This window comes from Rhinolophus sinicus, linkage group LG02 (assembly GCF_036562045.2).
Source record: "Rhinolophus sinicus isolate RSC01 linkage group LG02, ASM3656204v1, whole genome shotgun sequence".
Lineage (NCBI taxonomy): Eukaryota > Metazoa > Chordata > Mammalia > Chiroptera > Rhinolophidae > Rhinolophus > Rhinolophus sinicus.
In genome coordinates this window covers 113511658-113633553 of record NC_133752.1, presented here as the reverse complement: position 1 = coordinate 113633553, position 121896 = coordinate 113511658, and the positions used below count along the sequence as shown (strand labels likewise).

Here is a 121896-nt window from a genome sequence, read left to right as displayed (position 1 = left end):
GGCTGCCGTGGAATTGCTGCTTCACGCCTCCCAGGCTCTACTTTTGCAGCCCAGGAGCAGAGAGAGGGGATGGTGTGGCGGGGGCAGAAGATGGGGGCCAGGGCAGGCCGAGGGGTGACCCTCCTTTCCTCTGCTGAGCCTTTGCTCAACCAGCCCCCACCCCCAGGGGTGTCAGGGATGCCTGCAGACCCCAAACCCGAGCTTCATCCTGGCAACATAGGATTTTGCCCCAGTGCCCATGGATGGAATTCAACGCAAAGCGGGATGGGTTCAGTGCCTGACGACAGACAGAATCCAGAGCTGAATTTCAAAACGGGCCTCTTCAAGGAGCAGGCAGCCCTTCCACCGCAGTGAAAACCCACAAATGTGTTCCCCTAGAATGCCTTCTGGGGACCCCACCCCCACGTCCTCTTTAACCCTCCCCCTCTAATACAGTCGCTGTGCTCTTCTCTTAAGTTTCTCAATTTTTCTAGTCTAATATATGTGGACAAAAAGCATTAATGATTTTCACTGTATTTGTCTCTAGATACAAAGAGAGAGGCCTCCTGGGCGGGAGGCGCAGAGGGAGCAGCACGAACAGCAGAGGGCGCGCTGAGCAGCTCTTGTGCTCGCTCGTCACCCGGCCGCCATGGCTGCCCCTGGCCCCCCAGGGTCTCAGAGCCTCAGCTACAAGATGGGTGAGGAGCACCTAGCACCTAACTCCCAGGGCTTTGGGGAAGCCAGTGAGTAAGGAGATGCCAGAGCGTTATGAAAAGGCGGGGCCACTGTCGCTGAAGTGAGTTATTATCTTCAAGGGCACTGCTGTCCCCAGGATACCCACCGCCAGGCAAGCCAATGTCTCCTTCTCATGCTCCCATCCTGGGCCCTGTCAGCCCCACCGCTTCCTCTAAATGGCCCCTGTGCCTTTCCAGCCCCTGGAATGTCTCTCCCAGAAGAGATGATGACTCGGATGAGACTGCCTGTGTCCGAAGCTAAAGAATAACCCCAAACCAAACTAAATCAAAACACTTCATTGGGCCTGGCAAAGGACATTGTATTTCCATCCTTTGGAGATTCTGTTACCACTCTTGGACTGAGGCTAGAAGCTTCCCCGAGAGGTCTCTAATGGAAAGCAAGGGCTCCACTTCTCTTAGGGCCTCTGAGTACTGTTGTGCAGTTTGTACACTGCACAAAAGCACCAGGCCAAAGGGCAAGTGAAATCCACTTTGCCTGCCCAGCAGAGCGCCCACACATCTATGTGCTCCTTGAGGAGACCACTTTTAAAATTAAGACAAAGGCCCCTATCTGCCCACAGAGCCCGTCCCCCTTTCTGAGTTATGATGGTTGCAGAGAATATTTTAGAGCTGATGGGGGCAGGAGATAACATCAAGATGCAGGTGAGTGAAAATGTGGTTCTGGGCCAGGTGGTAGGTGCCCAGCTGAGACTCAAAGGCTGCTTTTGTGCTGCAGAAAGTGTTTTAGGTGAAACTGCACAGGTCTAGTGCGCAGGAGGGGAGGGACGAGGGAGGGTCCAAGATAGCACTGACCTCAGAGTATTAGGCCCCGGAGGACTTCCGTGTCACCTACATAAGTCATTTTCAAAGGTGTTTGGTTTTGGTCTTGGTTCCTTCTCATTTCTCTATTTTATTTTTACTAGTAGAATTCTTTTTCCAAAGAAAATAAAACCAGAGGAAGGAAAGACTCTTTTTGAGTCTGGGGAGGGGAGACCCAGAGCTCTGCCCACTCTGCCCATGGCACCTCCCACAAGCCCTCGGGCCCCCAGGACAGTGTGGGAAACACTCACTTGGTCCAGATCCCTGTTTCAGTGGTGATGAGGGTGAGCCCAGGAATGCAGGAGGACTTGCCCAGCATCCACAATGCACGGAAGGCACAGTGAGCCTAGACTGCCGCCACGGCCCAGGCGCCGGGCCTCTTTCTTCCCACACCGAAGAGGCAGGCCCTCATGCTCCCTGGCAACTGAATCTTCAAGGCAGCGAGACCTGGGTCCCTCTTCACAGGTGAGGCCCCCTGCCAGCCACAGAAGTGTCTCATCTGGTTCTGCCCTCTCCATGACGGGAGTGGAGTCCAAAATCTTAGAGGTGGTAAGGCTGATGAAGTGGGGGGACTGGAAATTTACCATCCACACTGGGGAAGGGAGCTATGATGGGAAGCTGGGACCCAGTGTCCAAGGGCCAAGTGTCTTTCACCTGGGCTCAATGGGAAGGTCCAGAAGACCTAGACAGAGAGTGTCCCTCCCGGCCTTTTCCTCAGACCTGCCCTGTCTCTCAGCTCCATCTCCTGCTTTCTCCTCGTCCTCCCAGCAGCATGTACATCCCAGACTCCTGCTCCTGACCTTGGCTTCCCTCCAGGCTTCACATGGCCTCCCATTCTAGAGCACTCTTGGTTGGCTCATATCCCCCACCTCAGCTCCAGGACCCTCTCCCCACCCCCTGACAGTCTGCAGAGGAGGTGCCCTGGAGCCAGTCCTGACTTCCCAGATGCTTCTACCAAGGAGCTTATCTTCCCAGAGCAGGGAGCAACAAAAGTGTTGCTCCTTTGATTTTCTTTTTCCTTGACTTGTCCCCAGCCCTCCCACTCCAGAGCACCAGGAACGCAGCTGTCCCATTGCTTCACTCTCATGTGCATTTATTGAGCGCCCACAGATGGTGTGGTACTATGCTCAGGGTTCAGAGCCACGGTCTAGTCAAAAGGAGACCAGAGCTAGTACAGAGAACGTTTCATAGCTGGTAAGGGATGGGGAAGGGGAGAACTAATCACAAAACAAATTCCTATTCGAAAGCAACAGAATGTCCTCTGAGAGTAATATATATTCTACGCACACGTACGCGTGCACACACGCCCTGAATGAACACACGGGTGTACCCAGTGGTTGTATATGCATGCATATACAGTGTTGTGGGTAAATAAACGACTGTATATGCTGTACGTGCACACGCACGCACACATCACCGCACAGACAGATAATCTGGCTTAGGCTATCAAAGACACTAGTCTCCAGGTTCTAGTGAAGCGATCTGCCCTAGATGCCTGCAGCATGCAAAACTTGGAAGATCTGGAGATTCACAGTAAAGGAGGACAATGGGTATACATGGGTACTCTCTGTCCTCAGGCCCAGCTGCAGCACTCGCGGAGCTCGCTCTTGGTCAGCAAGAGCAAAGCCTTTGTGAAGGGCTCGCAGAGCAGAACTGAGGAGCTGGAGGACCTCTGTCCAGTGGCAGGGCCCTCGGGAGCCTTGGTGAGTCCCCCAATCTTCTTGGCAGAATTTAAAAACTCTGGTTTTTGAGCGTGTAGTCCTGCAAACAGTATTCCTTGTTACAGTGCTGCAGATCGAGGTGAGAGGTTTTTTTTCTCACTGCTCTCTGCAGCTTCCCACATGTGCTAACGCATTTTGTAGTCATTAGATACAGATGTTTCACACAGCTGTCCCTTAAAATCCAAGTCTACTGTGAAATCGAGGTCTCGCTGCAAAGAAGGAGGAAAGGGTCACAGCATTAGTGTGGTAGGAAGTCACGGCACCACTCCCCTCCCCGCAGGCAGAGGGTTGGGCATCTACTGTGTTCCTAAGGTTTGCTAGTTAAGGAGTTCCCACGAACAGCCCTCAGGAATCTATTCTGGTGCCTCATTATCCTCACAGGAAGTTCTTTGATTCCTAACCCAAATCCTTCCTGTTATAATATAAAAATGTTCCCTCTGCTTTCATCCTGGGAGAAAACAGAGTGGGGTGGTTGAGTCTTCTGTGGTATAACCCTCAAAGCGTTCTGCAGACTCTTAGTGCAGTTTTCCGCACCTGGGATAGCTCAAAAAGAATCACGGTCTCCAACCCACCAGGCCAGCTGAAGAAATAGAAACCAAACTTCCCCAGGTCACCAGAAACACTCTCTCTCTCTCTCTCTCTCTCTCTCTCTCTCTCTCTCTCTCTCTCTCTGAAATTTATTAGTGTTGCTCCAACACCTTCTATTCAAATGCAGTCAGATTCTCTCCCACGAGCATATGATTTCCACTAGGTCCAGGAGGAATTACGTCAATCCCTCCTTCTTGTGATGATGTAAGAGGATACAATGCCTACATGATGAGATGAAGTGAGGTGGACACACTGGACAAAAGGTTGATTCATATCCTGGGCAGGATGGAGGAAGACAGCTGGAGATTTCATCACGATGTAAGATGTGACAAAAGAAAGGCCATGTGGTCTCTGTTTCCATCATGGTGAGAATGGTGGGGGAACAGACTGGAGAGATGGGGCCTCATGACCCTGTGCCAGACGTGCTCAAAGTTGAATGCTAATCGGATTGTATTGCTCCTCTGCTTAAACCCTCAGAAACTCTTATTTCCTGGCTCAGCTCATCCGGAATGAAGTGAAACCCATGGTAATAGCCTCCAGTCTCAGAGCCCCTCCATAAAAAGCTAGAAGCTGTGCTCAAGGCTGAGAGTCCGGAGAGAGAACTAGAGAACATTTCTAATTCCTGAGCTTTAACGAGCCAAGGTTGGAGTCCTGCAGTTCTGGCAAGTCACATTCAAGCCCACCTTTTACTGTCTCCCCCAGTAACTTTCCTGATTGTACACAAGGCACTTAGGCACCTAGGCGAGTGGGTCCTGCGACCAGCTCTGCAGTCCCCTCTCTTCTCTGACCCCGGCCCACACAGAGGCTGTCTCAGCACTCACCACATTTTTGGCATTTGGCTTCATGGAGATGGTCCCGTAGAGTTCTTCCCCCCTCCGGACCGTGAGGTAATCTTCCAAGTAGAAGACGGTCTGTTTCCAGTGTGTGTAGGGGGCGTCAGGGGCTGAGGGGTGATGGACAGGGAGCAGGGGGACAGAAAAGTCAGAGGAGACGTCTCCAGAAGGGCTGAGGCTGGGACTCTGCCTACAAGTTGCTGGGTTTCCGCTGAAACTTTCTGACCCCCACACAACACTCCTGTTGGGTCACATGTCCAGCCCTTGCAGCCTGCCTCCAAGCCCCCACCAGAACTGCCCCCTCGGTCCTACTGACCCCTCCTTCCATCAGATTCCCACCTGTCAGGACTGTGAGTCTTAGCTGGAGATCAGAAGAGAACAAGCTGATGGTACAAATTCATACCAAGGAGTGAAGGATGAATAACCCCCTCAACCAGCTAAACTCTGTGACACAAATGGATCCCAGAATGTTACTGATTTTCATTAATTTGACAGAGTGAAGACTTTCAGACAGTGTAAGGGAGAGATTTATAGAGTAGGCCATCCTGTCTCCTCTTAAATGACATCATTTATGCAAACTCGACAGCTAACCCAGTTTCCCCAGTAACACTGACAGCCCAGTCCTACAAATAGCTTTCGCTGCCTGCTTCTCTGCCCTAGAACCAAAATTAGTACCCTTGGCCCAGACCTGCCGGAGGTAGGGGGTTCAGCTGTGCCTTCCTAACTGGATCAAATACAAGTGAGGGATGATTCTCATTCCCCAGCCCCAGTGCTGGGCCACAGCTCACACCGCCTGCATGATCGCACCTCCCCTGTATTTCCATTAAATCCCATCCATTCCCTCTCAGCACATTACAGATTCTACAGCTAAATGAGGGGTCTGCCTAATGGGCCATCTTCCTCAACTGTAGCCGTCTTCGGTACACTCTCCCCTCCCTACTCATCAGATTCTTTCTTCCTCATCCTTCATGGTCACTTCCTCTGGGAAGCTTTGCCTGACCACCCACCTGCGTTAAGGGCACCCTGGGCTTCCGTTACCATGGTGCCTATCATGCCGGAGCACAAATACCTTTTTTTCCTCACGTGTTTGTGTCCTTCACAAGACTGCAATCTCTATGAGGGCAGGCCTGTTCATTGTTATATCCTCAGTGCTTACCACCACACTTAGTAGATCTATAAGTACTGAATCAATGAACATTTGATTTGGTAACAACCCAAAGAGTAGACCTCTCATGATGCTTCAATGTACCCACAGGTGTTCAGTTACATTGGGGGCTTTAGAACCCAGGGGCTACAGAACTCATCATAAGTTCCTCTTGGCCCTTCAGGCGCTTACCTTCCTCCACCAGGATATAGGACTCATTCATATTGATTCCCTCTTTGCTTAGGACCAGAGCTAAAGATGAGAAGACTTGGGGAGAACATAATAAGTACCTTTCAAGCACTTCAAAAACGGTCACATGGAAAGACTTATATGTGGCTTTGGAGGCAGAACAAAGGCTAGTCGGTGGGAATTACTAGTAGGCAGATTTTTAATTCACCAGAAAGAACTAGAGCTGTCCCACAATCTTATGAGCTACTTGAGGTCCACAAACTGGGGATTTATCATACACTGAGTCAGATAGGTGACGTCTAAGATTGTTCAAGCCCCAAGATCTATTTTAATGGTGGTGAAGAGTCCATCTTTCCTTGCCTTTTGCAGTGGACTGGCTTGATCAAATGTTAGTTGTTTGGTACAGGCTCAAGTAGACTTCACTGTGTGCATGTGGGACATCAATGCAAAGTCAAGGTCATGGAGAGGAAGGGCAGCCTGAGCATTTGGAAGGGCTGGAAGGAGGATACTGAACATGCAATCTGTGCCTCTCAGATCCTGGATCTCCAAACACACCCGGCCTTCCTGGCCTCTAAGGCATACTGCTGTCTAAGGACAAAGTCCACCTGCTCCCAGAACCTTCTCTGCCAACTACACCTAAATAAGTGGACAAAAGACAGTCTCTAGTGTGTGTGCAGAATAGCAGTTTATGACTGACAGGCTCTCGCCCCCACTTCCACCTACACCAGCTCAAACAGGTGTTTCTCCTGTTCTTAAAGACCTTCGGGCAAAGGGATTCAAGCAGTTTCTTCCTGTCACCTACTCAGATGCCTTGTGAGACTTCCAGAGTCTTCACTAGCTCAGATCCACAAAGCCTAGGAGCCTGCCTCTGATGGTAGCCCCCCAAAAACATGCCAGCCTCAGGTTGGAGAAAAGTGATTTCTTCCCCTCTCTCCCAACATCAACATCAAAAAATTAAGAATTTCCTGCAAGCGTCTCATTTCTAGGATGGATCCATTAATCATGGACTAATTATCTAAATCAGTCTTCTCAATACTAATCCTCTAACAGAAGAAATTTATGAAAATTCACTGTACTAGAGGGCATGTTTGCCAAGACTTAGAAACCTACCCCCAGGTGATGTAGATATACAGCCATGGCTGAAATCACTGTACAAACCTAATCATTCACATCTAATAACAATAACATCTCTGGGGTGGGTATCCGTGGAAAGGATATTTAATTAGGTAACAACGGGCCCAGTTTTCAGCCTCCACTTTGCCACGTATTTACACTGTGACCCTGGGGCTCATTTCCTACATCTTCAGAACGCGGAGTATTATGAGGGTGAGACAGGATGAGAAGGGGCAAAGGTACTAAGTGTGACCAAACCTCTTGTGCCCAGGACAGTTCCAGTTGACTTCTGTGTTCCTGGCATAATTATTTATCACATTTTCTTTTCCTCTCAAAAGTGTCCTTAACTGAAAGATAAAATATATGGCCACCCTACCTCTAGCATATTAGGCCCATGTTAGAATGTTACTGAGCCATTGCATTAGGCGGTTATTTCATTATTATAGAAAGTCGTATATCACTTACTTATCCATAAACTACAACTCTGACCTACAAAGGGACGCTGCCTCATGCTACTGGTCTAGAATGTCCTGGGGAAGCATCCCGAAGTAAACACCCAATACCGGGCGGTGGATGACATCTAGAGTTCTCGTCAGTGAACAGGCCTTTGCCTCTCCTCCCCGCCCCAACTACAATCCTCAAGACAGTGTCACTGCATTCGCTTTCCCTGTTATGAAGGTACCTGCATCCGCTTTGTATCGTGATCCTTTTCCTCCCTCGCCTCACAGTCTCTCTGGGGTCTGGATTATGGACAGCTTGTGTTTTGTATTTTGAGGTGAGTGTGAACAATGCTGCCCGCAGCACTGGTGCATATGCATTCCAAGCGTATGTGCATCCATTCATGCAATAGATATGGCCCTAAATGTGGGGAAGAACAGCCAGTACAGCCTTGCCCCCCTCAGATCCTACCACCTAAGTGAGAAGACAGATGGTAATGTCTGGTGTGGCTGTGACCAAGGAGGGGGGTGCCGATCACAGAAGACTGTGGGAACAAACAGCAGAGGCCTCTCACAAGAAGAGTTTTCCTGGTGCTTTTGGAAAGGGAATGGAATCCTGTTTCCTGTTTCACTTCCCAATGGCTAAGTGAAATCTAATGCTTCTTCTAAAATCTAAAGCTGTAAATTTATAATTATATTACCTAGGGGATTCACAAGTTTTTTGGAGCATTTAAAACTATGCACCAAGAAGCTTCTGTGAACTGAGAAAATGACTCAGTGGCACAGGATGGCAGGGCTGGAAAGGGCTGCCAGGCAATCTAGGTCCAATGGTGTCGTTTCACATAGAACAAGCCCAAGGCCCAGAGAGTAACTCGCTCAGTTGTCTTCAGCGTCAATCACCTTACCTTGCTGATTCCTGGAAAAACCAGGACTCAAACCAGGCCTGGTTATACTCAGCCTACTGCCCTTCTGCCTACCACATAGCAGCCCTAGGGCCCCAGTTCCTGTTTCCTCCCCCACCCACCAGGATGTACCCAAGAGGCGGGGGCCGCTGGGCCCGCTGGCTGACGTGGACTGGAACCCTAGGCCCTGGTGCGCATTACAGCTTCTGCCTGGAGCTGCAGAGAGAAGATGCCAGATTGTTTTCAAGCTGCACAATAGTCAATGTACTTTGGAGTGGACCCCCCAGAGCCAGCTTCCGCTGGGCTGAAATGGAAACCGGTTGGGGGGTGGATGGGGAGGGGCCACATAAGCGGGCTACACTTTGCATGAAGTTCCAAACTAGCTGAGACCGAACAATACATTGGTTAGGTCCAAAACCAGCCGCGGGATAATGTATTAATATATTTCTGGTTAATATTTATATTTTAATAATTTATTCTTAACTACTGTATTTACATTCCAATAATAATAGTAATCTTATTATATTAATAAATAAGCAAAAAGTGAACCTCGAATAACCCAAATGATCGTATGTCATGAACCAACAACTAAGATTTCATCTAATTCTGTGTATCTGGGGTCCTTAAAAACAGAAGAGAAATTCTCTTTCCTTGGTGGTCAGAGTATAGAGGGTCTGCGTAAAGCCCACCACCAAACCCATACTAACTGGTAAGGACATCTGCTATGTGCTGGAAGCAAGAGCCCACGCTGACATATCAGGGCGGCTGAGAAAGCAACTAAACAATTTCCTTTCTCCTGGTTGCCACGTCTATGGAAATACTGCAGCAAGAGGGATCTCTGTCGGCCACAAGGCATACCGTAGAGAAGACATGGGCTTGTCTTCCCAGAGGATGCCGCCCTTGGTCACATTCTCAGCCATCTTGTCCCTGTGCCCAAGGGCAGTGGTTCTCAACCTAGTCCTTGCATCACGGTCACCTGGAGGACTTACGGTCACCTGGAGGACTTACTAAGACACAGACGTCTGGGCCCCGCCTCAGAATTTCTGACTCAGCAGGTCTGTGGTGGGGCCAAGAGTTTGCATTTCTAACAAGTTTGGGGGGGGGAAGGGGGGAGCAGTGTTGATGCTGCTGGTCCGTGGACCACACTTTGAGAACTTCTGCACCAAGGCCCAGGGAAAAGAGGGCTATAGGAACCCCAAATGTCCTTTCAGAACCTAAGTTTCTGGGATTCTGTGCAAAGGGGAGGGGACATGATGCCACAACTGCAAAAAGGCAGAGAAGCCGGCTCAGACCTTGATCCAAAACGATCATCATTCCTCCCACAGGCTTGTGTGGGACAATCGTGGGGTGTGACCCGAGAATGGGAAGGAAAGGGGCCAGTGGTTGGAGACTTAATCCTTCAAATCCTCACCATCGCCCAGGCAGCCGAGGGCTGACTTCTTTGATTCTGAACTGAATTAAACAAGCCTCCTCCACGTGGGGGCATCAGGAATGTCACAGCCACCACTGAGCCAGACAGCCATCTCTGGACAGGGTCCACCAGGCTGTTTGCTTCACCTCAAGGACCGGAAATAGATCATCTCAGGGGAAAGGAAAGCCCAGCTGAGAGCGAAGGGGCTGGAGCACAGGCTTCTGAAAGCCAGAACTTTTTCCAGAGCACCTGTGCCCACTAACTGCCTCATCACCGGAGCCTGGCAGGCCCTGTGGAGGCATCACCCTGGAGGTGGCAGGGACAGAGCCAGCCACTGTGGCTCCACCCCCGGCCTGCGGTCAGAGCCCTGATCCTCAAGCCGACCCCCCACTTCTCATCATCACAAGGCCAAGTTTTCCCCATCCTTCAGGGCCCAGGTAAAATCTCCCTGCCCTCTCCTGGATGTTCCTGCCCACCCAGATGAGCTCACAGGCTGCCCCTCTGAGGAGGGTGGCAGCTATAATGACCCAGATTAGGCTCCCTGGCTTTCCCCAGGGCACGGAGGTACCAGCAGAGGCCTGGCTGGTACAGACCAGAAAACCCTGGTATTTGTGGTCAGGAGACATTGGTTCCAGAAAAATACCTTCTGTGAGGGATTAGGTAAGTCTCTTGCCTCCTCTGTCAATAGGTAAGAGAGAATCATTGTCACTATGGCTTCAGGAAGTGAATAATCACATCCTTGAATTTTGGTGGAACCCATCTATTCCTGCCACAGGCACACTCGCTTTCAAGGACATGCTTCCTGTTCCCAGGGAGGCGCCACATGAATGGTCCATCTGAATACATTCCCAAGGGCAGAAGTTGTATCTTCACACACTTACATAACCGAGATTTGTTTAGGACCTGCTGTGAGCCAAGCACGGCCATAGAAGCCAAGAGTGCAGAGATTAATGAGATGTGGTCCCGCCTTACAGGGAGACCAAGGGCTGCAAAAATGGGGGAAATGTTGAATAAATGATGGCACATTTTATATTGAAATCTTGTGTAATTGTTTAAAACCAGAAAGTAGCTATCACTGTGAGGCTATGGAAGTACGTCCTAGGCATCTTGTCAAATAAAAAAAGGGTAGCAGAGGGCAGTGTTTAGAGTATGAACCAACCTGTTGACAGTTTTGATGTTGTACTCCGGTTATATAAGATGCCACCAATGGGGGGAGCTGGGCATAGGGGTCACAGAACTTCATGTAATATTTTTGCAACTTCCTGTGAGTCTAAAATTATTTCAAATAAAAAGAAAAAAAAGGCATATATAGATATGTATGTGCTTGTGCACCATTAAAAATTTTGGAAAGATAAAGAAATTGTTAACAACATATGCCTCTGAGGCCTGACAGTGGGATGGATGGGGAGAGGACTTTTTCCTTGACTTTTCATACCCTTTGTTTTACATTTGCCACTGTGCACACACATCGCTTTAAACATCGCCATGACAGACGTAAGCACAGGATGTCAGGGAGCCCGGGAAGGGTACCTAAGTTTGACCCAAGATTGAAGGAGGGGAATCAAGTAATACTTGAGCTGAGAGATGAAGCCTCTGCTGGAGTTGGCCCAGTGAGGAGGTGGGGAAAAGGGAGGTCTTATGGGTTACATTGTGTCTCCCCAAAATTCGTGTGCCGAAGCCCTAACATCCAGCATCTCAGAACATGACTGTATTTGGAGCTGGGCCTTTAAAGAGGTGCTTAAGTTAAAACGAGGCCCTTAGAGTAAACCCCAATCCAATGTGGCCGGTGTCCTTCACAAAGAGAATAGGACACACACAGAGATACCAAGGATACGCACACAAAGAGAAAAGCCCACGTGAGGACACAGGAGAAGGCGGCCATTGGCAAGCCACGTAGACAGGCCTCAGGAGAAACCAACCCTGCTGACATCTTGAACTTGGACTTCTAACCTTCAGAGCTGTGAGAAATAAATGTCTGCTGTTTAAGCTCCCCAGCCTGTGGTGCTTTGTTGTGGCCACCCTAGCAAACTAATACAGGAGGAAGGGAGATGACGGGAGTTTCTGATAAGAGACCCTCTTGCCGCATGGCACATCGGGATGGGTAACGGGTGATGCCCAGAGACTTAAGAAGCCTCACTGATTTCAGGGAATTGCAAGACATTCGGAGTGAATGCGCTGTGTGTGCAGTGGCAGCAATGGGACAGGGATGGAAGGCAAAGCACAGGACGGGGCATGGGTGATGAGAAATGAGGTTGGGGAAGAGGGCTAGGGCCAGGTCACAGAACCCCCCACTTACCAGGCTAAGACATTTGGGCTTATCTGCTACAGGCAATGAGGCACCTCTGAAGGAGGGCTAGGGGGCGAGCATGGGTGGTCTTTGGGGAAGACTGTCAGTGACTTAATGAGGGTGGATTGGGGTGGAAGTAGCCAAGAAAGGCGGAGACAGGGAAGCTACTGAGCGGTACACTGAGTCCTGTAGTAAGGCATGACAGTGGAGACGGAGAAATCTAATTCCACCGTCCCTTTACCCCTAACGCAAAATATGCTCAGGAAATGCTAAATGAGCAAATGGACACTTGAAAAGGGGCCTGAACACCCTGCATCTGCCCATGGAATATACTCTCTCAGCTCTGGTCACGCCACAGTTTTATTTACCTTGTCCTTGGGCAGCCGAAAATGTGGAGACATGCAATTACCCTGCAGTGGAGAAGGCTTAAGAGATGCCAAGGAAGGGCCCCTGGCTACTGCCCAGTCCGTCCCCACATCCAGGCCAGCCCTGTGCCACTTCCCACAAAGCCTCAGCATCGGGGGAGAGGAGGGTCTGGCATGCCAACCAAAGGCTCACCTGTGGAAAACCCCATTTTCTTGTGGCACTTGGTAAATTCAATATTAAAATAGGTGACAAGGGCATGGATGTAGTCATTGCGCTGTATCTGCAGGCAGAAGGCAGACGTGAAGGACAACTCTTCTGTTTTCACCGTGTAAATGTCCACCTCCTGCAGCCCAGAGGAGAGAGAATGTGAGACGCTCAGTGCCCCCACCAGGTCAGGGTGCTGGTGAGGGGCTTCGTGCCCGTCCATGGGGACTCAGTACCCATGCGAGACCCTCCCCTTCCCAGCCCACCCACCGCCCTCCCAGTGACCTCCTCCGTCCTGTCTAGGGAAGAGCATGCTCAGGCAATATCAGAGCCGAGGGCAACAAACAGCATTTAAAAGGGAAGTCTGCTGGGGGTGGGGCAGATGGGGAGGTGAGGCCACAGAAGAGAAGATTTAATTAGACAGAGCATCCCTACACCCAGCCCGTGTGTCCTCAGAGCAGACCCTCAGCATCGCTGTGTCCATCGGGCTCTTCTCACAGTGTGGTCCCCGGTGGTGAGTATCAGCCTCACAGGAGAGCAAATTTGGAGCAGGTAGGGAGGGGAGGGCACAGCAGCCCTCCTGAATCAAAGCAGCAATGTGCTTTATCAAGTCCTCCCAGTGATTCCAGTGAACCAGACCACTCATTTCCCAGTGTTTTGATGTTTAAGTGCCTGGCGATAGCTAGCATCAAGTATCTCTGGAGTGAGGGCAGACTAAGCTGAGGGAACTTCTGCTGGCCATTTATAACAAGCCTGGACGAGAGAGAGAGAGAGAGAGAGAGAGAGAGAGAGGGAGGGAGGGAGGGAGGGAGGGAGGGAGGGAGGGAGGGAGGGAGGGAAGGAAGGAAGGAAGGAAGGAAGGAAGGAAGGAAGGAAGGAAGGGAAATAAGAGGTGAGAGTTTCCCAATTCTGGCTGGAGAATGGAGAACATAAAGAACTAATAATTCTCACAATTTCAGTCAGGAAGTGAGTGGCTGTAAATCCATCTTGCATGGGGAGCCAGTATAATGAAAGGTAGTTTGCAATGTGCTTTTCTTTTCTATGTAAAGGATGCTGACCTGCTGTTTGCTGGCTCCAGTGAGAGAGGGCAGAATGCCCAAGAGCCCACAGGCATCCAGGCAGCGTTCAGTGAGGGCTAAGGAAAGACTTCCCATTGCCAAGGGTGTGTAGCAAGGACCCTGGCCTGAAGACGATGTAAGAGTCAGACACCTGTGTGCCTGGAGTGGTTCCCAGGGGCCCTCCTGAGACCTGGATGACGGAACATGTTGGGAATAATGAGGAAAAGGGTCTGAGGGTGGGGGGGGGGAAGCAGGGAAGAGACAAAGTGGCATAGCAGAAATGCGCTTATCACTACATATTTCTAGGACAAATAAGGGAAAAGCAGAGGCAAAGCAGCCCAGTGCCTGAGAGAAGTCCATGTCCACAGGAAGAGGAGGAGGTGTGGTCAAGGGAGCCAGCAGGTCAGAGCCCTGTGGTGGCCTGGGGTGAGGAGCCTTGACATCCTGGGGGAGAGCTGAAGTTCTGACCTGTTAGCTGGGAAGAGGTGGGGTTGCAGGTTGAGGGGAATGTGGGAGCCCCTGGGTAAGGTCACTTTAAATGCAAGTTAGGCTGTGCTTTTAGAGTCCAAGGGTGAGGCCCAGGAACTAATGGAATGGTGAGCCCTGGGTCAGGTGTGCAGAATTTGATGGGGTTAGAAAGCCAGTGCCCCTTTATAAGAGCCCCCTGGGTAGCATTCCCCGAAAGTGGCCATCAGGTGCTTGCTTGACTCCCTTAGGGATGACGCATTCACTACCCACCGGGAAGCGGGTTCCATTTCACGACCCTTCCCATTGGTAGATCCCTCTACATAACGAATGAGAGCCCACACAGTCTCTGTAGCTTCCACCCACAGAACAAGCCAAATGCCAGTTCCAGCTCACATGTGTCCCCTAAACCTTTTCTTCTCCAACAAAAACTGCCTCTGGCTTTTCATTTGTTTCTCATTAAGTCATGATTTCTGACTCCTTCACCCTGTCTGCTTGAGACACACTTCTTATAACCTCTGACCTCAAAGAGCACACTGCTGGCTCCTGCCTTTGGCCCGCCAGCCTCCTACTCCACTGCATCTCTCTCATAATCCTGTTTGCTTTCTTCCCAGGACCCAAGTTTAGGGCTCCTCCATTACATGTCACCCGCTTAATTTCGGCCATTACCCCAGCTCGGGAAATCTTTTTGGACCAGGACCTGTCTGCCTTCATGCTGTTCATTATCTCTCCTGGCCACTTGTTGCCCACACGTTCCCTCTAGCTCAACAACTCTTAGAACAAGCTGTGGTTGACTGTAATTTTATGAATGGCATCAGCACAGTCCACCAGGCTCACAGGGTCTATAATCGCTGGCTCTTCCACCTCCTTCCTAGTCCAGGCGAGCTAGCCAAGCTCCAAGCTCTTTCCAAGGTCTGGGGTATCTTTGTCTCTTGGTCCCCTCTGCCACCAGCCTAGCCTGTTCTTTCCACCCGACCTCGGGCTTATCTCAGCAGGTCCCCAACCCTGCCCTTGCTCCCGCCATTAGACTGGTGCCCTGGCAGGGGAGGGGGGGACGGGGGAGGGGAGGCCACACCGTATTGGTCTGTGTACCCTCTCTGTGTGACATGGCACCTGACACTCAGCAGGTCTCCTGCTGGACAACTTTCCTCCTTCCTTCATACCAACTGATCTCTTAGATCCATTTAGACTCTGCTGTTCTCTGGATCCCAAACCTCCCATGATTCCGTATGGCTCACCTAAAAATATTCAAACCTTGGCCTGAACACAGACAGGAAGAACTGGAAAGTAGGCTCTGTAACACATCTCGACCTGGCTCCTTTCTCCTTCTATGACTGCCCTCTCTTCACCTTTCAGAGTATACACACACACACACACACTCACACACACTGCCTACCCTTCTATCAGGATTTCTATTTCTATAGGGTCTTGCTCTCAGATGTCCATCAACCAAATGTCAGCTATTAACTGTGTTTGCTGACAGTGTTTACTAGGTCCTACAGACATTTGTATTTTAACAGGGCCGCCGAAGGAACAAAAGCCTTCAAGACAGAAGTAATGACGCTGTACATTAAAATGGTGACAATGAAGGCTGTTGGTGTTTGGAGTGGGGACCAGGCCATCTGTGAGGGTGGGGTCAGCTGCGATACAGGCGCAATACAGGCTCTCTACGCACAGTTCCACCCTCTTCGCAACCCGAAGTTACAGAGTCAAACTCAGTTATCCTGACCCCCCCCAGAGCCCAGGCCCCTTTGTTGGAAGCTTTCTTACTTTTGGCAGCAGCAACAGCATCTCTGAGATCCCTGGAAGACCCCCTGACTCTGCCTCGGGCGACCCCCATGAAGTGGAGGGCTCCGCAGGCATTAATTACTCAGAAAAGCCCTGGGCTGCTGCTATCCCCGCCACTAAATAATGCTACAAATGCATGTCTCAGAGCAGAAGTCTGGTCAAAACGGAGTCTTAATTATAATAAAGTGTCACACTATACAACGTTAATAGCATGAAAACAGCAATTAAGTGTGTGAAGAAGGGCAAGTGTTTTCCCAACAGGCTCGGCAAGAGTTGTTTAGTGCATTAGTGAGAGAGGTGATGGAGGGCCTCCTGGTTGCAGAAGCAAACAGGCCGTCCTCAGCCTTCTCAGGGGGTCCAGGGAGGGACAGGGGGAGGGGCAGAACTGCAGCACAGAGCTGCTGCCCTCCACCCCAACCCTTCCAGGAAAGAAGTGGTATGTGTAGGACCCGAACAGGCACGTATGTGTAAGCAACATGAGGGCTGGGTGGGCTGCCGACTTACCTCACAAACACAGATTTTTTAATTAAAAAAATCAGCTTGAACCATATGATACTGATAATCTTTCTATATTTTTAAAAACTATCTCAGATCAGTAGTTTATATGGTTTGACATAATGTATTAACATATAAATGCAAAGACTTAGAAAAAGGACTGCAAAGATCGATCCAGTATGTGAACAGTGGTTCCCCTGGGAGGAGTGTGCAGCTGAAAGGGAAGGAAGGTCAAGGGGAGCTTTGAGTTTTACTCTATCACATTTGGCTTGTTTGACTATTTCAGAACGAGAATGCACTAAGGATTGGTGGGCAGAGGATGCTGACAGGTGTTCTGCATCTGCACTGGAGAAAGCCTTGGAAGAAAAGGCGTTAGAGCCTATACAAGCAAGAATACTCGGGAAGGGGGTGTATCTCTGTCTGACCGGTCCCTGTGGCTAGGACTGGGGCGGGGAGGGGGGGCGTACAATGAGGATTACGCAGCATATTGAGGTATCGGATTTCTTTCATAAGAGAGTCATTCACCTCGGAATGGAGTAGCTTCTCCAAATATTAACAGACCTTCCTGCTTCCAGGGTGTTCTCTCCTCTGATACCCCACTCCCCCACACTGCCCCAGCACCACTAAGGGACGTGCACTGACTCCCTCCCCTCAGCTGTGCCACCGTGGAGTCCAGTAGTTGTCTCCATGGCTCTGCTCAGTGACAGCGCCTGCTTCTGACTGGTCACCTTGGGACGCCAGAGGCTCTGGGCAAGGTGGCTTTGCCTCACTAGGCTGAGGCTGTGCAGGAGCTGGCGATGCATTACTCCAAGCCCATAACTTCCCAGGGTGGCACAGCTGGGTTCCCAGCATGCCCAGGCCCAAGCAGGATGAGTCTGCAGACCTTTATTAAACAGGCATTGGTCACCACTTGCTTTGGGTCCACGATGTCCACCAGGGGCTCCTTCATGGCAACGTCCCGGATGCAGCTCATGTCAAAGCCGTAGACATTCTCCCACCCTGAGGGAAGAGAGTGAGACATGAGGGCCAGAAGCAGGACCGGCAGAAATCTCCGACCCTCTTTAGTATTAGAACACAGCATCCCCAAAAGGGTGAGGGGCAGCCCGTGTTCCTCAGAATAGGAGAAGAATTGCTCATCTGGGTACAGAGCTTTGCAATGTGCCAAATGCTCATTCACTCTATCTCATTTGTATAGGTCCCTCTTTCTGGTTAGGAAAACGAAAGATCAGAGAGGCTGAGAAAGTTCTCTAAGGTCACACAGCTAGAATGCGACAGGGCCAAGACTAGAACCCAAGTTACCTGCTTTTCTGTCTCTCTCTCTCTGAGCTAGCAGGGTCTCCTATGAACTTTCATCTGCCATCCACCTTTCTATGTCAATGTCTTTCCTCAAGCCATTCTGCACACACAGAAGGCCCATCTCTCTCCCTTCTCCCAGACCCATCCACCGAACCTTTAATGCAGCAGAGAAACATGGGCTTTTAAAACGTAATAGGTTACAGTCTGAATTCCAGCACCACCTCTTATGGGCCAGGCTCTTGTGCAAATTCCCTAATCTCTGTGGACCTCAATTTTCTCAACTGCAAAATGAGGGGGGTGTCCATGAGAATCCTTACCTTTCACACATGCCATGATGCACTCACTAAGGAGCCATCCCATAAGAAATATCACCCAGGTGGGGCACAAACCATCCCGGCGGTGCTCATTGGCCCCTTGGGGCTGCTCATGAGATGCTCTGAGTGGGAGAAAGATTTAGGGTGCAGGACTGGTAAGTAAATGAATGCAAGTCTGATGGCCCAAGACTACCCTTAAATGACGCTAATCATTGACATAACTGAGCACCTAGCCCAGGCCAGACTCTTTGTTTCAGCTACCCAGTAACCCCATGAGGAGATTTCTATACGACAAATGAGAAAACTGGGGCTGGGAGGAGCTCACATGCCATGTCTGGCCCAGTGTCACACGTCAGAGAAATAGTGGAGCTAGTGCTCAAACCCAGTTTGTCCCCTAACCCTTCAGCTGCACTGGCTCAGTGTGGCAGCACGAACACAATTTCCTCTCTGCACAGTGCAGGGGGTGGTCTAAGCAGAGGCTTTAGTTACTAGGCAGCTGAATCTAATTTGTCTGTTTGCTCAGACAGGCTGAGAAATGCATTGAAGTAGAGATGCTTTTCTCTGAAACCTTACAGGATTAAATTTCTTTTAAAATGTTCATCAAACAAATGGTACCTTAGGGAACCATGTCCCCGTATGTTTGGGTGAGGGGGATTGTGAGGAGGCAAGAAAGCTATGTTCCCTTGACTCACACTCTTTTCTAAGGCACACAAAGACCTTCCTCAGGTTGAAGAGCCAAAGAAAATAATCATCTCCCAGAGGGTGAGCACTTGTAAAATTCTGGCTTGAGGATAAGATGCCAGTCATATCCCATTAAATCACCCAAGGCTGGTGCCAAATTCCCAGTTCAAACTTCCATTTGGAGAAAGAAGCTGCTCGGTTGGCAACAGAATATGCTTCAGAGAAGACCCCCTTCTAGAGTCTGGAAATAGTGACCCATCTTTTCCCCAGATAAAACACACACACACTAAGGCACACAGGCTTTCCTTTAAATCCTTCCTCACGAGACCTGCAGCCATTCTCTCTCTCTCTCTCTCTCTCTCTCTCTCTCTCTCTCTCTCTCTCTCTCTGCCATGCCATAAGTTAAGGTTCAGTGCAAGTGTTGGGCAAATGCCTTAGAGAGCCTGTGTGTGTAAAAGTTAAAGGCCTGGACTTCGGAGTTCAAACCTGGGCTCTGCCATTTGTTTGTTGTGTAACCTTTGCAAGAACTTAACCTCTCAAAAAGTTGCTTTCTTCTTCTTTAAAATAGAGATGATGATAATTACAGATATTGTATATGGTTGTTATGAGGATTAAATGTGATAATATCTGTAAAGTGCATAAGACAGTGCCTGGCACATACTCATAGAAAGCATTGATACATAATGCTTGTTACCGTGTGGTGTAAGGTTTGGCTTTAGCACCATTTGAGCTGTGCGACCATGGGCAGGCAGATCAGTCCCCTTCTTTGGGCTTGTTTGTAAAGTGAGAAGTTTGGTTTAGTAGTTCTGTGTTCCAGAATCATCTGGGACACTTTTTAAAGTACATATGGCTGGGCCCAAACCAGATCTACCAAATCAGAATCTCCAGACTTGGGACCCAAGAAGCTGGAATTTTACAAATCCCTATAGGCAATTCCAACCAGAGTGTGGAAACGTTTGTGTTAGATTACCTTTAAAGTTCCTTTCAGTTCTTAGATGGGGAGCTTAAAATCTCACGGCCTTTGTGAAACCCTTTCCAACTACTCCCACCCATGGGACCGCTCCTGTATCCTCAGCACCCGTACGTAGCACAGCATCTGGCACTATACAGGCCCACAAATAATGCTTTTTTCATTCCCAAATATTTAATATCTGTACTGCTTCACAGTGCCGGATATTTTAGTTACCCTTCCAGGGGTTAGTTCATGTTCTGTCTCTCCAGCTAGACTACCCTACCTTCAGTTATTCAGGAGACAGCTCATCCAGGACATTAGATTTTTTCCTCTCCTTTCTGCTGACTGTTCATTTCCCATTAGCTCCGTTAACATAAGTGGAGCAGGGATGGGAGACAACACAAATCAAGCAGATTAATTTTTTGTCGCAATTCTGTCTTATCTATTGAATGAGGGAGTGTGGAGTCAGGGCCACTGGCTTCCAGGAAACATTGTTATTAATTTTCCGGTAATTAAAAAAAATAACATCAGAAAGATCCGTGAGGATTGGTTTATGGATTAAAACAAACTCTTTAAAAGAACTGCACTATGGTACAATGAATGTAACTAAAGCAAAAACCCAAGCCCAGACTAGATTGACTCAAATCCCAAATTTAACAGTCTGGCAGAGGAAAAGACATGTTCTTTTCCGGACACAAATATTGTTCATCTATCTCTACTATTCTTTTACTAACAATTTTCAGTATTAAGAAAAAATTACAAGACACATAAAAAGAAAAATTATGACCCATCACCAAAAGAAAAAATAGTCAATAGAATCAGACTCAGAGATAGCTCAGATGTTGGAATTATCCAACAGAGACTTTAAAGTACTTATATTAAATATGTTAAAGTGTCTAATGAAAAAAAATCATGAAAGACACAAATTTTCATTGGTGAGATGAAAACTACCAAAGAGAGCCAATGGAATGCTAGAAATGAAAATCACAACATCAGAGACAAAGAATTTTTTCAGTGAGCGTATTAGCAGAATGGATACACCCATCAGAGAAAATAATGAAACTTGAAAATGGGTCAATAAAAATTATCCAAACTTAAATATAAAGAGAAAAATGGGTAAAACCATACAGCACCCAAGAACAATAAGACAAAATCAAACGACAACTGACATATGTATAATTGGAGCCCCTGGAGAAGAGAAAGAGAATCAGGCAGAAAAAATACATATTTCTAGAAATAATGGCTGAAAAATTTCCTACACCAATGAAATCATCAGCCCATAAATCCAAGAATCCCATAGATCCTCGAGTAGAATAGAAACAAAGAAAAATACACACAGACACACTAGAGTCAAACTAATAAATATCAAAATAAAGAAAAAAATCTCAAAGCAGCTGGAGAAAAAGAAATATGAAGTAATGGAAGACAAATTTTACATTTCAGTGGCAAGAGCTGTAGCTACATCCTCCCTTCCCACCCTGGTTGTAGCAATTGCTAGAGCCAATAGGACTGCCTCAGAGAAGAACAGAGCAGGTGCCACCAGGTGCCACTTATAGATTCTCCTCTAGAGAAAAGGAAAGGTGTTTACAATAGAGTTATATAGTACAGGCTCTGAGGAACAAAGTCAAGTCCTTGTGTAAAATAGGTCAGAGCCAGAGACTAGAACTCTGGATGTTGGGGGTGGAGGTGGAGGAGAAACCTATGGACAGCAAATGAGCCCTCCAGGAAGTCCTGTCTTTCAACCCTCCAGCGACCGGCACCACTGGCCTGACAGAAACCTGCCTTTTCATCTTCCCACAAGCCAGGAAGCTGATGTCCATCCCTCGGACTCAGCAGTTTGTGGATTCATGCATTGGGTAAGAAATCAAACAGCATACTCACGAAGTTCCCTTCCAATTTTGAGATAAATCTCTTCCATAGTAGAAATTTTAAAAACTGACCTCTTTTCTCTCGGTGTTAAACATTACACCTTGCACATTTTTCTGCTGGTTTACTTTTATTCATTCATTTGTTTACTCATTCATTCACTCAACAAAATATGTATTGTGAGCTTAGTACATGCCTGTCATTTATCTCGCTTTCTATGTTCTCTAGTAGTTGGGGAGCAAATGGAGGGCAGGGTCTGTATTTCACTTATTCTTGTGTTCCCATGTTGTATGTGGTTGAGAAAGGAGAGGAGAGGAGGGGAGGGGAGAGGAGAGAAGGAGAAGGATGGGGAAGGGAGGAGAGGAAAGGAGAAGAGAGGAAAGATGGGGAGAGGAGAAGAGAGGATAGAAAGCTGCTTCCCGGATCATTTATTTTCCGAAAGGGACTGGGCATGTCTCACTCTCCTGCCCCACTTCAAGATTATTCTCTTTTAGCTGGTTCTTGAGCCAACTGAAATTTGCTTACAATTGTTCCCTTAGCAACCAGCAACCTTTATGCTTCACTTTGATTTAAAACTCAGAGTAACCAAAATCTTCATTTATTTGAAACATATTGTAAATGGGCTTGCATCCTTTACTAAAACCAAAACCAGATCATTTAAAAAACATTTGAATAGAAAATTTAACAGCATTTGAAATACATTTTAAATGTGCACTTAATTTTTGTTCAAGAGGCAGGACCTCTTGGAGGGCTCAGTTTTTTTGTGTGTTTGTTTGGTGGTTTGTTTGTTTGTTTTTGTTGTTCTTGTTTTTAACAGATACCCCAGAGCAAACATTCCACAAGAAAAATGGAGCTGACTTTCAGTTTTTATTTTCTTTCCCAGAAGCTATGAAAATTGCAGTGAACAGTGCAGGACTAAATCACATGATCTCCAGTCCTGGGCTAGCACCTGAGCAGCAGGGCCCCCGCAGTCCCCTTCTGGCCCCAGCTGGCTCATTACAAGGTGCCCATGCCAGAGGTTCTTGAATGTAACCCAGGTAAGGGAGGAAGGTAAGGTGTGTTTCCTTTTAAACCATGAGGAAGTTCCTTAACGAGCTGTGCCCAGGGTGGGAGCTCAATCAATAATTAAGTGCCCATAAGAATGAAGAATGAGCCTGAAAATTCTCCTCAAAACACTATTTGATTAAAAAAAGTCAAACAAAACAAAACACTATTCAGTACAGTTGCACGCCAAAAACTTCAAAAGCAGCGTTACAATGCAGTTTTAGGGCAAAATGTATTCTATTTGTGCATACATTTGATCACTGTTCACTGTTGAGTTGTTTCTGCAATCGACCTTGGGAGCACATCTGTCCTAGATTCAGATCCACTGGACTTGCCAGAGCCATGAACAGAAAGGGGTTTAGTGACACGTTCTGAGACGAGACCATGCTGGTACGATGTAGCACCAGGAATTGTTGCAGCCCTCGATATAGGCAATCTCACTTAATCCTCACAACAGGTCTATGGGGTGGGGTTGGCGACATTCCCTCTACCTGAGTCTCAAAGATGTTAGGTAATTTGCTTATAGTGACCCAGGTAGGATTTGAACCCCGGGCTGGCAGACTTCAACATGTGATCATCTAACCTAGGCCCCCCTCCACCTCAACCCTCATCAAATGTTAGAAATGACGCCAGATTGGCCCGAGGAAGAGGGCACAGAGCCTCAAATAACTATCCCATTTCTGTCTTCTCTGAACCTGGCTCTGACCTTTATCCTTTGATGTTATATTTCCGGAAGGGTGTGAACACACACAAACACACACATTCCGTAGCACAGTCTAGCTGAGATCTCATCAGTGGCATGAACAACTATTAGACAGCAATTGTGTGAATCAATTTGCCGAACTGTTGAGTCTCAGCCTCTCAGGGCAAGAGACACTTCCTCATCTGCTCAGTCTGTGACCCCTCCACTGTCATCTTGCCAAAGAGGGCGTGATGCCTGAAGGAGCACGGCCCCTGGATCTGCTGAGTCCACAGACTTCCGGTGTTTCTCTCTCCTGCTTTGGGGTGATTTGTGTGTGTGTTACATGTGTGAGGGGTTTTTTGTTCCTTTGTCATGTTTAGTTCTGGTTGGGAGATGTGGCCATTTCTAACCTTACAAAAGGTTAGAAATGTTTGCTATAATCTCATGGAAGACCAGGCCTGTGTCACTGAGAAATGTTACCTTTTAAATGAAATAGAACAAAGCAGCCTTTTTTGGACCAGATAAAACAATGAAGAGATTTTTTTTGGGGGGGGTTGGGGGGGGTTGGGGGGGACTTTTTCTTTTTAAGAGAACAAATTTTTAGCTGATAAAGCGTTATGAATACAGATTTGGATGTGAGAGCGTACGCAAAGTCTCCATCTTTCCCCACCCCAACCCCCACTACCATTCATTCCCCAAAAGAACCTCAGAGAAGAAAACCTATTTTACTTCATGTAGAGAAGAATCAGTATCATTTTGGTAAGTCTGAGTGGTACAAAGGCAAGAGTCAGAATGATTGTCCTGGCTAGAGACCTGCCATTTCTGACCCCTGTGATGGGGTTTTAGGGTAACTGGACCTGCTGACTTCCAGCCACCTGGTCTGCTGTTCTTTGCAAAAGTTCAGCTTCTACTACTTCAACTAATTTTTCATTCACATTGCATTCATTCTCTCACTCCAGGAGATTCATCTTCTACCAGCCATATTGCTTATTTTCTCTCTGTAGACCTCCTGCCCTTGGGACTAGAGGAAAACATTTACAGACAGAAGAATCCAGAAAGGGTCAGAGGTGATTCCACACACATAGCAGCGTGTTCATGAGACAGGCTGCTCATCTCAGGCCCATTGAAGTGCCTGCCACTGTAAATGTGCAAAAACAAAAACAAAAACAAAAACAAAACAACAAACAGAAGAAACCCAGCAGAGAGTGAAGAGGCGACTTACAGTGGATTTTGAAGTCCTTGTACTGCCTGTCTTCGATCGCTACCACGTACAAAGCTGCCCGGTCTGGAAACATAAGCCCTCCAGGTTTCTGTTGATGAATTGTGGGGAAATGGGTCTTGTAATCTAGTCACCTGACAAAGACATCACAGTTTGAACTGCACATAGAGTCACCAGACAGGCATCCCCTTGACAGCATTTCTCATTCAGCAGACTGTCACCTTGGCCAGGGTGAGGGTTCAGACGGCAAAGCTCACTTTTTAGTTTGGAGCAAGGACAATTTGAGAGACCCGGGTGGAATCAATAGAGCAAATGGAGTTGGGGGGAAGGTAAATCTAGTGAGGAACAGTAGAAGATGGTACGACCTCTCAGACTGAAGAAGCCAAGGTCAGAAGCATGCTTGGCTGTCTCGTAGCCATGCAATTCTAAGGACTTGTTGACCAGATCAGATGTTTGTCTTGGCAACACAGAATGGGTGTCAATTATAGTGAAAGAAGCCAAAGTTAGGTCTACAGGAGAAGGTGGTGACAGTTAGACACGTTGGACCTTGGGACGATCATTCTGTCCCCTGAAGCAGATCTGCTTAAAGAGGGGGGGCCTGGAAGAGGTGACCTTCTAGCCCAAGTCCTCATATATTTCCTAGGCTGTAGGCCAGGGTAGAGCAGCAAGACAGCCAGCAGACCGGCGAGGGGACAGCATGCAGGACACTTACCAGCCATTTGTCCCTGGCAAAGATGACCGTATTGAGCATTGACTCATAGAAGAGACAGTAGCCCATCCACTCGCTGATGATGATGTCTACCTTCTCCACAGGCAGCTCCACCTCTTCCACTTTACCCTTAAATATGGTGATGACTGTAAAATAAGAACCCCAAGACCACACTTTGCTGGGATCCTAGCTGGGAACCATGAACACCCATATCAGGGCCAGATCTACAGGTTTTAGCCCTGTTCTGATTCTGTTTTTAGGATGGGACATACCTCAACCTTCACCATGCTAGTTCCCACTAAGAGAATTAAAAGCTACTTGCATGTTTCCCTTAAATTTATTGAGCAGTTACTATGTGCTGGACTGTGCTAAGCCCACAGCATGTGCCATATCATGTAATCCCCCCAACAACTCTATGAAGGAAACACTTTATTATTCTTCTTGTTTACAACTAAGGAAACTAAGGCTTAGAGAGCTTAAATGGTGGCCGTGGAAATAGAGCCAAGGTCTAATATCCCATGACTCCAACACTCTTTTCATGGCCCCAACCCGTTTTAGGCTCTCATGATAATTGAAACCCAAAGAAGGCAGCGGTGACTTGACTCTTCTATTGCTCTTGCATCTGTTCACAGCCAGGGCTCATCCCCCAGGGTGTTCATGACGGAAGCATCTTGGTGTTTTGACAAGAGCTCTGCAGTCAGAGAAACCTGGGTTTAAGTGCTGGATCTTCTCATTACTAGCTTTATGGATTTCCACAAGTTACTTGATCAAACCAAACTCCAATTCCCCAGAGAACAACCTTGGAAAGTGACATCTACTTAGCAGGTGGTTATACTGATGAAATGAAATAACACATGTGAAGTTCAGGCTCATAGCCAGAGCTCAGCAGAAGGTAGACATCACCTGACATTGTCCCCCTGTTGACCAGTCCACATACAGGTGAAGGGGATAGGGCCGGGACAAAGCCCTGCTCTAAGTGACCTTGGCTCATGAGTCACTTTCAAGACCTCCCATCCTTCTGTGGCTGGAGAAATTTCTTAGTTGGGTTTTTGATCATTTGACACCTAATTTTGGAGTCTCTTTTTATGTTCGTGTTGTAAAGATCAGAGTAAAAGCTCTCTTAGATGCTACTGGGTGATGTATTGGTTGGCTGGCTCCATCTGGACATTTCCTCTGAAAGATTACACATCTTCATCCTCTGAAACCCTCTTTCTGCAGCATTTTCTGAAAAATCACACAATGCTTGAGCTTTGCTGGAAAAATTGAACAATGGTTTGTACTCAGGAGTTAAAAAAAAAGCCTGTTCTGAATCTGAGTTTCATGAACATTAATTTGGTTCAGAGGCTCCTAGATGGCAAAGGGCATACGGGTCGCTGGCTTTCGTTCTTGCCTTCACAGTGGATAATGCAGGTGGAGTCGTGCCCATTAGCTGCCGCTAATGATGTTATGCTCTCCAATATCTGGTAGTTAATTAAGGCTTAATCAGATAAGGCCTCCTCTATAAAGAGCCAGACACTTTGCACATGGGCCCAAGTCACTCTGGACGGAGACCTGAGTGCCTGTGGCCTCCTGCTTACTGCTCGTGAGCGCCACCCCTAAGAAGTGAGAGTAGTAGAGCTGGTCTTCTCCAAAGGTTTGAAGGAGGTGGGTGGGTAGCTGTGAAAGCTCGGGTTGTCTGGGGGCTCTGAGGCCCAATGGCAGGAACTCAATCCAGAGCAGGGCCCAAGGATGCACCAAGAGAACTCATAGGGGGACAAAGTAAAGAATTTTTAAAAATGCAAATAGAGTGCCTAATTTATATTCCTTATTCTGAAAAAGAACTGACAAATATGCCTGATCCACCTGCTTAATCATTTGCATGCAAAGCCTGGTTTGTCTTATTTTTGTAAACATTTTTAAAGTGTTTCAATGGCCTCCCTTTCTTTTCTCTGTGCACATTTATTTCTTGAAGTCTCTGCCCTCATGTCTGCACATGTCTATGGGCACAAACACACAAAGATCGCTCCTGAATGAATGAGTGGAGGCATTAGATTACGACCTCCCTGAGGCCCAGGAAGCTGTCTTCTTTGCCTCTGGTGCCACCGGCCTTCACCCTGGGTGCCTGGCACAAGGTTCACCATGACGATCCCATGGACTGGACTCCAGTAGGATGACAAGAAGCAGAAATGGACAAGAACATACAGGCAGGCATGTATGGGACATTCCTTGGGTGCCTCCCCCAGAGTGAGGGAATGCAGGCCCTGTTCTCTGCACCAGCCCTCTTACCCATTTGCTGCTGTATCCTGATCAATATGGGTCCAGCAGCAGATAGATAGATGATAGATAGATAGATAGATAGATAGATAGACAGATAGATAGATAAGAGCTAGATAGATACAGAGATATAGTAGGTTACAGAATAGCAAAAATCACTCTGTTTCAAAAAGACAGAAGGAATCGGTTACCCCTATAAAATGTTCAACAGTCGGGACCTGTGTTCACTTAACATCACCCTTCTGCATCCAAACATTTCTCAGAGCAGATGTGGTCCCCACTTGGCTTGGTAAGTAGATGGTCCCTTTGTGATAGGAAAAAGACACACCTTGTCATGCAGGGAGGCCTGCAGGGTCTCTGCTCCCGCTCCCCACATAAGAACGCAGGATATGGTGAGGCCAAAAAGGAGCACCCACGGAGCCATAGGTAGGGGAGTCATACCACTACGGTCTCACTGGAGGCTGGGTTCACTGGACGTGCGACCTGCTGTCCGTTTTGTCTGCAACCCACCGACGACTCTCTTTCACTCTCCTCCACTCTCCTCCGCTCTCCTTTGTAGCCACAGCAGTTATATTAGCGGCTAATTGGCTAACTGGCTACAGCTGACGGCCAATCAGCCACAGCTGACGGCCATCTACTACCCGAGCCAGCACTCCTCCATGTGAGGCCGAGAGCCTGTAAACTACTTTCTGGGGCTCTGTCCCCACACACCTCCCTTCAGTTTAGTAGAGGACTGGATTTCACACCCCATTCATGACCTTCCCCAGTTGCTTTTGTGCAGTGCCCAACCTGCACAACCTTATGCCTGGGGTCCTGGAGGCAGACAATTTATGCTCTTGTTCCACCTAACAACTAACCTTGATGAAATAGTTTCTGTCCTCTGGGGCCTCAGCTTCCTCATTGGAAAAAAGAGGAGGGAAGTTGGATCTGAAAATCCCTAAGATCCTTTGCAGCAGCAAAATGCTTTGGTTTTTCAGATACATATTGGGCTTGTGTAAGGTATGACTGGTGGGAATAACTGGCATCAATCAAGAAACAGTGTCTGCAACGTCCAGTTAGATGGTACTTTGCTTGCACCAATTCCTCAAGTCTGATTTAAATAGAAAAGAGGCCATGTTGTTTCTATGGACCCAGATATAATTGCCCAGCCAAGTCACCAGAGTTATTCTTCCTGTTTTCTGTAGCCACTACCGACAATTACTTAAACTAAGAGATTCAATTTCCCAGTCTACAAAATGCTGCCTCTTGTGGCATGGTTTATGGCAATGAATTAAGGGTTATTGGCCAGTGTGTGCATTCCCTGCATTCCCTCACCCTGTATGGCACTGGGTTGGCTCAAAGAACTGTGTGGACATGCGTAGCTACAGGCGTCCCTGCTCCATGCAGAGCCTTTCAAAGGGCTCCTAGCTGCTCATCTTAAGGTTCTGAGCAGCTATGGGCTGCAGAGCCCCACTCCCAATCTGGACTCCACATCACTGTGTCAACTCAAGGTTGTACTGAGGTCACTCTCCAGAGCTGCGTTTTTATTCCATAAGGATGATGGAAAATTTGTTCAACTAGCTGTGACAGGACCCTGGCTCGTAAATTTTAGAATGATTAATCATAACTAAATGCACAACAGGAAGCAATGAACTCTAAATTAGGAGATTTTTTTTTTTCCCCTGTAACTTCAAGTTTGCAAATTACATCCAGATTTTTTTTTTCCTTTTTGGCTTGAGTGGTTATTATATAAATTTGGTCATTCTGATTCATAGTCATTTGTTCTACAGTTTGTTTGTTTGTTTAACAAATCAGGCCAGGCTGATCTCCTTTGGGGCTGCAATGTGTCCATCGGAGTCAGCAGATCCCACGGGGGTCCAAGGTAGTGGTCTCCCCCTTGTAGCTCCTCACTGTTTCCCAGAGAAGATCCTGTCCCACAGAAGAGTGGGCATCGAGGGGCATCGAGTGCGAGGGCAGGGAGCATGTTGTGAGACAGCAGAGCCTCCGCGATGACACCCCCGCCCCTCGCACAGACACTCGCTGCCCTCTGCTCCCCGGCCACGCTGCTCACACACATATTTGGCGATGGCCATGCTGCCTGCCACACACCTTCTGAGGCCTGACTCGCCTCCAGCCTATGGTCTCTTCCTCTTACATGACTATCTTAGCTTCCTGTTTCCAGGATCTAGCAGAGCACTTGACTCTTCACACACATTCAAAGATTGTTACTGAATGAATGGAAGGATGGATGAACAATTTAAAAAAAAAAGAGTATTGGGTTCAGAGACAAAAGATCTTTAAACTAGTCCTGATTATGATGGTAAAAAATTAGTAGAGTTCGAATAGCAGCTTGCAGAGTGATTTCACACATATTATCTTAATAATCCTCACAGGAACCTGTGTGGTTGCTTTGATTATTCCATTTGCCTAATGAAAGAACTAGAGTTTAGAGAAGCAAAAGATGGAGCCAAAACGTGGGCCTGTTGTGTATAGTTCATCAACCTCCCTGAGATTCTGTTCCTTCATCGGCAAATGGTCAGAATACCTGACTCACCTACCTCGTGGGATTGTTGTGGACACTGAGCAAGTGCTTGGGACAGTGGCAGGGAGGAAATCAGAGGAGGCCAAAGATAACCGCCCTTGCCCTGGACACTGGTCTGGTTGGTTGGGAGGGTGAGGAGAGGTGGGCGGAACTATCCTCATCGCAGAGCCCAGCAACCTCCGTGCGATCAGCCCACCTCAGCTTCCCACCCACCTCAGCTTCCCACCCTGGTCTTCTCCAGGGTCCAGATACACGGATAAACCTCTTTTACAAGGTAGACCCAGCCCCATTCTTGAGCCAGTGGTGATGGGAGAAAGAGAACAGCAACAGCTTTACCCTCAGTGTCTGGTGGCACTTGGAATATATCCTGCAGCAAACAGACCCCAAAACGGGAGTGTCTGGGTGCCAGACAATTAAGGCCGGACAATTACATTCTCGAATGCCTTCTAGAAGAAATGCTACATCCCTCATTGCTGAATATCACTACGGTCACCTTTGAAGTACTCCCCTTGGGAAGCTATACACCCACTCCACTGCCTAGTCCACCCTTCAAAGCAAATTTGGAACTCTTTTTCTGGAATGGCCATCAAAGCGGCCATCATATTACCCTTGATGTCCTGAATGTCATCAAATGCCTTCCCTTCAATATTTCCTTTATCTTCTGGTAAAGAAAGAAGTCATTGGGGGCCAGATCAGGTGAGTAGGGAGGGTGTTCCAATACAGTTATTTGTTTACTGGCTAAAAATTCCCTCACAGACAGTGCCATGTGAGCTGGTGCATTGTCGTGATGCAAGAGCCATGAATTGTTGGCAAAAAGTTCAGGTCATTTAACTTTTTCATACAACGTTTTTAGCACTTTCAAATAGTAAACTTGGTTAACTGTTTGTCCAGTTGGTACAAATTCATAATCAATAATCCCTCTGATATCAAAAAAGGTTAGCAACATCGTTGCAACAAGCTCGCAAACTTAATTGTCAGAGCTCGCATGTACACTCAATATAGTATTAATATAAACTTAAATATAGTTCCCCTCTGTCTTCCCAAGTGCTCCATCCACCCAAGAACGTAGGACTTGAGCTTCTGCCTTGTCCCCAGTGCATGTCTTCCTGACTTCATGTCCTCGCCTGCTCTGGCTCCCTTAAGGGTGAGGGCCCGGTCTGTTTAGCTGGAGCTCTCAGCTTTGGCCAGAGCCCTTCCTGGCCAGAGACCATGCCTGACATGTCTCCTCCCCTAGCCACTGGCTGGACTAACACTTGGGTAATCAGAAGCCTACCAGGACCCGTCCCCACCCCAAGTTATCACCGACCATTTGGAACCCCCAGTATAGTGGAGCTGGGGTCGATCCCCAAAACATTGGCTGCAGGCAGATGCTTTTGTGGGCTTGTCCTGGAGGACGGGGATTCAGAAAGGAGCAATACTAGACAAGAGTGGTTGAAATCAGTGGGAATATAGAAGGTGACAAAGCGTCCCACAGGCTCAGGGATTCAGAAAATCATGCCAGGTTCCACTCTCACTCACTAGTTCTACATGGAACAGGCAGCAAGTGTCTCCCACCCCAGGAATTGCACCCGCAGTCCTTCTGTGTAAACATGCTTTCCCCCTTAGCACGCTGGCCTCTCCTCATCTCTCAGGTCTCCGCTTCAATGCGCTCTTGGCAGAGAACAGTCCTCCTTCCAGGCTGTGCTATTCCAGTTTAAAAACAGGCTCTGGGAGAGGAAAAGAGCCCTGATTTGTAGCGTTTGCTGATGTCTGTGGTGTAAAGATGTCCACCATGGACAATTTTGACTCCCTCCATGATGTCACTCTCAGCAGGATTGGGAAGACAGAACCAGCGCCTGGCACCAGGCAGGCCGCTGCCACCACCCAGTCGAAAGAAAACGCCTCATTCGTCTCATGCTTCTTTCTAAGTGCTTTCACAATTTTAACTCTTCTTGGACGCTGTTTGTTCGTGTGCTTTGCTGTGCGTCTTCTCTGTGAGACTGTAGGCTTCATGACAGCAAGGATCTCGTGTGTCCCATTCACCAGGGCCTCGCCAGCGCCTGGCACAGGGCCAGGAGAGTGGCACAATAATGCGTGATAGACGAGTGCATGAGACCCAGTCCTAAGATGGTTAACGGGCTGCCTAATGAGCAGCCAGGGAAGGAAGTAACCACCGCGGGAGTTACCTACCAGTCCAGGTTCATTAAAAACAATTACAGCTGACTCATCTCATTTCTTCTTTTGACAGCGTTATTAGTCAAGTTTATAAATGAAATAATAATAACAATAGTTAACATTTATTGGCTGCATACCGCCCACCAGTTACTGTTGTATTTTAGGTGCGCTAATGGGTACTTAAGAACTTGCTCTCCAGGAAAGAAGCCCCGTTTTCGCATTTGGTGATTTATGTGGTGTAAATACTCCCACTATGACCAATTTCAAGCCACCAAAGTGACTTCGTCCATTCCACAAATCTACCGAAAATTAAACAGTCAGCTCTCAGGAGCCTGTAGAGCCTGCTCCAATACCCCATGGTTTTCCACACAATGACTTTGTCATCCTCACAGTGACCCTATGCGGTATGTGCCACTATAATTCCCATTTCACAGATGAGGAAACTGAGACACAGAAAGTGAGTTTGACAAGGCCCCCGCCTCCTCATGGAGAAGGTGACAAATTATTGTGTGGATTCACAGCTGGCTGCCTGGGCCCAACATGCTGATTAAGGCTGAATGTGAACCAGCCTGAAAGCTTTGCACTCGCTCCAGGGCACCTATCACATACTGCAGGTAACACCACATAGAGAACAACAACCCCAGGAGAGCGATGTTCTCTTCGTCAGGAAGGACCAAATCTAACAACATGAAGCTTAATATGAATAAAAAGTGTGACTCAGTCTGTGTTCAAAACATCCGCTGAGCAGATGCAGGTTGGGAATGACAGCTTGGCAGTCACGCAGGCAATTGTGGTTGATTCCGGCTCAGTACCAGTATGACATGACCTTCCCACAACTGCTATGGAAACTGGAGCTGCACTGTTACAAGTACAGCACCTGGGCCCCTCCTGTTGCCCAGCTGTGTTTATTTCTCAGTGTGACTCTCTAGGGGTGAGAGAGGCTCTGAGACATGGCCAGAAAAAAGGGGACTCAAACCAACACACAGGGTGAAGCAACTGGGGGCGGGGGCTGTAGCCTGGGGATGTGGGAGGAGATGTGAAAGAGTCTGCCCACTGTCAGTGGGGAAAGGTATAGAGCGCTGGGCAGGTCTCGGGGAGGCAGAATCTACCTCAGCGGAAGGCGGTGCTTTCTAACAATCACAGCTCTCAGATGGCTGGTGGTGACATCCCTGTCAGAGGAATCATCTCAGGACTGGATGACTGCCGAGCACAGAGGAATGCTGCAGGAGCAGAGAATTCCAGCACCATCTATAAAAGGCTTGGAGTGTGTAGCAAAGAAGGAGCAAAGCTTGCAAAGTCATTAAGCTTGAAAGGACCTGTAGTTCATCTTGTTAAAGCTCCTACTACACATGAGACCCCATAGTAGGCACTTAACATACATTATCTCTAAGCTCCCAACAATCCTGCCAGCTGTGCATCCACATAGCCCCTCTACGGGGAGCAAGCAGTGCTCAGAAAGGTGAGGTGACTTGGCAAAGCCTTCCCTATGTCACTGCTGTCGTGCTACGCTCAGGCCTCTTCCATCCATCACATGTATGCCTGAGGACGCCTACCCGTCGAAGAAGAGAAAGGAGGAATACACATTTTCTCTTTAGTTTTCTGAGAAGTAAAAAGATTATACTTTTTTTGTTTCTAGAAGTATAAAAATTGTATCACTCCTTGAGCTCCCATGTCAACTCACAAATGAATCTACATTTGCAAGCATCTCGGCAGCCCACTGGTTTCCTCGGCAGGGAGAGAGGAAATAATAGTTGTCGGTGCCGAAGTCAAAGGAGGCTGTGAGCACGTGTGGGGGCCAGGCGCGTGGAAGCAGCCGTGTGAAGGTTGCTCGTCCGCGGCAGCTGGCTTTCTGGAGCTGCGTGTCTACATGTGAATAATCCATCCGAGGAGCGGTGTGGAGGTGGAGAAGCAGAGAGATTGATTGATTCTGGGTGGCAGGTATTTTATGTCCTGTGTTGTTATTTATGTCTGTACACCTACACTCCTGAGACCCACACAAATGCTGGCTGAAGCCTCGTTTCAAAAGCATTGCCATGGAAGCCTTCACACAGCCAAGCTGTCCTCTTTCTAGCACACATGCCGAGGCTGGTGAGCTGGGCAGCAGACAGGGCCCTGGGTGGTCCCACCCGCTGCACCCACCGCTGCTGCCCACGGGGAGGAAGAGATAAAGGCACTCTGCCTTATAAAGGCCCCAGGGCCCGTGGTTCCCTCCTCCTTCCTATAGTGTGAGGAGCAGGAACAGGTACCAGGAAGGGGTGGGGGTGGGTATTCACTTGGGGACAGTCTTTGTCCTTCTTGGGCCTTCGCCTCAGTATCAGAATCAAGTAGGAGCCATCAACGTACAGAGCATGGAATAATTCCATCCTAAAGCCATCAGGTGGGGCTGAGCGAACGCCATCCGTGCTGCCCAGGGAGGGTGGGGGATGGGTACCACCACAGTGCAGCGTGGTGTGTTGAAGCCTGAGTGGGTGAGGGCAGCCCAGCAGAGCGCAGCAGAGCCAGAGCGGGGTGAGCAGGGCACCCAGGTGTGGGAGGGGGATGTTGGGGGCTCCGGGGGCATCTGCGCAGGAGGGCAGCCTGGCTCAGCCAACCGGTGCCTGAGCAGGGTGGGGAGAGGCTGCCTGGAACAGGGCGATGGAGCCCAGCACTGGGTGACAGAAGCATCTGCAAGGGGCAGGAGGTGCTGACAATGGGCAATTGTTTACACACAAAGGGATTGATCCAATACGTAAACATATTCAGAATAATAGGAGCCAGATTTTTCACAAAGAAAGGAGTCACGCATGGAAAGGGACATAAAGGCTCCAGTAAAAACACTGTGGTGCTGGTTTAGAAGTGGACGTGTCACATGAACTTGACAATAGGTATAGACAGATGTAGAAATACATGTTGGATAAGTGTGTATGTACACAAACACACACGTGCGCGTGCACACACGCACACACACGGTCTCTAGTCCTTCCCGCTGAGACAGCCTGGGAGCACCAGCACCTACAATCCATGAGCACACATAACCCCATCCTCATTTCTCAACGCCATTGTCCACTGAATGGAATGAAGACTTGTTAGAAAAATGGCTGATTCTAGAACAGAGGCGTGGAAACTACAAGATGAGCCTGAAACATCTGTGCCAGAAAATGAGAACGCTCACAAAAAGTGCAGGAGGCATGCGATAAGGACTTAGAAACCAGCTTGAAGACGCATCCAGTAACCAAATCAGGGACAATCTGAGTATAAAAGTAAGTATGGATAATAATAGACACAACCTATTGAATAAAATGGGAAATTAATGATGAGGAATAAAATATTTACATGGTTTCAAAGTACCGCACCCAGAAAATCTTACTAATTCCAAAGGGGGAAAGAGCAGCGTTACCGTGGAGAAGCCTGGCCTACGTCGCCTGAACCATGTGGTCGGAGTCAATGGCACCTGGAACGGGACAAATCAAAGCCACCCCCACCCCCCACACCCCCGAGAGTGAGAATACCATGTGTGTCTCTGCTGTTCTTGCACAATGCGTCACCTAAACCCAAATGAAGAGTCACACAACCCAAACTGAGGGACGGCCACAGGACACTGGCCTGTGATCTTCACGTGTCAAAGACCACGAAAGTTGAGGAAAGCCTGCGCCAGCTTGAAAGAAACTAGACACATGACGACTCAATGCAGCGTGTGATCTGGAACTGAAACTTTTTGCTGTGAAGGATGCGATGGCAACAACTGGCCCAACACGACAAGGATGTGAGCACCAGACAATGAAAATGGATTCATGTTAACCTCCTGATTTATGGCTGAGCTGTGGCTATGTAGGAAAACGCCCTTGTTTGTAGGAAATGTACATTAATGTATTCAGAGAAAATGGGCATCTTGTCAACAACTTACTCTCAAATGGCTCAAAGAAAAGGAAAAACCCAGCTGAATCTGCACCTGTTTTTGTAAATTGGAACGTTTCGAAGGTTAAAAGAAAGAAGAGAAAAAGGGAAGGGAAGGGCAATTTATAAAGTTATAGGGGTCTGGAGCAGGAGAAGGGAGGGGAGGCCACGAGGTGTGAACCAGAAGGGGCAACTAGAAGCTGTGCAATTGTTGCTCCTGGCAAGCTTTCAGAGCCAAACTGCCCTGCTGCCGAAGGTCAGGGATCTCTCAGCGGCTGTCAGCCTCCTCCCTCCGGGCCCATCCCACGCTCTGCTACCAGTGGTTGGGGCCATAGCCCTCTGCAAGCTAGGAGGGAGGTGAGTCTGGGAGGCTGCATTCTGGACCTCAGGAGCCAGAGCAATAGAGATAGATGAAGAGTGAGGGGATGGGCAGACCCTTCAAGGGCAGGAATTGCTGTGCAAGTGAAACCTGTGCAGAGGCAAGGGGATGGTCTAAATGTTCTTTCAAGGCACCTCAGGTCTCAAGGCTGAGATTCAACTACCCTGAGCAGAAATCTGACTCTGCATCTATTTGCACCTCCCCTCCCCTCTAAGGATTTGAATTTTCATTTTGGGGATTGGCAGGTACTCACTGACCTTCCACATCAACATAAACACAGCCTAGGAGCGAGTGCACCAACAAGAGCCCAAACCAAAGCTCCACCCCACGTCAACGATCCTCAGTTTGCACAGCTGTTAAATGGGAAAACCACTTGCCCCTGTTTCGCAGTTGGGGAAAGGGAAACCGGTTGAAAATACATGGATGCCAGGCTGTGTCACCCTTGTAGAGGACGAATTGGCCGTTTTCTTTTTTCATCTTTAGTAGGCAAGTAGAGAGGTCTCCTCTCTGTCCCTTCTGCCCAGGTCAAGTACAGAAGAGATCTTGGCCCCCCTGAGTGAACCAGGAGAGGCTGAATGCCAAGCCAGAGGTTGGAGGTATCTGAGCGACATTTCCCCTAATCGGGCTGGAAAGAGGCCTGTGGATCTTGGCTCTGCTCATGGCCCCCAAGGATGTTGCTCCCCATTCACCCCGAGCCTCTTTCAGCATCACTCATCACCTCCAGCCCTTCACTTCCTCACTTCCTCACCGAGCTTAGAGTCCATAGTCCATTACTGTCATAACTCAGTCTCCCCCTCCCTCTGTCGTGTCCTCCCAGCAAAGCCTGGCCCAGGCGGCCCTCCCCCCCACTCATACCCAAGCTGCTGAGCACGGGAAGAGAAAAATCAGACACAGGGAGAACGGCGTTCACTGCATATCTGTGTCCACACATCTCTAACAGGTGCTGCCCACCCTCCAGCCATCCTCACTAGCCCAGCGTTGCCCTCCCACCTCCCTCTAAAAAAACATTCTGTTCCTTCTCATCTCTCTCCAAAGCATACCCCTCACCACCCTGTGTTTCCCATCAATGGCTGTCTCATTCTTCACTGAAAAAATGGCAGCAACAAAGCAGGAGCTTCCCACCACCAGCCCACCTCCATCTGAACCCACACTCCCCGCCTTCCCTCTGTTACTGTGGTTAAACTGTCCCCACTCCAAGAAAGAGGCCAATCTGCCCCCTGTGCTTTGCACCCTGGGCCCTCTTTCCTTCTCAAGGTCCTGGCTCCTGAATTTACTTTTTCCTGTATCTGCAATTTTGCTCTTGCTCTCTAGTGGACCATCGAACCGTACATACTTGTTTTTATATTTCCTATCCTTAAAAACATATCTCACTTCCTTGACGCCATGCCGCCCTATAGCTACTGTTCCATTTTTCTGTTCCTCATTACAGCAAGATGACTTCCTGCGTAGTCCTCGCTTCACAGTCTCTCCCTAACCTGCTCTAACTGGGCTTCGGGCCCCACCCCGACACTTAGTCTGTTCTTGTTAAGAACGCTAGTAATCTGGAGCTGAGCTGCGCCCTCCACAACTAAGACTGAAAGGATAACAACTTGAAGCTGAGCTGCACCCTCCACAACTAAAATTGAAAGGACAACAACTTGACTTGGAAAAAAGTCCTGGAAGTATACACTGTTCCCCAATACAGTCCTGTTCCCCTTCCCCAATAAAGTCTTTTTTAAAAACAAGAATGCTAGTAACCTCCATATGGCCGAATTCAATGGCTAACCCTCTGTTCTCATCTTGCTTGGTCGCTTAGCATGCCCTAGAGCAGACCACTTCCTCCTTCCTTTGTCTGTATGGTAGGTCTCTCCTGAATGTAAATTCTCTGCCTCTCTGCTGGCCCCTTCACCTTAGTTTGACCTCCAAATGTTCAAATGCCCTACAGCCCTATCTGTGGCCCTTTTCTTTCCTCTGGGTAGGTATGCTTGATCCCTAAGTGGCCTCATCCTGTGGCTTTAAATAACATCTGTAGGCTGAACACCCCCCAGGTGTTTATTCCATGCTCTCACTCTCCCTGGAACTCTAGACTCATATAGCCAAGTCTTACTCAACATGTCTACCTGGATGTCCAATGGGTGTCTCAAACCCTACGTGTGGAAGCGAGGACTCTTGACTTCTTTCTCCCTGCCTTCTTCCCGTAAGTGCTCTATCTCTTCTCCCACCATCCACCCAGTACTCAAGGCAAGAAAAAGTTAGTCCTCGAGCCTGTCTTTCTTCCCATTCCCACATGTGGTCCAACAGCAGGACTTCTTGCCTCTATTTCCAAACATAGCTGCAGCAGTCACCTCTCCCCACCTCCACTGCCACCACCCTGGTCCAGGCCTCTCCCTGGAGCACTAAAATAGCCTCTTAATGTCTATACTCTTTATGCCTGCAACCCATTCCAATCCATTCTCCAAAAGGCCTTCATCATCCTTAGAAACTTGTTTTCGTAGTTTACAAACCCTACATCATCTGGCCCCACTCAACAGTCGGCCTGTGGGCTAAATCTCATCCCGCTGATTGACAAAAGACACAAGGAGGTCTTTTGATCAGGGACATCTGTGGGCATGAGTGAGTTCAAGATGGGCTCCAGGGGGAGGGGCCTGGGAAACGCTGCAATGCATGGGAAAGGAGTGAAGAGAGGACAGGAAAGGAATACATTTCTATAATCAGACTCTAGCTTGAAGAAGGTGCTGCTGCCAAGGACAACCCACCTGCTCACACAGCCCCATTAGCAGCAGAGCCTGTGGACAGTAGAGGACCACATTTCTAAACATAGCTGCAGTGGCAACCTGGGTGAGTGATGGGGAGAGATAGGCCTGGGGGTTGTGGAGAAGGAAGAGGAGAAGGAGGAATAGCTGCCATTTTGCAAAACCTGGGGTCAAGCAGAGGGCATGGTGACTAAGAATTTAGCCTCAGGCTGGGCTCATAGGAATCTGAGCTGGGACAAATGTGCCCTTGGCTGACATGGCAGGCATTGGGAACCTCAGAACCCCATGGCCAAAGTCCTGCTACTAGGACCTCAGCTGGGCTCCAGCTCCCCCAGGCCAAGTGCTCTATACCACTTATGCCAGTCTATACCACCCAAACAAGAAAGTGCCAGCACCCTCACCCCCTCCACCCATGGGAAAACATGCAGAGATGTGTCTTACTGTTGTCCAAGTGGTTGGCCTTAATGATCTTCTCTGAGTAGTCAGAAATACTGGAGCATTCAATCTAGAAAGGGCACAGAACAAAAGAGCAAGGTGTCAAAAGATGTCCAACACCAATTTAATGCATGGAGAAGCCGAGGCCTAGAGGGGTGCAGTAACTTACCCACAGCCATCACTGCTAATTTGTGGCAGATTTAAAACTACAATGCAGCCCTCCTGACTTGCGGGCCAGCGGCTCATCCACTAAATCGGGCTGCGTTTCCTGTGAGACTGAAACCCATCCTGCGCTTTGCGATGGAGGACCCAGTACCTAAGGTGGGAGATTTGGAAGGAGCGGGCAGGCCTCACGCTTCTGACCAGGGGAGCACGGGATGAAGAGGCACCACCACTGTCTTCCCAGGAGAGGGTGTAGGACTGGCCAGAGGTGCTGTGAGCCCCCCTCGACATTATCTTCCCACCCCCCCAGCCCTCAATGGTTAAACTAGGAACGTTCCAGAATAGGGACCCTCTGGAAAAAGCCAGGTCAGGGCCCCAGGGCCAGTCTTAAGCTCCCCCCCACCATACACGTACACTCAAGTTAACTCGTATCTTCTTCAGTCTCCACCTTTCAAAGAATGTTTGCTTTAATTTCTTTACTTTAATAATTGTTTTATTTTTCAATTACAGCTGACATCCATTATATTAGTTTCAGGTGTACAACATAATGACTAAAAATTTATGTAACTTAAGAAGTGATCACCCCTATAAATCTATGAGTAGTATCCATGTGACACCGTATATACTGACTACGTTCCTTACGCTGTACTTCACATCCTCATGACGGTTTTGCAACCACCAATTGTACATCTGAATCCTTTCTCCTTTTTCATCCACCAACCAACAACCCTCTCAGCTGGCAACGATCAGAATGTTCTCGGCATCCATGAGTTTGCTTCTGTTCTGCGGGTTTGTTCTGTTCTCTAGATTCCACATACAAGTGAAATTGTATAGCACTTGTCCTCCCAGCCCGATACCCTCCAGGTCCATCCATGTTGCTGTAGATGGCAAGACTTCATTCTTTTTTATGGTTTAGTAATATTCCATTACACACATGTACCACCTCTTCTTTATTCATTCATTCCACCCAGGTTGTCTCCATATCTTGGCTATTGTAATAGTGCTGCAGTGAACATACGGATGCACATCTCCCCTCGAAGTAGTGTTTTGAGGTTTCTTTGGATAAATACACAGAAGTGGGATTACTGGGTCCTTCTTTGTTTCTTATTATAGCCTTCGTTTTAAAGTCTATTTTGTCTTGTATAAGTATTGCTACCCAAGCTTTTTATTTTTCATTTCCATTTTCATGAAATATATTTTTCCATCCCTTTATTTTCTGTCTCTGTGTGTCTTTCAATCTGAAGTGAGTCTTTTATAGGCAGCATATGTAAAGGTCTTATTTTCTTATCCATTCAGCCACTCTATCTTTTGATTGGAGCATTTAATCCATTTATATTTGAAGTAATTGTTGATAGATAAGTACTTATTGCCATTTTATTATTCATATTTTTTGTCTTTTTTTTCCGTCTTAAAGAGGTCCCTCTAACATTTCTTGTAATACTGGTTTGGTGGTGATGAATGCTTTAGCTTTCTCTTGTCTTGGAAGCTCTTTGTCTGTCTTTTGATTTTAAATGATAGCTTGCTAGGTAGAGTATTCTCGGTTAGGTCCTTGCTGTTCACCACTTTGAATATTTTGTGCCAATCCCTTCTGGCCTGTAATGTTTCTGTTGAGAAATCGGCTGACAGTCTTACGGGAGGTCCCTTATAGGTAACTAACTGCTCTTCTCTTGCTGCTTTCAAGATTCTTTGTCTTTAACCTTTGGCATTTTAATTATGATGTGTCTTGGTGTGGCCCTCTTTGGGTTCATCTTGTTTGGGACCCTCTGTACTACCTGGGCTTGTATGTCTATTTCCTTTGCCAGATTAGGGAAGTTTTCCATCATTATTTCTTAGGATAAGTTTTCAATTCCTTGCTCTCTCTCTTCTCCTTCTGGTACCCCTATGATACGAATGTTGGTAGGCTTGATGCTATTCCAGAAGCCTCTTAAACTATCCTCATTTTTAAAATTCTTTTTTCTTTCTTTTTTTTTTAAATTAAAGTTTATTGGGGTGGCAATTGAGAGTAAAGTTGCATAGATTTCAGGTGTACAATTCTGTAATACATTATCTATATCTCACATTGTGTGTTCACCACTCAGATCTTTTTTCTTTTTGCTGTTCTGATTGGGTGTTTTATGCTATCCTTAACTTCTAAATTGCTAATTCAGTCTTCTACTTCATCTGATCTACTGTAGATTCCCTCAATGTATTCTCTATTTCAGTTATTGTATTCTTCGTTTCTGTTTCTTTTTTATATTTTCCATCTCTGTTTTTATGTTTCCTATCTCTTTGTTGAAGTTCTCCCTGAGATCACTGAGCATCCTTATAACCAGTGTTTTGGACTCTGCATCTATTAGATCGCTTGTCTCCATTTTGTTTGGTTCTTTTTCTAGAGCTTTGTTCTGTTCTTTCATTTGGGACATGTTTCTTTGTCTCTCCATAGTGGCTGGCTCTCTGTGTTTGTTTCTATGTATCAGGTCTCTGCTATGTCTCCTAGTCTTCATAGAGTGGCCTTAGGTAGTAGGTGTCCTGTGAGGCCCAGTGGCACAGTTTCCCTGGTCACCTGAGCCAGGTGTTCCAGATGTGTCCCTTATGTGGGTTGTCTGTGCCCTCATGTTGTAATTGAGCCTGATCCTTAGGCTGATTGGTTGTGAGGATTGGCTGTGACTACAGTGGAGAAGCCATTGTGCAGGGGCTGACCCCACAGAGCAGGATTCACTTTAGCAGGGCTCTGGTGCCTGCCCTGTCTGCCCTTTGGGTGTGTCCCACTTGGAGGCAGTTGGGTGGTGCTCCTGTTTCATTCAAAGCCAGCCACCTGGTGTGCAAGACCTGGGGCCTTCTGGAAAGGGCTCCACCATAGGCCAAGTTCAGCTACAGCCTGTGCCCTATGCAGGGCCACCTGGCATGAGCCACAAAGCAATCTACAGATGGCTGCCACCCACTCTGGGCTTTGAGATGCCTCAAGAGGCCAAGCTGTGAACTGAGGCCGACTGCCACCAGTGCCAGGCTTAGGGCTGCTCGGCACAAAGTATGGGCCATGCTGAGGCCAGATGCTTCTTGTGTGGGTTTTGTGAAATTTGAGAGATTTTAGGAAAGTCCACAGCATGAGCCAAGATAGGCAATTTGTATAAAAAAGCCACTGGAAGTGGCTTTGGGGAAAGGGACAGTATCTCAGGGAATCACCAGGGCAGGCAAAAGGTGTTAGCAAGGTTTATAAAGACTGAGATACAGCGGCCACATGCCTCTGCATACTGGGAGAAGGGAGCGCTCAACAAAGAAATAATGGATTCTACCAGTACTTTTGTCAGGGAGAAAGCTGCTCCTCCAGCCTTCACTCTGAAACCAGACAATTCAGTTCCTCACCGTGTATCCCTGGCACCTTTTGAGCTGCTGCCCCAGTGCTGGAGCTCAGAGTGACTGAGTCCGTTAGTGAGTAAATCCATGCATGGGCCCTTTAAGAGGAGGGCCTGGGACTCCAGACACTCACTCTCTGTCATGCTCAGCTGTAATCTGCTGGGTTTCACAGCCAGAAGTTATGGGGCCAGGGGGTGCTGGAAACAGAGAGGCAGCTGCCAAGAGCTATTCTCATCTCCGTAAGTAGACTCCTACTAAGGTTGGCCTGAGCTAAGGCCCTGGGGCTCCCCTCACTTCCACACTCAGACCCCACCTCAGACTACACGCAGGGCCTTGGCAATTTGCATAGGGGCACTAAAGTGGTTGCCGACAGCCTCCATCAAAGCCTTGGAGAAGTTGAGGAAACCTACAGGGTCAAGAAGGGGTCACTGTGATAGAGGAGGCAGACCCTAGCCAGGGCTCACATCCCAGAGGACTACTAGCCCTTTCCAGAGCCACCAGATGCTGTGGTCTTCGATCCTGCTGTCCATAGGACTGTGTTTCTCTCCTCTTTTTTCCCCCTCCTCACCACATTTTTCTTTGGTCTGGAAAAATGTACTGAATTTAGTAGTGAAAAACATGGGCTCTGGAGCCAAACAGCCTGGATTCACATCTGGCCTCCATCACTTTCTAACTTTGCCTCAGTTTCCTCATAAATAAAATCACAGCTCCTATTTCACATGGTCATTGTGAGGATAAATGAGCCAAAGCATGTTAAGTACTCGGAGCATTGACAGGCCCTCTGAAAGCACAGGGGGTGTGTGAGGCTGCATCAGTAGTCTCCTTCCTTTTTCTTTCATCTACCATCTGCCTTTCCTTCTCCCTCTCCTTCTTTACTCTCTCTCTCTCTCTCTTCTTTTTCCCTGCTGTTCTTTTGTACTTTCTAATTTCTTTTCTTTCTCTGTCTCTTTTTGATCCCTCTCCCATTCCTCTAGCTTTTCTTTGAGTCTTTCCATCCTTCTTTCTGTTTCTCTCCATTTCTCTCTTCATGTCTGTTTCCTTCTCTCTTGGTTTCACCATCGCCCTTTGCTGTCTCTGCTAAGCCCCCCACCCCCCACCTCCTGCCATCCCATCTCCCCCACTGCAGAAGAGCAGTGGTGGAAAGGGGAGCCTGGAAAGAAGGAACTGTGAAATGAGCCATCCAGAAAGAAACCCAGCTAACTGTGGGGCAGAGCTGTTTACAAAAGAGCTGTTATAGCAAAAGAACAGGAGACAGACAGATGGGGACGAATCACCACAGCTGGAAGGTGCCATGCGGGAGCCTTCTGACAGCTCCTTGGCTGGAGCTCCCGCTGACTTGGAAGCCAGTAATAGGCAGCCCTGCATCTCCCTGCTCAGCTCTTGGCTCCCTGTGTGCCCAGCCGAGACTGGAGTTGAGACGGTACCGGGAGGTGAAGGCATTCAGGGATCACCAGGAGGTCTCAAGTCCAGCTCCGAGGCTCTGTGAACTCATTGGAAGTAGAGTCTGTTCTTTGACAAGAGGCCTGTGTTCTGGTGAGGAGGGTCTTACAAAGCAATGCTGGAAGGTGGGAGGGGTAGCAGCCATGATGATGACTGCACTTGACCTTGGGCATCTGGATTGGCCCTGTACCCTCCGCATGTGCCCCAGCTGAAAGCATCATAACTTTCCAGTCAAGGCTACATCAGAGGTGCCTTGAGGACAGCCCAGGTTTCCAGAAGAGCCTTATTGCTATGGCCCAGGAGGAAGACTACTGTTCCTGCTGGAGACTTAGGAGCAGGTCCCTGAGGCGGGGTGGCCAAGGGGACTTGGAGGGCTGGGAGCCTGGGGTTCTCAGATACTTGTACAGACAATGAATCCCCACTGAGAGCTGCCCAGTACCCCATGGACCTCTGCAAATGGCCTGGCTGGCTGGTGCATATGCTGTGAGTTCGACTGTAGTGTGCTTCTAATTTGAATCAAAATTAATTCCCATTTTCCAGCCCTAGACCCACTGCATTTTTCAAATGTCAGCCAGCAGCTCAGTGCTTTCTTTTTCACAATTTCTTCCTAGCTCTGGACCCTCCCAGCCCCACTGAAAGGTTGTGTACAGCTGGACTGTGGGAGCCAGAAGACGGCTGGGAGGTTTCCCAGAGGGTCAGACTCCACCTGTAGCCAGAGAGGCTGCAGCAGCCGGAGCAGCAGAATTTAGATCTACCAACTTGCCCTTTAAAGACAAAGGAAGAGAGTTTTCTTGTTGTTATCTGCTAGGACCCCATCCTGACCATACATTAACACTGAGTATTTGTCCTATGCCAGGCACAGTTCTGAGCACTTTACATATGTATAAAACTCATTTACCCCTCACAATCACCTCATGAGCAAGGTACTGTTATCATACCCATTTTAGAGATGGGGACGCTGAGGTACAAAGAAGGGAATTGCCCACAACATCTCGTGAGTAGAAGAGCAGAGATGCAAGCTAGAGCGCACATGTGTAACCATGCTGCACTGCCCCCCAAGCTGACAGGGGACTAAGCACTATAAGGTAATGATGACACTGAAGTGGTTTCTGAAAAGTCAAAAACCCTCTGCACATGTCAGCAGTCATCAGGGCGAGGAGCCAGGAGCAGTGCCTGGGTGACTGGGAGCCAAGAGAGGTTGCCCTGCCTCCTGAGAGTCACACTTGACTTTCTCCTTGAGAGTGTGACCTCAGCAAAGAGATGGACCAGGCTTTGTACTTCTAGAAGGGGCCAGAAAAGGCAGAGGGCAGGACTGGCTCTGAGGAAGCCAGTGTCAGGGAGGGAGTGGCATGCTCACCCCAAACACCTTCTTGGCCCCCGCTTTCGCAGCAAACATGGACAGGATCCCGGTGCCACTCCCCACGTCCAGCACCACCTTATCTTTGAAAACGTGCTTGTTGTGGTACATGGAGTTCCGGTAAGTGAGCGTCCGCACCTCGTCCTTCAGCATTTCCTGTGTGGAAAGAAGGGAAAGTCAATGGCAAGGTATTCAAGGCACGTGGCAGTGCACCAGGGTCATGGGCCCCAGGACTGTGCCACCAAATTCTTCAAGGAGCTTGATGAGGTCGCTAGGCAAGCCACAGAAGAGCACTGTGGGGCAGGCAGGCCCGTGGCTATCGGCATCATTACAAACATCGCCAGACCTAAAACTCTACGCAAGAGAGACAGCATCGTACTAGCAAAGGAGAAACTCATATCCAGGCCTGGGAAAGCTCCAATTTACCAAAATCAAAAGAAAGCATCAGTACAATGCAGCATGAGAGATTTCAAGTTATACCTGCGGCAAAACTCTGCCATGGTGAGAAAATTGTCACTGAACACGTTACTAAAGGAGACCTTTTTTGTGTGTACTGTTTTTGTTTGTATGCTTTCAAGAATAAAAGACATGTTCCTTTCCCTGCCATTATTTATTTTGTGGTAAGAAAGAAACGACATTGTCCATTACAACGGTCTCCAGCCCAAGGAGAACATGATTAATCTGTGTCTGGTGCTGAGGCAGGGGCCTTCGTCCATTCGACGTATCAACAAACACTCAGACTCATGGCCAACTGTACCACGATTTTTGGGGTGTAATGTTAGTATAATTTTCTTAGTATAACTTGCATGCAATAAAAAGCATAGATTTTACATGTATGGCTAGGTGTAAGAGTTTTAATAAATGTACTCCTATGTAGCCAGCACCGTAATCAAGATACAGAACACTTCTGTCGCCCCAGAAAGCCTTCCATGTCTGTTTGCAGTTAACCCTCACCCCCACTCCAGGTATCCAGTGACCTAGTTTCTATCACCAAAGCTTCCTTCTGCCAGTCTCCAGACTTCATATAAATTGAATCACACAATATATACACGTTTGTGTCTGGTTTCTTTTGCTCAGAGTTTTTGAGATTCGTTCCTTTTCTTGCACATATCCAGGGTTTGTTCCTTTTTCCTTGTTGCTGCTGCTGTAGTTCTTATTCTTGCTCTTGTTCATGTTGTTGACTAGTATTCCATCCCATGGACATACCACAATGCATTTATCCCTTCACTTGTTGATGGGTATTTGGGTTGTTATGAATAAAGGTATTACAAACATGCTTGCATAAGTCTTTTTGAGGATATAGGTTTTTATTTCCCTTGAGTAAATACCTAGAAGTAAGTCTTAGGGTAGGTGTTTAATTTCATTAGAAATTGCCTAACAGTTTTTCAAAATTGTGCTATTTATAACCCCACCAGCAATGTATGAGAGTTAAAGTTGCTTCACATGCTGGCCAGTTAGTCTTATCAGTCTTTAATTTTCGTTATTCTAGTGGATATGAACTGGTATCTCATTGTAGTTTTAATTGTATTCCCCTGGTGGCTATTAATATAACTTTTTCATGTGTTTATTGATTATTCATATATATCTTCTTTTGCGAAGTGTCTGCTTTATGCATTTTTTTCTTGAGCTATTTGTCTTTTCCTTATTGAATTATAGGAGTTTACATATTCTGGAAACAAATCTTTTGTTTCAGATACACATATTATGACTATCTTCTCCTAATCTGCCATTTGCCTTTTCATTTTTTTAATGTGTCTTGTGAAAAGCAGGTTTCTAAAATTTTGATAAAGACCAATTTTTCATGTTTTTTTTATGATTAGAATTTTTTGTGTCCTTCCTAATCTTTGCCTACCCCAAGTTCACAAAGATACTCTCTGATGTTTTCTTCCAGAAGTTTTATAGTTATGGTTTTTACTTTTAGGTCTATGATTTGTGTCAAATTAATTTTTGTACATGGTACAATTTAAGGATGCGAGTTCATTTTTCCCCCGCACACAAATAGATGGCTCAGGCACCAGGGTTCATTTCCCCACTGAATTATATAGGAGAGATCCTTTGGAACAATCCGTCCTTTGTTCCAATTATCTTGCCACCTTTGTCAAAAATCAATTGACTATACATGTGTGTCCTGTCTGATCTATTCCATTAACGTACCAGTTCAACACTGACTTGATTATCTTAGTTTTGTATTAAATTTGAAATAAAGTAGTGTGAGTCCTCCAACTTAGTTCTTCTTTTACACAATTATTTTGGTTTATCTAGATCTTTTGCATTTTCATATACATTTTAGAAGCTGTTTGTTAATTCATACAGAACAGCCTTCTGGAGTTGATTGGAATTGCATTGTACCTGTAGGTAAATTTGGGAAGAATTGATTTCTTAGCAATTTTGAGTCTTACAATCCAAGATACAGTTCTTTATTTATTTAAGTCTGCAATGTTTTCTAGATTTCAGTATAGAGGTCTTCTATTTTTTTCATTAAACTTATTCTTAACTATGTTATTTTATGGTACTGTATATGATATTTTTAAATTTTTATTTTCCAATAGTTTATGTTAGTATATATATTGACCTTGTATTTTGCAGCCTTGTTCACTTTACATATTGATTCTGGTAGGATTATTTTGTAGATTCCTTTGTCTTTCTGTATAAAAAAAATCTTGTCACTTGTAAATGAATACAATTTTACTTCTTTTTTCCTATCTGTATGCCTTTTATTTATTTATTTTTTTTTTCCTCTCGTGGTATTGTACTGGCAAAGATGGTCAATCAATAAAATGTTAAATAGAATTGGAGAAGACAGGCATCTTTCCTTTGTTCCAGTGATATATAAACATGAACTTTGAGTATAATTTTAGCTGTGAGCTCTCCATAAATGTCTTTTATTAGACTGAAAAAGTTATCTTCTATTTCTAGTTTGCTGAGAGTTTTTATCATGAGTTGGGTTGAATTTTGTCACATGTTTTTTCTACATATATTGAGATGATTATGACTTCTCTCCTTCTCTCCTCTGTTAATGTATTGAACTCCATAGATTGGTTTCAAATGTTGAACCAACACTTTGTCATGACGTATTATCATTTTAAGTATTGCTGAGTTTTATTTACCTATATTTTGTTGCAGATTTTTGTATTTGTATTTATGAGGGATGTTGATCTGTAACTTTCTCTTATCTTGTCTGATAATTAGCTATGCTTAGCTCATCACACAAGTTAGGAAGCATTATCTCCTCATACATTTTTCTGACAAGGTTTGTGTGAGATTGATATTTTTCTTCCTTAAATGTTTGATATAATTCACTAGTAAAACTATCTGGGCCTGGAGTCCTTTATATGGGAAGATTTTAAATTATGAATTCAATTTCTTTAATAGACAGAAGGCTATTTTAGTTTTCTATACATTCTTACATAAGTTTTGACAAGGTATTTTCCCAAGGAACTTATCCATTTCAGCTTAGATGTCAAATTTATGGGTATAATATTGTTATAATATTCTCTAATTACCTGTTGGATGTCTACATGACCTGTAATGATGTCTTTGCCTTCATTTATTTATAATTTGTGTTTTTTATGATTTTTTTTTCTTGATCAGTCTAGCAAGGTGTTGTCAGTTTAATTAGTCTTTTCAAAAATCAACTTTTGGCTTTGTTGGTTTTTTTCAATGTTTGATTTCTAATTCATTGATTTCTGCTCTCATTTTTATTATTTCCTTCCTTTGATTTTATTTGCTCTTCTTTCTCTATTTCGTAAGGTAGAAGTTGATTTTATACCTTTGTTTTTCTCAGTAAGAGCATTAAAGCTATAAATTTCCCTCTAAAGATTGCTTTAGCTTCACCACACACATTTTCATATGTTGTGTGTCTCAGTTTAGGCTGCTATAACAGAATACCATAGACTGGGTAGCTTTAAAAACAAATATTTATTTCTCACAGTTCTAGAAGCTTAGAAGTCCAAGATTAAGGTGCCAGCAGATCCAATATCTGGTGAGGACCTGCTTCTTGGTTTGCAGATGGTTGTCTTCTTGTATCCTCACATGACATAGAGCAGAGTGAAAAAGCATGCCCTCCTGTCTCCCCTGAGAAGGGCACTAATCCCATTCATGAGGGTTGACTCTCATGACTGAGTTAACTCCCAAAGGTCACACCTCCTAATACCATCACATTGGGGGGGTAGGATTTCAACCTAAAAAATTTGTGGGGATACCTTCAGTCCATGGTATTGTGTTTTTACTATCATTCAATTTGGAATATTTTCTAATTTCTCATTATTTCTTCCTGACTCTCTTCTCAGTGCTGCTTAATTTCCAAATATTTGGAGATTTTCTAAATAATTTCTTTCTTTTGATTTCCAATTTAATTCCATTATGATAAAAAAAAATACTCTGCATGATTTCAATCTTTTGAAATTCATTGAGATTTGTTTATGGCCCCGTATATGATCTATCTTAGTGAATGTTTCAATGTGCACTCAAAATGAATGTGCATTCTATAGATTGGGGATGCAATGTTCTATAAATGTCAATTAGGTCAGATTGTTTATGTCAGAAAATTGTTCAAATTTTCTATAGCTGTACTGATTTTTTTTGGACATTTGTTCTATCAATTGCCAAGAGAGAAGTGTTAAAACAAATCTTTAACTGTGGTTGAGGATTTATATTTTTCTCCCTCTAGTTCTGTAGATTTTGCTTCATGTCTCTGAAGCTCTGTACACACATGTGGAATGGCTTTGTAGCATGTCACTTTGTCCACCTGAGACACATTTCACAGAATTCTCTTTCTATTCTGTTTTTAGTTAGGATGAGTCACAAGGAAGACCCTTGTGAGATTTGGAAGGTATAAACGAGGCAGGAATCATTTTATAGTGCACCCATATCATTGCTAATGTGTTGAAGCAACAGCTAGGCCTGCAATTGTTCTGCCTTCTCCTTCAGCTTCTCTGATTCCTAGGGCAGCTGTGTGTGTTTAGCTCCATGGTGAAACACCCAAGGCTCTATAGGATATGCTTTACCAAGGTCAAAGGCAATAGAATGAACACACGTTTCAGCTTGTTCTCATAAGGTTCACGCTTGTGCTTATGGTGGTCAGTGTTCCTGATCTCCCCTTGTTTTACATCCATATTCTTTTTCTGACTACCTGTCCTGTGGACTTCATATATATATCCTACTGGATCTGCTTTAGACTTTGGTACCAAGACTAGCTCCTGAGAAACAGAATCGAAGGAGGTGTTCTCTGAATTGGTTCTGAGTTTTAAAGGCACTAATAAGTCTATTGCCATTGGTAAAGAGGGCATTGGTAGTCAATAGCATGAAATGGCAAAGGAGTTACTAAAATTTTAGCTTTACATACTATACTAAAGTACCCACAGAAGATAAGACTGGATAACCAATATTTGCTACCTTAGCACATTTTAGTAAAAATAAGAAGTATAATGGGGTGGGTGGGTTGGTTGGTTACTACTAACTATGTTAGAAAACTTGGAGAAAGAAAATCATGAGCACAGGCATTTAAAATTTTCAGCTCAGGGTCTGTATGTTAGCTCCTAAAATCTTCTATGACTTCTCTGAAAAACAAAACAAAACTTATTTCCTATAGGTGCAGGGTCAAGATTTCTGAAAACCAAATCCAAAGTCTAATCCTGCAAATACCTGAATTACAACACAAATTGAATTTGCTTCCTTGCAGGGCCTCTTTTGTTAAAGTTGAGGCATCTACTGGGAAGAAACAGGATCCTGAAAATTGGAATGGGAGCATAGGGGCAAATTCTGATGAAGCTGTGACTTCAGGTCCCTAAATTACACAGTCTTCTCTGTCAGTAGAAGCACCCTCTACCCCTGCCTGAGGGAGTTTTCCTTTTCCTGAGGAACCGTACTGGCCCACTTGGGGTATTTCCTTGCAAGGCACTGCTGATTCTCCTCTGGACCTAACCCCACTAACCTTTTCTGCTGCTATCCCTATTACTAGATTGAACTCCAAGCAGGCCCTGCAGGATATAAAGTGTGACTCATGGGGCAGCGTGATATACACCAAAAGAAATATATGCTGTTTCTGATTTATGCAGATTGAAAGCTAGGGGACATATATGGAAATGTATGTTAAAGGTGTAGGATCAACATGAAAGAAATATAAAGTTAGATTGAGCCAAGTTTATTGATCTAGGACCACTGAGCAGAGATTCTGGATGCACCATTGTGGTTCCAGGAGCTTGAAATGCTTCTAACTGTTGGTTTGGTAGGTTGACTGAAACAAGGACCCAAAGTTAGCCTATACTAAATGAAACGTCAGAACTTTCTCTGCATGTTGAAGAGGAATGCTTAAGGAGATTGGAATGTAAGAGTGCATTTGTCATGTGAAGCCTATCCACCAACAACACAGAACAGACCTTTCACCACAGCTGTGAGAAATAAATTTGCGAGGGGGGTACAGCATCCTTGAAGAACTCCGTGGTTGTTGTTCTCTACAGTTCAGCTATTATAGGAGGAATTTCTACCATTGAACTGAGATCCCTAAATGCAATGGGAATAAGATCAAACTGGGATCCTGAGGTAGCAGGGGTTAAATTGCAGGAGTTAATCACCAAAGATAAGGAGGGCGTCATTACTATAAAGGACATGGGAGCCAAAGATTATTCAGAATAGTCTGAGTTGCAAAGACCTCTAGCATTGGCTAGTTGATCATAGTCTCTCTAGGAAAGAAATAGATGGAAGCACACTAAATTCTTGGTTAGTATGTTTAAACAGAAAAATTAGCGGTCTAGTGAACAGAAGTGTGGCTTGACTCACCAAGATAGGGAGTCATAGCCCATGGGTTGATTCCTAGTTTACAGACCTAGAACCACTTGAATGAAGGAAAAGTCATGACTCTTGGGGAAAAATCCTGTTACATTACCAAAAATGTGTGCTGTTAATCATTCTCCCAGCCTTCCCCAAAACGGCCTACCGCCAGTTACCAGGATGATAACAAAAGAGAAAAAAAAGATTTCTGAGGATTACTGGACACTGGCTCTGACCTGACACTAATTCCATGAGATCCATTAGTCCAGGAGACTAATTCCAGGAGACCCACATCCCCATTCAGTTTGCCTGTTTGCCCTATGCAGAAGTAGACATAGATCTGGGAGAATGACCGCAGTGCAGAAGACAGAGATGGATCTGGGAGAATGACCGCAGTGCAGAAGACAGAGATGGATCTGGGAGAATGACCAGGGACTATCCTAAATATAATCAGGTGATTCCAATTGAAGCCACTGTTTCAGATGTGGTTTCATTGCTTGATCTAATACAGAGAGTTACTCTTTTTTTTTAATCAGTTTTAGACATTTATCCACCTATATTTCTTCAAATATTTTTTTCTGTCTCATTCTTTCTCTGCTCTGGAACTCGAATTACTCACATATTTTATCACTTGATTCTGTCCCACAAGTCACTGAGGCTCTCTTCTCTTGTTGTCATTTTTTTTTCTCTTTATGGATAATTTCTATTGACCTGTCCTCAAGTTCATAGATCTTTTCTTTCTATTTGTCCTATCTGCTATTAATCCCACCCAGTAAATATTTGGTTTAGAGCTTCTATTTTTGCTGTAGGATTTCACATATCCATCTTCTACTGGAGATTTTTTTTTAAATGACATTTATTATAGTTATTTTAACGTCTTTGATAATTCCAAGATCTGGGCTATTTATGGATCTGTTTCTACTGACTAATTTTTCTCTTGACTGTGGATCAAATTCTCCTGTTTCATCATGTCTTATAATTTTTATTTTATGCCATAGATGATGTCTAAGGAACAATACTAGCTGAAGTTAGTGTTTGTTGTTGTTGTTTTCCAAAAAGTAATGTCTTTTCCTTTGTTAGGCAGCTAGAGTTATGGGTTGGTCAGTTCAATCCAATCATAAGTTGAGCAGGTTTAGGATGAGTTTGTGGCTTTAATCCCTGTCAGGTACCTGGAATTCAACCACAGGGCTAAAGGATCTTGTATTTGTTTTTAAGCCTAGCCACTACTTCCTATGCTGCCCAGTGTTCATATCTTTGATCACAGAAGAAGCTGAATAAACTAAGAGTTTTGTTAGATTGAGTTCACTTTTGGCTCTAAATTATTTGAAAGTGAGCTCAAGTCTATTCCTCCAGAAGATGTCTGGAACCAAACACTACAAGACTGGTAGGCATCAAAACTGCATGACCTCAAATCTGTCAGACCACAAGACTGAGGACGGTTTCTCCAGAACCAGGCGTAGGGCATGGCGCATAATCCAGTCTCTACAAATAGGAAGATAGTATAGTGGTTATGCACACCAATTCTGGAGCCACAATTCCTGCATTCAACTCATAGCTCCAATGCTTTTGAGCTCTCTGACCCAGAACATATTTAGCCTTCTGTGTCTCAATTTCCCCATCTGGAAAATGGGGTAATAAGAGCACCTACTTCGTAGGGTTTTGTGATGGTTAAATAAATATAGTAAGTGTTACATAAGTGTTAGCTCTGGCTTTTTGTGACAACTATGATCCTTTTCATCCATGAAAGGAAATTGTTGAGGGTGAACAGAGAATAGAGGCAAAACAATAGCAAAGCTTTCAGAAACCTCTCAATCACAGCCATAGTTATAAGTCCTCCCTGCCTTTTCTGATGCAATTAGATTGGCCCAGAATGTCTGCATATCCTAGCTGCTGAAAAAGATTTGCCCAAGTGCTCCCCCTCCCACCTTTAATTCATTGTCTTTTGTCAATTCTTTGGCCCCTTCGTCCCTTCCTTAAGGCCGCAGACTGCAGGAGTCAGGTCCAAAGGTAGAAGCTCTGGGAGAAGAGAAGTTGTGACTTAGCAAATCTTCCCTGACTTGGCCTGCCAACAGTCAAGTTTCTCTCCGTTTCTACCCCTGCTTTAATCATGCCTGGCTCCAGGCTCCCAAGAACAGCCCAAAAAATACCAGACATTTCGGACAGAGCTTGCCACTCTTTGTTGGGAACAATTCCCAGCCCCATCTGTGGATGACTTTGTCTCCCAGCTTTCCTGCCTATTAAACACATGACAACACAGTGACTAATTGCTGGAAAATGAAGCCCTGAAGAATCTATTTCAAAAGAAGCTGCAGCAAGATTGTCAAAAGAAGAGAGCTGACCAGGAGTGGGATGGGCGCCCAAGGCTTGGGGGCTGGGAACACAGCCCTACTGGCAGGTGGCTGAGGCACCAAGCCCAGGGCCTGTCAAAGACGCTGAGAATTCAGAGCTGGGATCTGGGAGGTCACGGATCTGGCCCTCTCCACTTTGAGCGGAGATCTCAGTAGACACACATCTGTCACTTCTGTTCCTGTTCCAGATTCCGTTCTTCTTAGATGCCCTGGGATGGAAGGCCACAGTCCTCTCCCTCGTCCCTGCCCCCTGAAGGCTGAGTACGACATCCTCTCTGGATGGAGCGATGGGATAGAAGAACAGAAGTGTCTAGAATTACCTCCTGCTGTGCTCTCCAGCCCCAAACAGTGCCCTTCGCCAAACTCAGCACTTCTTGTTTGTATTTGCAGGCTAATCAAACCCAAGCCATCCCGCACCATGTTTCCTAAACACTCACTGATCACTATTAATCAGCAAGCTGGCCGTGCTGCTGCTGCCCTGTGAGCATCTTGTTAATAATGGCAGAAGACTGCCAAACAGCCAGCTCGGCTCCGGATGGTGAGCTATGGGTCTTGCCCAGACTGAGGAGGCAAAAGCGTCACTGTGAGCCGTCTGGCACAGCATGGAGATCCCTAGTGCAAGATACTGAGAAATGAGCAGGCCCTCTCTCTTCCAACAAGAACGTTAGGAGTCCATCCCCTCGTCCTTCTCCTCTTTTCCTACCAGATGATCTTAGCAACCTAAAACAGGGTGGAGGGAGAACTTGGAGTGAAGGAAGGCCAGCTAGACACCCCTACATGAGAGACCTAAGCCAGGATCTAGAGTTGGCTGGCAGCAGCAGGAGCGATTTAAGCTAGGTGATCAGAAGTACTTCCCGATGTGAAGGATTGTTAAAAGTATTCTAGGACAGGTTACTAAGGAAAGAAATGTTATCTGTGACTTACAGATCTTGTACTAGTTAGCTCAGTCTACATTATGTTTATACATGTTCATGTACAGATTTGACTTTTCTATCAATACACAAAATTGAGGGAGCTGGTGCAATATTTATCTGATGACCTTTGGTGTCCTCTCCCGGCGGAGGTCTTACCCTGCTGGATGCCTGGTCATGGTCCTGACCATGCATCATCTGAGCGACGAAATTAGCAGCCATGTCAATAAACCTTTGTGAATCAAATGATGTGCCAAGCCTTGAGTTATAGGCTGGAGAACCAAGTCCTGAGGAATTACGGAGATTAATAATAGCACAGGAGAGCACACCTCAGGTGCCAAAGTGTGGCCCAGCAAGAACGTCGCAATTCAGAGGGAGGAGTGAGAGAAGGCCCCGTGGGGAGTGGAGCCTGGAGACTGGGGAAGGGTAGGCATGAGGTGCACATTGTGATTGGTTGTTTCCTTTCGGGGGGTGGGATTTCCGGCAGCCCCAAGGGGCAGCATCTGGGGGGCCCTGGAACTGCTGCTGCTTCTTAGGAATCTGCCCTGAAATAGGTGTCCAGAGCCACAGGCCTATTAGAATTTGTTGCAACATATTGTTTAATTAGGGGCAGGGTCTTGAGGAGGGAAGCCCTTGAAAGAGTCCGTTCTGCCTCCCAGAACCTCTCAGTCCTTGGCAGTGCTCTGTGCACGTCCCCACCCCCACCCCCATGGGGAGCAACAAACAGCTCACTCATCTGCCCTGAGAGCGGCGTTGGAGCCCAAGAGCTGAAGCTTAGCTGCCCAGGCCCTCTGGCGCCAGGACCCCCAGAACTAAACACCATGACCAATCTCCCCACACCCACCCCACTGCAGGCCCCAGGCCTGAGCTTTTATATGGAGAGCAGTTCTCAGGGGGCCAGGCTGAACCCCTGAGTCTAGAAGTAACTGAGAGACTCTGCCTCCACTCTCTACCTCCACATGGAATTACAAAGGAACCAGCGGGAACAAAGTCAACATTTCAAGAAAGAAAGAGCTATTTTAGAAGCTGGATGGCATTGTAGTTAGGAATGAAGCCCCTGAGCCCCAAATGGGAAGGTTTTATTTCTAGCGTTGCCATTTATTATCTCATGACCTTATGCACAAAGGAACCAGCAAAGATGAACGAAGGTTGACTGATGCCTAAGGTCTTACGTCCTCACCTGTAAAATGGGGACAGATAATAACACCAACCTCAGAGGAATAAATGAACCCATAATATCAAACGCTTGGAACAACACCCAGCATGTTGTAAGCATTCAAAAAAAAAAAAAAAAAACACACCAAAAAAAACCCCAAATGCTGGCTATTATTATTAAACAGCTCATTTCAATACAGAAAGGGCTTACAGAAGCATCTAATTGGAAGGGAGAACTTCAAGACTTATTTTGAAAACATATTTGCATAGCAAGCAAACCTTTGTTCCCTTTTCAGTATTTCTTCATAGCATAAGGGGATAATAGAAATATTTTCTTCCTGGGGTTCTTAGGAGGACTAAATAAATGATACATGTACTGTGCTGGGAACAGTCAACACCCAGTTAATGTGAGCTGTTTATTGGGGGAGTGTGGGTGGTGATAAGGGCAGGGCGGGGGTAAAAATACCATTTGGCCCCCACTACAGCCCAGAAGCCTCTTGTTAGGAAGCTCGTTCTGTGCTACAGCTCACATAAATCTTCCCCGCTTTGGTATAAGACAAGCATTTAAACATAAGAATTTCCTGAGAATCAATCAGGGTGCCAGACCCGGGCCAGATTTCCAAGGAAGCTTCCTGCATTTTTTTTCTCCTACAGGCATTCATTGGTCTAGGATGAACCTAAGGGTTCATGTTCATCCCTGCCTGAAGACCGGACATCATGAACTGCAGAATGACCTTTTGGCCTCAGGACACTAGCTGCAAAACATCTGAGCTGCTAGAGCAAGGACCAAGGACATCCAGTCCACCTGGAGCACCTGGACTGAGGGTCAGGAAGAGACACAGGTGCCAGACCATAAAACAGAGAAACCCTGAGCACTCCTTTCACCTACTCACCTGCTCCAGGCCTGGCCCGGACCCCCTCCCAGGGGCCCCAGAGGAGAGAGGATCAGGGGCCTCGGGACACGGGAGAACTCACTTCATGACAGTACAGACTTGAACACACTATGATCTCCCAGAGAACAGCGATGACAAGGTAGGGCCCAGCTGGCCCCGTTCAGACACCGGCTCAGGTCGGTTTACCTCGTGGATCCCAAAGTGGGCATAGGAGTCGAAGTAATAATCTCTCGAGGTCATCTCCTCTGGGTTCAGCAGCTTGGCCATCTTGCCCCGTCCTGGACAGCTAGGTTGAGTGGATACATGGTGGACACATTGCACAGGCTTGGGTGGGATGACAGGCTGAGGGGGCTGAGAGGGGGGGCTGCTCACCTGAGGGGAAAGAAAGGGGGCCTGGTGTTAACCGTGGCAGCGAGGGCCTGCCCTCTGAGAGGCTGACTTGCCTTCCCGCTCCCTGAGCCCGGCTCCCATCAGCCCCAGCAGCCACTCCTGAGAGGTGGACGGTGCCTTCAAGCGTTCCGGCAGTCCCACCGATGGCTGAGTGGCATACTACTCAGGAACCAAACAGACCTGCAATGAACCCAGTTCCATTTTTTACTAGTCAGGTGACCTGAGCCCATCTAGGCCCCAGTTTCCATATCTGTCCAGTGGGAACAATAATACCTTCCATTAGAGGTGAATAATAAAGATTCAATAAAGGGAAAGATGTATAGCATTGTGTCACATAGCATGGTGGCTGGAGAATAGAGTCAAAGCTGGTCTACCGACATTCAAATCCCAGCTCTGCCATTTACTAGCTATACAACCTTGAGCCAAATCATTAACCTTGTAGTGCCTCAGTTTCCCCATATCTAAAATGGGGATACAACGGTCCCCATCTCCGAGAGTTGTCCTGAGGATTAGACAAGCGGGAGTTTGTAAAGTATTTGGAAAAGGGCCGAGCACATACTAAGTGTTTGTTAAACTAAAGTGAGTCCCATGTGCACACTTAGGAAGATCACACCCACGGGCTTCTCTCCACCCAACAGGCTGCACGTGGCCCCCAAAATGCAGGTCTCTTGGGTTCGGTATCTCACACCTGTTGTCCTGCCCTCTGGTTTCTGATTCACAGTTCTGCTCTGAACTTCAGCAGAGATTTTCTCTGAACTGTGAAGACCTCACTGAGGGCGACCTGCCTGGGCACTACAGTTACTGCCCTTTCTGGGTCCCTCACTCCTGACACCCAGCCCGGATCCACACCCGCTGCTGCTGCCTGGAAAAGAAACCCCTCTCCCTGCACACACAGCAGGGAAGCGTTTTTTTAAAAACATACAGGCAGTAGTATCCAGTAGGTGGTCACCTGGGGCTGGGAATCAGAGCTCCTGGATCCTATCCTGGCTCTAGTAAAATTAAAAATAGATATTGAAAAGCAGACAGCACAGACAGCAAGAATGCAAACCCTGGGACTACACAGCCTCACTTTGAAACACAGTCCTGCTGCTTGTTGGCTGACAAATGACCTTGGGAAGTCATTTGTCATCACCATGCCTCAATTTCCTCCTCTGTAAAGCAGAGAGCATAATGAAAGCTACCTGAGGGAATTGTCAAAAAGTTTGGATGAGTCAATATATGTAAAGAAATTAGAACACTGCCTGTCATACAGTAAGTGCCTTATTATTATTATTATTATTATTATTATTAGTCAGATTATATAAACCTGTCCCTGTTCTCTGCCTCAGTTGTCTCATCTGTGAGCTGGGTCAGCTCAGAGTTTCTATGTCCTTTCCTGCAAAAGAAACAGGGAGGTCCTAGGATAGAGCAAGATCAAGAAATCCCAGTGACTCTGTCCCTTCCTCATGCTATGGGCACAGCCCCAAGACTGCCCTGTGTCCAGGGCCAACAGGGAGCCAGCTGGGGGTTGCGATGGTCCCATTTTCCTAGTGTATCTAGGCTGCAACCTCTGGGAAATAAGCAGACTTCCCAGTTTAGCAACATCACATTTCAGGTCGGCGAGCTCCCTGGCTGGCTGGCAGAGGCAATCGGGGCTGCCTCATTAGAATGCAGCAGGTGTGCCCACCCTCAGCTTGGGATGTTGGTCACGGTCTCCGGGAGGCTAAAAATAGACTATGTCAATTGCACACTCCCGTGCTGGCTACAGAGTCACCTCTAAAGCTGAAAAAGGCTCTGCGCTTGAAGCGGACCCCAATCCTCTCTCTATTTAAATATATTAAGGAGACAGAAAGTCCTAGCTGGTCCAGGTAGCGTCTGCGGTCAAGGTCACTCCTGTACCCCTTAGCTGTCATTCAACTCTGATTCCAAGGTCCCCTTTTCCACAGGGCTCCCTGAGACTCTTCCCCCAGCAACCAACTTACAAATTGTCTACCGTGCACCCTACACGGTATTTATGAGGCAAAGGGGTGAATAGATATGGGGGGCGGAGATGGGACATTCAGCTCAATAACCACAAGTCACGTGGTCCAGTCCCTGGGGTCACAGATTGCCAGCCCAGCTCAGCCTCCTGCAGAGGGGACTGCATTCTGCCCATCAGGTGATAGGTGTGCCCTGCCCCAGGAGACAGGGAGTGGGTAGGGACAGAGCAGTGGCCGATGATCCCTGGGCATTCAGGTACCTGGGTGGTGGTGCTTATCATTTCAGAAATACCTCCTGAGCACCTGATGCAGCGAGGCTCTCTGCAGGTCCTGTGGGAGAAACAGATGTACAGGGCAGAGTCCTCAAAGGACACTGCTTTCTAGTAGGAGTATTATACCTGTGATGGCCCCACTAGCTGCTGGAATAAGTTTGTTTTACAAGACAAGCTCAAGCAAATTGTTCTGGGGGCTCAAAAGAGAGAGAATTCACTTCAATTTAAAGAGTCAGAAAAGCCTGGGGTAGCAGCAGTAGGGTAGGTGGGGAGTTTTCTGAATGGAATTCGGTAGGTGGAGATGGTAGGAGGGAATTCTAGGAGCGGGGCATGGCTTGAACAGAAAGGTAATGGGGTGGGAAAGCAGTGAACTTGTTTGGGGAGCAACTCGGTGGAGATAGTGGGAGATTCGGCTGGAAGAAAATGATGGCCAGATGAAGGTGTAATTAAACACAAGGCAATGGGGCGCTATTGGCAGCTTGCTCTGTGTTTGAGCTCTACCTTAGGAAGACCAGCGTGATGGCGGTGTACCAGCAGGGCGAGGGGGAGGAGGAAAGAGTGGAGGGAGTGGCACTGGGAGACAAGGTATGAACTTCTGAGGCTGTTTGCAAAGTCCAGTCAAGAAATAATGGGAACCTGAAACACTGTGTGTAGAATCTATGGGATTTGGCCATGGCCAGCACATCAGGAATCAAAGGGGACTCCAACAGTTCAAGCCTGAGGACTAGGAAAATGGTGGTGACACTAACAGAAATAAGCAAGTCAGCAAAAGAGCAGTTTGGGTTGGGGGAAATGATGCATTTCAATTCGGGTATGCGAAGTGTGAAATGTCGTTGTGTCATAAAGGAGATGTCTGGCAAACAGACAGAAATGCAGCACCAGTCAATGAACATCATAAACCAAATGAAAAGGAAGTGATAAACTGAATGCATTTCTAATGTATGTGGCAGTCAAACGTTAATATCCTTAATACGGAGAGAGCACTTACAAACCAGTAAGAAAAAGATGAAAATCCCCAATTTAACATTGGATAAAGGATCTTATAGCCAATTTACATGGGAATAAACACAAATAGCAAATGAACATCCAGCAAAAATATTTAACCCATCTAGAAAGCACATAACGTTAAATTAAAACAAAACAGTTATAATTTTTAAATACTCTATAAGCTCAACTCCCCCCCAAATCTACTTAAACTGCATTTTTAATGGCTGCACAAAAACAGGTACTTCCATATACTTCTAGTGAGGTATATGGACGGTAGTCTGATAAATTCCATTAAAAGCGTTAAAAAAGCACAAATCTTTTAGCGCACTAATTCCATTTTTTAAATTTTATCCTAAGAAAAGAATCATGGACAATCATAAACGTGTAGCTATAAGAATTCTGTGATAACACTATTCATAACGGCAAAAACCAGGAGTCAACCTGGAGGTCCCCCAAAGCAAACTTGATTATAGAAACTATGGTGCATTCACACAATATAATACTATACAGCCTTTTAAAATATTGTGGGAGAGTGTTTTAATAATACAGAAATGTAATCGTGATAAACTGTGGGTTGAGGAGAACAAGTGGGAGAAGAATAGACAGTGTGATTGGTTTTGAAAATTAAAACCTATTCATGCCCGTGTGAGAGGAGGGGTGAGTTGGAGGTTGTCACAGGGTGTTGGATTGTGAACAGTTAATTCTTTCCTTTCTTGTGCTTGTTTATATATTCTAAAATGCATGCCCCTAACACATATTGCTTTTGTAAATAGCAAAAATTAATATTGGAAAAGAAAAGGAAATGTGATCCCAGAGCTCTGGAGGGAAGCTGACGCTGGCACTGCAGAGTAGAAAACCATCCGCACAGAGTGGGGCTGAGGGGTTCACTTGGGAAAGACCCTCCCCAGGCAAGGAGGTAGAGGGGGTGAGGCTGGGCTGGGGAGAGGAGCCGGAAACATGGTCCTCTGAAGACGTTTCTATTGGACATTGAATCTCTCTGCACCAGCGCATGAGACTGGTTTCCAGGTCTTCCCTAGACTTCCAGCTCTGCCTGTTCTGTCCTGGTGTCTGGTTCTGGTAATGATTTTTGCATAATTGCCTCCAGCCTTGACCTGGTGGGATGCCTGGTGCCCTAATGTGTAGAACAAGACTCCTTATTGGCACCAGGAGACCCAGGGAGACAAACATGTCCTGACTCCTTCAGTTCTGTGACTGCCCCTCCTCTGAGGACATGTGACCCCCCCCACACACACACACACACACACATTGCTCTCTAGTGACCGGGCAAAGGCACGGAAGCAAAGACAGCTGCTGTCCAGCCTTGCATAGCCAGACAATGCTGTCCTCAGTCACCTCTAAAGCTGAAAAAGGCTCCGTGCTTGAAGCGGACCCCAATCTTGTCTCTATTTGAATATATTGAGGAGACAGAAAGTCCTAGCTGGTCCAGGCAGTGTCTGCGGTCAAGGTCACTCCTGCACCCCTTAGCTGCCATTCAACTCTGATTCCAAGGTCCCCTTTTCCATGGGACTCCCTGAGACTCTTTCCCCAGCAGCCAACTTACAAAGTGTCTACCATGCACCATACGTTGCATTTATGAGGCAAAGGGGTGAATAGATATGGGGGGCAGGGATGGGACATTCAGCTCAATAGCCACAGGTCATAGGGACAGAACGGTGACCATGGTCCCTGGTGCTTCAGACTGTCAGCCCAGCTCAGTGTGCTGCAGAGGAGACTGCACTCTGCCCATCAGGTGATAGATAGGTGTGCCCTGCCCCAGGAAGCTGGGAGTGGGGAGGGACAGAGCAGTGGCCCGTGATCCCTGGGCATTCTGGTAACTATTTGTGCATAATCACCTCCAGCCTTGACCTGGTGGGATGCCTGGTGCCCCAGTGTATAGATCGAGCCCTGCCTTGCACTCTCCCCACCTCTCCCGAGGGCCCCAGGCTCAGGGCACTGCCACTTGTGAAAGGTCTCCCGATGCTCTCTGCTTTCCTGATTTGTCACCTCCCACTGTTAGGATGTGTGACTTTTTCTTGTACTATCAGTGCCAACTGCTGCTCGGGACACTCACCTGCCTCCATGCCTGGCCTTCTCCAGAACATATTCAGCAGTTTTTCTTCCCAATAAACCACCTGTGATTGTCTTAGTCTACCCCATTGCAATGGGGTAAACAGGCCCAGGCTCCGCTAAATGGTGAGATAAGGTAAAGGTCTGTGGAAGCACCAAAGCTGGAGACCACGAAGAGGACGGCTTCCTAAAGAAGTGTTTGAGCTGGTCCTCGAGGTTGGGTAGGATTTCCCCAGGCAGGGTGGGGATTCAGGGCAAGTTTTTTTACCTAACCCCACATCTACCTGGAAATGAGGAGAGATAATTGATGGTGATGGTGACCCCTGATATTGACTGAGGACCCACTGTGTGCCAGGCACTGTGCTAAGCACTTTACAAATATCATCTAATGAAATCGTCACAGTAACTCGAGAGGGCACTGAAATTTACAGACAAGGAAACTGAAGCTCAAAAAATTCAGTCAAATGCTTGAACCCAGAGCTGGCAAGTAACAGAGCCAGGATGTAAACCAATATCTGACACCAAAGCCATGCTCTTGGCTTGGGTTCTCTAGTTAGCTCAAGCTCAGTCCCACCAAGCTCAACTGAGCCACTGCTGGGAGCCAGGCCCTGTGCTCAGAAACGGACAGCAAAGCTGGCTGGGGCAGGAAGCCCAGGCCTGGGGTAAGAAGGAGGGTCAACAGGCAATAACTAAACAGAGGAAAGGGCCTTGATGGAAGTAGGTACATGTAGGCACCTCCCCAATGTGACCAAGCCCAAAAGGGTGAAGACAGTCAGCCCCAGTTGGTAGAAGGAGAAGCTGAGGCCACCCAAGGAAAGGAATGCGTCTAGGGTCACACAGGCTAATCTAGAACTGGGACCTCCAAGAAAATAAGAAAGGAGTGGTGGGGAGAGCAGAAAGAGCCTTTAAGAAGAGTGGAGGTGACGGAGACACGAGGGGGGAAATGGCCGGGGCAGAGAGAAGCCAGCTATTTCTGCACCAGGCAACTGAAGCTAACCCAAGCCCATGGGGCTATAAATGGCTCTTACTGGCACCAGCTCAAGCTGTGAAAATGGTTTTCCTGAGAACAAGAGGCTCCGCATGAGGAGCCAGATCCTGCCCTATTCTCCAAATGTCAAGAGAACTTTTCCTAACCTGAGTTGTTTGTCTTCAGCAGCAGCCTGCCTGGCCTGAGGCCCCATGGAGGGACAGAAAGGGGACTGCAGGGGTGGGGGCACCAAAGGGGGAGCAGAGGAGGGCGTGGGAAGAGAGGGGCCTCCCAGCCCAGGTCTCACTGCATCTTTCTCCCCAGCTGCCTTCCCCTTCCTCTCACCTCTCCCATTGTCACCTCTAGCCCCGCCACAGGGCCACCCTCAGACACATCACCGCCTGTCTTCCTCCTCATACTTATTCACCAGATGTGATCTAAACTGTGGTCCATGTAGTTGATAATCACATAGAGTCAGCCTTCACACACCGTCTGCCTTGCATTACGGACCACAGCTTTATCCGAAAGGAGAACATTCCAGTGGTGGAATGTCAGGCAGAGTGAGGCAAGCAAGGGGTCTGCTGGGCACCTGGACCTCTCCTACTGCCCACAAATAGAGAGCTTTCCTGTCTGCTTTGGACAAAGACAGCCCTGCTTCCACCCTCATATCTACTCTCCTGCTCCCATGTTTCCTATCGTCTGGACTAAAGGCAAAGCGGTACTGAAGTCACCCTCCCCAGAAGGAAGTGCTGTGCTAGAGTAGATAGCCCTGGTTCACTGCTTCTCGACTGCGGGTCAGAAGTCAGTGAGTGTGGGGGCCGGGGAGAAGGGTCTGCATGCTGCTTGTCCTGCAAGATGGTGCTGTCTCCCGGTACATGGCCTCCAGGGCCCCGGGCTTGTGGGCTTGTCAGCGGGCTGCCACATGCACCTCACTAGAGAGCTGGCTTGTTAAAGGCGTAGAGAGTTTTGATGGCCCTGGTGCAAGGCCAGACATGGATGCATGTGCAGTGTGGGCTCCTGTCACCCACTGGGACCTTCCCGGATCACAGTGTCCCTGACTAACTCTGACTTCTCAGCAGAGCCCATCCTCACGTGCTTTCTAATTACCCTAACACTCGAGCCCCTTCCAAGGTGATGCTCCTGGAATCCTCTTCACTCAGGTCCTGCCACTCGCCGTGCTCAGTCCCCATCCTCGCACTGCCAGGAGGTCTGCAGGGACCCTTGGCTGAGCCAGGGCTTGCTAGGAATCCAGGGCAGTGGTTCTGACAGTGTGATCCCCAGACCACGGGCATCAGCGTCAGCATCAGCATCAGATGGGAACGTGTAAGAAACACAGATAAGTTCTCAGGCCTTACCAGGCACGACTGAATCAATCTCCAGGGTGGGCCCAGCGATCCCCTCCAATAAGGCCTCCAGGTGACTCTGATGCGCCACAGAGCTGGGAACCGCTGGGCTAGAGCTGCACTTTTCTACAGTGTATTCCACAGACTAGGTACTCCTAGAAAAGGGATTCTGTGGTAAAGGGAGTTGGGGCGAATACGCTAAACGGATATCTTCTTTTTGCTTTATTGGGGTATAATTGACATATAATATTGTGTAAGTTTAAGGTGTACAATGTAATGATCTGAAATACACACACACACACACACACACACACACACATAGCAAAATGTAAAGAGATTTGTTATTTGTAATCCTTTTAAGCCTTTCATTTGCTAAAATGAATTGTGGTTCTCCAAGAGAGAATTAGGGTGTCTAGTGCTGCCAAATTTATGGTTATAGCACCCTTTTCTCCTGGGAGCTCTATAAACATCTCTAGAAATTAATGGGAACTGTCTGAGAAGCTCTGATTTAGGACAGTATTTCTCTACCACAACCTGTATCAGTCACCCTGGGGTGGGTCTCAGGCCCTAGCTCAGACCAATGGAGTCAGAGCCTGTGGGATGGGACCCAACATGCTGCACGTTGAACCAGCTCCCCAGTGTAGCCTCTGAAACCCTGGTCTAGGCAGCCTGGGGACAGCTACCTGCCTTCTCGGCTGCTCTCTGACCCCTGCAACACCCCTCAGAGGCCAGCCTGGCACTGCCTTGGTGCTACTGTAATTCCCAATGTCCAAGCCAGGCCAAGGACACCTGGAAGAGAGGCAGCCACAGATTACAAAGAGTGCCTTAGCTGTCACGGCAAAGGAGCCGGGATTGGGTGTGGGCTCTGCCACCTTCAGGCTGGATGACCTTGGGCCAGTTCCTAGGGCCATTATGCCGCTCAGCCAGAAGGACAGGCCTCGGCACAGTGTCCCAGTGCTCCTGTCAGCCCCTGACTGTCTCTTAGTGGTACAACAGCAGTGCCTGCTGCAAAGCAAAATGGCATTGCACCCACGCGGCACTCCCTCTGTCTCCTGGATCAGGAACTGCTAGGAGGGAATCTACTGGATTTGTTGGCCCTGACCTATTTTTCAAATAAACTGGGGCTGTTTTCCAGCTATTAGTCACTTTTCTCCCAAGCCTCCACATATTAAATTCTCTTATATCCTCAGATATTTTGGCTGCAAGAGATGTCAGTTTAATTAGATGCTTAGCTCGTGGCTCTTTCTCCTTAATGGGCTTAAAAAGCAGACTTCCCCTTTTTTCCCTCCCCCTTCCCTCCCGAAGGCAACAGGAGCCTTTTTCTCTCCTTTAACTTGCAGGAGGTCACCAAGCACTTGGCTTCCCTCCCTGCTTTCCTTTACAGACAGATGTGCAGAAAGACACGGCCAATCCCCTCACACCCGCACTGCGCCTGCAGTTGGACTAAACTCTAGGCCCACATTTGGGTGAAATCATCCCTGTGGGAGCTGAGCTGAGGCTCGTGACTCTCTCCCCTAGGCTCGGGTCATCGGTGGAGGTAGAGAATGCCAGGTAGCGTTCGCACAGGTAGAACACCTGTGGATTCTGGTCTTGGTTCTCTCTTCCCCTATTCAGATCACTATGCAAAAGCCATGTAAACTTTCCTACCCTCAGTTTCCTCTTCTGTCAAATGACAACAGTTATGTGTCCTGCCTCTTTTATGAGCCTACTGTGATGATGGAAAGATGCTGAGTGTGTATTTGGAGGAGATTTTAAAGTGTGGTAGGGCAGGATGAGACTTGCATCTCTGGCAATCTGAATCTGGGCCCTGATGCTGTTTTTGGATGCTCTCTGGACCCTTCATGGCAGTAGACACAGTGACTTTGGCTGCGCCTCTCACTGCGTGCTGCCGACTGCCTCACCCTGTCCTCACCCTCCTCATTGTCTACTCTCTACATGCTGTTCTGCTCCCCTTCCTCAGAGCTGTCTGTGTATTGTGTAACTGCTATCTGCAAGGCCATGGCCATCACGGAAAGCCAGTCTTTTTCTCCAGCCTCTTGCTCCTACTCTGAACTCCTAGGGCATCTCCTGGTTATATTCTGTGTTGTTGGCAAATGCTCTCATTCAAATTGTGTCACAATTAATTGTAGGTGTTTCTTCTAAAACCAAGAAACAAATTCTTTCAGACCAGTTTCCAGACCGTAGGTGTCATGGTTTCCCCCCTTAATACTTGGCCCGGACCTGGGGTTCAACACAGATGTGCTGATTACGGTACCCTTACTCTTCAGCTGGGTCAGCGTTGCCCCTCATAAATAGATTATGAAAGTGGAATGATGGAGGCTGCTTCCACCACACATTCAGAGACCTTTCCTTCCCCTTGAGAGGGTGGGGAGGTGGCAGGAAGAAAGACAAAACTGAGAAGAATAATCAACAGAATACTAATAATATCCAACTCTCTGGAGGGTTCAGTGCTACTCCAAATGTCTTTACCAAGAATTGTCTTATGTCCTGGGATTTCAGGAGAAGAAAACATTTTGCAAATATAGAATGCATTTATTAAGCACTCGTAATCCCTTCCATATAGTCTACAAGTGGCTTCAAATACAGATTCAAGTGTATTTATTAGACATTTTTCCAGCCATCTCTTTGCACCCAACTAGACCAAGGCCAGCATTGCCAGTAATGATGTCATGACTGACTGATGCAACCCACGCAGCAGAGCTGGTTGGGACCCAGGAGCTGACCCCTCACAGAGTCTCTGGCCCCATGATTTGTCCATTAAGTCAATGGCTGGAGAAAAACAAGCTACAAAGTCGTGTTATAAGTCAGAAAGAAAATCACAAGTTGTTGGCCAAGACCATGGCCACACCAGCTTAATCTAGATTCTTATCTGATTGCCATGGGCTCCCTAAGACACTTTTCTTTTAGCTCTAGCACACCTATTTACTGCAAATAAATATATTTCCACCTGAGATTTTTAGCAGAAGTGACTGACTCTTTTAATCAGAGATTCCAATATAAGTATTCACTGAAAATATTGACATTCTAACTTGAAAGGGAACAATGTCATCCACCTGGTAATATTCAGGTCTACTTCAAGGGTGCCCTCAAATTAACCAATGACATATTCCAGGCAACTGGATTTTTAAAAGCACTCCCAGGGAATTCCAAAGATCAGTTTAAAAACTGAACAAAATGTAAGAAATAATAATTTTGAAGACATTGAACATCAGGCAATGAAAACCTGTATCGCTGAGGGATGACAAACAAACCAGATGAATGCCATGATGGCCTGATTTATTGCCTGGTGTGATATCTGAGCCATGTTGTAGGGAGCAGGAACCCAGGCAGGGCTGGGAAAATCTCCTAGTGGCAGAGATGGAGGCGGGAATCAGGACAGCAAAGCAGCTAGAGTTTGCAAGGTGGAATACCGGCGAGTAGAAGACTATACAGTGAGGGGCCTTAGGATATCTGGATAGAGTGCCCCTCAAGTCTTCAGCTGAGACTGACCAAATCATGCATGTGAAGAAACTACCTGAGGCCAGGAAAATAGCTACTGGAAAGCTGGAGGGACTAACCTATGGTACTCACAGAGAGCCAGAAATGGTTTTTGTGCCCCCAAGCCAGAGTAGAAAACCTCATATTTCATGAATACTCAGAAGAGGTTTCTTTCCCCACTCAGTGATGGAAATTAGCCCTAGACTAAAGACTTCTCTGATTCTACCAAATAAAGCTTGAAAACAAGATTTGAAAGGGTTAAACTCTCCAAGTAATTCAACTGCATCCCAAATACAAAATATCCAAAAATATCCAGCACCCGATAAGGTCTGGATTCCACAATGTCTGGCATTTAGTCAACAATTATCAAGCTTGCCAAAGAAGTGGGAAAGTAACAGCCACTCTACATCAATCCAGAAAGGAGACAGATAATGGAATTAGTAGATAAGGTCATTAAAATTGTTACTGTGACTTTATTTCACATGTCTAAGAAACTAGAGGAAAGATTAACCATGTTAAGTAGAGACATCGAAGATATAAAATGACCCAAACTGAACTTCTACAGATAAAAACTACATGTTATGTAAAATACACTTGATTAGGTTAACAGCAGATTAGACATTACAGAAGAAAAGATTAGTGAACTTAACACAAGGCAATAAAAACTATCCAAAATAAGACATAAAGAGAAAAAAAGACCCAAAAAAGCTAAACAGAGCACCAGTGAGCTGTGGAACAACTTCAAGTGGCTTAGTACTCACGTAATTGCAGTACTCAAAGGAAGGGGAAACAGAAAAATATCTGAAGAAATATTGGAACAATGGCTGAAATTTTCCAAATGGATAAAAACCATAAACTTACAGATCCAAAAAGCTCAACAAACCCTGAAGAAAAGAAATAAGAGAGGAAAGAACGTACACCAAGTTATATCGTAATCAAATTGCTTAAAACCACCGATAAATAGAAAATCTTAAAAGCATCCAGAAGTGGGACAAAGACATGTTACCTACAAAGAAACTAATACAAGAATGACAGCCAACTTCATATAAGAAAATTAATTTGGGGAACGCACAGAGGGATAGTGGATGGGGGGAGGGGGTTCACACAGTGTGAGGGATATAAATGATAAACGTCTAAGTTTTGCTTTGTCTTGTGCACCTGAAACTTATTAAAAATAAATAAATTAATTAAAAAAAATTAAATGAGAAAAAAAAACATTATATATATATATATATATATATATATATATATATATATATATATATACTTTTTTAAGACACCAAGTAGCTGAATGGATAAGAAAACAAGACCCTTACATATGTTGCCTACAAGAGACTCACTTCAAATCGAAAGACACACACAGACTGAAAGTAAAAGGATGGAAAAAGACATTTCCTAAAAATGGAAACAAACAGAAAAGCTGGGGTAGCCTTTCAGTCCTTGCACACAGGGCAACTAGGTCATAAAAAAAGGAGGACTCGATGTGGAACCGCCATTTCCCCCATTTTTGGTCTCTGCACGTTTCACAGGCCTCCCAACAGAGCTATGTTGGGACAGAGTACATGGAGGTTCACAACCTCTTTGATCCGTCCGAGCCACTATGAGAAGGGCCCAGGGAAGAATTGGCCATTTTCAGTGGGAAACAAATGGCGATTGCTAGTTACGATGACTCTGTACTTTGGATCTGGATTTGCCGTACCTTTTTCTGTAGTTAAGACACCAACTGCTAAAGAAATAAGGATGCTTTACTTAATCCATGAAACAGATATGAAGAGAAGCATTTTAAGAGGTGCAGTCACTTTGAAAAATGGGTCAAACTGTTGAATTCCACATACTAGATATGTTTGTATATAAACTTATGGCATGAATCTTTAACTAAAAGCTGGCAAAGCAGTACTTATACCAGATAAAACAGACTTTAAAACAAAGGTTATACCAAGAGAAAGAGAAGGACCCAGGAATCCCACTTCTGGGTATTTATACAAAGAAACCCAAAACACTACTTTGAAGGGACATATGCATCCATATGTTAATTGCAACCTGGGTGTCCATCAGTAGATGAATGGATAAAAAGGAGGTGGTACACATATACAATGAAATGTTACTCAGCCATAAAAAGGAATAAAATCTTTCCATCTGCAACAACATGGATGAACCTAGAGGGTATTTTGTCGAGTGGAGAAAGCCAGACAGAGAAAGACAAATGCAGTATGATTCACTTATATGTGGGATCTAAAGAACAAAATAAACAAACAAAACATAAATAAACTCATAGATACAGAGAACATTTTGATAACTGCCAGCTGGGAGGAGGATTGGGGGAATGGGTGTAAAAAGGGAAGGGATTAAGAAATACAAATTGATAGTTAAAAAAACAGTCATGGAGCTGTAAAGTACAGCATAAGGAACACAGTCATAATATTATAATAACTGTGTGGTGTCAGATGGGTACTGGATTTATTGGGGTGATCACTTCGTGAGTTGTATGGATGTCTAATCACTGTGTTCTACACCCGAAACTAATATAATATTGTATGTCAACTGTAATAAAAAAAATTAAAAAAATATTAAAAAAAAAAAAGAAACAATATAGGCCAGAAGAAAGGGCAGCCATACCTTTAAAGTACTGAAAGGAAAAAAGAAAAACTGTCAATTTCGAATTCTATACACAGTGTAAATCTCTTTCCAAAATTAAGGCAAAGTATTTTTTGAGGCATACCAAAGCTGAAAGTTTTCATTATCTACAGGCCTACACTATAAAAATGCTAAAGAACATCCTATGGGCAGAAGGAAAATGATACTAGATAGAAATCTGGATCCATGCCAAGAATAGAGTGTTCTGGAAATGGTAACTACATGGGTAAATATAAAAAACGCCTTTCTTATTGTTTAAGTGACCATTAGCTGTATAAATAGAAATTTTATAACAATGTCTTGTGGGTTTATAACATATGTAGGAATAAACTATATAATAGCAATAAACACAAAGGCCAAAGGGGGAGAAATTGAAGTATATTTGTCTAAAGATTTTTATAATATATGTCAGGTGCTGTAATATTACTTGAAGGTAGATTGTGATAAATTCAATATATATTCTACAAACTGTAAAGAAGCCACTTTATAAAAGCATGTAAAGTTATACATAATAAGTCAGCAAGGGAAATAAAATAGAATCATAAGAAATACTCAGGTATTGTCCCCCACCTAGAGGGCTTTAAAAAAGTGTAAGGGTAACAGAGAACCAATAAGTGATATAGAAAGAAATAGAAAGATGGCAGCTTTAAACCAAACAGCACAGATACAATATTTATATTTAGTTACATTAAATATAAATGGTCTAAACACCTCAATTAAAAAGAGGTTGTCATGTTATATTTTAAAAACAAACACATGCCATCTTGTTTGAAACTTACTCTAAGTTAAAAAAAAGGTTGAAAGCAAAAGGATTTTTAAAATGCCATGTTAACTCTAATGAAAAAGCTATAAAATATAACTAAATATAGCTATATTAATATCAGACAAAGTAGATTTTAGAGCAAATAGTATCAGGAAAAAGAACTTTTCATAATGATAAAGGGGTCACGTTATCAAGAGGACATAATTCCAACTGTTTATTGATCTAATTAAAAACATGCAAAACATGAAGCAAAAACTGATAAAACCAATTTTTAGGGAAATGCAAATTGAAACTATAAGGAGATAGATACCACCTCACACCTATTAGGATGCCTAGTATTAAAAATAGAAAAAGAGAAAATAGGTCTTGGCAAGGATGTTGGAGAAATTGAAACCCTATGCACTGTTGATGGGAATGGAAAATAATACAACCACTATAGAAAACAGTATTATGTGTCCTCAAAAAATTAAAAATAGAATTATCGTATGATCCATCAATTTCACTTCTAGGTATGTACTCAAGAGAATTGAAAGCAGGGTCTCGAAGAGATGTCTGTAGACCCATTTTCATAGCAGTATTATTCACTAACCATTTATTAGCCAAAACATGGAAGAAACCCAATTGTTTATCAATGGATGAATGGATAAGCCAAATGTGATATATAGAGATATATAGGTATAGATATATAAAACAAATATTATTCAACCTTTAAAAAGGAGGGAAATTCTGACACCTGCTACAACGCAGGTGAACACTGAGGGTGTCACACTAAGTGAAACACACCAGTCACAAAAGGACAAATACTGTAGGATTCCACCTACATGAGGCATTTGGAGTCGTCATATCCATAGAACCAGAAAGAATGGTGGTTGTTAGGGGCTCGGGGAGGGAGAATGGGGAGTTGGTGTTAAATGGGTATAGAACTTCAGTTTTGCAAGATGAAAAGAGTTTTGGAGATGGATGGTGGTGATGGCTGTGCAACAAAGTGAATGTATTTAATACCATTGAGCTGTACACTTAAAAATGGTTAAGATTGTAAATTTTAAGTTATGCTTATTTGGCCACAAGGAAAAAAACTGGAGGCAAAAAATGGATAGACCCGCAAGGAGAGATAGACAAATCTGATTAATTTGGTGATTTGAAAACCACTGAAATAAGCAATCCAAGGACTTAAAGCCTAAGAAATCTAGATGGAGCACATTTCCCATTCTATCTTTCCTATCACTTCCAAAATTCCCAAGTCTGGGGGGCAGGGGCGGTAAACACAACACATTAAGCATTTGCTTGTTAAATTAACACCTTAGTGTGAACTAACTCATAAGGTGCCTTCACTCCTGAAAGGAGGAAGAAGGTACGCCTTTCATTTTAATAATGATGGGAAAGAGGGAGAAGGCAAATCCAAGAGGCCATTTTCCCAGGGAATTCCTGTGGGCCTGGGAGCCTGGGAAAGGTCTCAACTAGAAGCCCAGGAAGGCCTTGTGCTAAAGAGAGAAGTAGGAATGTTAGATCCAACTGCTGCCCCTCGGTGTTCTGGGGTTCTAAACTTGTATTCCTGAGCTCCTGCCCCCATAAGCCTATAAGGCCCTGCATTCTCTCAACCCCCTCCTGCTATTCAGTCTCTGTCACCCTGGTCTTCATTCTGCTCCTTGTACACCCCAAAATTTGTTCCCACCTAGGGACTTTGCACCAGCCATTTCCCCACATATTTAAATGGTTTACTCTTTCACCTCTATCAGGTCTTTATTCAAATGTCACCTTGGCAGAGTGGCAGCTCCAGACTACCCCATCTCCTCTATCATATTCTATCTCCTTACCTGCTTTATTCTTCTTCAGAATTGTTATCGGTACCTGATCTCGGTTCATTCATTTCTTTCTGTCTTCCCCATAAAATGAAAACTCTATAAATGTAGGCAACATCAGGCTCTGCTCTAATCCCAGCTTACTGGACAATGCCTGATTCTGAGTGGGTGTTCAATAACTATTTGTTGAAGGCATGAATAAATGAGCAAATGAATGAATGAATGAGGGGGAACCACGCAAAGAACAGGGCTGAAAAGCACAGTGAGAGAGCAGCTGGAAGTCAATCCTGGAAGCTCACTCTCAGTCTCACACCAGGCATCTCCATCCCAGAGAGCCCCAAGGGCGTTGCCCCACCTCTCCCGCCTGACTCTGGCCCCCTCTGTGCTGGCTCTAAGATGCCCCCCCACATAAATGGCCTGCCCTGCCCTGCCCTGCTTTCTCTGAGAAGGAGGCTGAGCACTCCAGAGCCCAGGAAATCGGGGTTACCTTTGTCTATCAGGCCAAAGTGTAAGCTGGAGCTACCAGAATCCTTACAGATTAGGTCCAAATTCATTCGCAAAGCCTAGCATGCCCACTCCCCACCATGATCTGACCCTTGCCTACTCCTCAGGTTCCGTCTTCAAATGCTGCTCCAGCCCTACTGTCCCCTGTGTCCCCTTATTGTGCTGGGCCTGTGCCTCCTGGCCTCCGTACCTGCTGGTCCTCTACTTAGGATAGCCACGTCCTCCATCTCTATTGCCACCTACCTGCCCAAGTCCACACGTGGACAACTCCAATACGTCTTCAAGGAGGCGCAGAAGTCATTTTTACAGCAATGCCACTTTGATCACCTTCCCCCACCAAGTTAAATGCCCTGGTGGAGAGATCAGTCACAGAGCATGTAATCTGCCCCTTGGAGAAAGACAGCTCTCAACAGAATGACAGGTCCTCAGTGCTTCATTTTGAAGTTACTAATCAGAGGGTCCCTAGGTCTCTTACTAGGTATCATGGGGTTTCCCCGCAAGGAGTGTCACTGTCCCTTCCCACCTGAATGTCATGAAATTACCTGTCCTCTGCAACCACCACACAATTCTCAGAGGAGGTCTTAGGTTTCATCTCTGTATAAAAGAGCCTGTGGTTTTGATGTGCTAAGAAATGTTAAGGACCTGAGGGGATTGAAGCCTGCAGGCTTCAGGGCGCCTGCCTTCGCCTCTCTTCTTCCTGCATTACGGTTCTTGGTACATGGTCTTATTTTGAATTACGAGTCTCGTCTTTTCTCCTCCACAGCTCACTTCATAGGTGCTTCCTTGGCACCCCACCTCTCATGTTCATCATGCCACGGAACTGCTGGTCTCCTCTCCGACTCCCTACCAAAGCATACGCTCCTCAAAAACAAAGACTATTTCTTCCTCGGGTGCATCCCCAGGGCTTATCATAATGCATGGGGTTGACACACCGTACATCATTCTCTAAATGGTTAGTGAAGGGTTGACAGGTTGAATGGATAGACAGATGGACAAAAAGCCCTGAAGAGGAGACTGAGACTGACGGATTTTAAGTGGTTCCCTTCGGGGCCGTGATGGCAGCGAATGACAGACTCAGGGCTCCCACGCTGCCAGAGCTGGCCCTACGCAGGATTGCTGAGCAGTTGGAATGTCTCTTCAGAGTCCATTCCCCCAGCATCATCCCAGATGACTGGGACCCGCATGTCTTCTCAGCTCCTAGGTTAGGCCTGACTTTGACATGCAAACCAGGTCTGCTTGTTTGCTTTGATCCAAGACAGGTGAGCATCCCGCAGTCCTAACCAGCACTCACAACCGCAAGTGTAACAACAGCCATTTGTTGACCAGGCCGTATACTAAGTGCATTTTCACTATTATTTCATTTGATCTTCATACCAGTCTTTTGAAGAAAGAATATATGATTCCCATTTTATATATAAGGAAAATGAGGCTCAGAAAATATAAGTAGCTGCTTAAGAGCACAGAGTTAGAAATTGGAAGAACATGGACTCAATATGGGAGGAAGCTGCCTCCCATATTGTAACACAAATTCATGAGTGCTGCTCCAAGGTCAAAATCTTGAGGTGTAGATGGTCAGTACTGACAGCCCCTGTCCATTTCCCCATCAAAGTCATCCCTTTTAGGCCCCATGGTGTAGCATTCTGGACTTTCTCTTAGGTACCTCACTATTTTCCCAACTGGACACAACTATTTATCTCTCTCCTGAATCACCCCCCCCCCCCCCCCGTCTCCAGCAAACTGCTGAGGGCCTTCCTTTATCCAGGCTTATAAAAAGATCTTGAAGAGTGTCTAATTGGGCAGTTTCTGAAGGCTCAGGAGTACACAGAGGTCCTCAGCCTCAGCGCCAGGACCATGTGATGAGAAAAGGCCCCCACCTGAATCCTGGAGCTCGTACTTCTGGTCCCAGCTTTGCCACTCCCTCATTGTGCATCCTTGAGTCAACTTTATTCTCTCTGGTTTAGCTTCCCACTTCAGAAAGAGAAGGGACTGGATTCGATACTTTGGATCAAACAGGCATGTGTAAGGGGACCAAGCTGGTGACGTGAACTAGCAGAGTGAGTATGTGTAGGTGATGACCCCACCGTGGGTGGCAGGGGAACTGTGGCAGGTGGAGGACAGGCATCTCCTCTAAGAGGTGGCCAAGGTCTCACGCTGTTATCTTCTAATCCTACCATGCCAAATACCAGCACATTTAGAAAAGGACCTCCAGACATCATTTGGTCCACACCCCACCTAGGGGCACCCCTAATCCAACTTATATTGGCGATCGCCAATGAAAGAACTGGTGCATTCAGAAAGGCTCCAAGAGTCTGGGTGAGCCACTCTTCTCCAAACCACACCCTGCAGCCTGAAAAGCCCAGTCACACCCCAGCACCAATCTGGTCACTGGTTCCAGACCCAGCCAGAGTTCTGACATTGAGCCAACCGGGCACCAAGCTTAGAGGAAAGTGAACTCTTTGGCTTTCGGTAGGAGACAAGAGACCACCTTGCAGGGAAAAGAAAAGACAAGATGAATTTAGCAGAGACTAGAAAATAAACCCAGCAACCTGACTCATGGGGCTGTAAGGCTGAGAGACCTGGCTTTGGCCTTGACAAAGTACCTCTCCTCAGAGCTTCCTCCTGCAAAGGACAGCCATGGTCACTTCTGCCCCCTTCCTCCACCCAGCTCCTCCTTAGGCTTCAGGATTTGGGACCTGGAAAAAAATTCCAAGATGTATTAAGGCACACTAGTCTCCTTGGAGGAAATCATTGGAGCAATACCCGACATAATTGTGATTATTCATTATCTAAAATTGGACAGAATGAAATACTGTAAAATAATATACTATAGGGAATGGATCTGCTGAGGCAACAAACTGAATTAAAATCATTGCTATTAAACATTTCCCCAAGACTGGTAATTTTTGATGCCTTCTTTGCTCATGTGCTAGCTCTTATCTCCAGTTGAAAGGGACTCATGCTCAGCATTGCCCTGGCACTGACAGGGAAAGTGACATGGAAGAGGAAAGTTTACTAGGAAAGAGAAGATATTATGTACACAGAGTACAATGATCAATTCTAGTCACTAAAAGCTGCAATGAGAAGAGTAGAATTAATAGCTACAAATCAGAAAAGGGCCTCAATGAGTCATCAGATTAGACGTTATTAACCAGGCCCAAGGAGCCTAAGGGACTTACTGGGGGCCCCTCAGCCAGCTACTCAACTTAAATATAAAACCGCTGCTCAAGCCAAGACATAGGGGACAATAAAGAGGAGCTGCTGTTCAACAGCACGCAATTGCATTTGGTTTAGGAGCCCGAGCTCTGCAGAGAGACTCCTAGAATCCACAAGACCAAGCTCACTGTGTCACAGGGGAAAGAGGAAGAAAGAGGGCATGGAAGCCACATTAGACCATCCCGAGAGGACCGGGTGATGCTGGGGATTGAACAACGTGTCACATAAGGAGCTACCAGGACACCTCCTTATGGATTCAGCCACTTGACTCTTTATCATAATCTTTGTCCTTTCTCCTGAAAGATAAAGCTGTATGGAAAGTGCAGAGCAACTGAGAATCTCAGTCTCCTTGATTCTTGGTTTTGTGGTGCTCTCAGTGTCAAATACAGCCTCATAAAAGACTTGTCCCATAGTAAGCAAGTTGCAGAGTTTGGACTATATCACCCAGGTTTCCTGAATCCCATGAACTTTGTCCTAAATGTACATAATACCCAAGCATCTCCACTAAGGCCAAATGAGGTGGAGAATGGTGGTCCCTGATGTTAACTCACAATGACAACCAGCTGCCAGATAACTACCCTGCATTGCTCCTCTGAGCAAGCAATCACTACCCATAACTCATTCATCATTCATTCATTCATTCATTCATTCAACCAACATCTACTGAGGCCTCTGTAGCCCGGGCAATATACTGCGGCGTAGAGAATGGATTGGCAAGGAGTAAGAGCAGAAGCTGGGAAGCCAGCTGCAGGGGCCCACACAAGACATAATGAGGGTCTGATCTAAGGCAGTGGGGAAAAGGAGGAGATGGAATTAACTGATGTTAAGAAAGTAGAATTCACAGGATTTTGATATAAATTACTGGGATTGGAGTAGGAGATGTGAGAGTAATGAGAGGCCTGAAATGTGCTTCCTGATTTCTGGCTAGCGTGAAGGAGAGAAAGGCAGTGCCCTTCACGGAGACAGGCATACAAGGTGAGGAGCCGACGAGCAAGTTCGGAAGAATGGAAGGGAACTCAGTTTCGGTCATGCTGAATGTGAAGTGCCTGCAGAGCACCAAGGAAGAGAAATCCAGCCAGAGGTGTAGGTCTGGTTGTCACACGTTGTGGAAAAGGGTGAGATTATCCAGGAACAGCAAGCTGGAGACAGCATCACTAAGAGGTGGGCTTAGTGAGGAAGAAGGATCCACATGAAAGCTTGAGAGAGAACAGTCATCAGAGATGTGAAAGGCAAGAGAACATAGGGCTTAAGATCCCAAAGAGGAGAAGATATCAAGAAAAATGCAATGACTGACAGTAACTAATACCTTTGGCTGGTCAGGTGAGATGATAATCCATTGCAGTGGGTAACAAAAGGGTCTCCAAAACTGGTGGCAAGGGCATGTCAGAGGAGGGTAATTGCAGGGATGGCCATAGAATCACCCCACTCTCACGTCCCCAGTATGGAGCTTGGCTGCTGCACCAGGCATGGTACCCAAAGGAATATAACATCTTGGCTGGAGCCTGTATCCTGGGAGATAAGCCAGGTCCTGGCACTTTAGAAAGAATGGCCCAGCAGGCATACTGGGAAAGACAAAGAAGCGTGGCTATAACACATTTGAAACTCAATCTTCCCTTTCTTTTTGCTTCACCCCTGTATATGTTTGGAACAGGCTAGACCTGTGACAGTTGAGTAAGGTTATGCATCAATACCTGGTCAAACAGGTACTGAAGGAGTGGGTTCTCTCCAACATCTAGGCCCACAGAGCCCAGAGCCAAGAATCTGGGGCTGCTTCCCCTGGCAGCTGAATACAAAGCCCTTCACAGTCTCTCCCACCTGAAAAAGAAACAAGCACAGAAGTCCATGCCAGGGAAAGTGGGAGAGAAAGGAGCAGACTGAGCCAGCAGGTGGAGAGCAGAAATGAAGGCAGAGGTTTCTGGAGGAAGGTTCTGTCTTCCCCAGATAAATATTTGCCTACCCTTATGTCCTTTTTTCAAGGCAAGGCCTAGGAGTGGTCAACTCCCCACCAAACCAAAATCCAAACTGATGGCACCTTCTTGCTTTTCCCCAAACCTGCACCTTCTATGCCATTTGCCACCTGGAGGGAAAACTTCTCACATCTTCAGTGGTACACATTCAGCAGCACACATGTGGGCATGTCTGGAAGGCTAAACCGCGTGGAGAATGGCGACCAGCTCGTTTCCAACTCTATTGACAACTCACTGAGGGCGAGTACGCACAGTTACACTGGGAGGCACTTGGGGAAGGAAGGGATTGACAATAAAGTTTAAGACCTGCACATACTCTTCCTTGCGCAAATGTCCTCATGCCCAGACTCCATTTACTTCAGGCACCCCCGTCAAGTTTGATAGATTAGGACCACCTCATCCATTTTCACACGGGTCACTGGGAATTAGAAGGCAAATGGGCTCTGCCTTGGGTTCTGTGCTCTCTCTATGCTCCCGGGGATCAGCTGAGAGCCTGAGGCGCTGGAGTGAATCATCGAGGAAAGCTGAGGCAGTCCTTCGGTGGGGCTCAGCAGAAAGGCCGGCTGTGTGACTAGATCACGTGGGGTACCCTCCTGAGGTAGGGGGATGGACCTGACAAGCTTGAGACTGGTTGCTAAAGCTAAAGCAGAGCTGGAAGAAGAAAGGGAGGTGGGCACAGGCTGGACAGCACTTCAATTAACCTCCCAGGGACTGCCACCAGCTCTGGCCCTGTGGACAAAGCCCTAGCGCCCTGCAGTGCTGGTGGCCCAAGCCCTTGGTTTGGTTTTCTTCAGTCCTGGAATGTGGAGCATTTTATTTTTAACCTTATAAACAGAAGAGTGAATGGCAGTGCTGACTGAAGATAACCGGGAATAAAGGCGGCCTGGGCAAAGCTGGGGGCAGAGCTTCCACCCCAGCACAGGAGCCGGGGCCCAGAGAGCCTGTGGGTTGGAGCCAGAGCCTCATGGCCGCTCAGCTTCCTGTCTGGGGACATCACCCAGATGCATCTCGCTCAGATCAGCCAATGATGACGCCTCAGACCAAGTGGGAAAAAATCTATTGGCTGATCCGGACCCCAGAACTCCGTTGCCTCAGGCGAGGGTTTTCAGGGGAGACTCGTGGTCTTCTGCTGCCTCTTGCCACTGCGGAAGTGCAGGGACTTCCCATGCCCCAGGCAAAGCCCTGACTCCCAGCCCTTTGTGAGATTTCTGTTGTGCCTGTTCAAATGGGCATTAAACTTACACTGCTGTTTATCCAAAAATCTCTTCTTACTAGGTTTGCACAACTATAAACCCTCTCTCTGCAGTCTGGCTTTGTCCCTCAGCTGTGAGCATCTAACTGGGGCAGCTTGACTACAGCCTTGCTTTGGATCAGGAGGAGGATGGCTATGATCACAGATTTCCTCTTACAGTGGGATCAGTGGCGTTCATAGAGCATTTTCCATATGGAAAGGTACATGCAACCTCACTCATTGAACAAATGGTGTTAAACCTCTAATAGGTGCCTGGTCCTGTGGTAGGTGCTGGGAGTCAATCGTGAACTGCACAGAGCCCCAGCTCTCACAGAGTTTATGGTGGACTTATACACAAGGACATCAGCAAAGGACAGTGTGGTATGTGCTATGACGGAGGATGCACAGGTACTAAAGGATCACATAGGAGGGAGAACAAAGCCAGACTGGGATAAGGGGGTGGTGTCAGGGAAGCCTCCCTGGTATAGGTGACATCTAAGCTGAGACCTGAAGGAAGAGTAGAGGTACCCAGGTGATGAAGGGAGGGAAGCAGATGAGTATAGCTGGAGCAGAAAGGGAGGACTTACAAGAAATGAGGTTGGAACACGGCTCAGGGGTGTGATAAGGGGGCCTTCCTCCCAAGGATAATGGAAAAGCCACTGAGGGCTTTAAGGGGGAGGGGGAATATAATCAAATTTCCACTTTAGAACATGCCTTCGTGCCGCTATGGGAATAGATCAAAGCAAGGAAAGGAAGGGTGTGTGGAAAGCATCCAGGAGCTTGCTACAGAGATCCAGGCAAAAGATGGGGGGACAGGAACTAGGAAAACACAGTGGGACCAGATAAAGGAAGATAAATTCAGGACAAAGGGGACAAACCCTTGCGATGTAGCATCATCAGGCCTCACTGTGGGGAAAGGAGAGAGGAGAGTCGGGACTTGTGACTTTGGTGACTTAATAGTAAGCAAAGTGAGGATCGTAGGAGAGAGACAGACTCATGGCAAGAGATGACATTCCGGAGGGGACCCTGAAGAGGCATCTGAGTGGAGATGTCCTGGAGGCAGTCAGATATATGGTTCCAAGTCAGGAGAGAGGTCTAGGGTGTAGGAAAAAGATTCTAACAAAAAAGGAAGTTGGTATAATATGTGTTTGATATACAGGCTTGCTTCCTTTATTCATTCAATAAGTACTCATCAGTTTCCCACTAGATACCTGGAGGCAAGAGTTGAACTAATGCACATTAATAGAGAACATTCCCTAATTGGGATCCTATCTACACCTCTGATGGGCTGTAATCATTTGTGTGGGCCTCGCCGATTGAGGCTCCTTAGAGAAGTGCTGTCATAACTGCTTGTTAGGGGAGATGAAGTCCTTGAGTTTAACTGTCTGTGGGAATTGCAGTCTTTCATTTTCTGCCAGGCCCAGGCTTAAAAGGCCACCACTTTGCTTTCCTTCAGCTAACAAGAGATTATCTTTCACAATAGAGCTACAAATGGGTCCCTAATTGATGAATGTGTGCCTCGCCATTCCCTTTATAGTGGCAGGAGCCCAGTTTGCTCTTAGCTGTGCCACTCGGGTCAGGCCTCACACACTGGACGTGTTCTACTGGATGTACGGCCAAAGGCCAGGGACTTAACACAGTCATTAAACATCTGTTTTGCCACCCGAGCCTGGGCAATACCTTGTTCTCTCTCTCCCCTCCCCCCAGGTCTCAGTTTCCTCAGTGGGAACGCTGGAAATGGTCAGCAATCAGGCTAATGGTGAACAGACAGGAATTGCGCCTTTTCTAGCAGCAGGGTTTGTGAGGAGCACAGAGAAGCCTGAGACGTTGGTCTGTCCCTCGGGAGGGCTGCAGTCTAGCCTGATGGGTACTCTCCGCTCCCCCATTTCTCTCACATTGGCAGGTACTCAGTGAGGCTTCAGTTTCATGCTCTAGATGCTGAGTTCTAGATCCCAGAGCTGAATGTGAGCTAGGAGAGGTATGCCAGGCTGTGGGTCACAGAGAACCCTATTCCTCCTGTGACTGGGTCACTTCACATGGGACTGGGGACCCCCGGGTAGGGCGTACTAGAGCGCCCTGTCTTCAGCTGTCTTTGTGGCTCTGGCTGGCTGACCTGAGAATGGTTGAATCGATGATTCAATGCTTCAATGACCTGAATCAAAGAGGCTGTTCTGCTCCAGCCTCTGCTGGCACTGACTTGATAATGTCACCAGTAAGTATCAGTTAGTATCTGCTCCCACTTTGGGACACCACTGGATAAGCCCAGATTATAAATAACAGTTGATTTTTCTTCAGCATTTACCTCGTGCCAAATATGTGGTTTACGTGAAATAACTCGTTTAATCCTCACAATATCTCAGAGGCATAAAGTGCTATTACCATGTCCTAGATGACGAAAGCAAGGCACAGATGATGACTGTATAACTTGTGCAGACCAGTAAGCAGCAGAGCTGAGATCTGAACCCAGGCGTACTGCCCCAGAGCCTGTGCATTTAACCTCCACACAAAACTGCCTTAGGCTGAGAAGTCAGTGGCCCACACGGTTTAGTGGGCCATACTGGAAGGTGCTGAGAAAGTTCTTGTGCCTCCTGCCCTCCAGAATAGCCCTTCAAATGAGCTGGTAATGGGCTCATAATTCTACCTCTAAAATAATTTCTCTGGCAGCAACAAAGCAAATCCCCTGGGAGGCTGAGGAGGTGGAAAATGGGGAAACTGGTCCAGACTGACAAGCTCCAATCAGCCATAGTCCCTTTCCAATGCATGGAAGTTACTCAGTTCCTTCCCAAATCTCCCAGCGGTGGGAGCTGGGGTGGGGCAAAGGCGGTGAGCAGCTTGAGGTTGGGAATGTGGAGACAAGTGGGGAGTAAGGCCTGAGTCTACAGCAGAACACATTCTAACTCTGAGAGCGCTCGAACTCTACTTACTAGTGCTATAATCTTGGTCAAGATAATTAAGCACTGCAGGGTTCCATTTCTCCAACTGCAAAATGGGAATAATCAGAGTTGTTCTGTAATGTTGCTGTATAAGCTAAGTAAGGCAATGCTTACAAAGCACTCAACACTGTGCCCACACATAATGAGGACACTAACATGTAGCTCTTGTATAATTATTGCTGCTGCTCAAGGAAAGAAGGCCTGATAAAGATGCTGGGAAGCCAGAGGGCAAGGTGGGTAGCTGAGGAGCAGCAGGAAAGGGACTTGAAGGGGACAGACCACCTTCATTGACTTTGTGACTATTCTGAGGCATACCATGCATTCATTCAGTCATTTGTCAGCCATTTTTCTATGCAGACCTACTATGTGTGGGCACTGTGTTGAGTGATGTTGAGGGTTGAATTAAGTCCTCAAAAAAGATGTGTCAAAGTCCTAACCCCTGTTACCTAAAGATATGACCTCACTTGGAAATAAGGTCTTTGCAGATGTAATTGAGTTAAGATGAGGTCATACTGGATAGGATGGTCTCTAATCCAACATGACTTGTGTCTTTATAGGAAGAAGAGATAGGACCCACACATAGGGGAGAAGGCCACGTGAAGACAGAGGCAGCGACTAGAGGGAGGTGTCGTAAGCCAAAGAACCCCGAGCACAGCTGGCAAACACTAGAAGCTAGGAAAGGGGCAAGGAGCAAATTCCTCCTAAAAACTTCCGGAAGGAACCAACCCTGCTGACACCTGGATTTCAGACTTCTGGCTTCCAAAACTGTGAGAAAATAGATTTCTGTTGTTTTAAGCCACCCAGCTTATGGTACTCTGTTACAGCAGTTCTAGAAAAAAGACTACAGGTGATAAGACGACAAAGATAAATTCAAAAAGCAAAGTTCGTGCCTTGCTATTCATTTCATCCTAAGAAAAAAGCTGGATGAGAGTCCAGGCTTATTACGGATGGCCTTGGGTCTAGTTTCCAGCGAGGTGCGTTTTGTTAGACAAGAGTTTTCTCCTGGTCCACCAGCTAGGACTACAGACATGGGTACATCTTAGATGAGTAGGTGGCATGGAATAAAGGTTGTCCTGGCCACAAATTATACCAGGTACCTGTCACCCACAGGGAATAGCGTGGAGGACAGTGAGCGTGAGATGGCAGGGTAGTGGTGGGGGCAGGAAAAGAAGACCTGGGGGAAAAGCTGGGAAAAAAACCTCTTCTAGGTTTCTTTCAAATCCACCATTCCTTATGTCTCCTATTAATTTATCCATATTTTGCATTTCTACTCTGGTCCTTCTGATGACTTCCCAGCTTGGTAGGCTGGAGAAAGCATGGGTCTTGGTGGCCAGAAAACCAGAGTTTGAGTCCCAGCTCCATCACTTACCAGCTGTGGGATGTTGGGCAACTAACACCAACTTTCTATGCTTTGGTTTCTTCATCTGCACAGTGGGGATAATATGTAACTCATAGTGGTATGTGTCTGTGCATGGTGTGCAGTGTGTAACGTGTGTGTATGTAGGTAATATGTGATGGCATGCATTGAACAAGATGATATGTACCAAAGCATTTTAAGTTTCTCAGGAAAAAGAGAGAGAGCTCATTATGCACAATTCCTAGATCTATGTGGAGAAACTGGTATTAGATATTACATATCCGGACACGCTAGAAAATTAGCACAAAAAATAAAATAATGAATCAGATAGGTGCTGCATTTAAAGGAGGTAGAAGTAGCATTGACTTAGGCGTACACAAGGCCTCGAGGCTGAAAAGCTCTGTGATATTGGGCAAGTTTTACGATATTTTAGTTGAAAAATGATTTCAGTTTCCATGCAGCTCTAAGATTCCATGACTTTATGAAAATGTGCACATCAAACTGTTTGCTTTTATCAAATTACACTTAAAAAGACATCTTAACTTACAGGTCACCCATTACAAATCTGAGGAAAGCTGTGATGCTTGAAGGAATTCTAATAACAAGTGAGACAGAAAAGCCATTTGATGTTTGAAATGCTCCATGGGCTGGCTAACGTTGGAGAGGCAAGTCTTCTCGAATACTCCTCTCCTGGCTATTCCCATTAGAGGGCTAGTACCAGAATACCATAGAAAGGGCTTGGAATCACTTGGAACAAAAACTAGTCCAGAGGGTAACACAGCCCTCATACAGGCCAAAATGCAAAGGCAACTGGCCAGGTTTCATCTCCGTTTAGAATAACATACACAAAGGTGACTCGGATTGTAAAAGAAGAGACTGAGCTCTGACTTAAGGAAGAATTTCCTGATTACTGAGATGCACAAGGAGTCTGGGCAGATCGCCTTCTCCCAAGCTTTTTACCCAGCGGCCAGCTGTGCGTCCTGGGTTGAGTGTGCTCTGCAGCAGAAGCATGGATGGAGTGACCTTTCGGGGGTCTCTTCTCGCCTGCGCTCTCCCTGTCCTTCCACTAGTCTGTTCACAACAGAACAACAATGCCTGCTTTTCATGCAACGCCATCCCGCTTCCAGTTACCTTGGCACTTCACACATTGTCGTGCTGCCCATTTTTTTCCTGTTGGCACAGCAGACTCCAAGGTATAAGTACTGTTTCTACAAATTTTTGCATGTTCCACACTGGTATGTGATAATCATTTCACAGCACAGTTAGCAAAGAGTTGGAAATGAGACCCACTCCTGAATTGGAGACAGGAGTGTTGTGTTTCACCCTATTGACAGCCAAAAGCCAATTTTGGGCTCTCTGAAAAGCCAAATTTCCCAGGAAAAAAGTATGGGTATCGTCTTCATTCTCCTGAGCTCACTTAGGGACTGAAATCAGTGTTTGCTGAGGCAAGGGACATGTGTGTGGACTATGGTTGATGGGTTATTTCAGCAGAGAAGCAAGGAAGTGGGAGAGGTCATCCAGTCTGCTACTTTTCGGCAGGACTCCCAAAAGCTAGAAGGATAAGAATCAAACACTACTGAGCACGCACCATGTCCTAAATCCTTTGCCTGAATTAATTCATTTAATCCTCACAACAACCTTGCATGGCCCAGAGAGGTTAAGTTACATTTAACATAACAACACATCTACTAAATTCAGAGCTGGATTTTTAAACCAGGCAAGCTGGTTCCAGAGCCCCCATGGTGAGTCAGCCCACCCCCCACCCCGCCCCACCCTGCACTCTTCAGAGACGCGGGTGCAGACCATTCTCAGAGCAGCAGGCCTGAGTCCTGCCTCCTCTTGCCCTCTTCCTCCCCAATCCCCTGACCCACTCGCTGAAAGGAACTGCCTAAGCAGAGGCATCCGTTAGCCAGAACCAGCAACACACACCAGGTCAGAAGTCAGCTCAGCTCTCCCCGTAACGCCTAGAGCAACGCTCAGCCCTGATCCCGCTGTCCTGTTGTAGGATTTTTCCCAACCCATAACCATTCTCTCTCCCCGGGTGAGCAAGGCAATAGAACTTTCAAAAAACAGTCTCCAAAATGCTAAAACTGTTTTCTCACCCCTGGGGGCTCTCCTTTGAGGTGCTAAAACCCCAATCAGGGGGTCACCACCATCAATAATGCATTAGGCTTTCTCCCAGAATCAGTAAAGCAAGGAGCTCACAAGGGGCCATTAAACCCCAGGGTTCCTAACTGGGCATTGTGATTAGTCCTTTTATCTTCCACTGGGAAGAACACCACATGAGAAGAGTCAGTAATTACTGAGTATTGAATGGGTACAAGAATAACCAAAATGTACCCATGCTTTGAGTTGCTACAGCACCTTGATTCCCACAACCTTTACTTACTTTGAGTTTTAAAGGTCCACAGTAACCTAAGTGCAGCAGAGGAATGGGAGCTAGGAAGCCCAATTTTCCGAAAGCCGTGAGTGGCTAAAACCTAGAAGGCTCATGAGCTGGTTCACAATTACATGAATCAATTCAGTCAACACCTATTAACATTCATTATTTACTGTGTGTCAGGCACTGTGTTAAGAACAAAAATGTTCATTACCTAACTGGAGAAATGGACAACAAAAAGCCAATTATCTTTAACAAGAAAAGTGAGTCAGGGGTTAAGAACACGTATGAGGGAGAAGGAACACTCACGCTACATGGGGGTGGAAGACAAATGACAGATCTGGGAAGGCAGCCCAGAGGAAGTGACCTTTGAGTTGGGTCTTGCAGGCTGAGGAAGATTTTTTTTTTTTTTCCAGAGAGAAGAAGTGGGTAAAGGGCAGCCCAGGCCTTGCACACTCTGCTAAGGAAACTGGGCTCTACCTTGTATTCTAATGCAATAGGGCAACATGGTAAGCTTTCAAAGAGACGTCTGTCCATGAGCAGATGTCTGTTTCTGAAAGCCCATCAAGCAGTGACAATGAGGCTGGATTAGGGAAGAGGACCTGCAATGAGAGGCCTGCGTGAGGGCAGAGGTGAGGCCGACCTGCCTCAGACACTTTGAGGGCACTGAAAAGGAGGGTGGGACTGAAGCCTTTGAGGAGCAGAGGCCTATCTGAGGGAGCCTGAGAAAGCAGAAATGGAACTGACATCGCTATGTATTTACCACGTGCTGTCCCCGCATTTCCTTACATCCCATCCTACTCTAAACCATAAGGGGACTCAGCTCAAGTTAACACATAAAGGCACTGAGGTCAAAGTGGTTAAAGAGTGCACTCAGGACCCCCCAGTGCCAATGGTGTCCACCAACCTGTGCCCCCCATGTCCACACTGCCTCAGCTCTGGACTTTACGTGTCCCGAGAGGTTCAGCTCACAATATAAGCAGTCTTACTCATTTTCTCCCTGCCTAAGGATTAGAATACCTTTCCCCATCTTTACCTTTTCAAGAACACCTTCTTTCCATCATCGTTGCCTACCCCCAACATTTTATCTCTCCCTTCCAAAGTAATGTCCTCTTCCCCACTCCTCACCTACTCTGATTCACATGTGGCATCTTTTTAAAATTACAAATGTAGGGCACAGGGCAAAGAATCGGAAGTGGGATCAAGCTGTGCTCCAAGGCTTTTGAAGCTGACCAGGTGACTTTCAGACAGGATAGACTTCTCAGCCTCAGTGTCCTCACCTGGAGAATGGGGATAACAAATGAATACTAACCTATGCTTATCTCACAGGACTATTGTGAGGATTAAAGGAGATACAAGCACTTGCAACACCAACAAAAGGCAAGAAAAGGTGCCACAGGACTATTTGCATTATCAGGCACCACTGTCCACCAGACCGTGAGTCCCTGGAGAGCAGGGGGCCTGGTGGTCTTCACCTTTGGGTGGGTGCGTGGGGTACCTAATGATTCCTGGTATAGAGGCCGTGTTTGGTAAAGACGTGCTCAATTAAGAACTAGAACTACTACCACTACGCGTGCGCACGTACACACACACACACACACACACACACACACACACACACCCCACAGAGGCGTCCTTGCCTCTCCCACCATACATGCAGGCAAACCCACAATTCCTCACTTTTGGAAGTACTGCTCTAGTCCTGACTTACTCCAAAAACAGCCAGTTCCTGGAGAAAAATCAAGTGATTGTCACGCTGCCTGAATGCCTCCATCGGGCACATGTGAACAAGTCTGAATTCCTCCCCTTGTCAGGGAAGTTGCTAAGAACTGAACCCCCAGACTCACTCTCCTCCAAAGAGCCCCCACTGGGTCTGCTCCACCCACCGCCGCGGTGTGCAACGTGTTGTGTTTTTTTTTCCTTTTTGCTCGCAGGAGCTCAGCGCCTCTACTGCTGTTTTCATTGATGCCTTGAGCCGAGCTGGCATGTGCAACTGCTGAGAAGGGGGAGCGCGCAGCCGCGGGGGAAGCAAGTAAAAATAGCCTGCCGCGCGTCGCTCTGCCTGCTGGACGCCTTTAACCCTGGCCGAGGTGGGGAGCTTAGCAGCCTGCACCCCGCGGAACTCAGCAGGGGTCTGCACCCAGACCCCGTGCAACGGGCGGGGGGCAGGGGCTAGAGACCCGAAAAAACTTTTTTTTTTTTTTTTAGAAACCGAGCGGCGAGGTGGGGGGCTGCGGAGGGGAAGCTGTTTCTGGCTTCCAGCGCTCCAGCCACCTGACTGCAGGGACTGTTTGTTACGTGCCCGCTAGTTCAACACTTTACAGAAGTGCAACCTTGACTTTGAGCTATTTTTAGAAGCCTCTTCCGCTGGTGGGCGATCAGAGAGAGGAGGGCGAGCAGGGTGGTAAGCCTAGCTCTCCGCTGTGAGGCGAGGCGCCTTGCACTACACATCGTTCTGAATGTCTACTCTCTGGTGGAGGGTGGGGAAGAGCAAGTGACCGGGGAACGTTCGCTAGCGTTGCCCTAACTCAGAGACCGCATTAGCTACTGAATACCTGACTGTTTCCAAGCCCCAGAGCCTGTTTGTTTGGAAATCGACAGTTGCCAGATGCATGCTGCTTCTAGCCTCTCAGAGAATGGAGTTTTTTAAAGCTTTGCTGCCTACGCTGTGGGGTAGGGGTTAGCTGCAGTTCATACCTCGAGGGAAGAAGATCTCAAAGGGTCTCCGCACCTTTCTGCGTTCCAGCAAGACAGAGGGACAATTCCCGCGACACACCTCCATCCCTGCCCCACGATGCATATGGGTAACCATATGTGAAATGTACGGCAGCCCCACCAGACACCTGGCTATTAATAGAGCCCGGGAGTTTGCGCTCTGCTTTTCTCCTGCCACCGAGTAAGGGATGATCTTCACACACTTACCCCACTCCGCCCCCACTTCGGCTCACCGTTCCTCCTGGAAGGTAAGGGGACTGCCCACGCTGATCCCCTTCGTAACTACAGGTGCCCAGAACCTACGGACTAGTCCAGTTGTAATGACAGCAGAGTCAGTGCCAGGCCAGAGAACACAGCCTTCAGTATTGGGACCCAAAAACCCAGCAGGGCTCTTTGCGGCTCAGGGCCAACTCGAGAGTAGAGAAAGGGCAGCTATTGGGCTGCCGAAGGCGCGCGGGGCGGGGAGGGGGGGTGCAGAGCGCAATTTGAGGAGCCAGAGCGACATTCAAAAGCTGCTGCGGGACGAGTGGCTGCAGACCCATTTATCGTTGCAGCCCGCGGCGCGCAGCCCCCACCGCCGGCGCGGGCTCGGCTGCGGCAGGAGCGGACGCTGTCCCTGGTTCTGAAGGTGGCCGCATCCAGCGCTCCCTCCCCGGGTTTAGCGTCCCAGAGGCAGCTCTGTCATTAGAGGATTGTAGACCTCTCCCCGCCCCGGATCTGGGCGGGAGGGTCTGTTGGTGGTACCCAAGTCCTACCGCCGGCTTAGCTTGGCCACCCCCCATCCCCCCAACGGCCAGGAGCTCTCCGCGGTGCTGCGGGGACCCAGAGCTCAGGGACTCAAGCTTGAAGGGTAAATCTGGGGCAGCGGCTGGAGATAGTCAAGGGACTGCAGGGAGCAGACCTGGACCCAGGATCACCCATCCCAGCTCTGCACAAAGCCGGGACTCTGGAGCCCTAACGGAGCCCAGAGGAGAGGGCAAGGGAGCGAAGCTGCCCAGGAATTGGGACTTGGGGAAAAGAGAAGCGAGCAGCGGGTGGTAGGAGAGGAAATGGGGTGAGAGAGACTCTTTTTGCATTTTCAAGAGGGAGGGGACCTGAGACATGCACTGTCTTCCCCCCACCCCAACACACACACACACACACACACACACACGCACACGGCCGGCAGAAGCAAACGGGATGGAGCGGGGGAAAGTTTGGCACTAGGTGCTGAGCGGCGGCGGCGGCAGCCACAGCGGCGGCGGGGCGGTGGTCGGGGTGGGCTGCCGGGGTCGCCGAGAGCCCCGGCCCTCTCGCCTCCTTACCTCGGTGTTCTCGGCAGCGTTCTCCGCCATTTTCCTCCTTAGGAGCAGGCAGCGGGAGGAGTGTTTCATGCCCATAAGAGCCAGCAAGGGTTTGGTGGTACAGAGATAGTAGAGAAAGAGAGAGCTGGTGTAGCTTTAAAAGAGAGAGAGAAAGAGAGAGAATGGGAGGAAGAAAAAAAAAAAAAAGCCAACCCAACCCCTCTGCCGGAGCGTCAGCAGATACAATCAACCCCGGCTGAGTCTTTCCTGCAGTCTCCACTTTGTTTTATTTTCCTCCCTTCTCATCTGCTCCGGATTCCTTCACACAGTTTCAAGTTCTTCTCGCGCACCCGACCCCTCCCCGCCCCTCTCCACCCGCGCGGCGGGCTGAGCTAGAGGGAGGCAGCCCGGAAGGCTCCGCGGCGGCGGCGGCGGCTCTCTCCCCGCTGCTCGCAAAGTCCGGCGGGCCGGAGGCAGCCACCAACTCCTCTCAACTTCTGCGGATCCGCTGGGCGAAGCAACACGCTTCCTGCACGTCTCTCTTAGGGGCTGAGCCGGGTGAGTGGGGGCGGGGTAGGAGGTTCGGTGGAGCATGCGGCGGCTGGGCGCAGACCGAGGGCCCCCACCGCCCCCGGGCCCGCCCCCTCCACGCCGCTGCAAGGGTCTCTTGGCCGCCTCCACTCCCCGGCGCTGCGGACGACTTGCGCGGGGGCAAAGGTTGCGCGGACGCTGCAGGCCCACGAGGGAGGCTCCGAGGAAGCAAGCTCCGGAGCTGGGCTCTTGCAGGTTCTTAGACCCGAGTGTGCATCCTCCCACCCAGGACAAGCTCTGGGCAAGATTGGGCCCCCTTTACTTCTCTCCCGCCCCACCCCCAACTCTCCCGCTTCTCTGCCAATTCCTGGATCCTTCCTTGGTGAATTAAGGTTTAGAGTTTGGGGAGTGAAGGGATAGGTGTCTGGATGAGGGAGGGTCCTTAACTCCTTCAACTCTAGGACTGAGTGTGAATCACAGTCTCTCCTTTTCTCACACACTCCTCATCCGCGGCGCGTGGGGCTGCAAGCCTCTCCCAGGCTGAGAGGCCGGGGCGAAGGTTCAGCCAGCGGCGGCTTGGTAACGAGGGTGGGAGAAAGTCAATTGGATGAGTCTGCAGTCGAGTTCCCCTTATCCTAGTTTTCCCTGGCAGACCCCTGCAGACACATTTCTCCCTCCTCGCTCCTCCCCCATCGTCACCAGATTTTGAAGTCCCTTTTATGGAGAGAGGGAGGATGTCACGTACCCATTAGGATTTTCTTGATCCTTTTTTAAGAGAGTTTGGGCGGCAGCAGGGGGTGTGAATTTTTATACAATGCATTCTTGTCTTCTCTTTGAGAGCTTCCCCCCCCTTACTGGCCATCTGTCAAGCTGGTGGGAGATAGAACAAGGGGGAGGGGAGCCCCACTCTGTCTCTCCCATTACAACAGGCCACTCAAGCCGAATCCTTCAAAGGCAGATGCACTTTCAAGCTTTCAGCCCACAAGTCAAGGACAGGGACGGAAAAGATGCTCCCTGAGCCTCCTGGCTCTCTTCACTTCATCCCTGTACTTACAGGAATAGACCCGTCCTGCAGGCACTCTGTATTTGTTGTTTTAACCTCACCTCTGAGAGCAGGAAGTGCGATCCTGATTGTCCTCAGCCCACCCCAGAGTCCACTGAAGAAAAAGGCCAGAATCCAAGGATGCCTCCATCAACTGGTCCTAGGGGGAAGAGAGGACACATTGCAGTAAGTGGAGGAGGGAGAGGACAGAAGGGGATGGAGAGTAAGAAGAGTGAAAAGAGAAAGGGCAACAGGCTGGAGTTAATGGGAGTGTGTGTGTGTGTGTGTGTGTGTGTGTGTGTGTGTGTGTGTATGTATTCAAACCCATTCAACCCAGAGCCAGCCTGGGGTTGTGTGTTAGGAAGGAGCACCTTTAAATGAGAGAATGGCCTTAACCTCCTTAACCTTTTCCTTTCTCAGATCACAGACCTGGATCAGTGTCGGGGGTGAGTGAGCAGTCTTTGACAATGCCTGGTTATTCTCCTTCCCTTTCGCATCCTGCCAACATGCAGAAAGTGGTAGGGGGATAAATGAGGTGAATCTAAAGAATGACTTTACCCTCTTGAACACTGTTTTCTCTAATCAACTTTCTCAGAGACAAAAGTTCCTGACACATCTGATCCCCTACCAAGAAAGTCTCAGTACTTGTACAAGCAAAGAAAATCAAAAAGGAAAGTATTTTCGCAGCTCTTTAGTCCAGTCCTCTCCTTTTATAAATAAGGACCCTGAAATCAGAGCTAGGAGGGCATTTGTCTGTGATCCCTCAGCTAGCCTCCTGACGTTCAGTCCAACCTTCTCCTCTGACCCCACCCCACACCACTTCTCCCTGAGCCATGCCTCCGTTCTGTGACTAACCAGGGAGGAGGGGAACTGAGACAAGCTCCCACCGAAATAGGCTGCTGCCTGTGCGTGATTATGTTGCTATGAGAACCTCAGTGGGTGTGTTTCCTCAGTTCTCTGTTGAAATCTTTCGCTTGGCTTGGCTTCTCCCCAAGCACAGACACGGCTCCCCTTGGAATGGGGAGTGGAGGGCTGAGATGGAGAGCTGTATTCTCATGGAAAGAGTGTTCTATTCCAACCCATTCAACCCAGAGCCAGCCTGGGGCTGTAAATGAGGAGTCTAGGTCACCAGGTTGTTCTATAATGGCTGAAGGGCATGAGTGAGCTGTCTTGAAAGTGGGTACCCCAATTCTCTGTTGGCCATTTTGGAGCAGAGCGTACTTGTCCCTGCTATGCTCCCATTTAATTATAAATTCACAAGCAAAATAATTGTTAGCTTAAGACACTAAGTTTTGTGGTGACTCACTGTTACACAGCAAAAGATTACCTGAATACCCATTTCCTAGGGTTTTCAAAATGTGTGATGCATAAAAAATGCCTAGCATATAGTAGGCATTTTATAGTATTATTTTCTCACCCTCCACACCATTCCCAGGAATTCGGTCTTCTTCAATTTTCTTACATAAGTATATTAGCATAGCCTTTTATAAGGTTAATTAATTGTGTTATTCTACGAAGAACTTCCTGGGCATCTCTTATATGCCTAGCTCATCAGTAGGCACAGTGGTTGGCAAAAGGCAACAAAGACATGGAACTGAATATTGGGGAGCCCTTAATTTAGTCACCTTGAATGCCTTGAAATGTACAGAATGTTTGTAGAAGAGCTTTGGAAGGGATTTTGATGAGAGGCAAGGAGAAATACGAGATGACAAGAGGTAAAGGGAACTCACCAGGACATGAGTTAATGGGCAGTCTGGGACAAGAGGTCCTACTAAGTAAAGAAGTCCTAATAACACATTTTGCTATATCACTTTTCTTACACTAGGTCTTCAATGCAACGCTATTGAATAGCACATGTGAAGTGTTTAGAACAATGCCTGGCTTGTAGAGAGCACATTGTGTTCATGTTTGCTAGGTCCTGTCCTAGGTTCTGAGTTTAACTTACAGAGCACTTATTACGTGCCAGAGACTTTCCTAGACTTAATGTGTTCTTATGCAGTTCTTTCAACAATCTTTTCAGTAGGTATTAGTATTATCTCCACATAACAGATGAGGACACAGAACACAGAGAATTACCCAAGTGGTAAAGTCAGGATTCGAATCTAAGATGCCTTATTCGATAGCATGACCTTCAAGAGTTTAACCAGTTTCTGGGAACAAGGCAGTTGTTCTTAACCTTGGCTGCAGAACAGAATCATCTAGGGAACTTGAAAAATACCAGCGCTTTTGTTCCACCCCCAAAGAGTATGATTTTATGAGGTCTGGGCATCAGGATTTTTTTCTTTTTTTTTTTAGGTCCCTGGGTGATCCTAATGGGCATTGATGGTTGATAATTGGATAAGGATATTTGGAGGAGACGAAAAGACCAGCAGAGAAAGGAGGTCCTTAAGTTATAGAAAGGGCCCCCAAAACCTACAAGGACACCCACATTATAGAAAAGTCCATTTCAAACACAAAGGTTCTTCAAAGCCGCAAGGTTCTTGGGAGAAGTTGAGCTGATGGTTGACTCAGCATGCAAAGATTGGAAGGAGTCTCTCAGGGAAGTTTCCAGCTTTATGAGATGCCACAGTGAAAGTGAATTTCCTGTCACTAGAAGGGTTCAGTTAGACTAATTATTGGGCATAGCTACTCCTGCAAACCCTAGAAGGCTGAGCAAGGCCCATAAGGTCCCACCTGCCCCACACTATGACCACTTAATTGTCTCCTTTCCTCTGTGAGCCCTCCAGAAGGTGGAAGACTACATGTAGTAGCTCAACTTCAGGAATCAATCAACACTTCCTTTGCTGCCTCCCAAAACCCAGGGCCCAGAGTATCAGGATACAGTTTCTCTAACCTGTAGACCATACTGTCTAGGAAAGCCAGGCTCTGGCTTGTTCAAGTGTGGTCTCTGCAGTAACAGGAGATGTGTAAGACATGTCATGTGGCTTCCCTCTCCTCCGCTAGGGGAACCTCACATGTGGCCAGGACTCACATATGGCTAAGACACGCTGCAGTGAATCCGTGGCTCCTCAAGAATCAGGCCACAGCCATTATCCATCACCACCTCCCGGCAGCTAACCCAGCCGTGTTTGTCATGTTTTCTGGGCCAGATGGGAGTCAGGCCCAGGCTGCAGCAGTCAGCTACCTGGCTGAGCCTCCAAGGAGCCCCACACCTGGGCAGTTCTCCTGCATAAAAGGCTCTACAGTCTTAATTCTCACTAACCCAAGACCCAGCTATTTCTTAAACTACGTTCCAAAGAACTTGCAAAGTGCCACCAGTGCCTGCCAAGTAATTTTTTTCTTTTTGGTCATTAAAACCAGAATGTTATTTCTTCCTTGCTCTGATAATATATGATTAAGTCAATTCAATGTGGTTTTGTGCTGGATATGATACTGTTTGGTTTGATTATTTATTCTAACAATATTTGGGAGACATTGTTCTTAGTAATTCTGCATTAATAACTTAATCCTTGGTATTTTATGCCCTTAAAAGCTGAATATGAAGGCTATTATTACCTACTTTTTTCTCAGAGTGAGAAGGACCCAAAAGACATGTGATAGTTTCTCAGTGACCTATGATGTAACCCAAATTTCTCTGGAGAAGGGGAAAGGGATACAGTAGCAGAGCCCTAAAGATACTAAAATATGTATTTTTAAATGCTGTCACAACAGAAATTAGCTGTTTCTTCTTGGTGGAGATTGTACATTTCACTCCTTTCCAAATCTTTCATTAAAGGATTACCGTTTTTTCTGGACAATCTCTCCTGAATCCCTCAAAGCCAGCTAGAAATCAATTTAATCTAGCCAGTGCAACAACTCAATACACATTTTCTTCCAATAGCCTATATATGAGCCACTACTATGAACCAAACACTGTGCTAGGCATTTTGGGTTAAAAGATGAAAAGTCATATCTCTACCCTAATGACATACCTTCCAGGAAGAGTTGGTTATAGGTTCAGGTACTGTCAGGGGTCATGTGGATTGGTTCTTATAGGTTAAATATAGCTATGTAATCAGTGGTCTGTAGTCAGGTAGGCCCTGCAAAAAGTACCTATTGATATGAACAGAGAAACCTTGGAGGCTATAGGGCCTGGGCCAGAAGTAAAATAGCCTCCAATCGAAGAAGGCTGGGGACACATTGTTTTATCAAAAATGTGCAACTCCAACATTTTATAGATAAGAACTTTTGCCACCTCGCCCCACCCCCCACCCCCCCAAGGGGATTACATACTGGTGTCACATACTGATCATACTGATCACAAATTGTGATCTGCCCTAGTGCAGGGCTGACTTCTGGTGATTCAGGGGTAGCCCTGCCTAAAAATACACAATGAGCAAAGGAGGCTAAACAAAGCTGTGTTTGATTCCATCTGTTTCCTTTCCGGACAGTTTAATCACCCTGATCTCTTTCTTCTCTTCCCAGAGGGGTGTTACTTTTTTTTTTTTTAAGCTTTGTTAGATTTTTTTTTTAACTTAAAACTGTACACCTCTAGGGCAATATTAACATTTTGCTCTGTTTCCTCCATTTTTGGCTCATGCAAATGTATATATACGTATAAGTATCCACTATTGGCATATGTTGTTTGTAAGAATCATATTGCATACCGTACTCAGCATCCTTCTTTGTTCATTAAACAGTGTATTATAGACTTATTTTCATGTTATTACATATAAATCCAAGTTATTTTTTAAAAGCTATAGCATGTCTTACTGATAAAACATACCTTTTAAAACCAGCACCCTACTGATGGGCTTTCAGGTTGTTCCTAGTTTCCTGTCATGCAAAGCAATATCGCAATAAATGTTCTTTTACATATACCCTTATGAACAGGAGCTTTTATTTCCACATGGTAGTTTCCCCAAAGTGGAATCATTTTAATATATATTGCCACATCCTTAACAAAATTTGATTTCTCAGATTGTAACTCGAACCTTTGGAAGGCACAAATCCAGCATTCCTTCCCCTTCCCTCTTCTAATGTCAAGTGCAAAAACATCTACTGCATTCAGAGCCCTGGATCAGGCACTTGAGGAGGAAGATCTATGAAATAAAAGGCACAATCCTTGTTGTAAAGATATTTCTACACCAAGAGTTTGACAATGCCTGGGAAAGTTTTCGTGCAGATGCTGACATGAGCTATTTCTCCCTGGAGGGAAACCAGATTGCTCCCAAGTGCTGGGCATCAGGGCATGCATTTGATGTTACCAAGAGGTTCTGTGATCTGAAACACAATAAGGATAAAAAAAATTTGCATCAATTACCACTTATTCACATGGAACAGCCACAAAGAATACTCAGGCCTTTGGGGCCACCCTCAGTTCCCTTTTCTTCCAGGAGACTGTGCCTGGATTGATGGCAGTATCCACTGCTCCTTGTACATAATGCCTTATAGAAACCCTACCACCTGGAAAAACATACTCTCCACTTCCCAGAAGAGTATTTTTGGCTCCCTTTTAAAACAATATTTGCTGTATTCAGACTTCCCCACCCATTATCCCTTAACCCAGAGAAACCTTACCATTTAAAACCTTCATTTGATGGCTATCATCAATAAATTAAAAAAACAACAACAAACAAACCAGCAAGCCCTGGCAAGGATGTGGAGAAAAGGGAACCTTCGTACACTGTTGGTGGGACTGCAAATTCGTGCAGCCACTATGGAAAACAATATGGAGGTTCCTCAAAAAAAATTGAAAATAGAACTACATTATGGCCCAACAATTCCACTTCTGGCTATTTATCTGAAGAAATCCAAAATATTAATTTGAAAAGATATATGCACCCCTATGTTCACTGCAGCACTATTTACTATAGCCAAGATATGGAAGCAACACAAATGCCCATTGATAGACGACTGGATAAAGAAGAAGTGGTACATATATACAATGTAACATTACTCAACCATAAAAAAGAATGAAATCTTACCATTTGTGACAACATGGATGGACCTAGAGGGTATTAGGCTAAATTAAATAAGTCAGACAGAGAGAGACAAATATCTTATGATCTCACTTATATGTGGAATCTAACAAAACAAACAAACAATAAATAAAACCTCCCATTTGAATCTATCAGAAGATGCTTCAAAGTGTGAGAGAGGCCAGGGTGGACAGAGGTGACAGGGAGACACTTGGCAGTAAGTTAACCTCTCCACTGTGGGAAAATGGCTTAATGGTCATCTCTCTTAAACAGAGGTAACCCCTCTGTTGAATAAAATGAGCCAATGTAGATGACCCACCTAGCACAGTTTGGGGGAAATAGTGTTCTAATAAAAGTGAGTCTCCGTCCCAACAGCTCTTTGTAGAAGGCCGTGTCTACCCACGTGAGAGAGAGGCCTCGTGTGATGTGGAGAAAGAACCTCACTGCAGGGGTCAGTGAACATGTACCCTAGTCCTAGATCTGTCATTAAACAGCAAGAGGCCTTGAAAAGTCACGTTACCCCTCTGAGCCCAGTATGTCTTCTTTAAAAGAAAGTTTGCATGAGATAAGCCTGATATGAATTATTATTCTAATCACAATAAAGGCTGGTTACATGCATCTCACACCAAAAGTCAACTCTGATGGTCAAAACGAAGGCTGAAGAGTAGAACGTCTTTTCCTCCCACGTGTAAGAGTGATTAAATGGAAAGTTACAGGTCAGAGATTCACAAAGGAGGCCTATTATAGGTAACGTTGATTATAACTTTCACTCCAGCACTGGGCTATGATTAAGGCTTTCCTGAGGCCAAAAGGAGTTTCATTTTTTAAAGAGTCCTGTTTGACTCTGGTAACCTCAGACAGTAACCAAGCAGCCATTGTAAATAGTCGTCATTCGATTTTCCCAGGGCTTGTCAGGGGCAGAGCTCCAGGGGAGGAACCAGTGCATTTCTGGATAACATAGGCTATGTGGCTGTAGTCAGCATAACCCCATCAGCCAGCTCTCAGTGACCCATGTCAATGCATGAATCATGCAAATCAGCAGATTATCCCCAAATCACTTCCCTTTGGCTCCATTTATGTACCCAGATACATGCAAATAGAATTTCTACCTGTCTGATGATTCTTGGCTTCAAAACATCTTCAAATTAGTGTGTTGTCCCACAGTACACAGGCCACGCATGACGGCCTGGGAAGCAGCCAGCTGGGTGGCCGGAGAAGCCAGCCTCAGTCCTCCTCTTACCAGGAGCAGCCCACTCCGTGGCTGCTTCACCTGTGGGAAAGCAACACTTAATTATCACCCCAGCACACCTCTCAGGGGCGGGGATTGTTCAAGTTATTCCACAGGAAAAACTACGTAAAGGTTAGGTGACGTTTTAAAATCACACAGCAAGAGAAGAGTGGCTTTGATTTCTTGGACCACCCAGGTATCCATTTAATTAAAATGTACCTGTGGCTTGCAGAGGTCATGGCTTTCCTCTCCTGGGATGGAAATACTGCTGGCAAAGCTAAGAGCTGTCTCCTGTGGATGTGGTTCTTTTCTCCTAAGGCCCACGGAAGGAGAGGGAGCCTGGTGAACTCAGAATGGTGACTGCTGGCCAAGCGCCCACTGGGCCAGGTGCTGTGCCAAGTGCGTCACGCGTATTACCCCACTGAATCCTCGCTCCAGCCCCACAAGTCAGTTGAATTGCCATTCCCATTCCATAGGTCAGGAAAGGGTGGCTCAGAAAGGTTAGTGAACTTGCTCATATCACACACCTAGTAAGGGATTGAACCCTACCTGAAGCCATGTCTCCCTGACTACATTAGTGGGAGGAACAAAGACCTCAGAACCACACAGACCTGGTTTTAAATTCAGAGTTGGGTATTTTACTGTGAATTTGGGCACATCGCTTAACTTCTGAGTCCCAAATTTTCCCTCTGTGAAAAGGGTTGGGTCTGGCCAAACTGACACTCAGGGTTGCTGTAAACTGCCTACCCCAGAACCAGTCTCATTGTAGACCTCAATAAATGGGCGCTACGATAGCATGTGGCCTGTGGCTGGATTTGACCGACTTAGCTCAGCAAAACTGCACCTGTATTTATGTTAAACTCTCAGGCACAAGTACAGGTGTAAAAGGTACACCCACTCCCAGAGGCCAGAGTGTCTGTCAGCCTGGCAATGCCTCTAGACAGGGTAACTCCACCTAAATGGCACCTATGAAACTATACTCTTGCTGCAGCTCTTCCTGTCACGTCTGCTTAGTAACTGCTCTCAGTGGTGTCACTTAGGGTTGCATACCATATTTGCGCGTATGAAGAACATTGATTATTTTTTAACTCCTGGAAAACTCAGCTTCTGCAGTGGCCAAATCTGCCACACAACTACCTTAGGATTTAGTTAATGCATCCTGAGCCAGCGTGGCATTCATCACAGGAGGGAAGGAAAGATTCAGCACTTGGGCAGGTGGATCGTGGAAGAAGAAGGGGGCAATAATATCAGAACGACTTTGCATATATATATCCTGACTGTTTTCCAGTCTGCAAAGACAGCCTTTTCTTTTTTTTTATATACATTGTTGTTGTTTTTTTTCTTTTTTTTTTAATTTATTGGGTGACAATTGTTAGTAAAATTACATAGATTTCTGGTGTACAATTCTGTATTACATCATCTATAAATCCCATTGTGTGTTCACCACCCAGAGTCAGTTCTCCTTCCATCGCCATATATTTGATCCCCCTTACCCTCCTCTCCCACCCCCCACCCCCCTTACCCTCTGGTAACCACTAAACTATTGTCTGTGTCTATGAGTTTTTGTTTCTCATTTGTTTGTCTTGTTATTTTGTTGTTTTTGGTTTATATGCCACATATCAGTGAAATCATATGGTTCTCTGCTTTTTTCTGTCTGACTTAGTTTGCTTAGCATTATAATCTCAAGATCCATCCATGTTGTCACAAATGTTCCTATATCATCTTTTCTTACTGCCGAATAGTATTCCGTTGTGTATATATACCACAACTTCTTTATCCATTCATCTATCGAAGGACATTTTGGTTGTTTCCATGTCTTGGCCACCGTAAACAAAGCTGCAATGAACATTGGAGAACACGTGTCTTTATGTATAAATGTTTTCAGGTTTTTTTGGGTAGATACCCAGGAGAGGGATTGCTGGGTCATATGGCAATTCTATTCGTAATTCTTTGAGGAACCTCCACACTGCCTTCCATAACGGCTGCACCAGTCTGCATTCCCACCAACAGTGTATGAGGGTTCCTTTTTCTCCACAGCCTCTCCAACACTTGTTACTATTTGTCTTGTTGATGATAGCCATTCTGACTGGGGTGAGGTGATATCTCATTGTGGTTTTTATTTGCATTTCTCTGATGATTAGTGATGTTGAGCATTTTTTTATATGTCTATTTGCCATTTGTATGTCCTCTTTGGAGAAATGTCTCTTCAGGTTGTCTGCCCATTTTTCAATTGGGTTGTTTGTTTTCTTGTTGTTGAGTTTCATGAGTTCCTTGTATATTTTGGATATTCGCCCCTTGTCGGAGGCACTGTTTGCAAAAATCTCCTCCCATTCAGTTGGTGGCCTCTTTATTTTGTCAATGGTTTCTTTTGCTGTGCAGAAGATTTTACGTTTCATATAGTCCCATTCATTTATTTTAGCTTTCACTTCCCTTGCCTTTGGAGTCAAATTCATAAAATGCTCTTTGAACCCAAGGTCCATAAGTTTAGAACCTACATTTTCTTCCATGCAGTTTATTGTGTCAGGTCTTATGCTTAAGTCTTTGATCCATTTTGAATCAATTTTGGTACATGGTGACAAATAGCAGTCCAGTTTCATTCTTTTGCACGTGGCTATCCAATTCTGCCAGCACCATTAATTGAAGAGGCTGTCTTTGCTCCATTGTATGTTTTTTGCTTCTTTGTCAAAAATTATCTGTCCATATTTATGTGGGTTTATTTCTTAATTCTCAATTCTGTTCCATTTGTCTGTGTGTCTGTTTTTCTGCCAATACCATGCTGTTTTGATTATTGTAGCCCTGTAGTACAAGCTAAAGTCAGGGAGTGTGATACCTGCAGTATTGTTCTTTTTTCTTAAGATTGCTTTGGCTATTCGGGGTCTTTTGTGGTTCCAAACAAATCTGATGGTTTTTTGTTCTATTTCTTTAAAAACTGCCATTGGGATTTTGATGGGGATTGCATTGAATCTGTATATTGCTTTGGGTAATATGGCCATTTTAACTATGTTGATTCTTCCAATCCATGAGCACGGAAAGTCTTTCCATTTCTTTGTGTCTGCAATTTCTTTCAAAAATGTCTTATAGTTTTCAGCATATAGGTCTTTCACATCCTTGGTTAAGTTTACTCCTAGGTATTTTATTCTTTTTGCTGCAATTGCAAAAGGAATTGTTTTTTGTATTTCTTTTTCTGAGATTTCATTGTTAGTATATAGGAATGCAATGGACTTTTGTACGTTGATTTTTGTAGCCAGCAACTTTACTGTATTCATTGATTGTTTCTAATAGCTTTTTGGTGGAGTCTATCGGGTTTTCTCTATATAGCATCCCGTCATCTGCAGAGTGACAATTTAACTTCTTCATTCCCAATTTGGATGCCTTTTATTTCTTTCTCTTGCCTGATTGCTCTGGCAAGGACTTCCAACACTATGTTGAAAAGCAGAGGTGATAGGGGACAGCCCTGTCATGTTCCTGAACATAGAGCAAAGGGCTTCAGTTTTTCACCATTAATTATGAGATTAGCTGAGAGTTTGTCATATATCACCTTTATTATGTTAAGGTAGTTTCCTTCTATACCTATTTTATTAAGTGTTTTAATCATAAATGGATGTTGTATCTTGTGAAATGCTTTTTCTGCATCAATTGATATAATCATATGATTTATGTCCTTTGTTTTGTTTATGTGATGTATCACATTGATGGATTTGTGGATTTGCGGCAGACTGGAGCTGCTGTACCCTGGTGGCGTGGGTGGCTCCCCGTGGCTTTGGGCCAGTCGGTGGGGCCGGCCAGGGCCAGGGCCAGGCCTGCATGTGTGTAGGGCCAGAGGGTTTTTGGCTGATTTTTTTTACAGAGCCAATGTCTATAGTTATTCCAAAATCTCCAGAAAAGTCCTGTTCTACTTGTATTACAAAGATTTCCTTGGGTGTGAACTTTGGTTTACTATAATCAGTACCTCTTTTCACAGTATTGGTTTTCCAAATATCTTTGGTGAATTCTGGATGCGTGCACCTTTTTATGTCAGATGGTCCATGTTAATTTAACCTGGTCAGCCAGAGGGAAAAAAGTGGGAGGTACTATGGGGAAGGTTTCATTTCAACCTATCTAATGTAAGTGAGGGAGGGTGTCTGGTAGAGAGTAGGGAATATACAGTGGAAATCTTTCTCCTGAGTTGTGTTGGCTACCTGAAGCATTGCTCTGCCTCTCTGACCCAAGTATTCATGCAGTCTCTAGCCTAGTGACTGCGCCAAGGGGGTCAGAAGAAGAGATGTTCAGGGATTCACCTGCCTTCCTGATCTTCCTGGGAAGCGCCCACAGCCAGCAAATGCACCATGGCTGCCTACAGAATGTGGGAGGCCCAGGCCTGCAGAGGACATCTCAGCATGGGCTGGTGGGGTGGATGATGGGACATCATATGTACCTCATCAAAAGTGACGTGAATCAATCATGAAGACTCTCTGGTCCCACTGGCGAGTTTAGTCTACCCTTCTCAGTAATGTGGCCACTTCCTCTCAACTCACCAAGGCCCTGTCCTGTCCAAGGTCTTGCTAACTTTCATTTCCATGAAACCTTTCCTGGGGCCTCCGAGTCCATGAGAATCTTTTTCTTTAAATTCTCACAGCATTATAGGCTGTGTCACTTACTTTGACACCTCATCTTACAGAGTTTTTGTCCTACTTTAGTCAAAAGTTACATCCAACGATTGTGATTATGCAGAATACACATTAAAGGAAGGAAAACACTCTCAGAAAAGAAGACTATTTACCACATTGTTCAAGGAACCACCAAGCCAAAGTTTATTACCCTTAAGTTGAAAACAAAGTTAAGCTTGCTCATTAAAAACAGTTCTGTCATTCCACCAGTCCCCCTTCAGTTCATTATGCTTATAGCCGAATGACGTACAGTAGCAGTGAGAACAGTTAGAACTTGACGTGGTAAGAAATGACTGCCAGTGCTTGGGAAGAAAGAAGCATCAACAACTAGAAAATGTTGGGAGATATTCAAGAAAAGGTCAAGTTAGGGCCAAACCATTAAAAAGACATGAAATTCAGTTTTGTAAGGCAGAGGAGGGTGTCCTTTTATAGGTCTCCATTAAAAGTGTTCAAATAAAATATCTCAGAACTTAAAGGCTATAAGAACATCCGTTGTAGGAAAACGCAGGTACATGGGACAAGCCTTGTATAAACATGATGAATAAAAAACTCAAGCCACCTCCCAGTTCCGTGCTGCACAGGGACTTAGCCATGTCCCAGCATGCATCTCGATTTCTCAATTATAAGCTCCCAGAAGGCAGGGCCCTACCTTCTATTTTGTTTCCCTCTCAATACGTAGCCCAGTACTGTGCACATAGACGGTATTTATATATACTAGTTACATGAATAAATGGGTGAATGAATGAATGAATGAATGAACACATCTCTGATCCCTTCCTCTAACTTTTATTTGTGAGCTCACTGTCTTGCTTTATTCTGGAGAAAGATTAGGAAGCAGACATGTAAAAACAACTTTTGAACACCTAGGAAGCCTAGTTAACAAGCACTGCAGCCCCCCGAGTCCCCACTAGCGCCCATACTGCAGCCTCCTCTTCACTTCCAGCACAACCAGAAGGAACAGTAGTTCTTCTCTATAGTCAGTCACACTCCAGGCCAACCCTACAAATATATGCATAAGTTCCGGACGAAAAAAGAGAAGAAAAACAACACAGGATGCTGATTCTCTTGAAAGTGTTGCCTGATTTCTCAAAGACCCAGGCCTTGTGGGCTCTGCCTCTGAGGGGCCCTCCTCCCTCCACTACCCACCAAATGGACAGACTCAAAGCCCGGGCCCTATTTAGCTCACGGCCCTGGCTTTATGCTTGGATGCTCCCATCCAGAACCGCAAGCAGCTGCAGCCCCCTGGCCGGCAGGAAAGAGCGAGCAGAAGAGGCTGCCTCCGTGCTCTCAGGGAAGGGGCCCTACACCGACTATTCTCATCACCAGAGAGGACTCTGCCCAGGAAGGCTTGTGTGCAAAGACTCACCCAATCTGCCTTGTTTCATGACTTCCCTGCACAGCACTGAGTAAAACTCTTGCCCCAAGAGAGGTGAGAGAGGGAGAGAGAGGACATACTTGTACGAGTGAGACAGGGATGAGGCTCTTGTTTAAAAGCCTTGAGTACCTGTTCTCCTTTCATGTAACGCAAACCACCTCTCAGGCACTTCCCTGGTTCACTGTTTATATACCCACCGCCTCCACAGCTTGATTCAAAAGCAGAGAATCAAGCCTGAAAGAAATGATCTACCTGAGACCAGCCAGCTTAGTCTTCCATCGCCCAACAGGCCCAGCTTTCTGCCACTCTACGTGGATGAGAGCTTACCCTTTTTTAAAGCCCTTTGGAGGAGCAGCTAAACCTCTCTCATTCCCAAACACATTCACTCCTAGCAAGAAGTGATACGTGTTTAACCTAAACCATGCCTCTCTTACAGCTGAAACCCCCTTCAAGTTGGCTGGCTCCCAATAGGGCCAGAAAATATTGGGGCTTCTGCACTGGAAACTCACAATCTTCGGAGGAAAGAAAGGAATTTTCATTCAAGTCTGTCTTAGGACCAGTTATCCAAACGAGGTCTTCTCTCTAGAAAGATGCCTAGACTCTTGGTAGACAAATTATATGACTCCTAAAACTTTGCTGAGCATGGAGTCCAACCCCATTTCTTAGCAAACTATCAGAAATTCAACTTTAAAAGTTCCGACAGGGAAACGGGTATCTAAAAGGAGAAGCTGAGACACAAAATTCATCACCTTCAGCCCCTCGTCCTCCACACACGTCGTATACCCACAGGATGTGGAAGAGAGTGAGCTTAACAAACCAGAGTGTTCCGGAGCACCAGGCTCGCCCGGGGTGGGGTGGGGGGGGAGACAGAGTAGCTGCCTGCACCCACCCCTCTCCAGGGAATTAGCAGCGCCAGACCTCAGCTGCCGGGACCTGGGAGGGAGGCAAGTGTGTCTTACCAGTACAGCCCGAGAAAAGAGTCACTGTTCTTTTTTTTGCAGGACAATAAATGGAGGTGCGGTCTGTGGAATGCTTACAATCTCTCTCCACTTCTGTTAGAGTCCGAAAGCAATGAGTACCCCAGTAATGTCTAACTTAGGAGATGGCAGCATTCTATAGACATAAGGACTCAACAGGGCAGAGGGCTAGGGAGCAAGCTCAACCCAGGTCGTCAGGCAGAAGACGCCCCCAGGGACCCTTTTAACTGAAAGCAGGCAGGTTCACTTGTGAACTGATAGGAAGTGACAGTCAGAGACCTCTGACCTGCCTGAAAATTGATTTTAAAACAAAAGCTAAAACTAGTTCAGTGATAAAGGTCAGTCCTGTCCTGACAGTCCCCTGGGGAAAATGTCCACAGTTCTCCCAGCCAGCCAGAATAAGAAACCATGCGTTTCCTTCTGGACTTTGCTCTGCACCTCCCCTCTCACATTTCCTCTGCCCCTGCCCCTAACACCACCTTTCATCACCACCACTATCCCAGTACCTCAGTGACAGCCCAGGACCCTCCAGGGTCACCAGGCTTGATTTGCACAAAGGAAAATGAGGACCCAGTCTCCTCATATCAGAGTTACCTTCTGACAGAGACCAGGCAATTATCCATGTGTAATTCCACAGGGCACCACTCTGCCAGGGACCCTGCCCTCAGGGAGCTTACACTCTGATGGGGTGACAGCCCCTACTCCAGAGAGAAACAGAAAAATAAACAAGAAGAAGAGTATTGTGAACCAGTAAATAATGAGGGAAAGAATTTGAATACCACCTGGATAGAATTCCATGTTTAAATTTGTTCATTCAGCCAGTGGTTATTGACAGCCTGGCATTCCCAAGAGCCTGTGCCAGGTCCTAGGGATATAAAGAAAAATAAGACACGATCCTTATCTCAAGGAGATGACTGGCAAAGGGAAGAACACTTGAGAGAGAAGGTAATGGCAAGGTGGTGAAGAGAGAGCCTTGATGGGAGCGTGACAGGACTGCTGCAGAAGCATTTAGGGGCAGCAACTAGTCTTGGCATGCTCGGGAGAAACTTCCAACACATCATGCCTGAGAAGAACCCTCAACAGTAATGAGGCGTCAGTCAGACAAAGAGGCGGAGAGCATCTTAGGGGAGGGGTGATCAGTGGCCTCACACTGAGGAGCCTTCAAGGTTGAGCGCTACTGACTGAACGCGGTGTTCACTGGGCTTCATGATCCTGAGGTCAGAAGGGATTGCAGCCAGATGGGTTGCACGGAAAGTTCATGGAGGGGGGAGTCTGTGAAAGCCAGATTGTGGGGTAGAGACGTACGTGGACAGGAAGGGATGCCATAGAGACAATAAATGAATACAGTACATTCAAGAGTATTGACTCTAAGGAGAAGCAGTGACGAGGCCATAGATTCATAGGCACCCAGGTTTTGTTGTAATCGTTATTGAAAGAGCCAGCAGCATGTTTAAATACTTCCGGGGAAGAGCTGGTGGTGAGGAAAAGGTTTAGGCTGTGAGAAAAGGGCCGTACATGGGATAAGCTCCCTCGAGAACAGGGAGGAGATGGGACTCAGAGCTGGGGGCATATATTAGCTTTCCTCAAAAGGAAGAGCCCTTACCAGTGTCATGGGAGGAGAGCTGCCAGGGAGAGTGGGCAGGAGTGTGGGAAAGATTCACACATAGATTGAACTTTACTTTCACCTTGAAGTAGGTGAGATTGCTTGGAGCTGGGGTTGGAGATAGTTGCGTCAGTAGGAATGAAAGCTGCAGGAGACGGGTGAGGGCTTGCCATAGCTATTGTGGAGGCAGGATGTAAAGCTGGCGAGGGCGGAGGGAACAGCTTGTGGGGCAGCAGCGAGGAAGCAGCAAGGTGCTTCTTAGTCCGGGGCTGGCCTGAGTCCGGGAAGCTGAGGGTTCTTCCGCAGCTCGCAGGCGTCCCAAGTAGGAGCAGAGAAGGCATCCAGCTAGACTGAGTCAAGTACGTGGACTGAGCCACGTACACTGATTGCACTGATAGCCTAAATGGGCAGACAATGGCGCAAAGGGGATGAAATACTGCAGGAGCGGTTGATATGATGGTTATATAGGGTTTCAAGGCGGGAATTCCTGCCCGTTCTCAGGAATTTTTTTCGCTTTTCCGTTCCCAAATCCCGAGAAAAGTTGGTCGGGAAATCAGGAAAATCGGCTCCTTGAACCCAGGTTGTCACTTTGTGGAAATGATTCATCGTGGAGACCAGAAAACAGTTTATATCTTGGGATTTGGGGAAGGGAAATCGAAAAAAATTCCTGAGAACGGGCAGGAATTCCCACCTGGAAACCCTAGGTCATAAAGAAGCAAGTGATGACACAAGGGGACTCATTGGGACTCTTAGGAGGAAATGGAAAGGCTAAGTCCTTGATGTTGGGTGAGACCTCAAGGTCACAAGGCAGAGAACAGCAAGGACAAGATGTTGGGCTGGAACACACACTAACTGATCAGCTTTGAGAGGCGTGCAGTGTCGGGTATGAAGGAGGAAGAGAGTGCTGCCTACTGGCGTGATAGAGTCTTAATTAGGGCAGTGCTGTCTCCAGCAGCGCATAGCAGGAGGCACTCACATTCGGCAAGCTGTCATCCCTGGAGCCTGCCTGGGGACCAGTGCCTTCCCCACCCAGAACCTGCCTTTCACACACCCCTGTCTACACTGCAATACACACTCAGACCTTAACAACCTGTTTGGCAACAGCTGGCACACGCTGGACTCCAGATGGGTGAGGGGTAGACAGGAAGGAAACGCTCCTGGCCTCCAGTCAGAGGTCACCCTCCCAGCAACATGGCAGCCTCCCCCTCCCATCCCTGGGCTCCTTGTTCTAGGTCCTGCTGGCTTCCGGCCGTTGCCTCAGGCTTGGTCTCTGACTCTATGCCTTCATCTACCCTGGTGGATTTTGACACTGCTGCTGTTACCATCATCTTCGATCCTGGTCTTGCCCAGCTCTGTCCCAAGGCTCCAAGGCTGGGCTTCTGGGACAGCCCCTGCCTGCCAGACTTGTAGCTTAGTCCTGGCATGCGGCCTCGCTAACTGATAAAGGTGAAGATGAGACAAGCAGATAAGGTGTGGGCCTGCCCTTCGTGTCCCATCTCCATAGCCACGGTCAAGCAGTTATTTCCCAACGGACCTTTGCACCCGTGTCTACATGTGGCGAATGAGCTGCTTCTATGTCCCGGTCCCCATGAGCCAGCCTAATAATCATAGCTCTCAAAACTCGAGCACTCTGTGTCAGATCCTGTGCTAGGAAATACAGTCACTTGGATTTCCCAGAGAATTTTGAAGCGGGTATTACAGTTGAAGAAAGGGAAGCTCAGAGAAGTTAAGTAACTTATCCTGATGTCACACAGCTGGCAAGAGGCAGAGCCAGGGTTCAAAGGTAGGTCTTTCTTCTTCCAACGCACCTGAACCTTCTCCTAGCCTTCCTTAAAGGGCTGATGGCAAATTCATGTTTTCATTCATTTATCTATTCATTTATTTATCAAACATTTCAGTACTTACTAGGTTCCAAACACTACTTCAAAATTTAGAAGTTTAGCATAAGAAGAGAAGGTTCGAATGAGCTGAGCTGTCAGGTAAGCGGGGGCACAGTGAAACCCATGTCTTACTTAGGGCAACGTGCAGAGCATCTCCTGTAGCCGCAAAGAGCTCTGAGACCGTTCCAGTCACCTTTTCTGGTTCTCATTTACAGAACCAAAACAAGGCAGAGAGGGGGGCGGGGAGGAGGAACGAGGCAGTGCCTTCCAAGCCCACCACTCTGAAACCCGGTGGGAGACCTGACTCCAGGTAAACAGTGCACTGGGGTCTCTCCCACGTACACTGTAGAGGCCTTTGGAATCTTTTCACCCAACATCAAGGAGTTCCATGTATACTTTCTGCAAGTCCCATTCATCACGTTCTCCTTGGGTAAGCTGACTCTCTGCAAGGGTTCACATGCTCCTGGGAAGCTGATGAGTGTCAGTTGGAATGGAAGCCCAGCCTGATCTGTAGAGCCACCTGTCGGTGGGGTATCTCCTCTTGCTACCCCCGCAAACTGAATTCCTCCCCTCAAGGGACCCTCAAGTGCTTCATAGCTTTTATTGTTGGGATAAAAGTTCAGACAAACCAAGTCTTAGATGTGCTATACACCCCCACACACACACACCCCTCCCACACACACTCATCCCACCCACACACACACATATCCAACCACCAACACAAACAGGCCTCTTCCACTAGGAAAGGAGGCTGCCACTTGCTGTCCTGCAATCCAAGCTGTAACTGATTGGATGGCATCAGACTTAAGGACAGCCCACTTGGCCCAGGAGTGGCTATGAACATGAGCCATGGTGACAATGGTCTAATCAGATTCTCTCAAGAAGATAAAAGGCAGCTGGTGTGTGCCTAGAAGCTAAAAGGCACACTGAGAGAAGCCACAAGCAAGCAGCAGCCATGCAGCAGCAGCAGCCACATGCTGGCCGACAGCAGCAGGATCTGTAGAGGCCGAGACGGGCTGGAGAGCCAAGTGGTATGACTGCGGAACCTCATCTGGCCTTTGAGGGGACCGGATGACCAGCCCCCTGCTGCTGTTGCAGATCCAGAATCTGGTCCCGAAGTCCTAGAAGGCAATCTGCCCTCCCTGAGGCTTGGTGGCCTCCCAATTTCCAGAAGTGTCCTTACAATAAAACCCCATTACTGACGGTAACCCGAGAAGGTCTCTAACCCTATAGGGGTTCACAGGCAGAGGATGGAGCAGGGCTGGGAGCAAGGGGAAGTCACCAGACCCAGACTCTTGACAATTTTTTTTCACTCCATTCTGCCTCATCCTTCCTTCCAAAAGCACAGCAGGACGCACCAGCCAGGCCGAGGATTCAGCTCTCTGGCCAGTGTCTTGACAGTGCAGCCATTGAAACCGTCCCCAAGTCCCTCCGTCACTACCACGTGCTTCTCTGTGAATAAACCATCATTCCTTCACTCCCCAAGCGGACACTCAACTTAGTTCTAGTCTCCCAGAACTCAAGACATAAGTCACCGTCTCCTTGTTTTCAACCCCTGGGCTTCACCAAGCATGACCCCAGTGCAAAGCCAGAGCACTAAAGGGGAGGTCTTCCCTTTACATGTATCTTTTCCAGTAGCAAGTTTGAACCCATGTCTTTAAAAACTCTTAAATTCTTATTTTAAAAAGCAGGCTGTGTGTCCCAAAACCTGTGGCAAGTCCGAACCTAAGATCCCTTGAAGTACCCTGAGTATGGAAATGGAGATTGAGAGCTAAGGAGCTTATCCAAAATCACTAGCTGATGCTTAGCTGAAAGAGGGCCTCCATTCTCCTATCCCTCTCCCGCTAAGGCTCCCTCCTCAGCCAGCCCTGGGCACAGCAGTCCACCAGAGGAAGTGATTGACAACTGTGCATAGTTCCTACATTCTGAGATTCCAATTCTATCAGGTTGGTGCAAAAGTAATTGTGGTTTAAAGGTTAAAAATTGCAAAGACCACAATTCTTTTTGCACCGTGGGTGCTCACTTCTTCCACCTAGAAAATGCCAGTAGATACGTCCCTGCCAGCGATGGTTTCCCAGCCATAACATGGAGGTAAGGCACACACATATCTGCCCGTCACTGAGTTAAAAAGCTATTACCAAGAGCCTGTTGGAAAGGGGCAGGTAGAATCAGGCCTCTCCTGACCTGCTTCCAACCACAGCCCGTCCCCCATGTGGCCCCTTTCCCTCCATGCTAGCTTTAGTACTTGCTGTTCTTAGCCCTCTCAGTAAGAGGCACATTGAGTCTTCTACAAAAATGACAAATTTAGCATAACTAAATCTCATGGCGCAGTTGCCATGAGATCCCAGATGCCCAGGAGACTGGAGGATTTGAAACACTCTGAATCACCCACTTCCCAGGGCTACCAAGGTGTGTGGGGACATTTGCCTTCACGTAGATTCAGCAGCGTCTCATTTTCTGGCTTCTCTGGGAAATGAGCTGCTCCACACGCATTATCATTCTAGCTAACTGAAATTTCACACCAGAGGTTTTAATAGTTCTTTAAAATCTTGGCAATTTTGATAGAAAAAAAAATATTTTTGACAAATTTATTTCCTATGCCCCACTCCTCTGCCTTCTTAAACTAAGCATTTTGAAAATAATGTGACCCTTTCATGATCACTTGTTTGGGGTCACTACTGTGATTGCCCATCGCCGTGTGGAGATGTAATCCCTCCAGAGTGCAGGGGACGTGTCTCAGTTGTCTTTGTGTCCCTCACACCTAGGGTGGCATGGAGCCCAGGAGGGACTGCACTGACGAATGCTGACAGAGGTCACAGGTCACGAGGCAGGCAGAGCTTGCCGCTGGGTGGAGTAAAGCTTCCGTTAGTACCGGAATCCTCTCTTGCTATCAGGTACCAGGTTGTCAGATGCTCTTCTTTTAAACATTTTTAAATTGAGATACAATTCACATGTCATAAAATTTACCCTTTTAAGGTGGTTTTCAGTATATTTGCAAAGTCATGTAACCATCACCACTATCGAATTCTAAACATTTTCCTCACCCCCAAAAAGAAATCCCATACCCATCAATTGCCACTCCCCATCTGCCTTCCCCCAGCCCCTGGCAACCACTAATGTACTTTTGTCTCTCTGGATTTGCCGCTTCTGGATCTTTTTACAAATGGAATCAAACTCTCTGTGGTCCTTGTTATCTGGCTTCTTTCATTTGATACAATGTCTTCAAGGGCCATCCATGTGTCACGACTTGTTGCTACCCTTTCCTAATCCTGCTTCTGCACGTCCCCTCACCTTCTCCACTGCAGTTTAATCTTCTGTGTGCATGATAACAAAATGTATTGGAAGTGTGTGCAAAATGGAGTAGCTAGATCTTGTGTAAAACCCTGAGTTCTTGTAAAATGTGAGGTGTTGAGGGCTTTGATTTCAGCTGCATGGAAGTGTTGCCCACTAGCTTCCAGTTTCTTGGCTATTTTCTCAATGGCCAAGGCTTCTGGATAAGTGGGTCCCAGAGAAGAAAAGTGTCAAGATAAGAACTGTTCATTTCAATTCCATGGTGCTGTATATTTTGACAAATCCTTTCATAACTATTCTCTATTTTAAGCCCCCAGCAGAACCGAAGAACTGGTATCTATTTATATAAAAGAGAAGAGTGGCCCCTGATCCAGGCAATGGCCCGATGCTGAAACTGCCTGGGGCACTAGGTCACTGTGTTGTCCTGGATGCAGTCTCACAGAGCACCAAGCCTGGACACAGCCACTTCGCGACCACAAGGGAAACAAGAAACAAGACTACTTCATAACCTAAGAATGGACAAAAATAAGGTTCCTGCAAATCACAAAAACCTCCAGCATCTCCCCATCCTAGCTCATATACAGTGCTGTTTCTTTACCAACCACAGCTTGAGCTTTGCTTCATTCTTCCCACCTTCTAGATAATTAAGATGCACAACCATAATATTACCCCTGCTTACCGATAATATTCAACCAAGAAAAAGGCCCTGCCTTCCTATACCCTCCCAAAATCACCGGGCACAAGCTCAAATTCCTTAAGTTCTTTCTAACACCCTGTTTACTGATGTGTATTCTTCCTTCTTGCAACAAATTCATAAACCCAACGTTGTTTGATGACAGGCATGTTCTTATTGGGTTTTTAACTGGAAGTTGTTGGCAGAAATGAAGGTTCCACCGGGAGTCAGCAGAAACCCTCACGGCCTTGAACCAAGAGACCCGCCCCTCCACTATGGTGCACACATCTGAAATCTCTTGAATTGCTGCCTGTTTGGGCACTGCGTGGCCCATACCTAGCAGGTAAGCACAGGGCGAACTGAGTTCCAGTATTTCCCTGAGGCCCTGCAGCTTTCCGCTCATTTTATTTTCCTAGGAATGACGTCCTATGGGACTTGGTGGTTATCTGTTCAAATTTGGATTGTTTCTTGGTGAAATTGTTGTCTAGCCTTCTAATAACTGTTCCTATGTCTGTCTGTCTGTCTAAGGTCTTAATTGTAGTCCTTAGGTGGAAAAGTACATAGGAACAGCACAGACACAGGCCAAGAAGTCCATCCTCCAGCTGGCCTCTGGGTAGAGAGATTCAGGAGCTCTCCTCAGAGCAGCACACTTTGGGACAAGCTTTACCCCAGGTCACCATTTCAAAACCTTACAAAGGTTTCTTCCCCAGTCTTGCCTTCATGTTCCAGGGAACAGCTTTCTTTAAACTTCTATCTGCCTGGAATCTGGAGGACATGGGGCTGGCCTCTGACCGGCAACAATCAGCGTTTAGCCTCTCTCTGCTCCAGAGACACAAAGTCCCCTTACAGGCCGTGCTGGTCCTCGTGGAGTCTTCTTACTCTTCTGGGCCACGCGCCTGCTGCTTTCTTATTCTCTGTCATGTGAACTCATCCCTTTATTTCTCTAACACAATTGAAGAGATAATTTGAAATTGCAATGGCCACTTACTTGGGGGAATTTGACATGAACAAGATTGTTCATTTGAGTGATTACCATGCAGAAGGTGAAGAAATGCTCATGAAAATCTCGTCTTGCCTAAAAGAGAGGCCTTTCCGTTTAATGTAGGAGACGACTTCTTCTCCTTTGCTTTCTTACTCTGGGGTTTAATGAGTGCTGGTTTTTCTATCATACAGCTTGATAAAACTGCCAAGGGCCCAAGTTATTGTCTAAAAACAGGATAATGTCATTCTTTTTCCAGTGTACATGCCAAAATCCAAGGTACTCAGTACCAAACTGAGTACCGCTCAGTTGTTGTGTGCGCTATCTAGGAGGAGCTACCGTCCAGATACATTGTCAAAATTGCCAGAAAGGAAGTTATTCAATTGTGTTTCTTCTTGTGGACACTGAGAAGTTGTGTGTGTTTTTTTTGTTTTTTGTTTTTTTACTGCATTTCTGAGATAGTAAGAAAAGGTTTTAGCTCCAAGATGAAGAGTCTTGGGCTTGATTCAGTCTTTAAAAACTTATTTTGCCATATTCAGATGATGTCAGTACAAGATTTTGCTCTGAACAAGGTCATAGTTAAAGTTCTCATGATTCAAACTTCCTAAATTTTCTATTTTGGTTTTGTGATGTAAGTTACACTGTTCCCATACATGTTTTAAAATAAAAATTATGTATACATATGTGTGAAATGACATTCAACTGAATAGAATCATGCCATTGGCTCATTTGGTGGACGGTGTAGGACTTGGAGACCCTGGTTCGAGTGCGTGTCATGTACTGCTGACTGCTGTACTTGGACACATCTCTTTTCTCCATATGAGCCCCCTCACCTTTCTCTTGTTTTGACTCCCCATGGTCTTCCGCCGCTTAAGAAAAAACAAAACTCTTGTGTTTTTCTTTGGTCTTAGCTACTGCTATAAATTTAACTGATTTTTGACAAAATAACTCTTCTTTAAACATTTAAAAAGGTAGACTTCCTCCTACAGGTCGCTTGTGGTTCTTAAGTTTCCCTCACGATTCCAAACTTGAGTCTTTAAAAATTGAGCGTTGACCCCACACTTCAACAAGATGCTTCTGCTCAGGTTAGTACAAACCTGTCAGTGAAACCTAGCCTATTGGGAATGGGAACTAATATTGAGGCTCTTCTAGCTACAAGAGCCAGTCTGTTCTTTCTTTGCGGGAGCTATTTGACTCCACTCTTGGAATCTGCCCGCCTCGAGGGACAAAACATTGGCCCACTCCTGTTGTGCTAAATGATACTGATTCTCCCAATGCAGTGCCCCACAAGAGGATTACTTCTTATGCAGACATCAGGCTCAGCCCCTGCCAACACACTAACTTACCCTAGGTACTCAGGACAGCTGTTAGAGACTTTCAGATGCTTCAAATTACCACCTTTCCACTGGATCAAGTTTCCCTGCAAAGTATGCTCAGAAACCTCCAAAAGAGGCAGGCAGAAAGCGTTTCATGCTTACTCTGAGAGCTACAGTTCCCATGGTGGAGATGAATATAGCCGAGAAAGGTAGTCCAACCTTGTTTCTGACCCTAACAGGTATCACAAATGACAGTGACTTCTGCTCTAAAAATCCAGCAGATCAGTTGAAACTTCATTAGCCAGAGTTGGCCACTCATGGACAATCACATAGCCCTGAATTTCTTCTTAGACAGTCAGAGAGAAATTTATAGTATAGCAAACATGTCTTGCTCTCCCCATGCCAGTACCACAGGAAAAGTAGGACAGTGTGACTAGGTAAAGAGAAAGCCACTTGGCTCTCTAAAGCAGACCCAGATGGATTCTGGGACATGTTTTCATTGTCTGAGTTTTAGAATCTAGGCCCCTTGGCTTTGAGGCCTGTTGCAAGAACTAATCATCCTTTTGTTTCTAAGGATTGTCTGTGTTGCAGTTGGTTGATATATTTTGCACCAGGGTCTCTGATGTTACTGTGTAGCCATTGTCAAGTCACAGGAGCCAACAACTCATCTTGCAACAAAGAACCAGAGTGAAGACTGACTTTTAGTCCAACTATACACTGCATTCTCTGAATACCCTTCTGGACCCTGATCAGCAAAAATTCAGCAATGGGAAAGATCTGGATGTCAAAGATTAATGTCCCACGGCTTGACTGTGTCTCTCTTGGCCAAAAGAAAGAGTCTTTGGCTGGAGGGCATTGACATTTTAATTTATTTCTTAGAAAAGGAAACAGAGGCTCATAGAGGTTAAGCGACTCGCCCAAGTTCACACTGCTAACCTATAGCAAGGCTAGAACTTGGAACTCAGGTTGTAAGACCTGGCCAGGGATCTGAGAAAAGTGCATCCTATAGAGTTGCCTCCCTCAGCATCCCTGAGAAAGAAGAGAAACGGGAATCATCACTCTTGCCATGCCAGAGCAACCAGCAGCCTCACTCCATCCTATACACCCACAGAATGTCAGCGCTCCAAGGAACTTTCGAGACTCTCCAGTCTAACCTCACAGTTGACAAATGAGGAGACTCAGGCCCAGAGAAGAAAAGCGATCAGAGTCACACAGCGAACTAATGGCAACACTTGTTCAAAGTCACACAGCAAACTAATGGCAATATCCAGACTGGAACCGAGATCACTGTATTTCGGTTTACTGCAACTTCCGACCCTCCTCAGCGGCAGGTGTAGTCATCTTCCTGGTTGCTGGAGCATATTTTTGTGTTCTGCTGCAGAGCCCTTCCACGTAGGAAGAAACAGCCCCACACTGGAGAGGCCAGTTTCTTCCTTTCACCACATGAAATTTCTCTCTTGGCATTTTAGCTAGAAGCATCCTGTGGAATTCTTATGTGTATGAGGCTATCTCGGCCACAGAGATAGATTACAAAACAATTCAACTCTCCTGTGTGCATAGTTCTCCCTGCTAAATAGTGAGAAAGCAGCAAATTCAACATTAGCAGGAGGGCAAGCCAAGACTGCTGTTCCCTTTTAAACAGTCTCATGTCATCCTTAAATCCACCCATGCAACTCTCTTCTAAGTTCATTCTCAAAACTGAGATTCCAAATTTCATGATCTATTTATAGCTAGATAATCATGCTACTCCCCTGCTCAAAAAAACCAAAAAAACAAAAACAACAACAACAAAACTTTGATTATTTCCTATTCCTTCCAAATAAAGTCACAAATCCTTAACCTATTATCCAAGGCTACCTGTGGTCTGATTTAAATCTACCTCTAGTGCTGATGCCCACTATTTCCTCTTCAGGCACTCAGTCTAGCTCCCGCAAATCAGATTCAAGGGAAATAACCACTCCTCTTTCTGAACCCCCAACATGTTAACTCTCTCTTGACAAAGCACTTTCAACCCAAGTACAGATACTGGGATATATGTTTTTTCTTCCCTTAAGGGAAAGCTCTCTTGTTTTGTTATCCCCACCTAGCAGAGAGCGTGGCATGTGGAAGGTCTTAATCCATATTGAGTAAATCAATGTGTGCTTAGATAAACTACATTTACCCTCCCCCACCAGGCCTGGGGAGAATCAACTACTACTGAAGAGAAAACAGATAATGTCTTGAGATTTTTCTCAACAGACTATAAGCATAAAGCTCAAATGAGATAGCAAGTTGATGAAAACGTGGCACTGCTTGATTTTTAGGGTTTCTTTTTCTTGAAGGAGTACACTAAAGAATAAGGAACACACTATATTAGGAGTTGAGGGGGTGCTATCTTTGTGGTTTGTGTGCACTTTTTAACCAGAACTAGTGGCTGAGGAAACAAAAGAACCTCTTTGCCTGTGTAATTTTGTTCCCTTCTTTTATTGCTTTAAATAGCCAAGATGTGGTTGGCCTTCTTTTCACCGCTACTGTTGTTTGTTTTCTGTTCCTGAACAAAAATAACTTGCCATTCATATTAACTTGCTTATTTGTAACCAAGGTCCTGAGTGCTGCTAACGCAGGATCCTTCTGCACCATAGCTTCTGGGATAGAGCAGCAGGTGTGGGTCGGGCTGTGGTGAACACCAGGTATGAGGGCATCCTTTAGCCTTACTGTGAGAATCCTAACACTAGCACGTCTGAGCATTCAGTCGCTCTAGACGAGATTGTTCCCCGATGCCCCAGGAGTATGAAGATCACCACCATCACCATCGTAAGGTAAGGACAGCTCTTTACACTTCACATAGCTTTTTCCTGGTTATTCTCCCTCAGAATCAATCACAGTGTCCTGCAAGATAGGTGTTACCCTCTAGAGCACAGCCAAAAAGGTTAGATGGCTTGTCCTAGAGCACACAGCTTTGAAGGGCCGAGATTAAAACTTAAATCCAATGCTTCTTCCTCTGTGATGCAGCAGCCCCCTCCCACTAGAGTGTTACGGAAGTTCAACTTCCTGACAACATGGAGGAAAAGCAGCTATAACCTTCCTTGATATCCTAACCTCACTAACAATCCTCAGCCGACAGAAAACCTTCCAAAAGTCCAAGACACACAGGTACATGTGCATACCTTCGTGTGCATGCATTCACCCATCAATCATAACCTTAAATCTGAAGCCAGAAACTAGAAAGAAATTCTCAGGGTAACATTGTCTCAGTTATGAAGTCTCACTTTTAAGGCCACTTATGATTTGGATTTTTCTCCATCCTCCCAGGTGTCTCTGATGCTGCTATAACAAACCCTGAATGCTGGGACCTTTCTTCTGCTAATTTCGCTCTTTGTATGCACACTTTCCGGGCACTTCCACCGCTCCCTCCCAGGGGCACGGATGCCTGAACGTGTGCTGTGATTAAGGCTTTCCAGGTCTTTTCCATTTGCCTGCAGCTATGTTACCAGATCTCAGGGGAAAGGACTAGCCAGATCTGTCTAAATCATTTAGACAAATGACTGTTAACTCATTTGTGTGACTTAACTGGCTTCTACCAGTTCCGCCCAAAGTTACAGTGCTTTTTGATGTTGGTCGCTGTCAGGGGCCTGCTGACCCTGGGCTTTCCACACCTTTTCCTTGGCGTCTCTCTGTACCTGCGGGGAGCTCCCCATAGATACTCATGTTGAAGCACACGATGGGACTCCTGATAAGAACACATGGACGGCCTCGACTCCCTTCTAGAAGATGGTGGCTGGGCTGGCAAGAGCGGATTGCAGAGAGGCGGATGCTGCCAGCGAGAATATAGAGGTATGACTCCCCCATCTATGGCTCCGTGGGTGTTCCTTTTTGGCCTCACCATATCCTGCGTTCTTGTATGGGGAGCGGGAGCAGAGACCCCACAGGCCTCCCGGCACGACAAATGGAGCAGCGAGCAGGGTCTCCCGCATGACACACTTTCAACCCAAGTACAGATACTGGGATATATGTTTTTTCTTCCCTTAAGGGAAAGCTCTCTTGTTTTGTTATCCCCACCTAGCAGAGAGCGTGGCATGTGGAAGGTCTTAATCCATATTGAGTAAATCAATGTGTGCTTAGATAAACTACATTTACCCCCCACCAGGCCTGGGGAGAATCAACTACTACTGAAGAGAAAACAGATAATGTCTTGAGATTTTTCTCAACAGACTATAAGCATAAAG

At 46.5% G+C, this 121896-nt stretch overlaps 2 protein-coding genes across 15 annotated transcripts; one reads left to right on the top strand and one right to left on the bottom strand.

Annotated features, from left to right (window-relative positions):
* Window positions 1-2608: 2608 nt before the first annotated feature.
* PRMT8 (protein arginine methyltransferase 8) lies at window positions 2609-92583 on the bottom strand. 9 transcript variants are annotated; one of them, XM_074325243.1, is made up of 11 exons: window positions 92272-92583; window positions 58197-58382; window positions 45936-46091; window positions 39650-39713; window positions 25300-25442; window positions 24591-24678; window positions 17417-17532; window positions 12716-12866; window positions 8592-8675; window positions 4663-4784; window positions 2609-3462 (listed from the first exon to the last, which is right to left on the bottom strand). In XM_074325243.1, the coding sequence occupies exons 1-11, from the start codon at window positions 92344-92346 to the stop codon at window positions 3379-3381; spliced, it is 1269 nt and encodes a 422-aa protein (XP_074181344.1). In that variant the 5' UTR covers window positions 92347-92583; the 3' UTR covers window positions 2609-3378. The 9 variants fall into 9 exon arrangements, 8 of the variants coding, with proteins under 8 accessions (XP_074181344.1, XP_074181347.1, XP_074181346.1 ...); XM_074325246.1 differs by lacking the exon at window positions 92272-92583 and adding an exon at window positions 91201-91324; XM_074325245.1 differs by lacking the exon at window positions 92272-92583 and adding an exon at window positions 91175-91306.
* On the top strand, window positions 90488-98620 carry LOC109461013 (uncharacterized). 6 transcript variants are annotated; one of them, XM_019756936.2, is made up of 5 exons: window positions 90488-91215; window positions 92580-92808; window positions 93838-94009; window positions 94244-94269; window positions 94419-98620. In XM_019756936.2, the coding sequence occupies exons 1-5, from the start codon at window positions 91156-91158 to the stop codon at window positions 94541-94543; spliced, it is 612 nt and encodes a 203-aa protein (XP_019612495.2). In that variant the 5' UTR covers window positions 90488-91155; the 3' UTR covers window positions 94544-98620. The 6 variants fall into 6 exon arrangements, 3 of the variants coding, with proteins under 3 accessions (XP_019612495.2, XP_074181350.1, XP_019612496.2); XM_074325249.1 differs by having other exon boundaries at window positions 90490-91215; window positions 96767-98620; XM_019756937.2 differs by having other exon boundaries at window positions 90491-91215; window positions 96119-98620.
* Window positions 98621-121896: the final 23276 nt, after the last annotated feature.

Excerpts from the sequence above, each read along its gene's own strand:
- LOC109461013 (XM_019756936.2), top strand. The coding sequence starts at position 91,156 with ATGATCTTCACACACTTACCCCACTCCGCCCCCACTTCGGCTCACCGT. Across the intron at positions 92,809-93,837 it reads TCTCTTAGGGGCTGAGCCGG|GAATAGACCCGTCCTGCAGG; the intron begins GTGAGTGGGGGC and ends CTGTACTTACAG. Across the intron at positions 94,010-94,243 it reads GGAAGAGAGGACACATTGCA|ATCACAGACCTGGATCAGTG; the intron begins GTAAGTGGAGGA and ends TTCCTTTCTCAG.
- PRMT8 (XM_074325243.1), bottom strand. The coding sequence starts at position 92,346 with ATGGGCATGAAACACTCCTCCCGCTGCCTGCTCCTAAGGAGGAAAATG. Across the intron at positions 39,714-45,935 it reads GGGCCAAGAAGGTGTTTGGG|ATTGAATGCTCCAGTATTTC; the intron begins GTGAGCATGCCA and ends TGCCCTTTCTAG. Across the intron at positions 25,443-39,649 it reads GGCCAACCACTTGGACAACA|TCATCACCATATTTAAGGGT; the intron begins GTAAGACACATC and ends CTTATTTTACAG.